The sequence below is a fragment of the Vipera ursinii genome (assembly GCF_947247035.1).
Source record: "Vipera ursinii genome assembly, chromosome: 11".
In the NCBI taxonomy this organism is placed as follows: domain Eukaryota; kingdom Metazoa; phylum Chordata; class Lepidosauria; order Squamata; family Viperidae; genus Vipera; species Vipera ursinii.
The window spans coordinates 15913743-16055287 of record NC_139524.1 but is presented as its reverse complement, the minus strand read 5'-3'; the positions used below and the strand labels follow the sequence as shown (position 1 = coordinate 16055287).

Genomic DNA, 141545 nt, shown 5'->3' with positions numbered 1-141545 from the left:
CCCCCTCTCTTAAAGTACCTAAGGCTGAGAAACACTGCTCTCACTACTAGGACAGGGATCTTCAAACTTGGCCCTTTTATGACTTGTGGACTTCAACTCCCAGAATTCCTCAGCCAGCGTGCCCGGCTAAGGAATTCTGGGAGTTGAAGTCCACAAGTCATAAAAAGGGCCAAGTTTGAAGATCCCTGTACTAGGAGAAGGACCTCTTCTTCATGCTGGCTGGGGAATTCTGGGAGTTGAAGTCCACTGGTTTTAGCAACCTGGAATTAAGGAAAAACTTCCTAACAGTGAGAACAATTAACCAGAGGAACATTTTGCCTTCAGACGTTATGGGTGCTGCATCACTGAAGATTATTAAGAAGAAATTGGACGGCCACTTGTCTGAAATGGTCTAGGGCAGGGGTCCCCAACCCCCGGTCCCTGGACCGGCACCAGGCCACAGCATGCCAGCAACCGGGCTGCACAAACAAGCGAAGCCCCATCCACGCGATTCAGGCAGCACACGAAACCATGCCCCCTCCAGTCCGCAGAAAAATCTTTCTCCATAGAACCGGTCCCTGGTGCCCAAATGATTGGGGCCCTCTGGCCTAGGGGCTACTGCTTGAGGAAGGGATTGGTCTAGAAGACCCCCAAGGTCTCTTCCAGGTCTATTCTGAATTGAATAGGGGGAAAAAAAGAGAGGAGAAGGTCAAAGAACAGGAGGCAGACCCAGAAGAAGACGGAGAGAGAACATCAAAGACCCACCACAAAAGCATCTGTTAACAACGATGGAGGCTGCCAGAAGAGTAAGAACCAGCAATTGGCATCTCCCTCAACTCCCAAAGCAGAAGGAAGAGGAGGAGGAGGAAGAGGAAGAGAAGGAAGCTTCCATCACAACCAACTTATTTGCCATCTTGACCACATCTTGATGGGTTATATTTGGACCACATCCCGGGGACGACCCTGCCAGGCTTTACAGGGGCGAAAAGTTTTGGAGCTGGCAGGCCGGAACAGAAACATATGCCTGGGGGAAAATAATAATAATAATAATAATCTGTTAGTGAGCTCTGTTTCTTTAACTGTACCAGCTGGAGAAAATTCCAGACTCTAGGAATGCAGCCTTTGCTCACTGAGGCGGAGGGAGCCCCATCTAAGTGCTTTGTGGCTGCTGGATATTGATCGAATGTGATGGCTTCAGCCAGGCGTGCAGGTGGAGACTCCACTCAGCTGCTGCCTTGGGGATGGGGTGGGGGAGAGGTGACCCTCCCAAACTGTAGAAGGTGGGGTCTCCGGCACAATCCTGCAGGCACCTGCTCTGCTTTTTCTTCCTTGAGGATGGAGGCAGTTGCCACCAGCTGCCTGTGCTGTTTGCTGAGCCCGTTCTAGGATGGGATTCCCACCACACCCCATACGCAGCAATTGGTGTCTTGTGTGAAGCCTGCCCTGGCAGGGACTGGGTATTTGTAGCTTAAGCTGGGGATGGTCTCAACCAGTCGGGGCTGAGGTTGCCAGTTATGGTGTGTGGGTTGTGTAAATGCAACCCAGATCATTTTGCAGGAGGGACATCTCCGGAAGAGGTCTCTAGGGCAGAGGGTCTCCAACCTTGGCAATTTTAAGACTTGTGGACGTCAACTTCCAGAATTCCTCAGCTAGACAAGAATTCTGGGCCTTGAGGTTCACCAGTCTTAAAGTTGCCAAGGTTGGAGACCCCCTGCTCTAGAAGATGGATGGAGCGCCCTCGTTCAGTCTTCAAGGCCCAGAATTCCCTGCCTACCTGAGAATCGCTGATCATTCTGGGAGATGAAGGCACCTCTCTGGAAAGCATCCAGGTTGCAGAAAGTGGACAGGACAGAGGCAGCAAGCTGAGATAAGCCGGATCCCATGTCATGGACCAGACATTTCACAGCAGGCGTCTTCGGTTTCCAGTTTACCGCCCCCCCCAAAATCACACCACTGATTAGGCGGAGCTGGCAGCAGCAGCAGCCTTCACCCCCTTGTACTGCCTTGTCCCCTCCCCACGGCTGCCCCTTCCCCCTGGATAAGCCTCTGGGGAGGAAGTGGGGAGGGACAAGGGATCCAGAGCCACCAGCACGGTTGAGGGGAGGGGGAGTTCCCCACACACACATTGGGGGGGGGGAGGGAGCTGAGACAACCCAGGCCTGGATGATGTGACAGGCCAAGCCTTTTATGGAAGTGAGGGCCCTGCAAGTGTCTTTATCTCTCCCACCCACTTTCCTCCAGGGAGCACAACCGCAGCTGGGCTTTTGGGCTGTGAGTTCCGCTCCTCTTGGCTCCCTCGTTAGGCAAGGAGGCAAAGCCCAGCGGGAGACACAACCTGAGCAGCTTTCCCATGGATGGAGCGCCAGGCCAGGTCTGAGGGGCTGCAGCTAGGAGAGCCCAGCAAAGCATCATTCTACATCTTTATTTGAAAACCCACTTGAGGTCCTCTCAGTTAAATAGATCAATATCTTGGTAGATCAATCTGTTTCTCCTCCACCTGCACCTTCTTCCTCCTCCTCCTCCTACCTCCCCTTCCTCTTCCCCCTTCTCCTCCTCCTCCTCCTCCTCCCTCCTCCCTCCTCCCTCCTCCTCCACTTTCACCTCCTCCTCCTTTCTCCTCCGTCTCCTCCGCCTCTTCCTCATACCTCCTTCCTCTTCACCCTCCTCCTCCTCATCATCATCCCTCCATCTCCTCCTCCTACCTCCTCTTTCTCTTCCCCCTTCTCCTCCTCCTCCTCCTCCTCCCTCCTCCACTTTCACCTCCTCCTCTGTCTCCTCCGCCTCTTCCTCATACCTCCTCTTCCTCTTCACCCTCCTCCTCCTTATCCCTCCTCCTCTTTCTCCTCCTCCTCTTCCCTCCTTCTCTCCTCCTCCTCCATTCAATAAGACAATCAAAAGCTATTGGCTCCTCTGATGTGTCATGCTGAGACACACTTCCAGTCAAAAAGCAAAAACAACACAGATTTTCAACCTAAAACAAACCCCAGTTCATTCACTGACCCTCCTTGATGTCACACGATGGCAAATCGGCCACGTGGCTCAGTTTAAGTCCGTGAATGCATCATCTACTGCAGGGGTGTCAAACTCAATTTCATTGAGGGCCGCATCAGCATTGCGGTTGCCCTCAGGGGGCCGGGTGGGTGTGGCCTGGGTGGGTGTGGCCTACTGGGTGGGCGTGGCTAGAGTGCATATAGCCTACTGGGTGGGCGTGGCTAGAGTGCGGTATGGCCTACTGGGTGGGTGTGGCCAGCTCTACATCGTTGGCATCAAGGGGGCCTATGGGGGCCTGGGCAGGAATGGGACAGATCTGAGGGTCTCTGGCAGGAGGAGGGTCTCTGGGCCAGGGCCAAGGCAGTGGGGGCCGTTCCCTCACTGTTTCCAGGATGGCTTCGCGGGCCTCATGACACCACTTCACGGGCCGGATCCGGCCCCCGGGCCTTGTGTTTGGTTGGCCACCCAGCTACAGAAGCTACAGAAGCTACAGCACAATTCATTGCTGTTTACTTACACTAAGCAAAGCGAGGCAATTGCTGTTGAGCCACTAAACCTGGTTAACTAACCGCAGCTCAGGGCAACATGTGAACCCAGCCTCAGGCTTGCATGGGAAAGTCTGCTCGGTTTTAGAGGCTTGAATCTTTGGCTTCTTTTCAGAGAAAGAAGGCCTCCCAAATTGGCAGTGGGCCCCTTGTTTGTTTTTTAGGAAGGTACACGGGAGGAAAATCTCTCGGCATGTTTTGCCCGGTCCCTGCAATGGAAAATCAAGATCTTATAAAAAACAATTTAAAATTGCCCTCTGGGCAACCTTAAAGGTGCAGATGCTCTCTGAAAATCACCATCTCCACCCACTGACCAGGTTTGACAACAACGCTCTCCTTACCTGATTTCCTTTGCTGGTTTTGCACGCAAACAGAATCTCGGGAATATTTCTCAGGCAGCTAACTCTGGCAGGAAAAGCTGCTCAGTCAGATGAAATGAAATTTAGTTGCCCTCAAAGTGTACACGTACATAACACACATTGAAACATACTGTATGCAACACATGTATAGACCTACACCCTTTCATATAAGTAACATATACATATTCATCACTGCCCATCTTGAACATGTAATGGAAGGAGGAAGCTTTAGAGTTTAGTAACTTCCACCATTCTTATTTAAATCAGACCTTTAACCAGAACCATGAGGACTAGAATTTTGCTTTATTTTAGATGCGACCTTTACTCAGTAGTAGTTCACTTACAGGAAAGCGAAGTTCTATCCCAGGGGTCTTCAAACTTGGCCCTTTTATGACTCGTGGGCTTCAACTCCCAGGATTCGCGTGCCTGGCTGAGGAATTCTGGGAGTTGAAGTCCATGAGTCATAAAAGGGCCAAGTTTGAAGACCCCTGTTCTATCCCGTTGTCAGTCAATGTAGCCGATGCCATGCGAGCGGGATCTCAGTTCCAACTTGGGAGAGGAGATCCTTTGTAAATCTTTGCAGAACGGTGGGATCTAACCAGACGTGGCTGGCTCGCTAATTTTGTGCCTCGTGAGTGACTCCAGGCATTGGGCTCATTCAATAGAATGAGCCGGTTGTGTGAATCAAACTCCCAAGGTCCAGGAGAGTGTTTGGGGCAGGAAGCTGCCTGGTTGCCAGAATTGAAGTTAAGTTCATCATTAAGGCCTTCAATAAAATAAGCGAAGCAGCCTGGTTACCTCTTCAAGCAGAATGCCCTGCAATCTTCCCAACCCAATCCTAAAGGGTTAAACTGGATTAAATCTCTTCCCAAACTAGCAGGGAGCTGGTGTGGTCTGCGAGCCCCCTCTGCAGTCTCCCCCCCTTCCTCTGGGCTGCTCCCTCTTGCTTTGACTATTTAAGGCAAATCTTGCTCCAAACACTCAACCCACCTCTGCCCGCTTTTTAAAATAACTTGCTGGGAACAAACGAGAAAGCAGAAGTCCATAAATCAGGTGGTAGCCTGCCAGGGTCTTCCAAATCATACTTCTTTGGACCTCTCCCCAAAAGCTGTTATGAAACAAGGAAAGCCATCCCAACAGTTCTATATCTGGATGCTGGGAAAAGCACCACCTGTTGAATTCTGCCTGTGACTTGGCCATTAGAGGGTAGATAGGCAAACTTAACTGACAAGGACAAAATTAAAAATATGACATCATGAACTGGGGGGCGGGGTGGTGGTGGTAAAAAAAATTGAATGTAAGAACATAAGATGGGTTTTGCCAAAAAAAAAAGTTCTAATCATTCTCGCCCTTGGCTGAGTCCAGGTGAGATGAAGCACCTGATTGAGCTGTAGGCTAAATGTTAACGAGCTTTACATTGAGAACTTTCTTAATTTTATCTCCGGTGGAGTACAGGTTGTCTCTTGACTTAAAACTGGTCACTTAGCAACTGTTCAAAATTACGGTGCACACGCACACACACACACACACACACACTCCCGAAAAGATACCTAGGACCCAGTTCCAAAGTTCTGATGACCACTCCCCTTGTTTCTCCCAGGGTCACGCGGGAGATCAGGGTTCAAAAGGATAACCCAGCTGCTGTTCTATTTTCTTTTCTTTTTTTCTTCTATTCTATTCTATTCTATTCTATTCTATTCTATTCTATTCTATTCTATTCTATTCTATTCTATTCTATTCTATTCTATTCTATTCTATTCTATTCTATTTGCTATTCTATTTGCTATTCTATTTTCTATTCTATTCTAAATTCAATTCTAAATTCTCTATTCTATTCTGTTTTCTATTCTATTTTAAATTCTATTCTATTCTATTCTATTCCATATTTCTATTCTATTTTCTATTCTATTCTGTATTCTATTCTATTTTAAATTCAATTCTAAATTCAATTCTAAATTCTCTATTCTATTTTCTATTCTGTTCTAAATTCAATTTAAATTCTATTCTAAATTATTCTATTCTATTCTATTTTCTATTCTATTCTAAATTCAATTCTAAATTCTCTATTCTCTTTTCTATTCTATTCTAAATTCTATTCTATTCTATTCCATATTTCTATTCTATTTTCTATTCTATTCTAAATTCAATTTAAATTCTATTCTAAATTATTCTATTCTATTCTATTTTCTATTCTATTTTAAATTCTATTCTATTCATTGCAGATCAAGTTTGCAATCATGGGAGAGGGCTATCTGTGCTCTTGTCCAGAGCCTCCAAAAATTGTGCAAGAACCGGGTGTGCTTTTGCACAGTTGTTGGAGGCTGTAGAAGAGCATTCCCCAAAGCCGCTTCAAGAATGAAGGAATTGTACAACTTGGAGCTGACTCAATTTGTATTATTTAAACATAGATGAATAAGTAAAGAATTGTTTCTTGTTTGCAGTGTACAAGGGTGAGAGAGAGAGAGAGACCAGCAGAACCAAAGTAGACGTTTTCAGAATTTTTGACACACTGAGGGCTTAAGGTTCATCATTACTGCTAAGAGGCTAGGCTGGCATATCTGGACCAAGATTGCAATCTATGTCTGCATTGACTTTTGCCTGGGAAGTGGCAGTAAAGTGTAAAACCTCTAGTATTAGGAATGCTTGGTTGATAATTTCTGAGTTTGGAGTCTAAGCAACCTTGTTAGTAAAAAAGATAGGAGACTAGAGACAACAGTTCAAATAGAATATACAATAGAATAGAATAGAATAGAAAATAGAAAATAGAAAATAGAACAGAATAAAAATAGAATAGGAATAGATTAGAAATAGAATATAGAATAGAATAGAAGATAGAACAGAATATAGAATAGGTAAAGGTAAAGGTTCCCCCGCACATGCATGCTAGTCGTTTCCGACTCTAGGGGCCGGTGCTCATCTCCGTTTCAAAGCCGAAGAGCCAGCGCTTGTCCGAGGATGTCTCCGTGGTCATGTGGCCGGCATGACTAGACGCCAAAGGCACACGGAGCGCTGTTACCTTCCCACCGTAGTGGTCCCTATTTTTCTACTTGCATTTTTACGTGCTTTCGAACTGCTAGGTTGGCAGAAGCTGGGACGAGTAACAGGCGCTCACTCTGTTACGCGGCACTCAGGATTTGACCAGCCAAACTGCCGACCTTCTGATCAACAAGCTCAGTGTCCTAACCCACTGAGCCACCGCGTCCCTGTTGAGCCACTGCGGAATAGAATACAATATACAATAGAATAGCTTTATTGTATCTGTGTAACTCGCAACAAAATTAAGTGCTGTCCACAGTGCACATTACACACAAGTAAAAACCACAAGCATATATACACACATCCTTCACATTCTATTCACCATTGTGTTGCCCCTAATATTGCACTTCAATGTTGCTCTATACAGTTGTATTTAATATGGTTACAGCACTGGGATAAAAACTATTTTTCAGCCTGTTTGTCTTGGTTTTAGCGACTCTTTGAAGTTACAACTGCACTGAACACAGTGACACAACCATTTTCTCACACTCGTGACCGTTGCAGCACCCCCACCTGATTTATATTTGGAGGCTTGGCAACTGCTCCATATTTATGACCGTTGCTTTTGTCCCAAGGTCACACGATCCCCTTTTGCGACTTTCTGACAAGCCAAGCCAACGGGGAAGCTGCATTCCCTTAACAACCGTGTTGCTGATTCAACAACCGCCGTGATTCATTTGACAAATGTGGGCAGAAAAGTCGTAAAATGGGGCAGAACCCACTTAACAAAGGTCTCAGCAATGTAAAATCGGTGCTCAATTGCGGCCATAAACCGAGGACTACCTGTACTGAAAAGACGGAAAATACAATGGCAATTTAAAAATAAATCAATAAACAAATCCCCAAAGAAGGGATTTGTTTATTTTTAATGACTTCCCGTAGTGTTGCCAAGAAAAACAGCCTGGGTGACTCTCTCAAGGCCCTAACAGAGGGGTCCACAAACCTGGCCCCTTTAAGACTTGTGGACTTCAACTCCCAGAATTCCCCAGCCAACGGCTGGCTGGGGAATTCTGGGAGTTGAAGTCCACAAGTCTTAAAGGGGCCAGGTTTGTGGACCCCTGCCCTAAGAAATGAACCCTACACACTGGAGATTTCACCTTTAATGAGGCCGCAAGGAAAAGAGACAGATATAACCGTTTGCTAGAAATGTTGCTGGCTAAAATAAGTCTGTGAGAGGGTCTGGAGACCATCAGCTTCACGCTGTCACAACAAAGTGCTCTGTGCTGAAGTGGGTTTGCTTTATCAGATGGCCGCCACAAATACTTTCTGGGCAGGAAGGAATGCAACATCACAACACCATGACCAAGCACAGCCCCTGTGCCATTTATAGGGACGGCCGAGTTTCCGATGTGAAAAGCCTCTTTCCTGGATTTTTTCTTCTCTTTAAATGGCCTGAGAAACTAATCCTAATTTGTGGGACGGACAGGGAAGCCCGGAACTCTTGCAATCTTAGCAGCAGCAGCAGCATCCCATTTACAGGCATTCTTTTGCATTTTAAGACGATCCCTTGGCTTCTGGAAAGAAGAATCTGCTTTTAAAATAATAAAATGAGCGTCGCTGTGTTCTACAGCACCAGGCAAATTTGCACATCACCTCCAAAAGGCGCTTTCTTTGCAGAGGCAGCAACTTTCTGCCACAGCTGAAAGCAACAGACGCTGTGTTTCGGGTCCCGGATGTTCCCAAGCCCTGCACAGTCCTAGTCCCGGCCCATGTTTACTACAGCCAAAGACCAGAGTGTGTTAAAAACCCTCAAGGAATATCCAGCGTTAAACTCTAGAATGAAATAATAAATAAATAAAATTCCAATTGAAACCATCGTTTGGCATCCAACCTGTCAGTTGCACGAGAACAAAACACAGCCTGGCCTAACTATGGTATAACATCAGTCCTCAAACCTTAGTCACGAAATACTAAAATACATGCAAGATGGTGGTAATGCAAAAGGGTTTGCTGCATTAATTGGGTAAAATAACGGTGATGGATTAATCACCTCTTTCCAACAAACCCTCCGTGCTGATGTTGTTAAGTATCGTGATCACAGTCTGTTCGTCCTTAAGCATCCTCTGGAAATAAGCAGTGTCAGAACGGCCAGGATACCTATTGATTGTTGAGAACAGCGTAGTCCTAGTAAAGGTCCATTTATACACCTCTGTGCCCCCCTCCCCCCCCAGTATATTTACAGCAAAAAATAAATAAATAGTAAATCAGAAAGCAAGGATGCTTCCTTGCTTGAGCAGGGGGCTGGACTAGAAGACCTCCAAGGTCCCTTTCAGCTCTATTCTATTCCTCAGGCTTGTGATGCACCTACATTACATATAATTCTCAATTTACAACCATTTGTTTAGCGTCCACTTGAAGTTACAGAAGGACTAAAACGTTGACTTATGACCGGTCTTCACAACTTCTGGAGGCAAACTGTTCCACTGATTAATTCAGGAGTCCCCAACCCCCGGGTCCGTGGTCCAATACCCAGCCTTGGCATGCCAGCAACCGGTCCGCACAAACAAGCAAAGCCCCATCCGTGGGATGCAGGCAGCACACAAAACCACGCACTTTCTGGTCTGCGGAAAAACCTTTCTCCACAGAACCAGTCATTCCCTTAACTGTGGCAAAAAACGGGGCATCTAGCAACATAAACTTGGGGGGGGCAATTGTAATTTTAAGTTGAGGACTAGCTGGAGTGGGAAGTGGCTGCATTTGGCCTGGAGGCTGTCAAATCAGCTCAAGATGCTGCCTCAGTTCCAACCCAGTCAGAACACTAAATCATCCCCTGGGCCAAATGTACCCACTTCCCACTCCCAATATTTGCAAGTAAGTTGTCCCAGGGCACAGAATAATGGCTGCAACGTTTATTTAAGGGAAGATTAAAATACTGTCATGGCAGAATCTTGTTCTTACAAGAAGAAACAGTCTTTGAGATAAGGGCTAGAGCTCTTTGTATGATGTTTATATAAGGACAATTATCTACTCAAAGTCAAGTTTCTAGTATCTTTATTGGTCTTTTCCGGGGGAGAAAAGAGAGGGGGGGGGGGGAGAAAGGTGAAAAGAATGTGGAAAAAGAGAAGGGATAACTCTTTCCCCTCCCCTCATTCCCAGACACTCATAGTTGTAAGATTTCTTGTGAGAAATGCAAAATTTCCTGGTGGGAAAAATGTAAAGGGAAATCACCACTCCCACTCAAAAATTTTTGGTGAGAAGTTCTTTTTCCTTCTCACCCTAGAGCAGGACTTAAGATGCCTTTTCCTCTTTTGCTGGAGAGAATAAAGCAGAATTTTTTTATTTTATTTTTTTAAATCCCATTTATATCCCGCCCTTCTCCGAAGACTCAGGGCGGCTTACAATTTAAAGCACAAATCAATGTGCTTAGCAATAGTCAATCTAAGGTGAGGAGCTACAAATTGCTCCGGAGGAATAAGAGGAGGCTTCTGTGGCTGAAGCTCAAGAAATTCTTGCCGGATATTTTAAATATAAAATGCATTTTGCATTGTATAAAAATGTGAATGGCATAGATTATATATAATTGCTATTGCCAAAGAATTCTTACAACCAAAGGTTCTTTGCCAGGAATCTACCTATAAAGATACTCTGAAACTCAATTCTTAGCAAATAATCTGACTGTGAAAGAGTTAGGGGTTATTCCTAAGAGCAGTCCTTGGCTTAAACGATCACTAGCTGATCCCATTTGATTTTAGCCAAAGTGACAGTTGCTACTTGAACTGCAGGGGAAGAAGTACCTGACTTTTTCCAAAATTAAATGGAACGAATTAAATAAAGTTGCTTAATCAGGGGAGGTTTAGTAGGGCAGTCTACCCCAGTCTGGTGCCTTCCACCCGCTGATCCCTTTTAGTACAGAATTTGCTTTATTTTAATTTATTAGATTTTTTTTTAAAAAATCCTGCCTTTATTACTTGATGGGTAACTCCAGGCAGCAAACATACATAAAAAAAATGTCTTCCTATTGTTTTGCCACAAACAACCACGCTGTAAAAGTGAGTTGGCTGAGAGGGAAATACCCAAAGACACCCAGCTGACTTTCAAGCCTAAGGCAGGACTAGAACTCACAGTCTCCTGGTTTCTAGGCCAGCACCTTAACAGCTACATCAAAGGAATCCCTTACTTTCTGCTGATGAAATCACACACACACACACACACACACACACACACAAGGAACAAGGAGCATTTTTGCTGGATTAAGAGTCTCTAGAATTCCCAGCACCTGGAGGGCGTCGAGTTGGAGGAAGATAAGATCCGGCGTTTGTTTTCTCCACAAAATAATCTCCGTATCCAGAGAAAATGAAATGTAGCAAGCGAGGGAGGAGGAGGAGGAGGAGGAGAAGGAGGACTGCAAGTGTGTTCCTTGTGTTTGCTGTACGTCGGAAGGCGAGAGCTAATCCGAACAAACGGAAGAAGGGAAGCCGCGGCGGCGCCCTCAACTCCGGCCAACTCGGCTTGGAGAATAGCCGCTTCTGCCCTCAACCCCACCCCCGCCAGTCGCCTTCACACGAGTATCCTTAACACGGGTTTGGAGAAGGGAGACCTTCAAAATGCAGGCAGAAGGGCTGAGGTTTTGTCCCTTCTCGCCTCCCTTCAGACGGCCGCGATGCAGATAGATTCTGCCCTGCCTTGGAGAGAGGGGCACCCGGACCGCGAAAGGGAAAGAGATTTTTTTATTATTATTTGCTTGTCACTTTCTCCCCTCAGAAGAGCGAAGGGAGCTTTTAACACCCCCGCGATCCTTCGCTTCGTTTTCGCCTGGTTGCCTTTCCAAGATAAAACGGGTCTTCCGATCGACGAAAAACGCGGACAGTAAAGAATCGAGCGGACACATTTGGACCCGGTTTTCTTCTCTCTTTTTTTTCCTTTTTTTAAAAAAATGTAAATAAGGAAATCAGAGGTCTCCTATACACACGCAAACACGCACAAGAAAGCCCTGGGCTTCCCAGCGAACGTGTGTATCGGGACCGCCTCGTCGCCGTCAAATTCTTTGCAGCGGGACACAAACGAACAAACCCAGATACAAAACGACACTTTGAAATAATAGGAAATAACGCTCTCCCCTTTCCCCCCAAAAAATATCGGGGTTCTTCCTTAGCCCCGCCCCCCCTCCCCGCGCAGGCGAGGTCTGGCTTGGCAAAGGCATCGCTTGTCTTCAGATCAGGTTTCTCCCCGCAATCTCTGCCAGGGCGACCGTGCTCCTGAGCATGTGCGGAGAGCCTTTTTTCTTCCCACGAGGACGCCCTCCGCCCCACTCCCAAATTAACTATAAAGAAGGGGATTGCGAAAAGGCAGCGGCCCCCACTGTCCCCGGCTGCGGGGACCACTTTTGCGGGGTGGGTGGGCGCGGCGACAACAGGGTTACAGAGTGGGAGGGGGGAGAGGAGCGATGCCCCGCACATTGGCCGAGCTTTTAAGGGGCAGGAGAGCCTTTTGGGTTTTCCTGCAACGGATGGTCCCCGCAATCTCTCTGGAGAACCGTGGCGGATCGGCTTTGGCGCGGAGGAGCGTTCCGACGTGCAAGACTCGCTTCCCCTCGCAGGTTTACACGCTACAGTCCCGCCGCCCTCTCGGCTCCTGGGCGGGTGATGTCCTATTTGAGGGAACACGGTTCCTTCGTTGAAGCTCCAAAGGAGGGTCAGCCTTTGGCCCTTTTCGGGTACCCGGAATTCTTCCTCCCCCCCTGCCCCGTCGGCGCTTCTGGTGCCCCACTCTCCAGCTCCCCCGATAAACCGGGGTTCGTTACGTGCCTGAGTTCAGAACTGAACTGTACTGAATATTTTATTTGGCCAAGTTTGATTAGACACACAAGGAAATCGTCGCGCTAAGGTACAGTTAAACCACAACTGGCAAGAGTTTGCCCCGTGCCTTAAGCCCAAACCTGTATAATTTACAAACTACAGTTGAGTTAGTCTCGCCATAACCTACAGTGGAAACCAAACAACGCTTTGTTGTGTGAACCCAGCCGTCAAAAATCAACCGCGTGATGCTTTTCCGCCCCAAAGGTGGCTGGCATCCGTACAGCAAAAGAATAGACGGAATAAAATCGACAACCCTACGAGGAGATTCTAGGAACAGCTTTCATCAAAGTGACTGTGGCTTATTTGAAGGGGGGAAAAAAGAGAGAGAAGCAAAGGCAGAGCTGGTTAACCCCCCTGGATGGGACACCACGAGGAAACCCCAGGGCCATAGGACTCGCTAAGAAGCCGGGGAAAAATATTTAGAAAGTAGTCAACGGCGAAGGACTTTTATTGCTCCCAGGAAAAAAAAAAGAAAGATGCGGACCCTTCATGAAAGCAACGGGAATCGAGCCAGATCAGAGGGAGACCCCCGACGTGGGACGAAAGAAGAAGCCAACCCGAGTCCCGGGTCTGAGCAGGCCGCGGCGAGGGCGTCATTTCACGGCTTCCCGTAAGGGAAAACGGAGGCGAGTTGGGCACCTCCAAAGAGATTAAAGCGCATTTCAGGACAGAGAAAAATTTCGCCCAACAAGCGAATTCCTAGCGAAATATATCGCAAGCTGCTTTTGCTAACGCTCGTTCCTCTTTAATTCAGCTGCTCCACGCAAGTCAGGACCCTTCAACTAATTGTAGCAAATGCAGAACTGGAGAAGGGACGCGTGATGGCTTCCATCTCGCCAATGGCCGCGTTCCCACGACGTCCTTTCCCCCGCCAATTGCCTTTCTCCAGTTCTCTGACTTTGCCCCGCTCAAAATGACCCAAACAACCTAGGGGCCGCATTCGCAGGCAGCCAGCCCGGCTAAAATGGGGTCAATGGTTCGGCGTGTCGTGCGAACGCTCGTTCAGAAGACCCATTAAGGAGAAAATTTCTTAACCCTGAGGACAATTAACCCAGTGGAACGGTTTGCCGCCAGAAATGGTGGGCGCTCCATCCCTGGAGATTTTTAAAGAAGAGGCTAGCCCAGGGGTAGGCAACCTCGGCTCTTTTATGACTCATGGACTTCAACTCCCAGAATTCCTGAGCCAGCTTGGCTGGCTCAGGAATTCTGGGAGTTGAAGTCCATGAGTCATAAAAGAGCCGAGGTTGCCTACCCCTGGGCTAGAAGACAGTCACTTGTCTGGTTCTCCTGCTTGAGCGGGGGGTGGGGGTGGGTGGGTGGGGGGCTGGACTAGAAGACCTCCAAAGTCCCTTCCAGCTCTATTCTATTCCTTCCTTCCACCTGGGAGGAAAAGTCAGTCAGCGCCCCCACCCACCCCCGGGCGCCCCGACTTTCCTTGTTCCCCAAAAGGGTCCCTTTGCTACTTTGCCAAACGACCCAAAAAAAAGGGGTGGGTGGGTGGGGGCAACCCTTCCTTCTCACCCTGCCCGGGAGCTCCTGGCCGAGGGCCGAGAGAGGAGGGTTCCCCCCACCCCCAGACACACACACACACACACACACACACACACACAGAGTCGGGGACGGGGAGGCAAAAAAAAAAAAAGGCAAAAAAGCGCGCGAGCCCTTTAAAGGAAGTTCATCCAAGTTGAAAAAGTTCGCCGTCGAAAGTAGTCGGGCCGGCGGAGGCGGGGATTGGCTGGCGGGTTGCCCCTGGAGACCGAGAGGGGCCCGCCCACCCACCCCCCGCCGCCGCACCCCGGGCGCGCGCCCCGGAGGCGGCCAGAGTAGGGAGGGGAGGGGTGGCGTGCACGCGCACGCGCGCGCGGGGGAAGGAGGAGGGGGGGGGACTGGAAGGGTCCGGCGGCGGCGGAGGCAGCTGCAGCTCGTTTGGCCCCTCGGCCGCTCATTGGCCGGCAGCGGCGTCGAGCCCGGGGCGCGTCCAATAAGCCGCGCTGCCTCCCCTGCCCGCCCCACCTGCCCCGCACTCGCGCACCTCGGGGTCCCGCAGCCCGGCCACCCCCGCCCGCCACCTGCCTCACCTCGCCTCGCCTCGCCGCCGCGGCACCCCCGACAGCAGCAGCAGCAGCAGCAGCAGCAGCGCCGTCCAGGAGGCTCCCCGCCGCCCCTCCGCTCTCCTCAGGAAGCCCGCCAGCCCGGAGGGGACGCCGCCGCCGCAGCCGCCGCCGCCGTCGGTCGGGCGAAGCTGCCACTTCGGAGCGGCGCCCGCCAGCCTCACCCTCTTCCCCCCCCCGCCCCTCCAGCCCTCTCCGCGCCCACCACCATGAGCAACCTGGCCAAGGAGAGCGAGCACAGCAGCAGCAGCCTGGAGGAGGAGGTAGGCGCGGGCGCCCCCTCGGGGAAGGGGGACGGGGCTGAGCCGGGGGCACCGCGCGGGGGAGGGGAGGTCCCGGGAGCTCCAGGGCCCGGCTGGCCGCTTCTCCTGGCCGCCGTCTGGGGCTTCTCCGCGGGGCCTGAGCGGGACGGCGCGGCTCCTCTGGCGGAGGAGGCTTGGGGACCTCCGGATCCCCCGCCCTCCTCCTCCTCCTCCTCTTCAGGCGCCCCTTTGGGGCTGGTTTCCTCCTGGGGGGGGTGAGTTTGGTGAGGTAAGAAGTGGCCAATATGGAGGCTGCGCTTTGCCCTCCAGATGTGTCACCCCTGCAGCCTCTTTGCGTGTAGGCGGATGGCTGGGCTCCCCCCCCCCGCCCCGTCCTCCTCCTCCCAGAGCGGAGGTGGCTTTCTTCAGACGTGCTCCCCACCCCACCTCGCAACTTGCATTCCCCCCTTCTGCCCGTCTAGCCAGCATTGCCTGCCAACGCGAAATCATGGACCTATTTCTGGGGTGGTTAGAAGGTGGTAGAGTTGCTGGGAAAAGAGGTGGTGGTGGGGGGGGGAAGGCGGTGGGGGTCCCCGCTTCCTATTTGGGGAAAGCTGGAGGCTTCTTGGTTTCTCTTAGAAAGCCACAACCCATACGCCGCCGGTCAGAAATGGAGGTGGCTTGACTGGAGAGGGTTGACTAGCCCCTTTGTGGCTGGTAGACCAGCTTCGGAGTGATGGATGGTGGATGGCTGATTTCCCCCCCCCCAATCCATCCAGGATCTCTCCTGTATTTTTTTTATTTTATTTTTATTTTAATTCCATTTATATCCCGCCCTTCTCCGAAGACTCAGGGCAGCTTACAAGCTTACAAGACATAAATGGTTTCAGTTGTATCAGCCACCCTCTATAAAGAGGGTTGCAGCCGTCTGCTTTCTCTCCATAGATGCTGTGGGCTTGCTAAACCTGATCACAACTTAGGTTATTATTACTAATTAGTGCTTGAATGAAAACCAGCTCCTGTTCTTAAGGCTGAGCTGACCTCTGTTTAGGAAAGCACCGGCCTTCCGTTCCTTCCCAACCCTCTGAAAAACAGGCGCGGAGCTTTGTTGGTGCAGAATGGCGACCCATTCTGATCCAGCTCCATTAACCAATGGTGGATTCCTACCAGGCGTATTGCTGTAATGGAATTAACCTCTGGGAATGCTTAGCATGGACTTCACAGCCTTTTGTTACTTATGGGGGGGGGAAACCGCTCTTAGAATACAATTTTCTGATGTAGCTAGCCGTGGAGGTGGGATTCTTGGGCTTTGGTAATTGCACCTCAGACTTGCTCTTGCTGCAATGACAACTGGATACTAGAACCGTTTATATTTGCACTTGTGAGTGTGAAGCGAGAGTCCCAAGGCTGATGCTTTCGGCTAGGCAACCATGCGCCTTTCGTTCAGACTCTTTCTGATGCCTTCCGTGTGCTGGTTTTGTGTGTTTATGCTAGGAGGAAGACACAGTTCCTCCGTCGGTCGGTCAACAGGCCAAAATCAACCTGTCTGCAAGATGCTTATTTAAACCCACAGTAAATATCTTGCAATCGTGCAGTGAATCTTCTGTTTAAATGTACAGATGTTCTAAATAACTTTCACTGTGTGCTTCAAGGTTTTGTTTTTTTTAAATGCTGGTAGAATGCTACCTGAACCTGGGTTTGTGGTCAGTGTAATGTCAATGCTGCATCTAATTTAGAGAATTCATTTGCATGTAAGGGCAGGACTGGCACAAGTAACAGTTTGCTGGTCTGTTTCTTTGGCCTGGCTGGGGTGGGGGGGGGGGGAGAGAGAACTCGTGACTTTCATCTTCATCTGAAAGTACCTTCAGCTCGTTTAGGTATGCTTTAATTTCTGTGTGGTTCTGGGGACTCATAATGTCTATGAGATTCCATTTCCACAATTTGCAAATGGAAAATTCAGCATTTTGGTAAACAATCCTGACATTAAAGGAGCCCACTTCCAAGAGTGGCTACCTTGCATGCTTTTTTTTTTTAAGAGAGAGTAAAGATAAAGCAAGCTTGCTTTCAGAGGAAAAAAAATCCCCTCCTTAAATAAATTCCCCTACAGGACGCAGGTTCACAAAATAGTTACACAGTAAAATGTTTAACAACAATATGTTTCCATTTGCAGTAATGGAAGCCGAGTGGGGTTTCCCTTTGGCTGCAAAATAATCTTTCTGTGGGCAGTTCTAATCCTTTTGATAGTTGCTGTGATTAGCTGAGAGGCTTCCCTTAAAGAATACCCAAAGTAGACAAATGAAAAGGGAACGTAAATGATGTCACATTTGCTTCTTCAAAATTTCAAGCTAGATTTTTGTTTAGCCCTACCTGGAGATTGCTAGGATTGAACCTGCAAGATTAAAACCACCTGAGCAGTATATTAATCCATCACACACTGATTAAAATAGCCCTCAAAATAAAAAGCAGCAGAGCTCACCTAACCTTCTAACTCAAAGGTGTTGGGTGGGGGGCTGTGCCAGATTTTCAGAGCTTTACAAAAGGCTAACAAGGTTGAAGGCCATCTGGGAGATTCTTGCTAACTTCTAGGAGTTCAAGTTGGCCTGCATCAGGGGTCTCCAACCTTGGCAATTTTATGACTTGTGACTTCAACTCCCAGAATTCTTCAGCCAGTCATGCTGTAACTCCATTCTTCTATCCATGCTGGCTGATAAATTCTGAGAGCTGAAGTCCACAAGTCAATAAAGATGCCAAGAGACCTTTCTCCAAATCTTGGTGACGGATGAGAAATAATGTTGTTGGGATGCTATGTGTATTTTGAGTTCCGAGAGACCACCTGTTGAAAATGAAGGCCTGAGTGCTGACCTTTGTACTAATTGAAGCATCAAATAAGATCAGACACAAGGAGATACAGACCCTCCTTCTCAGTATTGTTGGATCACAACCATCCCACTAATCATCATGGTCTATGTTGACCTTCAAGTTCATCTTTAGTTACCTAAGTCCAGGATAAAAGGTAAAGGTAAAGGTTCCCCCACACATGCGTGCTAGTTGTTTCCGACTCTAGGGGCCGGTGCTCATCTCCGTTTCACAGCCGAAGAGCCAGCGCTTGTCCAAGGATGTCTCCATGGTCATGTGTCCGGCATGACTTAGACGCCAAAGGCGCACAGAACACTGTTACCTTCCCACCGTAGTGGTCCCTATTTTTCTACTTGCATTTTTACGTGCTTTTGAACTGCTAGGCTGGCAGAAGCTGGGACGAGTAAGGTGTTCAAAATTCTGTTAAGATTTCTCCCAAGTGGTCCTCTCCAGATGTGCTACATTTGAGTCGCCATTGTAGTATTATATCATATTGGCTGAGAGTTATGAGAATAGGAGTCCAACCTATTTAGAATGGTTAAATGGGTCCTTTCAGTATAGTGATTTATAACGTATGAACCCAGTTGCTACCTGTTTAATCATGGCTTATTGGAGTTGCAGCACCAACTTAAATACCCTTTTAGTTTGTGGGTTGGCAGTTCCCAAGGATAGGTGTTGAACAACCTTATAAGCCATAGCTTGTTTAGTCACTGACTCAATTCACACAGCACACTAAGCCAAACATTGAGTCACGAACCACAATAGCATGTTTTGAAAAGTGACACTCTGCCCAAAATAAACATGTGCAATGTTTTAGTACCATGTATGACACTCAACTGCTTTGTGGCTTAGCAACATGTGTGAATCCAGCCAAAGTAGGATGTTTCTTGTCTAAATAGACCGGCTCTGTTCTCTCTATCTATATATGGCTGCATCAAATGTGTTTACATCTCCCAGAGACGAGAAGCAGAGCTCTTAGTTACAAGGGGGAATAAAGACACGCTCCATAGCCTTCCAAGGTCTGGGTGCTCTGCCTGTGTGATTAACTTGGGGCTTATCTGGTTTGGCACAGCCCCTCCCTTCTCCCAATAATCTAACCAGCACTTTTCCCGAGGGGTGCAGAGTATCAAACTTGCCCATAAAAAAGTTTATTGACCAAAGAACACATTCTTGGTGTCTTGTAGTTGCCCCTGTGGGTTATTTATATCTTTCTAAGTAACTTGGCCCATTAAATGTTATTTTTTCCCCACTATCCCAGGAACTACAGGAATTGACGGCAGAACAATCCAGGGGAGAGGGTTGGGGAAGGTGATAACCTCACTGTAAAAAAAGTATCTTCTCAAATGAATATTGGGATCCTGTATTTATTTAGCTGGCTGTAGAACAGGGCTCTCCAACCTAAGCGACTTTAAGACTTGTGGACTTCAACTCCCAGAATTCCCCAGCCAGCCATGGAATTCTGGGAATTGAAGTCCACAGGTCTGAAAGTCGCCAAGGTTGGAGAGCCCTGCTATGGAATGAGATTTGTGGCACAAGCTTCTACATGGATGGTTTGGAACAGATGAAGTGTAGGCCAGGCTGTGTTCTTAGGATGATTGTTTATCTAGGAATAGGTTTAATTGGGCATCTCAATTCTGTCCTGGGGATTGAGGACTGCCTGGACCACACTATTACTAAAACCTCTGTTGCAGCCTTCAGACCTGCCAGAGTAGGTAGGATCAAAACTTTTGACTGATTTTGCATTTTTGGGTGAGTCAAATGGATATTTTTAAAGGCATATCCTTTGAAAACCTTGAAACGTAAAATTGGGCACTATATTCCCTTTTGGAATTCAGCCCTAGATATGTTGTTTTAAGCCTGACACGCCCCTTGAATTAACAAGTTGCGCCCTCTGTTCAATATTTAAATCTTTAACAGCCGCAAAAACACACGTTCTGCTTGGCTCAGATGATTTCCCTTGCCTTCTGCTGGAGAGTAAATATTATAGCTGAGTTCACAGATTCTGATAATATATTGTTTATTGGGATTTGGCTTGGTATGTTGTATGAGCCCAACAACGTAGAGTTTTGTTCAGTGAGCCATAATCAAGCTACTTGTACAAATCTTGTCTCTGGGTATATGTAAACTTGGTTTATTTCACCACAGGCAATGTTTGCCTGTTGGGAAGGCTGGTTTGTACTGATTTAAGATCGGTGCAATAAATATCTCTCCATTGCTTTTCTTAAAGCTTGGGTGCTACTGATGGATGCCTTTCTCGTTGCCTGCTTTTGCACAAACAAATTGCAATAGAGGAGGGGTAAGCAATCTCGGCTCTTTTATGACTTGTGGACTTCAACTCCCAAATTCGTGAGCCAGCCATGCTGAGGGGAAAGGGAGAGTTTCCAAGCTGAGCCATGCTGGCTGAGGAATTCTGGGAGTTGAATTCCACGAGTCACAAAAGAGCCAAGGTTGCCTACCCCTGCGACTAGATCAATGTTTCCCAACCTTAGCGATTTTAAGATATGTGGACCTCAATTAGATGCCGGCTGGAAAATTCTGACACTTGAAGTCCACACTTTTTAAAGTTGCTGAGGTTGAGAAACGCTTCATTAGACCAACTCATGAGTATTGGGTAACAACATATGCCATTCATTCAACATTCAGTTCAAAAATTCAAAATTGGGGCACCTGAGATTTTCTAGGTCTAATAGGATTGTGTGGGATGGGAATCCGAGACAGTGTAGTCATGTTAAAGGGGGTTGTAGTCCCAACATCTGGAAAACCGCAGCTTGGCTAGCTTTTAGGCCAGCAGTCAAGATACATAGTCAACATCTGCAGCCTTAGTGCATTATTAGCGACAGTTAATATTTTCCTTTCCTTTATAGTTGTTGAACAAATTTGGTGATTCTTTCTGGTGACTTGGGTAGCAATGGCCATGGCTGTTAATTATTTTGCATCTGGGGCTCCAGCAAATCAGCTTTTAAAGCACTTTAGGATGGGTTGACTCAGTAAAAGTTTGTTTCAGACATTACCCCCTAAGCAGTCATGAAAAGGATGCTTTATTACCACAGCAGTTCAGATCAATTGTTGGCCTGAAGGATTTGCTTCATGTATTAATATTAGCCCTTGTGATTGGATTCACCCTTTTGAGAGGGTGGCAAAAGGTATACTTGGGACTTCCTAAAGAAATCGGTGACTTTTTTTTTTTTTGCTTTTTTGGAGATAAAAATTTTTGGTTACCTTTTGAAGAGCTGAGGACAACTCTTTGAAGCCCAGATTTATTTTTCAAAGCAAGGAAGCCTTGATATTGTAATAAAAAAGTATGCACCTTAATTTGGGCAATATGCTTGGTCAGGTTGCTAAAACCTGAAGATCAGAAAGGAAACCTTTAATTAAGAAAAAGCTTTATTTTCAGAGATGTGCTGTACATACATTTGCCTGATTCCAAGCCTATGGTGACACTAAGCCATGATTTATTGAATCAGTATCAAATAGCTGCTGCCAAGACATGCCATGCTAGTTAGCTAGTTAACTAGTAGTTAATCCTACCATGCTATAAGCCAATGGGTTGAGTTTCCCTCAGCTTGAGGGCCACCCTTTGGAGTGGTCAGGAGTAGGATTCATTTGAGGAACATCCTCAGGCATTTTAAGGGATCAAGTAGGGATCCCATCTGCAAGGCATGGCATCCAATTTGCTCCTCAACCATTTCCCATATATAAAAAGTGGGTCTGAGTACTTGTTCCTGGCTATTCAGAGATCTCTGGGTCTGCAAAGAGAATGTTGGTGGATCTCAGACCATACTTTTTGCATCCTCATAAACCTCTAGTATGCTAAATGCTACATAAACTGTATTATGGCTTAGCACAGTTGTATACCTTAATTTTCTAGTGTATGAGAGATTCCTTGGGTCAAAGGAGGCCTTTCTCAGCCAGCATAGGAAGAGTTGAGATGTAGCTTTGATTTAAATGCAGACATTTCTATCCTTCTGGAAAAGAATAGAGGCATTTGTGTTTACCAAGCCAGCTTGTTTAAAACCTTGTATTGTTCCACTGGACTCTTATTTCAATAGTAGCTGTATCTGTTACGGCTTTCTTGTCCTGAAAAATGAGGATGGTAACCTGTGTCCTTGCTTTGCAAGACAGGTTTCACTCCTATTGTTGCTTTGTCTTAGTGACAGTAACCGATGGACAAAACCTGAGGTAAAATATTAACCAGATTAACTGTTGCTCCTTAAGGTTGGTGAAGGAAATAAAACAAAGGTGCCCTTGGACCTACTTGGAACTGTCAACTTGGAAGGTCAAACTTTGCAACAAGTGAAGCATCCCTGCAAAGGTTTAAATTCAACTTTATAATAGGACCATCTTGGTTAAGAATGGTTGAGAACTGGAGGGAAAAGTAGGAGGAATAGAACTGTCTTTAAGTTGAAAGTCTTAGCAGATGCAATCTCTCTGGTTAATCTTTGAAGCGAAGTGTGGCTGATGCTAGGATGGGAGTTGAGACCTTAGTTTGGTGTGCTCAGATGCTTGAACTTCAGGTCATGACATGGCCATTTCTGAGAGCTCAGGCCCCCCTACTTGAATGGTCCCCAGGTTGGAGAAAATTGCTTTAGTGATCTGATTTTATGGGTACTCTCAGTTCAGATGTGTTCACTCAGTGTCTCAAATACCCAGGGAATATAGTCACCAGATCATAGAAGTTAACACTTTGCCAGGCTGTAGTATTATAGACCTGCCTGTTAGTATCCTACTGATGATACATAAATTAAAGAAAGCTAGAAATATAAGTTACTGTCTAGCTTTTAATGTAAACTTGCTTATGTAGTAAAGGTCATTGATTAACTATCAGTGTTCTTCCCCCAATGAGATGGCTCCAAACTGTGGACTTTGGGGGTTTCTCTGCAGGGCTTAGCCTGCTGAAGATAAATGCTCCAGGAAGGTGACAAAGCAGCAATAAAAGTCACATTTGCTAGGCTGAGATGTCATTCTGAACAGAGGTGTAAGTTTAATCTGTGCTAAAAATGGCATTTGACAGTTGGAGTGGCAGCCAGATATCCCCAAGAATTGAGTATCTTGCCCAGCTAGAGTGCAGTTTGGAGCGAAGCAAAAACAAGCAGATGTTTAATCTTTTCTTTGGTTCCCCCTCGGCTGGTTTACTGAGGATGACCATGTATGGAGAAGGCAGGAGCTAAAACGGGCATCGTGCTCTCCCCACTGCCTTCAGTTGGCAAGTTGTCTGGTGTAATTTCAGCATTTCTGAAGTGGTCCTTCTAACTTGGTACATTAAGCAGATCCTGATGCTGATGGGCAGGGAACCTTCTCAAATGCAGCTGCTAGAAAGGAAGAGTCTCCACTCTGCTCCTTGACCCCCAACTGAATCATTTGTGTAATTAGTATCTTTACTGCTGTGCCAACGTGGTGCCCATGAAGATCTGTGTTTCCCCAGAGACATCCCTTAGCACTTGCAAATTCCCTAGCTTTACCTGACACCAAAAGATCTCTAGCAAAGAAAACATTAAATAATAAATGTACTTAAATTATGATGCTGATGCAGAAGAAGTATTAGTTATCTATACTGGGCATTTCTACGTATCCTCTCTAGGGACAAGGATAGGAGACCACACCTGAAATTGTGAAAAAGAAGGCTCTACATATAATAAGGGACTTCTTACAGAGATACAATAGCGTATCAAAAGAGGAGATAAAATGTCAATTAGACTATTGAAGAATGTGACCCTTTTGGTCTCCAGTAAATTAATTTTTGAGAGTCAATTTGCTGTAATACTTAAAGGCACTAGACTGGAAATTGCACACTGAGTTTTAGTCCCACCTTAGGCACAAAACCAGCTGGGGGAAGCGGGGGGAGGAGGAACCTTGGACCAACCCCTGTCTCTAAGCTCTTACAGGAGTAGGCAACCTCGGCTCTTTGATGGCTCGTGGACTTCAACTCCCAGAATTCCTGAGCCAGCCATGCTGAGGGGAAAGGGAGAGGTTTCCAAGCTGAGCCATACTGGCTCAGGAATTCTGGGAGTCGAAGTCCACAAGTTACAAAAGAGCCAAGGTTGCCTACCCTTGCGACTAGATCAATGTTTCCCAACCTTAGCAATTTTAAGATATGTGGACCTCAACTAGATGCTGGCTGGAAAATTCTGACAGTAGAAGTCCACACTTCTTAAAGTTGCTGAGGTTGAGAAACACTTCATTAGACCAACTCATGAACTTGGCTCATAAAAGAGCCAAGGTTGCCTACCCCTGCTCTAGGAAGAAGGTCAAACCGCTTCCAAAAATATTGCCCAGAAAACTGCAGAAACGTACCCAGAAGTCGACGCTGACTTAAAGGCCCAAAACACAAAGTCATTTTTACAAAGAGGGTAATGTAACTTGTTGACTTCCTGTGGCCCAGTTTTTTAGGAGTTGTCATTTTGCACAACCCAAACATATTATATAGAAATTGTACTCATAATTAGACTGAAATCAGTCTAGGTTTCCCTGCATTGGGCATGAAATACCAGTGAAGGCGAATCTGTGTGTCCCAGGATAATGTTGCAGGATCCAATCTGGATCGGTCACCGGCACCAGAAGTTTTTTTCTTCCGAGCTTTTGGACTCCTTCTGGAGCCCCTTCCTTGGGGAATTTCTCTCTAGCAGAGCGTGCTCTTCTGTGTGTGGGCTCCAGCACTAGTCCTAAAGCTTGGAAAACAAAACGTCCGCTTCCGGGTGACTGACCTGGATTGAATCCTAAGCATGAAATAGTTTGGGGGAGGCGTAGATTTAGACAAGCAATTGGGTGATACAATTTGGCCACCCTTGTAAGGACCTGGGAAGTTCTTCTCCACTTCAACGCAGGAATGATAGGTGAAGACCTCATAGGCTTTTAACAACTGCAAGAATCTTCTCTGTACTGAATAACTCTTCTACAAGATGTTGGAGAAGTAATGAAAAGGATTATTTTCATCCTTGGAGGGATCGTAAAGCCTCAGAATTTTGAGGGAGGTCTTTGACAAAGTGATGCCATAATCAAAAGAGTGACTTCTTCCCAACTTTGGCTTGCTTATTGCATATGTTCTGTTGAAAGAATACGTAGTTATGAAGCAAGAAGGTTAATGGTGATCTGCTCTTAGAAGGCAAGTCGATCACGGCCCACCAGTGGAAACATCTGGATCATTTTTTTTGCTTGAAAAACGATAGGGTGAGATTTGTTTGCCCTGCTTGACAAGTTCTCTGATAAAATCCACATGCTTAAAAAAAACCAGTAGGAAACGATTACACGAGCACTGGCAGGTTTTTATTAGTTTTATAAATGACAACGTGAATATATGTTGGGACATATGGGAATTTTCAATTGATACAGGCTTTTTTTTTAACATAGCAGTTATGTTATGAGAATAACAGGGCAGGACTGTAACTGAGCACGTAGCGTGCATGCTGATATTTTCTTATTAAGCTGAATGTTGCAGGTAAACTTCAAGGACAGCACCGTATAGAACAAGTAGATGACCAAATATAGAACAAGTAGCAATGGATGGAAACTAACCAAAGAGAAGCAACCTAGAACTAAGGAGGAATTTCCAGACAGTTGGAAAAATTAACCAGTGGAACAACCTGCCTCCAGAAGCGGTGGATGCTCCAATGCTGGAAGATTTTAGGAAGAGACTGGACAGACATTTGTCTGAAATGGTACAGCGTCTCCTGCCTGAGCAGGGAGTTGGACTAGATGACCTCCAAGTTCCCTTCCAACATTATTATTATTATTATTATTATTATTATTATTATTATTATTATTATTATTATTATCATCATCATCATCATCATCATCATCATCATCATCGTGTCAACTTTATGGTTTATAATAGGACATGAATCCAGAGTTAATTTCCCAAGTTCCTCTGAGGTATATATGATCTTTCACCCAGCATCAGCTAGATGCTGCTGTTAAAATTGTCCTGTTTCTTGTAGGGGAAGGAAGAAGTTTTAGCAAGTTGAGAAATGTGAAGCCATGATTCTGGTTTTAGCTATTGCGCCTGTCAGGGAGGGCGAGTGATGGTTCTATTCTCACGACTGCTGTCCTTCCGTGTTTGGGTGTTCTAAGCTGGAAAATGCACCCGTCTTGTGAAAGGTTCTCCACCCTGCTGGAGGCGGCTCTATTCCGAACAGCTCTCTGAACGTTCCCAGTTCAATCTCTCTTGCTTTGCTGAAACGTGTTAAGGTATAATTGGTACTTGGCTGCTCAAGAAAGGTTGGGATGTTGTAAGCCAGAAAGCTTGCTTGTTTTCCCTGCTGCATTAACAGCTGCATCTTGGAAGGGGAAAATGGTATGAACAACAACAACAACAACAACAATAGTAATAGTAATAATAATGTTGGAAGGGACCTTGGAGGTCATCTAGTCCAACCCTCTGCTCAGGCAGGAAACCCTATACCAGGGGTAGGCAACCTTGGCTCTCTTATGACTTGTGGACTTCAACTGCCAGAAAAATAATAATTCCCAGAATTCCTGAGTCAGCATGGCTGACTTAGGAATTCTGGGAGTTGAAGTCCACAAGTCATAAAAGAGCCAAGGTTGCCTACCCCTGCCCTATACCATTTCAGACAAATGGTTGTCCAATCTCTTCTTCAAAATATCCAATGTTGGAGCACCCACAATATCTGGAGGCAAGCCATTCTACAGACCATTGACCGGTCCTGAAACGAGGTATTTAGTATGTGAAGCAGGTCCTTTATTATTAAGCTATGGCCCTTTTACACTGATTTTTTGGAAAGACACAGCAGCCACTAACTCTCTGTAATGATATAGAAATGGCTTAGTTTGTTAGCAGCTATCTCTAATATACAATCAGAAAGTTACGAAGTTGAAAAGGGCTACAAGGGACATCTAGCCAAACGTTTCTCCGTGTGCAGGAAAACCCGTTAAAATCTTTGTTGGCTGTCTAGCCCTTCGTAAAAGTTTACAAGTTATCTAATCAACACATTCCAAACCTTTCAACCTTTCTCAATTTACAAGAGAACTTCTTTTGCTTTTTTTTTTCGTTTTTCCGGCTAAGCAGATGAACCCTCCATAAAGATGGGGCTTCATTAAGCTGCTGGTCTCTAGGGAGAATCATTTTAAAACATGGTGTTAACGGCTAATCTCTTCTTTTTAAAGTTCCCAAGTGTTTTCCTTCCCACAACTTTGTTTTGCAACTCTGGGTATGTTTTGATACTGCGCAGGGCCTTATAAGTCTAGATATTTAAAGTTGACGGGTGCAGTTCAGCATTCCATCTGCCTCGCGTCAAGTGCTTCCAGCTGCATTGTGTCTCAGGACATGAGACAAAGCTTGGGAGAACACAACAGCAGACTTTAGCTGCGTCCAGGGCAGGCATACTTGAGGAACACTCGTGTTCTACCCCAGTCAGGGCCCAAATGGAGGGTTGCATTTACCTGTTTCCAGGTTCTGAGGATGCCCTCAGGGCTCGTGTTAAGCAGCTGCAATCTTAAACTAGCCATTACTGAAACATCCTGTTTCTCAGTTCCTTCCTCACAAAGCATCAAACTACAGGGTAAATCAAACCATTTTTTAACCTGAGGGTTATGCGAATAGCGTTAAGGTTAGGGATAAATTAAGCAAACCGCATTTTAGGAAACTGTGGCTTATTTGTATCAGGTGAACATATAGCCGTCACGTTTCAGTAAAAGTTTTCACCCTATCAAGAGCATGTCCTGATTAGAGATTTCTGCTATTTCTATTTGCCTCTCTCATATTCTGCCTCAACGATCTTTTGGATCCCATGTTTGTGCACGTGTGTATGTCTTACTTGGTCCAGAAAGCTGTTCTCCCCAGTCTGTAGGAGAGAGTAGATGAGTTGGCAAGTGGTTCGGAGGCTTAAAAGATGTGCCTCTCTTCTCCATGCAGCAGAACTGATTAACTGCATTCCTAGAAGCAAAGATTTCGTCAGATCGTCCAGCAGGCCAGGAGATTGTCATCTCCCCTGAGTAAAGCCATGTGAACAATGTGTGGCCCAAGTCTTGCTATTTAGATTTCAAGAGCTAGGTAGAAACAAAGCTAGTTCTTAGATCAACCCACAACAGGGGATGGCGTCAAAAGTCTTGGGCAGGGGTAGGCAACCTTGGCTCTTTTATGACTCGTGGACTTCAACTCCCAGAATTCCTGAGCCAGCCATGCTGGAATTCTGGGAGTTGAAGTCTACCAGTCATAAAAGAGCCAAGGTTGCCTACCTCTGGCCTTGGTTTTTGGGAGAGAGAATATCGCTATGAGAGTTATGCTCAGATTTGTCATAAATTGCAGTTAGACATCAAATAGTGCCCCTAAAAACAGTCATTTTTTAATTGTGCAGCAGTTAAAAAAATGCTGCATGAAGAAACATAGCCAAAAACCTAAACTGGCACTTGAGGAGTTACCAGATTCTCAGAAGCATTTCAAAAAGTGTTAACATTTGGAAAACCTTGCATAAAATCTAAACAAGAAGTCTTGGCAATTTCCAAACAAGTTTGACGTATCATATAATCTTACTCAAGAAACAGTTGCTGTGGTAGAATGAATGTTCTTCAAAAAAAGAATAACATTAGCTGTGTATAGTTTTTTTTTAAAAAGGGGCTCATGTTTAATTTCAAGATACTGTTGGTTGTGCTCAGCTGAGAGTAGATTAGCAGAAGCAAAAGAGCCAAAGTTGCCGTTAAGAATATCTCTGATCAAACATCCTTATTGTGAAGAACGGATGATCTGGTAAGGGAAAACTGAATGTAACAGCAAGAAATCTCCCTTTGAGCTGAATTGTTTATTCTTAAAACTGCAAATGTGGCATCAGAAAGCCACTTTTTACAGAAGCCAGGGCACTGTCTAGGTTCTGCAGCAAATTTTAGCTTTTCAAGCTAAAATTTCAGAATCCCTCTATCCATAATTGGCATAATACTATAACAGTGTTTCTCAACCTTGGCAACTTGAAATTGTGTTGCCCTCAACTCCCAGAATTCCCCAATGAATAACGAATGAGTCCGTCTACTTCAGAGGTCTTCAAACGTGGCCCTTTTATGACTTGTGGGCTTCAACTCCCAGAATTTTTCAGCCAGGCCTGGCTGGGGAATTCTGGGAGTTGAAGTTCACAAATCTTAAAAGGGCCACGTTTGAAGACCCTGATCTACTTCTTGCAACTTTAAACTCCCAGTAGGCAAGGAGACCAAATCTCCGTACATTAGATCACTGGACTGCTCGATTTTACAAGAGCCCAATAGTAGATTATTTTAAACATGGGAAGTTGGTGTTTAAAATCCCTGTCTAGGTACAGAAGAAAACGTTTTGTCGAGATTGCAATTCGATTCTTTCTCCAGGTGTGGTTTTTATTAAATAGCTATCCATGTTGCAAGTAGAAAAGCTTTGTATTGGTATCAGTGGGAGAAGGTATACCTCTTAAAGCTACCAACGAGAGTTGGGGGATCATTTTTGGTAGTGGGGGGTGGGCCGAGATAAAATTGCCTTCTCTGCTTGCTGTTGTCTCGAAGAAAATGAGTCATTTTGGTGCACAACTTTTTTCTGAAAATATTCATTATGTATCTAACATTGTGTCGCTTGACCCCCGAGTCAGACGGGATTCAATTTCATGTGACTCAGACGAGAACATTTGTTTCCATGTGGATGGAGAATACCCTTCCCCAAATTCCTCCTGTTCCTGGATTCATCAGATCATATGATCTCATATCTGAAGGACCTTCACTCTCGTAAACACCACAGTCCACACCTGAGCCCAGAATTTCCGTTGCTAAGTGAGACATTTGTTCAGAGAGTTTTGCTCTATTTTACCATCTGTTTTGCCACAGTTGGGAAGCAAATCGCTGCAGGTCTTAAGTGAATTTAGCTCCCCATTGACTTTGCTTGTCAGAAGATTGCCAAAGGGGGGTCACGTGTCCCTGGGAACATTCCCACCATCATAACTATGAGTCAGTTGCCAAGTGTCTGAATTTTGACCACCTGACCACAAGAATGCTGAAATGGTCGTAAGTGTGAAAAAGGGTCAGAAGTCATTTTTTCCCAGTGCCGCTGTAAGTTCGAACAGTCACTAAATGAAATGTTGTAAGTTGAGGACTAGCAACTTACTATCCAATGATCTTGAACTCTGTTGAGATATGTGGTTCTCTGTCTCCCCCAGGTACGGACTCTTTTTGTGAGTGGCCTTCCGGTGGACATCAAGCCGCGAGAGCTGTACCTCCTTTTCCGGCCTTTTAAGGTGATCAGGAACAAAAAGGCCAATATCTGGGTCAAACTGGGCAGGTCCTCTTGTTCAGTGCTGGAGCATCTTCTCCACCTGCTGGTTATCCTTGGCCTAAGGCCACAATGTTCCTAAAAGTATAAGTTCAGTTTTGACATGTATATACAAAGAGGTGTGGTGGCTCAGCAGTTAAAGAAACTGAGCTTGTCACTTGGAGATCTGACAGCCCAGGTTCAAGACTCAAGTGCTACACAACGGGGTTTCCTCCTGTTACTTGCCCCAGCTCCTGCCAACCTAGCAGTTTGAAAGCATGCAAATGCGAGTAGATTAATAGGTACCACTCTGGTGGGAAGGTACAGTCAGCAAGAGAGTCATTCAGGGAGTTTTGCCCCATTTTGCAACCTTTCTTGCGACAAGTGGTTCAGTGAATCACTGCGGTTGTTAACTGGGTGACGTGGTTGTTAGGTATACCTGGCTTCCCCACTGACCTTTGCTTGTCAGAAGGCAGCAAAAGGGGGGGATCAAGTGACCCTGGGACACTGCAACCGTCATAAATAGGAGCCAGTTGCCAAGCGTCCGAATTTTCATCCCGTGACCAATGGGGGATGCTGAAATGGTCGTAAGTGTGAAAAAGGGTCACGAGTCATTTTTTCCAGTGCCTTCAAATGCTTGTAAGTCAAGGGTTAGCTGTATCGAAGGCTCCAAGCTGACTCTTAAGACATCAGCAAGAAGGTTTCCACAAAGCTCAGTTCTCCTGTCTTGAGTCACATCCTTGCTGTTGGATCAGCCCCGTTGCTTTGCTTACTAAAGTCCCAGATATACATTAATCTTATGTAAGAAAAGAGAAAGCCCCCCCCCCCCAACATACCCTGGTTCCATAGTCTGCTGGAATCCCGGGACAGCCTCCAGACTTTTCTGAACCACAACTCGTATGACGCCCGGAGACCACAGCAGAGCAACAAGACATATTTGGGAGTTCTAGTTTGCAATATCTGGAGATGCTTGCTTTCCATCTCTGGCGTAACTGATGCAGAACCAAATGCACCCCCTGCTGTGATTCAGTAGGAAGCGGCCACTTCCTACTGACTCTACATACTTTAGTGTATTGATTAAGCAATATTTTGTCTCTTGACAGGGAATTTTGCCTGAAATTTGTATTACAGTAGAAGGAAATACGTGGAGTTCAGGCTGAATGGTGGAGTCCTTGGTGCTCTGTGAGTTTGGTTGCTGTCTTGCAGACGTTTGATGATGTTACCTAGCTGGGTAATGAAACGTCTGCAAGAAAACAACCAAGCTCAGAGAACACCAAGAACTCCACAGTTGCATTACAACTAGCAAAGCACAATAGTTGACAAGTGTGTGTGTGTGTGTGGGGGGAATATGGTCAGAGTAGTAGCTGCATTTTAGTTTAACTTGTTCTTTAGATCCACTGGAAACGTGTGCTACTCAAAAACGACCTTGCTGTGTTTTTTTTAAATCTTCCTTTTTCAAGGCAACTGATAATTAATTTACTGATTCCTCTCTCTAGGGTTACGAAGGATCCCTGATCAAACTAACATCCAAACAGGTAATGCCTCTCCTTAACTCCTGTTCTGGCAGCCACTCAGTGCAGCTTAAATCAAGGACCAGTTCAGCTCCTAAGGCAGGGGTGTCAAACTCGCCATGTCACGTGACATGCCGCGACTTTTTTGCCATTGGCAATGGGTTGGGCACGGTTTTGCTATGATGCATAGCCCACGGGCCGGCCGTTGGACACCTCTGTCCTAAGGGGAAAGGGCAAGGAACCTTGCAGGATTATAGCTGATGCTTCAATTAAGCAGTTCAAAGCACCTGTCCAAAGGCTGGCCAACTAGGCTAGTGCTTCCAGGCCTTGGCCACCTCCAGATCAGTAGACTTCAACTCCCAGAATTCTCATCAATGGCTGTGCTGGCTGTGGAATTTTGGGAGTTGAAGTCTACACATCTGGAAATTGCCAAGCTTGGGCAACAGTGTCCTAGATCAGCCCCTCTGCAGTGAGAGACCCATCCTTAGAGGAGATGTTCTACTTGCCAGCGAAATAGCCCATCTACCTGGGCTTCTTTTTGGCACCAGATCTGGTGAAGATCACGTAGTGTTGTTCTAGTTGGCTTGGCCAACTCCGTGCCCCCCAGATGTGTTGTTGCACTCCAATAATATCTGATCTGGAGGATCCTGTCTGGGAAAAGCTACCCATACAAATGATGGTGCTTCATCCTTAACCAGTTGGGCCACAGGTTAAAGGCTGTTTCCCCTGCGTGGGGTGGTGGCTGTAAGGAATAGCACCTGGCTGAGATGGAAACACGTTGGAAACGAAGAAATATATCTGGGCTCCAGATTTTTTTAGCAGGCTGCCTGTCTGATGGCTTTTCCAGAGATGAATGAAGACTCTATAAGTACCCTGTAGATGTACTCTTGGTGGGCTTCATACGAGATCTTTCTCCACTCCCCTTTGAGTTCTGTCTCTGCAATCAGGATTATGTACGTGCATGTAGCTCAAAGTATTTGTCTTTCCAGCCAGTAGGCTTTGTTACTTTCGACAATCGTTCTGGTGCAGAAGCTGCAAAGAATGCTTTGAATGTGAGTATTAATACACGTTGCATCAGTGCTCATGAAACTTCTGAACTTTGCTAATTGCTCAGCTCCTACCTAGGGCGATGGCCCCAGTTCGACATAGAGGGCAAAACTACCATATTCTTTTCTGCTCATTTCTTAGTCGCTCCGACTGACAGAGGAGATGTCTTTTCCCTACTACTCAATGGATGTGTGTCATAAACACAGGACAGTAGAGCGGATAAGGGCCAAGTGAGTAGAACAGGGGTAGGCAACCTTGGCTCTTCGAAGACTCGTGGACTTCAACTCCCAGAATTCTGGGGGTTGACGTCCACGAGTCATCAAAGAGCCAAGGTTGCCTACCCCTGTAGAACCACACACACTGACTACCAATGTCAGAGAGGAGTAAATGGGAAGATTATACTAAACATTTTCATTGACTCCTAAACTAAAAAGTTGGCAAAGCCGCGTTCGAAATGATTCCAGTAAGTCAACATCTGTTACAGCAGTGTTTCTCATCTCTGGTGGCTTTAAGATATATGGACCAACTTCCCTAATTCTCTAACCAGCCATGTCATGCCATGCTCCAGAAAGCCATGGGTAATTCTGGGAGTTGAGGTCCACACATCTGAAAGCTACCAAGGTTGAGAAACACTGCATCAGAGGAAAAGGAAGACAATCTTCAGTTAACGTGGAATTTGTTGCAGCGGTGATAATAAATCACCTCTGAGATTGTACCTCCAGTCAAACACACTGCAGCTTTTCACGTGAATATTATTAAACTGATGAAACAAGGGGAGGAGTGTTCAAGATGAGTGGCAAACAGATTTAATAAATAATAAATCTTTATTGGCCTGCACCCGGAAGGCAAGGTTGCTTCTCCATAAGCATATTGATGTCCCTAAATTGAAATTGGCACACAGTGTGGGAGGTGTGTGTGGGGGTGAGCCCCATATAATTTGAATATTTTGACCACAGCAGGCACATGCAAGTGGTTGGGTCTGAATTTTTGCTTTTTTTTGGAGTGGGGTGTTAGATTTAAAGTACAGAATAGGTGTCCAGAGCCTTAATAGGGTTTTAAGACAAAAAAGTGTGAGAAAAATGATTTCTGAGCAATTCTAATTTCATCCATGCTTTACAAGCACAATACTGTTGCTGTTTTCTTAATCAGTTGCACTGTTATTCCATTAATCACTCACACATGTGTGTGTGTATAGATAGATAGATAGATAGATAGATAGATAGATAGATAGATGATAATTATAGATAGATTAGATATAGATAGATGACAATTGGATATAGAGAGAGAGAGATGGAGAGAGAGAGAGAAAATTATAGATAGAGATAGATTATTTATATATATGTATGTAGGTAGGTAGGTCTTGGCATATTTGGGTCTTTTCTCATGTAAGATTGAGGGTGTCTTGGCGACGTTTCGACGAGGTCCCACTCGTCATCTTCAGGCTTGTGTGTTCGTCTTTGTGTTTGTGCGAGCAAAGCGTGATTGGAGCTGCCGTCTCTCTATAAATATTGGTGGGGGAGTGGGGGGGTGCTGGCTTTGTTGCTGAAAGCGGGTTGGTTGGCTGTGTTGTTGCATGTTGCTCATGTATGTGTGTGTGTGTGTGTGTGTGTGTGTGTGTGTGTGTGTATATATATATATATATATATATATATATATATATATATAATATATATATACACACACACACATATGTATATATATGTATATGTATATGTATATAGATAGGTAGATAGATAGATAGGTAGACAGAGAGAGAGAGAGAGAGAGAGAGAGAGAGAGAGCGCTAAGCAAATGCAATTTCTTCCCCCTCTTGTAACCCTTTCCTCCTGTCCTTCTGCTGCAGGGGATCCGCTTCGACCCAGAGAATCCCCAGACGCTGCGGTTAGAGTTTGCCAAGGCCAACACCAAGATGGCAAAGAGCAAGCTGATGGCCACACCAAACCCCACCAACCTCCACCCTGCCCTAGGCGCACACTTCATTGCACGAGATCCTTGTGAGTTAGCAAGAGGGGAAAGTCAATGAACAAGAAGAGGGGATTGGGGTTGGGGGTCTCTGGGAAGGCATGTGAAGGTGTCAGTGTGCACATTCCTAGTGTGTCCCCCTGTGATGTCTGTGGAGATTGTCAGTCATCCTAGTCGTGGCTGTCCCAAAGGTGCTTTTTTAAAAAGCGACTGGACTTTCTTGGTGTTTCTCCCCCCCCCCTAAAAAACGTTTCGCTTCTCATCCAAGAAGCTTCTATAGTTCTTCCTAAGATCTGACCACTCACTAAGAACCAAAGAAACTTCTTGGATGAGAAGCGAAACATTTTTAAGTAAAAAAACAAAACAAACTCTAGTTGCCTTTGGAAAAGTACCTTTGGGTCCCAGCAGTGATGTTTTTTGCATTATTTTTTCCACATGCATGAGAAAACCCTAAATTCAGTTTCCAAAGTTGGTGCAAATGGGAGGACTCTTGAGTCCTTGAGTTGCATGCTCTTTCCCGATCCCCTTGGATGTGGCTACCCTGGTATTCTCCAATTCTTTGAATGTGGCTTCTGGCTACTAGAGCTTCCTTGGAACACAATTGCTGGAAATTGGTGACAGAGTAGTGTTAATTCAAACACAAAGTAAGCCCTGGAAATCTGACCTTAGCTGGTCATTCTCACCTGGCATCCTCATGCTGTTCAGAAGGACCACCTCTTAAAGAGTAGCCCCCAGGCCACAAACATTTTCTGATGTTGTGAGATGTCAAAAGCCTACTTGGTGGGAGGTTTATGAACAGAAGAGGACAGCTCTTCTTGTGCTGGGCCAGTCTTACAGGGCGGTGCTAAGCAAAGCTGGATGGGAGAGCATAATTGGGGAGAGGGTATTTGGGTCCGGGATGGGCCGTTGACGATGCCTGCGTGAATCGCTTATTCTTTCATTTCTATCAATTGGACCATGTGCAATGTCAACGCTGCTAACATCGAATGTTATTGCTTGACAAGAGATGAAGAAGTAGCCATTTCATATGTTAAACTTGTGTATTGCTTTAAGAGATTGGATTAAAGTTGGGAGGGGGGAAGAGGAGGATTGTTCCTCAAGGCCATCTGAAATTAAGGTAAGAGCTTGGCGGGGTTTTGTAACGGAAGGGAAACTGATTCTTCAAATTAATTGGAGAATATGATTAATGACAAAATTAGAAAGGTGGAGAATTGTGTTTTAATATATTGTGCAAGGGGGCGGAGGTTTCAGATTCCAGCTTCCTTCGAGCAAGCATTTATTTTATTTATTTATTTATTTTTATTTTATTAGACTTGCCAGTGTATAAGGCTAATAAAGGACTTTTGAGGTAAACAATGCCTCAGAGTCACTTGAAAAGCCCATCCTTGACACGCAGACAGCCACCGCATTTCCAGATGTTGCCAAATGCCGTCATTCCGCCCAAAAAAGTCCTTCGGGAAAGGGCGGTATATAAATGTAATAAAATAAATAAAATAAAAGAAGAGTTGATACTTTGGGGGTTCCCCCATCTTGTGACATCACAGGCTGAACTTTCTGTAGCTCTCAAAAGACCAAGGGAGCAGTTCAGAAATGGTGCTAGGCTCAAAAGCTTTCTCCCCCAGCTTTGAGGTGGTCTTTCCTCTACCTGTCCTCCTTTCCCCCATGTGTGCTGTAAGGTGCTCCATGCTGGCTTTCTTCCCAGTGGGAGAATAGCTGACCTGATGCTGCTTCTCCTCTTCTAGATGATCTGTCTGGAGCTGCCCTCATTCCAGCATCTCCAGAAGCATGGGCTCCCTACCCCCTGTACACCACAGAGCTAACCCCGGCCATTCCACATGCAGCTTTCACCTATCCAGCTGCTGCAGCTGCCGCCGCTGCTCTTCACGCCCAGGTGAGCTCACAATTGAATGTTGTTGTTTATCTTTTGGTGTGAAGCCCCCTCTTGCAAGGGACAGAACATTTCTGCTTCAAAACTCTTTCCTGCCTCATGGTTCTTCCCAGGATGAGTGGGTGGAGAGTGGATGACCCGAGAGACTCTTCCCCTCTTAACCCAAAATAGCCTGCATCCTCAGGGAGAAAGCTTCGATCCTCCAAATATGCCTTAAAATTGAGGGAAACAGTGGGCTGCCGTTCCCCTCTGCCTCTCAAGCAGTTTTTTTTTTGTTAGAGGAAATTAACTAAGCAGACCTCTAAGGCAGGGATGTCCAACCTTGGCAACTTTTAAGACTTGTGGACTTCAACTCCCAGAATTCCCCAGCCAGCTATGCTATCCTGGCTGGGGAATTCTGGGAATTGAAGTCCACTGCTCTTAAAAGTTGCCAAGGTTGGACATCCTTCTTCAAGGGATCCAAACACTAAAAGAATACTAGCCGAATTGCCCCAGTCCAGCAGGGTGGAGGGCTTGAATCAGCCCCTCGAGAAACACAAGTGAACTACTTTCAACTTCTCAGACTCAGTACCAGGATGAGCATTTTGATCCCATTCCAAAGAGCGGTTGATGGGAAAGTCAAACGCATGTTTACCTCTTGTGGGGGCAGTGAAAAGAATTGACCTTTTCAAGTTCAAAGGAAGAGAAGTCAGGAAGGTGACCCACAGTTGGAGGGATGAATAAGGAGGAGACGGTCATGTTCCATTTCTGGAGACTGTCCGATCCAAGTTGCTCCCTGTTGAGAACAAGGCCTCTTTCAATCTGGCAAAGAATGGTATGAAGTCAGCTTGAACTTCTTCCCTCCAAAAGCCATTAAACTACTGTTAATTTTGGTTCTGCTGCCAATACAAGAAAGTCTGTTCTTGTATGGTCTTACTCCTTTCTCCTCCATCAGAGGAACCAAGGATACGTTGCTCTGCAGATGTTTTAAGGAAGGAAGGAAGAACATAGTTTAGCATGGTGACCAAGCCATAAGAATGTATACAAACCAGGGTAAAATAGATAAAATGCACAATGTCCAAAGGGGGGGAATAAATAACTGTTTTTACAGAGTATATTTTTTTCACTCTCTCTAATTCCATGAAGTCAGAGTTATCCCTTAAGGGGAATTTTAGTAAATCCACATTCATTTCCTGATTGCAAATTTTTTTTATTAGAAGCTTCACCTCAAAAAGACTCCCTAAGCTACATGTGGGTGTATGTACAAGCACATGGATGCCATTACAAACAAACCTTGTTTTAGGATTAAAATCTAAAAAAAAAACAAAACACAGATAAAAGATGAGAAAGGAGCTTTTTTTGTAAAAAAAAAAAGTTCCACTTTTTCAAAAGAGTTTGGAGAATGATCTTGCTTCCATTTCTTTAATAAAAGAATGCGGGACAAGCGTCATTTCTGACAAGTCTCTCCATGTTCACTTATATGTTTACATCTCCCTGTCCCGCTGTTTAGAGAACGCAGAACAGTTCTGCAGAAACAGTGCAGAGTTTATAGCAACTGTTGGCTAAACATGGTTGCAAAGGACTGAGCATGCAAAATTTAAAAGATTTGGCCTCAAAACAGTGCCATGCCGGTTAAAGGCCATCGGCCGGTCCTGTGTTTCTCACTCTTGGGGTTGCAATTTTTTTTCTTCTCTCCACTTAGAAATAAGGTTTTTCCAGGCTGAAGTCTGCAGGTTTGTCCTTTAAAGCAAATGAATGTGTTACTCATAAAAGTCTTTTGAGTTAAACATTACTTTACTCTCCTTACTAAGCAACAGGCAGCTCAGAGCTCCACCCACCACGCAGGCTGAAATTTTGGTGTCTTGATGAAATAAGGGAAGAATCATTTTCTTGATTTTTCGACAGGAGCGTAACGGGGAGAGTTGCTTAACTCCTCTGCTGCGTGTTTAATCGATTAAGGAGTCCTGTTTCATTGCTGCTCGGTAGAGTGAATGGGGAGGTTATTTATTTTATAGGTCAGAGTTAAAGGAAATAAAATTTAATTTAATTTAATTTAATTTAATAATGGACAATTTAAATGGACAACTCTTGGGTGCAAACTCTTGGCCATCCATTTCCTTGAAGTGATGCTTTATGGGGGAATCACACACCTATGATCTGACCCAGCTGTCATATCTATAGACAGGTTGACAGCCTGATCTTTGAATTATTTTGTATTTTTTTAATTGCTCCATAGTAAATCTTAACCAACCGGTGGCTAAACTCACTAAGCCATGATTTGTCTTAACTTGTCTGAAAAGGTTTGGTGACTACATTCACAAATACTATCAGCTTAGAGCAAGCCATTTCTATAACTCAGTACAATGTATGAATCGGCCAGTGGCTGGGTTGCACACAATGGGTTAATCTTCCCTGACCCTGGTAGCGTCCTGATGTTTGGAATGGGAAGAGACTGGCTAAGGACAATGAGACTTGAAAGGTGATGTATCTGAAGGACGACAGGCTGGTGGAAAAACAAGCATCTTCAAGGGCGGTTCGGCTATTTAGATCATCTATACGACTGATACTTTTCCTCTATTGAAAAAAAAATACCCCAGTTTCAGTGATCTGAGAAGTGTCTGGGCAAGGAAGGTCCACAGGTCCCTCAGGATGAGAAGCTCCAAGGATGGAGATTCCTTGAACCTTCTTCTCATGAACTATGGAATTTGAAAACTCATAACGTCTATTGCCTCTCGGGACCGGTTCCCCCACCCCTGACCTCACCTAAGAAATGTTCCACAGCAGAGTCTGCTGGTCACATTCAGTGGCCTCTGCCAATGCAACAAGCCTCTTGCCCCCTCCCGAGGGGCTCCCACAATGGCCAGCTATTGGTTGAAATGACCCCTCCTTTGATGTCTTCAGTGACCTGCAGCCAGGATGCCTACGCAGGCTAGCCCTGAAGCTCAGAGCTGGCCCTGGAAAGGTGGGACCTCATAGTCCTGACTAACCCCTGCTAGAGTTGGAGTAGCTGTAGAACAGCTTCATTCCCAGAGGCCTTTCAGGATGGGCCCGTCTGGAACAGGCTGGTAAGACGAAAACATCTCTCTGCCATTTGGGGCACACTGGGTTGTTTTGTTCTTCCTTTCTTTTCTTTTTTCAACTTTCCGCAAGCTTTATCCTTTATTTTGTTTTTGCCCCATCTGTTCCTTAGCAACCCAATGCATGGGCCTCCACGCTATTCACCCACCCAAAGCCCAAGCAACGTGAAAAACCAGGCGTTTCTCTAACCCACCTCAGCCCAACTTGGCGCATATGATACGGGCACCACAGCATGTCACTTCTTGTATCCAGAGGGCTCCCCACGGAGCACCTACCTGGGGGGGGAGGAACCACCCATGAAGGTTTCCTGTCACCTGGTGGTGTCCGGGGTGGGAGAGCCTCCCGACCACCTTGTTTCACTCACCACACTCACCTGCTGGGGAGGGCGGGTGTTGTAGTAGTAGTAGTAGTAACAGCAGCAGCAACAGCACACAATGGATTTAATTTTTTTCCACACCAGTCAACTGGCACATATCAGTCACGCTATGAATTCCGCCAGGGAAGGAGAAACCCCTCCCTTGGCTGGAATTTGGGGGAAAAAAACCCTCCTTTCACACTCTTCCCCTCCCCCTCTCTCTCTCTCCCCCTCCCCTTCCAAAATGAGTAAAATTCTGACTTGATGGGATGATACCGGACAAGGCGATGTAAACAATCTGGTACAATGTGTACATTAAGGGACCGTGGAATAAGTAATGATTGGAAGGGGCTAGCGGTGACAATATTTAAAACCAAGAGTGGCCTGACTGAGCAGCAGAATTTTACATCTGTAGTGAAAACTGCAAACGTCCACCTTAAGGGGAGGCATCATCTCTTTACCAGGGGGGGGGGAATGCCTCTTCTGCGGCGGGGGCTGGAGACAGGTGTCTAAAACAAGGTCCTTTTTGTTTTAGAACTGATTACTTGTGCGCAGAGGTAAGAAATGGACTAAAAAGTATTGTGTGGTGGGTTGAATTATTGTATGTATTCAGAAACTGTTGGGGGAGAAGCTTCATTGGAGAACGTGGCATCAGGGCCGCTGCTTGAGGGCCTCTGTTTTCCCAGGTCCCAAAGGTGCTTTTTCAAGAGACCTGGAGATTCTCAGCCCTCCAGGTCAGGGGTAGGCAACCTTGGCTCTTTTATGACTCGTGGACTTCAACTCCCATAGCTAGCTCAGGAATTCTGGGAGTTGAAGTCCACGAGTCATAAAAGAGCCAAGGTTGCCTACCCCTGCTCCAGGTCATGGTTGTCCCAAAGGTGCTTTTTCAAGAGGCATCAGGGACTTCCTTTGTTTTTCCTTGAAGATGTTTCCCTTCTCATTCCAAGAAGCTTCTTCAGTTCTGACAGAATGACTAAATCCTTCCATTCCCCACCATTCGGTCAGAACTGAAGAAGCTTCTTGGATGAGAAGCGAAATGTCTTCAAGGAGAAACAAAGAAAGTCCCTGATGCCTCTTGAAAAAGCACCTTTGGGACAACCATGACCTGGAGCATGGGTAGGCAACCTTGGCTCTTTTATGACTCGTGGACTTCAACTCCCAGAATTCCTGAGCCAGCCTGAGCCAGGAATTCTGGCAGTTGAAGTCCACGAGTCATAAAAGAGCCAAGGTTACCTACCCCTGACCTGGAGGGCTGAGAATCTCCATAGACATTTGTCTTCCCAGGTGCTTCCTTTGAATGCCACCATAGCACTCAAGAGCAGCCCACCGGTTGGCCAGGACTAACCCTTCTCTCGCTCAGCTGCTGAAGCCGAATGGCCAAAACTGATTCCAGATGTGCGGGGGAGATGGATTTAGGAATCCGGGAAGTGCTTTTGAACCACAGTCGGGAGGAAAGAGCCAAAAAGCCGATGTGAAACCATAACATGCTGGTGGCTATCAAATGGATGTCTCCTCAGCTTTGGGAGATTGTTGATGATCGGAAAACGAGATTGGCAAACATGTGAAAAATGATACAAACAGATTATTATGAAAATTCCTGGACTTCTGAACCAAAAGCTGCTTCTCGGGATCCAAAAAGTATTGCTGGAAATGCTTTGAAAAGTACCAAGTGCTGATCACAAACTGATTAATAACATCTCCCTTTTTTTAAGAAAAACTAGAGTGTGGGTGGCTACAATCTTCCTGGCAGTTTGCAATAGGAGGTCATAAAGTTCCTATACGTGTTACATGCTCAAACTAAAGTTCATTTAGGATTGTGTTTTAACAACTATGAAGAGCTATTAAAAACATGTTGAGGATATGCCATTTCCTTAAACCCCAGTCCACACTAACAACAGTGTTGTAAGAACTGAATTAAAAATGGAAGCAAATGCAATGTAATTCACAAGGGCTAGAGTTCCCAACGTGAGCTTAAATGGACTCCAGAAGATGGTAGAGGACAGGAAGGCCTGGAGGAACGTTGTCCATGTGGTCACGATGGGTAGGACACAACTTCGCAGCTAACAACAACAAAGAGTTCCCAAATTCTGCAAAATAGACTGAGATTTTGAAATAATGTCCTAATTGACATTAGTGCTGAGTTAGTTTCTTGGGGCAGTTTGGTTGGAATCGAATTCCTCTGGCTCTAGATAACCCTGGTTACAGAAAGGCACCTTTTTCATCTTTATTTTAAAAAGGCACCTTTTTAATTTTAGGGGGGTGAGGGAAGAAATCATAGGTTCTAATCAGCCCTTTCTACCCAAATATAGAATTAAGGACAAGAGCAGACTTAGCACCATGAACTCCAAAACTCCAAAGATCTTCTATAAAGAGCCATTAGATTGAAAGGATTTATGTTCCAGCAAGATAGACTTTGGTTGAACTTTAGGAGAAACTTACACAGTGGAACAAGTCAAAGATGGAAACCAATGAGCTTGGACTTCTTTGAACGTAGTCCAGGCAGCCTGTTGGGGATGCTTTGTTCTTCCTGAAGGAAGCAAACCATTCAGATAGGCAGCCTGCAAAGACCCTGCAGCTGTGGGACTGGGCTGGTATTGTGTTATTGAGCAAACCACGTTGGCTGGGCTTAAGCAGAGAGCTGAAGAAAACTGGAGCCAAAGGAAGTATGGTCAACGTAGTCATTCTTTTATACGTGTTAATTTTTTCTCCCCAAATGCCCATAAATCTTTTTTTAAAAAAATGCAAAGACTTATCAGCCCTATGATTATGTGCTGATAATTATGGGATAGGGGAAAAACCAAGAACAGCTGTAACCGGGGGCATTTATTAGCAAAGAAGGACAGATACAGCTGTTTGAAAGATGTTCACCCAAGGAAAAATAACTCTGAAAGCAAACAGTAGCAAAGTTGCGATGTAGAAGAGCAAAGAATTGGGAGAACAGGAGATTTAAGGATATGATAACAAGACGGGAACTTTTCTTTTTAATCACCTTTTCTTTGTGTCTGGAATAGCATGTCAGAAGGCCTTGAGAAACAGGTGAAGAAATGCTGCTAAGGAACAGTCTGATAAAGAGACAGCTTAGCCCTCAACTGGACAATGGGCCGAGAAAGAGACTCAGAAGAGACCCACCCTAGTTTCTCAGTTGTAAAGGAGACAATGGGAGTTTTGTACTTTCAGATTTTCAAGATTCCGTTAATGTGGCCTTACGAAGAAGTTGGATTAGCTCATCTGGTTTTGTTTCCTGTCTGGTCTATCTAGGACAGGGGTAGGCAACCTTGGCTCTTTTATGACTCATGGACTTCAACTCCCAGAATTCCTGAGCCAGCAGGGCTCAGCTTGGAAACCTCTCGCTTTTCCCTCAGCGTGGCTGGCTCAGGAATTCTAGGAGTTGAAGTCCACAAGTCATAAAGCGGCCTCGGCCTAGGCCAGGGTGAAGGAAACCTTGGCTCTTTTATGACTCGTGGACTTCAACTCCCAGAATTCCTCAGCCAGCAGGGCTCAGCTTGGAAACCTCTCGCTTTTCCCTCAGTGTGGCTGGCTCAGGAATTCTGGGAGTTGAAGTCCACGAGTCATAAAAGAGCCAAGGTTGCCTACCCCTGATCTAGGAAAACCGAGTTTACCTGGAACGGCTTTTACTTTGGCCCAAATGACATGGAAATGGCAGGCCAACCAAATCGCATTCATTGGTTCCTTCTTAAAGACCACTTAAAACTCTAAAACCTTGCGTGTTGCATTGGTGACCCTGCTTTTTTTTCCCTACACAAAGTGCAGGACTCAATGTATTTCTCTACAGGTGGGCTTATGGGTGGGATTTAGGCCCAGCGTGCTTAAAGCTAGGAGGAGAAGGAGCAGGAAAAAGAGTTGACAAGCGATGCACTTGAATAGCCTACATGTGGAATAATAGGGGTGATAGAATATGAATTGGGTGTAATAAGGGGAGTTGGGAGTAGAAGACTAGACAATCTTGAGTGACTGTGGATGATCTAGTACAGGGGTAGGCAACCTCGGCGCTCTTACGACTCATGGATTTCAACTCCCAGAATTCCTGAGCCAGCCAAGCTGGCTCAGGAATTCTGGGAGTTGAAGTCCATGAGTCATAAAAGAGCCAAGGTTGCCACCCCTTACCTAGTATGGTACAGCTGCCACATTTTCAACTTTGGAATCACCTCAAAGGTGATTTCAAGGCCTTAAAAATGTTCTCCTTATAGCTAGTCTATCATTTGAGATGTGAAGATGTTCATCATGGGGTGAGGGACAAGGAGAACTTCTGCAGTCCGAAAGAACTATTGGTACTATGAAAGCTATATAAGCAACGAGTTGATAGTTTGTTTTTTTTGAGGACCATTGAGCCTTGGGAACAAATGTATCCTAGGCGGAGTGTTTCTGCCTGCTCTTGGTTGACCATCGTACTCCTCCCATATCACTCTCTATCATTTTCTTCTAGATGCGCTGGTACCCTCCTTCTGACGCTAGTCAACAAGGATGGAAGTCCCGTCAGTTCTGTTAGTTTTAGTGAGTATCAGTTGTGATGCCTATGGGAGTCCTGGATGTGGGTGGAGCAGACATGTTCTTCTATAGTGGGGTTCTTTTCAGCCAGTGGCAAGACAAAGAAAGACCTGGGAAGCTGGTGGTAGATGCTGTCCTCCATGCATGCTGGTGGAGCTATGATAAAAGACATCTGGAGTTAGCCTTCATAACACATTCTCTTGCTTTTTCCCCCCCAAGAGCTGCTTTAGGCCCACGTTTTCCCCTCTTGTCTCTCCATGGACTGATGAATGAAGGATGAAGGAGCCTTTGGGAGCCTCCTCTCTCGGCCTTTTCCCTGGACACCATCAAAGTGCCCAACTTCACTTGGCCGTCTTATGAATGAAGCTATGGATTTCCCCTCCAAAACTGTGGATGTCATCTCCTCCGTCTCTACCTTGGTGTCATGGCTGCCCTTCTCCCGACTCTCCCCTCCCCTCCATCTGCTAAGCCCCACCACCCTCCTGTTGCTGAGTTTCTCCTCCTGCTACCTTGAGTCCTTTCAGGAGAAACTCAACCTTGTTGATACACCCGCTTGGTGCGGGCGGGCATGTACATGTGTGTTCCTAGCTGGGATGCTGGCACGCAGTGTGGCCTAGCTGTGTACGGTGCAATATGCAGACTTTTCTTATCCCGAACCTTGTGTATGCAGTTTTGCTGAAGGAAGCAAAAAAGACAAATCAGTTTTGCATGTTTTCTGGCATGACTTTAAAACACTTTAACTTGGTGTGGGTGTGTGAGTGTGCAAAACTCGTTTTTGGGTCTAGCATTTGTGTAACCATAGCAGTAGATCTTGGATTAACTATTGATCACTAAACCTTTTTTTCCATTTTGCTTCTGTCGAGACTTGGCTTTTGAAAAACACTTTTGTCTTCTCTCTCTTCCTCTTCCCCCAGGACATCTTTCCATGTTCAGCCTTGACTAGAATTTGAAATAAAAAAGTTTCTTCTCCAAAGTACAATGCACTGGGTTTCTGATCCATTTTGCCCTTCCCCAGTTTGTCAGGGTCGTTGGGGATTTTTGTTGTTGTTGTTGTTGTTATTGTTTTTCTGTCAAACTTCTATATATAGAACAGCTGTAAAATATTTCACCTTTTTCTTCCACATCCCTCTGATTGGAAAGAATCCAGTCTTGCCAAATCAGCAATCCTTATGGGAATACCGAACAAAGATGTACGAGTATTTTTGTACCATGTGTAATAAGGAAATATTTATGCATCATGCAAAGATTTTGTGTGGTTTTTGTGCAATTAATTATTAAAGAGTAAAATACAAACTGTAATCTGTAAGATAAGTTTAATGTTTAGTTAAAAAAGCTTGAAGAGAAAGACTTTTTTTCCTGTAACTGATTCAGTCAGGCATAGTAACGAGAAATTGCACAAACATTTTTTTTTTGTTGATATTTTATTGCTTGGTATTTGGAAGTCCTTTAAGTATTATATTGAACCATGGCTGTCTCGCTTGTATTAAGATTGTTGAATAAGTTGCTATATCCTTTGAGAATGTGAAACTGGATAATATATGAATTGTACTCGGTGGTGTGTGATTCTTTGCTGCCTGGAAGTTTTCTTTGTTCTTTGGACACAGCGTACACTGGTTAAGCTTACCTGGAAAAATGAGAGGGGAGAAGGGGCTGCGTTGGGTCTACAGTTGAATGTGCATTTTCAACCAATCTTTAAAATTTGCCCTCATGGAGATTATAAATCTGTATATGACAATTCCGCCAAAGAGAATGCTCAGAAGATTTGGAAAAATGTTGACGTTACAAATAGAGAGTGTTGTTTGTTGATTTAGATTCCCCTCTTTCTAAGTCTTGACTTGCCTGAGAAAATAGATTAGGCTCAGACACAATGAATGGTTCAAAAACGCCCATCTAAAGGTGGACCTCAACGTTGGTTTCCTTACTCCTAGCCTTAACTCCTACACCGCACTGGTTTTAAAGACCTACCCAAAATTTCAAATTATCAATGAAATGCGTTTACCAGTAAAATTAGGAAAGAAATTTTGAGAAGAGCCATTGTCCCTCAAAGAGCACATAATCAAATTTCAAGTTGATGGTATCTACAAAATCATAATTGGAGAAACCACAACAGTATCTAACTCCTGGTATATTTCATGTCAGATAAGGCACAGGCTTATTACTCTAACATCTGTTCCTACCAATTTTTTTTAAAAAATCAGGTATTGAACATAATCTTATCTCCATTGGGCAAAGATAAATTCTTTGCAATTCTGTAAAGATTAATCATTTCAAGGGTGGGTGAGTTAATCAACCTAGTACAGGTTGTCCTTGATTTACGGCCACAATTGAGTTCAAAATTTCTTTTAAGTGAGTCACTAAGTGACTTTTGCCCCGTTGTACGACCTTTCTTGCTTCAGCTGTTAAGTTGATAAGTTAATAATTTGCTTGTGAAGTGACTGACTTCCCCACTGACTTTGCTTGCTAGAAAGTCACAAAAGGGGGGGTCACATGACCTTCGGACACAGCAAGTGTAAGTATGAACCAATTGCCTGAATTTTGATCCAACGATTACAGGGATGCCACAAAGGTCATAACTCTGAAAAACGGTCCTAAGTCACTTTTCCCAGCACCGTTGTAACTTGGAACGGTCACGAAATGAGCTGTTGTACATCAAGGACTTACCTGTATACCTGAAAAATGGTTGAAAGAAATTCACACACCCTCACCAAGGGCTCTTGCGAGACTCCTGTTCTACAAACCAGCATCAGCATCATCTAAGATTTAAACAAAATGTAGGACTCTGCAAGACATGGCTTAACATGATGTATGATCCTTTTTTCCAATTCTGGTCTGAGGTTGTAATTATTTGGCCCCTTCTATTTTTCTCATGTTTCATGCGTTGTTGTTTTTTTTTAAAAGTCAGCCTGCTGTTTCTTTCCTAGTTTCCACAATATTTTGCCCTGATCTAACATAGATTGCCTTCCCTCTGTGTCTGCTGGGACACATTCTGCATTGAGGCACCTGCTCCATTAAGCAGGCAACTTGGGCTGTAGTCGTCCCAAGCAAGCAATGTTTGATGAATAAATGATAACTTTGAGTCAAGTTGAAACAATTGCTCAGCCAACCAGCATTTTCAGGGCTGCGGAAGAAGTGGATTTGTTGCTATACTTGAGGCACTTCCTAAATGCTGAGAACAAAGAGGCGGTATGTGCAAAAGAAAATTAATATAACAAAAATTATATTTACAGACTTCCGCAATCATTTTAATTTTTGCCCATTTGCAGTCCAATAAAAGCTCAGTAAGGGACGTGGTGGCTCAGTGGATTAGGACGCTGAGCTTGTCGATCAGATGGTCGGCAGTTTGGTGGGTCGAATCCCGAGTGCCGCGTAGCAGAGTGAGTGCCTGTTACTTGTCCCAGCTTCTGCCAACCTAGCAGTTTGAAAGCATGTAAAAATGCAAGTAGAAAAATAGGGACCACTACGGGGGGAAGGTAACAGCGTTCCGTGTGCCTTTGGCGTCTAGTCATGCCGGCCACATGACCATGGAGACGTCCTGGGACAAGCGCTGGCTCTTCGGCTTTGAAACGGAGATGAGCACCGGCCCCTAGAGTTGGAAATGACTAGCACGCATGTGTGGGGGAACATTTACCTTTACCTTTAAAAACTCAGTACAGGTAATCTTCAAGTCACAACTGGAATTCAGGCTGGAATTATGGCCATAAGTCATTGCGGTTGTAAATCGAGGCATCACATGACCAGGTTTCAAGTTAAAATGGGGGGGCGGGTTGGCGATTGTTAAATCCATTTTCCTCAATGGGCATTTTTTTTTGCTGGAAATCAGACGCACTAGCTGAAAATGGAACATACACCCCCCAAAAAGTATCGCAAATTGTGGTCACATGACCATAGGATGCTGTAAAGAGCTGTAAATGTGAGCCAGTTGCCAAGCACCCAAAATTGTGATCACATGACCCAAGGGATGGTATTCAGCCGTCGTAACTTCATAACCAGGTCATGAGTAGCTCAAGGGAGATCGACCCCTACTTTAGTCATTAAATGACTTGTAAAATTAATTCAATCAGAATAGTGAAGAAACATAAACCCAACAGAACTCTGCTGCCAACTTCAATAGTAGCCGCAATTTAGTGTCAAAAAAAACCACACCACAAAAGAGTTCTGTCTTCACAAGCTTACAGAAGGGTTCAGAGGCCATGTATCTCCTGTTGAGTTTTCAAATGCTGCTCCCCTCTTCAGCTTGATTTGGGCTGCTTGATGTTTTCATAGTTCATGCTCTCTTTATCTGTCGTAGCTGCATTTCCACATGGTAAACCACAACAGTTAATTTGGGTTTTCGTGTCATCTGGCTCCAAGTGTGTGAGCCTACCAAGAGCTGGAGGCTAGGCTGAAGGCTGTCTGTGGTACATGGAGTGGCTTCCTCAAGTTCTAAATGAAGGTGGTTTCCCTAAGTTTAAAGTGGCCTCCACTCCAGAGGATATGCTAAGTCTTGGATGAGAGTCCTTCTGTATTTGTCAGAGCCATGCAGTGTAGAGAGGCTATTGTCACTAACCTGTTCCTGTAACTTAGCTTGTGGGAAGAAGACACAGTAAGCATAAGGGAAGATCCTGTGGCATGAAATCAACTCTTGGAAGTGGTGGCCTCCAACTGCTTCTCCTCTTAGTATTTTTGAGTGTTGACCCCAAGATCAAGAACAAGAGAGAAGACAGAGCAAAGCATTGTTATTAAGGCAGTAGTTGGAACCAAAAGCTTGAGCTAGCCTTCAAAACTCTTTAATGGGAAGAAGTGATCCAAAGTCTGTATACCAAAAAAAGGAACTGGTTCTCTATCTCATCATCTAGGGTTTCATGACCTTGAAGAAGCATTGGAAGCAGAAGAAATCCTCAAGAGATGACAGCACCTTTTAATGTTTACCCACTGTGTCTTAAGCATTTATGGTCAGAGTGACTGAGTCATGCACACTATGCTCACAAAACCCAACCCAACTCCATGGTAGTTTAGTATGTTGAGCCAACAGATGTGTAGAAGCAGGGACAACCATTAAAAAAGAAATCACTACCAATATCACACAAAGACTATTGTTCCATCCTTATGGTAAATAAAAGGCTGAAGAAGTCTGTTCAACTTTGAGTTGCTTTTCTTGAACATTTTCACACATTCTTTCTTAACTGTGTGACTGGTCTGTTTTGCATATTGATATCTACACCAATAAGCAGGTTTCTCCTTGAGAAGAATATTTCTCCAGCCCTTTGCTATCTGAGTGTTCTGACAATCGCCTTGTAACTTTCAGTCCTTTCCCAAATAGGAGGCAACCTACTGTTGGTAAAAAAATAATTGACCCAGCTTGCATAGGTAGTTATCACTTGCTATCTAGTCATCTTAACTGAAAGTCCCTTTTGTATATAAAGCTCAAGCTTTCCCATTAAGCTCCTCTTTCTTCCCTTTAGAACAGGGGTGTTCAACCTTGGCAACTGTAAGACCTGTGGACTTCAACTCCCAGAATTCCCCAGGAATTCTGGGAGTTGAAGTCCACAGGTCTTGAAGGGGCCAAGTCTTAAAGTTGCCAGGTCTTGAAGTCCACAAGTCTTAAAGTTGCCACGGTTGGACACACCTCTTTTAGAGCATCTCCTTCCTGCTGCCAACCCTCCTTTTTTTCAGCATCTGTGATCTTTCTGCTTCTTCATTGGTGCCTGTTTTGGCACCACATTGATTTTGGTTGAGCCCTTCCCACTCCACTCTCTTGTCAAACCAGCCATCTTCTGCAGTTCTGCTCACCTAGGCATAACTGGCCCCCAAGGAGCACCAAAGTCAAGTGTGGGACCAGCAAACCTTTTGAATTATAGAGGAGATTCTTTTAATCCTGCATTAACACGGACTGGCCATAAATAATTCAGCCTCCTACACTGTGCTTGCATAGAGTTCTTGCATGTGTGTTCTGCATACGCATCCCACATTGTCAAAGTAGGTCATGGCAGCAGTAGCTGTCCTAGAAAAGATGCACTTTTCCTTCTGAATTTATAACCACACTAAAAAGGGACAAACCCCAACCTGAATTTGGAATAGTATAACCAGTATCATTCATACAAGACAAAAATAGCTAGATTGGGCAATATGTAATATTGAAATCTATCGGCCGGGACGTGCTATTTTCCAGATGTTGTCTTGCAACTCAATCAGTCAGAATAGAACTGGAAGGGACCTTGGAGGTCTTCTAGTCCAACCCCTCTGCTCAAACATGAGACCCTACCTGTGCCATTTCAGACAACTGGCTATCTAGTCTCTTCTTAAAAGTCTTCGGTGTTGGAGCATCCCCAACTTCTGAAGGCAAGTTCTGTTCCACTGATTAACTGTTCTCACTGTTAGAAAGTTTATCCTCGGTTGATTCTTTCTTTGATTAGTTTCTCTCCCTTGCCTTTTGTCCTGCCCTCTGGGGCTTTGGAAAATAAGTTGACCTCCCCCTTCTTTGTGGCAGCCCCTCAAATACTAGAACACTACTATCCTGTCCTCTTTTTCTCATGCGTTCTCTGACATTATCCATGCTGGAACTGTAACTTAGCCTGAGGGGGTAAAATGGGTCCTTCATTCCTATGTTATATTTTAGCTCTGGTTATGTCTAAAAGAACAGGTCGCATAAATGAAAGTTAGAACATTTCTCTTTTGACTTCATCAAGCCATGGTTTGCTCAAGTAGACCAGGGTTTGCTCAAGTAGACCAGGGAGTAGCACAACGCAACCAAAATTAAACTAAATACTTAAATGTTTTTGTATGTGTGTGTGTGTGTGCGTGTGTTGCACAAGCCAGGCCTATGTGACACTAGTCTACAATTGCTTAAGGGAAGTTTAACTTTCGCTTCCAGCATCAGAAAAGCGTGGTCTGCTGTGTTCTCTTAATCCAAGCCTCACCATCAAATCTTTGCTTCATCTCCAAAGCAGAACAGTAAAACTTTCAACATAAACTACTGACAGAAGCTCTTAAGGATTCACACAGAAGGCCAAGATGCTCCATATAGATTCGGGCAAGTAAACGTCAGGCAGCTGGGCGGTCTTTTTGTCCTCCCCCCCCCTCTATAAACTGTTTTTTGGAACAAAATTCTAAACTTGGCTGTGGTGCCATCTAGAGGTGTATTGCCTTTCTTTTGGTTCCTAAGTGATAACTAGATTCTGACATAGTTTTGCTCTGCCATTAAATAGAGATGAGACTTGGCATTAAATGGGTCCTTTTTTCAACCAAGAAATGGAGCTTTTCTGGTGCATGGCACGAATGAAGCTGTTGCATGAAGGACATCTCTGCTCCAATTTAATTCCCAAGAGCGGTGTTTCTCAACTTTTTTGCAACATGAAGGTGGGTGGATTTCCACACCCAGAATTCCCCAGGCAGCATGGAAACTGAAGCCCACGTATCTTCCAATGGCTAAGTTTGAGACACATTTTCAGAAGTGTGGACTTCAACTCCCAGAATTCCCAAGGCAGCGTGCTCCTTTGGAAACATCCAAATCCGCCATTTTCCTCACCAGAAACTTGCTGTTGGGCAACACATGTAACTTCATTCATAAAGAGACAGCTTGTATTTGATTTGGGATCACATGACTTAACCTCGGGTGCTTTCATAGTAGGGTGGGACAACCTCAACATTTTGCCGCCCTCTTGGTAGGAAGCTGCTACAAGCAACTTCCAACTCTTAGGAACAAACCTATTATCCAAACACGCCAATTCTCTTCTGGAAAAGTTTAATGCTGTGTATTGTATGTAGAAAATAAGACACAATCCCACTCTCCACACCTTTGTTAAGATGTTCAAAGCAACCCAGGGAGGCTTACTTTGTTTTAGCTGGCTTTGTCAGGGCTCATTTCTGTATTGGGCAATTTAACGATCATCTTTTATCACCCTTGTCGTCACCAGATGTTTTGCTTTTATTCGGAAGACACACAAATCAAGAATTTTTACTACGGAGAGGGTCACAAGAAATTATCCACTTAACCCAGATTTTCACTGTACTTTATGAGAGATTCTGAATACGGCAATTGTTTTTCAGATTTCTTCTTATATCCTGGCCTTCATATGAAACAAGGAACTTCCATCATTTTCCAAGAACTGGTTGGTGGGAAAACATGGGGGTGACCTCTCTATAAATTCCATCTCATACTTAGCATCTCAGCACTTAAAATAAATACTAGTTGTGCTGCATGGCATCTATATAGATACCCTTTATGGATATTCATCTCGGTTATAACACGTTTATGTTCTGGACTCCTAGCATTGATAAGAATTAACAATTCTTAGCTTTTTATTAAGTTTTTTAAAACAAAAGTCAGTCAGAAAAAGTGCTGCTAGACTTCCCCGGTCCCAAAGGTGCTTTTCCAAAAGGCTTTTGTTTTTTCTTGAAGAAGTTTCACTTCTCATCCAAGAAGCTGGACTGAAGAAGCCTCCCGGATGAGAAGCGAAACGTCTTCAAAGAGAAAAAACGAAGTCCAGTTGCCCCTTGAAAAAGCACCTTTGGGACAACCGTGACCTGGATGACGGAGAATACTCTTTTTGATTTTTGTAACCAGAAATTAACACAGTTGTCTTTGAAAAATACTGATATGGTTTCACTTGTGCGTATATCTGAATAAACGACCGAGATAGGCAGCAAACAGCTTGTTTCCATTCTACCTTTGCACACATGCCTTTTACACAAAAGTGTTTCATGTTGCTTATTAAAGGTGTAAGTATTTTCCCTGCCTTACACCACGGCACACAACCCATGGCCTTTAAAATCTGGCCACAATTGTTGAGAGCAGCAAAGCTCCTATGATTCTGAGAGGCAAAAAGATATTAAAACTCTCTTTTAAGTACTGAAATAGAGAGATTAGTTTTAAAAGGCAAATTTTCAGAATGGCCCATCAGATCCACCAGCTTCAGTTTGGCACTTTGCCAGCGTTGTCATTCAAGGGGAGGAGGGGGGGAATCAAATGGGCAATAAAGCTGTATAGTTTTTATGATGAGAACTTGGGACACTCAAGGCGGTGTCTATGTATGATGCAACCTTTTGTAACGTTTTGCACCTCCAACATATTAAATGCGATCCTTGTGTACATAAATGGTCCCATCACAACACAGGGCTGGCAACAGACGATTCCACATATAAAAGAGTATTTATTGATTTGCATAGTAGAGAGGGCAGGTGGGCGTATAATCCAACATTATTCCTAGACTATCGGTACATAATTATATTCACAGTTACAAATAAACTGGTATACATTTAAGCCTAGTATCTCTACCACTGGATGGAACACAGAATAGAAAATAAAAAAGGGAAGACTGCTCTACACCAGGTAAGGAACCAGTGCAAAACAGCCACATTCTGCCTAAGTTCAGTGGGAGGCTTGGCACTGCATGCCGTCGGCGAGCCTGTTGTAATTGGGAGTGTAGGAAGAGATTGCCACTCGCAAACAGTCATCCAGATGTTTGTCCGTCATCCGCGTTCTATTCTTTGACTTGATAAATCTCCGGGTCGAGAAGACAGACTCACACTGGTAAGTGGACCCAAAGTAAGACTTGATCTTGGCAGCTGTTTTCCTCAACAGAGGAAATTTTTGGGCATCGACCAAGTTCCAAAAGTTGGCATGACTCGAGTTGGACTTCAGAAGGATGTCGTTCTGGAGGCCGGCAATCTCCGCCTTGACCTCTTCCACCATGGCCTGGCACAGCTCCCCGATGGCCACAGCCGTCTCTGCCACATCGATCGGACTGAATGGGTTCTCAAAGAAGGACACCACTGGCTCGATGCCGGTGAACTGCTGGAAGCGGGCATGAAATTGTTCCTCTAAGGTCTCCAGGTAACCCACAAATGGGGCGTTGTTGAAATCGCTCTCCCCGACCACTTGCTTCATGGAAGGGAAGGGAAGAAGGGACTTCACCTCCAGGTGTGACTTCCACAACCTCAGTTTGCCTTTGAAGGAGTGCACTGAGGAGATCATCCCGCAGATGTGCTTATCGTTTCGATGAAGTTCAATATTCAAACCGTTGAGTTCTTGCATCAAGTCCGCAAGGAAAGCTAAATCCACTAGCCAAAACCTATCATCCAGCTGTTCCACATACTGGTCTTTCGTCTTTAAAAAGGCCTTTATTTCATCCCTCAGGGTTAAAAACCTGGCGAGGACTTTGCCTTTGCTGAGCCATTTGACCTCCGTGTGCAAGATCAGGTCCCCGTACTCCACGTCAACATCCTTCAGGAGGGCTTTAAAGAGCCGATGCTGCAAAGAGACGGCGCGGATAGAGTTTATGATTTTAGTCACCACGTCCATGACATGTTTAAACTGCAGGACTTTGGCACACAGGGCCTCTTGGTGGATGATGCAGTGATACGAAATAAACTTTGGAAAAGATTCGTCCTTCTGGCAGTGAGCAATGAACCCGTCCATGCTGCCCACCATCGCTGGCGCACCATCGGTCGTGATGGAGGAGAGTTTATGAAGAGGCAGGTTGATTTCAGTGGCGTAGTTCTTGAAAGTCAGGAATATATCTTCGCCTCTTGTTTTTCCTTTCAAAGACAAGATTTTGAGGAGCTCTTCCTTCACTGCAAGATCGCTAAAGACCAGCCTCACGATCATGGCCAACTGGGACGTGTCGCTTATGTCCGTGGACTCGTCCAGCTGCAGGGAAAACCAGAGGCACTTCTGCAGATCGCTTTGCAGCTGGTATTCCAAGTCGTTCGAGATGGATTGGATTCTGCGAGAAACGGTGTTCCCAGACAACTGAAGCTTTTGTATCGCAGTCATGATTTCTTTCTTATTGGAGAAGCCTTCGAAAATCGAGTCGGCGGCCGTCAGAAACACCTCTTTCAGCAGCTCGCCGTCCTCAAAGGGTTTGTTCCTTTTAACCAGCAAACTGGCAATTTTGAAAGAGGCAATGGTGGTGTTCTTGGAGTGGACCACGGGTTTGGTGTAGACGGTCAGCTGGGAGGCAAATTTGGACTTCATCTCCTTCACTTTCATCTTACGAAGCTCGGAGTCCAGGGGATAGTTTTTGGCGAACGTGCCGTGGTTTCTCTCGAAGTGCCTCTGGACGTTGTGCTTCTTTGCAACTGCGACCGTGGACGAGCAGATTAAGCACACCGATTTGCCATTCACGTCCATGAAACAGTATCGTTCCTCCCATTCTTTATGGAACAGGTACGTCCTTTGTCTTTTACGGGCTGGCTCGCTTATTTTTGCAACTAGAAGACAACAACAACAACAACAACAAAATAAAACCATGATAGTTCAGCGCCTACTTGTAAGCAAAGTTTTTTTTTTAAAAAAAGGCTTTTTAAAATTACACTGTAAGCAGATGATGTGATGGAATGCAGTCTGGATTCCCAGGAGGGAGGGGCTCCCTCCCAGAGGTCAACTAGAGCTTGGAATGCCGGGTGGGCAGGCAGAAGGCTAAGCAGCCCCTCCCTAGCAATTCACAAACTATATCTCTAGTTATGCAAATACAGTCTGCTTTAGTCTTTAGGCAAGATTCCATCTGCAGGCAAACAGCAATAAAGAAACTATTTGGAACTCCAGGTGTGGTTCTTGGGGCCTGACGCAGCTGCCATCTTGCCTTGTAACCCCCTCTCCCCCCTTTTGGCAGTCCACGCTCAGTAAAACCAGAAGGGAACACCTTCCACACGCTAAACATAAAATATGCTTTCTACCCAAAGAATTGTAAACATCTTCTTAACACCAGATTTAAATCAGGAGTGATCCAGCATTTGGCACTTACTGTTCATTTTCTCTATTTTTTCTTGGACTGCATTTTGATGGAAGTTACTGCTCTGGGAAGCGGAGGAGTCGTTCAGCTCCATCATCCTTTTCCGATTGGGTACCGATTTTCTCCTCTGTTTCTCCCTCTTTTTAATGCCGTCACTTTCTGGCAGTCCCACCGATGGGTCTCCTTTTCTCTCGGCTGCCCACTTATCAGCTTCTGCAGTGAACACAGGAAGCTAGTAAAAGCTCTTTTGGGAAACAGAGGCACCAACCAAACCCAGTTAACCCAAGCTGCGTTCAGGATTGTCTTTCCACTTTGGCAAAAAGGGTATAATTTCATAATGGATGAAAGAGAGAACGCTTACCAAAGGCAGCTCTAAGTCCACAATCTTGCTCCACAGCTTGCTTGCGGAAACCTTTCTGGTCAGGATCGGGCGGGGTCCCTTCTTTCTCGGTGACCTGGACAGCCACATCCTCAGTCGCCACAGGGACCTGGAAGGATGACAGGAAGTAGAGTCACTAGCAAAATTCAACGGCTAGTTCACCCGTGAGATGGAATCATGAGGAGGACCCTGGTCTGTGGGAGTGACCTTGGGGAATGAGGGGAAGGGACCCTGCCCAGAGAATGATCAGATAACAGGGAGAGGAGCCCACAGCTGCCTAAGGCAGAGGTCCCCAACCTTTTGGGCACCAGGGACCACTTCGGCAGAGGAAGGTTTCTCCACGGACCGGAAAGGGCGTGGTTTTGTGTGCTGCCTGCATCCCACGGATGGGGCTTTGCTTGTTTGTGCGGACCGGATGTTGGCAGGCCATGGCCCAGTACTGGTCCACAGACCGGGGGTTCGGGACCCCTGGCCTAAGGAGGAAAGAAGAAGAAGGAAAGAAGGAAAAAAGGAAAAAAGGAAAAAAGGAAAAAAGGAAAGAAGAAAGAAGAAAGAAAGAAAGAAAGAAAGAAAGAAAGAAAGAAAGAAAGAAAGAAAGAAGCAAGGAAGGAAGGAAGGAAGGAAGGAAGAAAGAAAGAAAGAAAGAAAGAAAGAAAGAAAGAAAGAAAGAAAGAAAGAAAGAAGAAAGAAAGAAAGAAAGAAAGAAAGAAAGAAAGAGAAAAAGAAAGAAAGAAAGAAAGAAAGAAAGAGAAAGAAAGAAAAAGAAAGAAAGAAAGGAAAGAAGGAAAGTAAGAAAGAAAGAAAGAAAGAAAGAAAGAAAGAAGCAAGGAAGGAAGGAAGGAAGAAAGAAAGAAAGAAAGAAAGAAAGAAAGAAAGAAGGAAGGAAGGAAGAAAGAAAGAAAGAAAGAAAGAAAGAAAGAAAGAAAGAAAGGAAAGAGAAAAAGAAAGAAAGAAAGAAAGAGAAAGAAAGAAAGAAAGAGAAAGAAAGAAAAAGAAAGAAAGAAAGGAAAGAAGGAAAGAAGGAAGGAAAGAAAGAATCTGAAGGAGATTTCTTTTTGCTAACCATTTAAGATATAAGTTTTGCAGTGATTTGCTTTTCCACACCTGAGCCTGTTGCACAGTCGTTAAGTCTCCGCCACCACAGAGAAGTGATGTTGACTGGGCACGTATTACTGACATCATTCCATCTCCTGGAAGAAACCAAAGGTAATAATACGGGTTTATGTGTTATCTCGGGAACTACGTTGAGTTTCAGGAGAGCCGTAAATATCAGCCAGTTGCCAAGTATCCGAATTTGATCATGTGACCTTGAAGATGCTGCAATGGTTATAAGTGTGAGAAACGGTCGTAAGTCACTGTTTTCAGTGCCATTTAGTGACCTTGAACAGTCACTAAATCAACTGTTGTAAATCAAGGACCAACTGTACCAGATTTGGTTAATATAGCCTTACGATAAAGTAGAATTAATTCATATTGTTGCGTTTGCTTGCCTGGTTTGTAATGGTTGCGAGAAGGGTGAGAAATGGTCACAGGCCACTTTTTCCAGTGCCGTTTTAACTTCAAACGGTCAATAAACGAACCGTCGTAAGACGAGGACCACCTGTGCTTGATGTTGAAAATACAGCAAACCCATCTTTCAACTCTGGGAAACGACTGGAGATCTATCTTTGCTTGAAAGGAGACCGGTAAAAGCTGATGTCTAGGTTCCCCGGAGGAAAGACAGCAAGCGAGTGGAAAAGCAACCTGTTCATCCTTACCTTGTAGTATGGACGTTCCATCCCCTTCGTGCTTCATCCACCTTCGTAGGGCACTCTGTCGGGCATCTGAGGCAGTCTTGAACGGTTCAGGAAAGTTGGGGCCCGACTCTGTGTACTGAAAGACAGAACGAAGGGGGAATGTCAACCGTCCCAACTTGCTCAATTAGAAAAAGGAAGACTCTCAAATCCACGATTAACGAAAGCACGCTTTGCTAAAGTCAAGTGGTTACAGAGAGGCAAAGCCGGATCTGAGCTTTTCATGCCCAAAGTATACCGTTCACTTATTCACCCCTTATTCCCACCGTCGCCCTTGGTTACCTCTAAGCGTCCAACTGAATCCACACAAGTCGTTTGGGTAACAGTCCCTGTCTTTGAGGGCTGGATGGTGCTGCATTCCATAGTGTGACCTTGGCACTGTCGAAGGCTCTCACTGGATACCACAATGCTTAGTTTTGAGTTGTCTTGTACTATCCTACCCCCATTATCCTCCCCCACAGTTCTTCCCCACCCATTGCCTATGACAGACGGCAGCAAGCAAAGCATGGCATTACACAGGGGTCTTCAAACTTGGCCCTTTTACGACTTCTGGACTTCAACTCCCAGAATTCCTCAGCCAGGCACGTGTGCCTGAGGAATTCTGGGAGTTTGAAGTCCACAAGTCGTAAAAGGGCCAAGTTTGAAGACCCCTGGCATAGCAAGAGGGCAGTCCTCACAGGCAAAACAGTTAGGAACCCCATCCCATGTGTACAAACACACACACACACACACACACGACCAGAAAGCTCCAAGCAATTGAGAAGAGGGTTGGGAGCAGGACCAAACATTTTACCTGCTGTTCTTCTTGTTTCTTGTCTTCGGCCTGGGTCAAGAGGTAAATTTCAGCCAGGGCTACAGCTTGGGAACTGGTCTCGGCTCCACATTCCCGGACCCACCTCTGCATCTCCGGAGGAATTACAGCCAGGAATTGCTCAAGGATGAGCATATCCAAAATCTGGTTCTTTGTGTGCTGCTCTGGTCTGAGCCACAGATGGCAGAGATCGTGGAGCTGCTTACAGACCTCCCGGGGTCCCTTGGCCTCCTGGTAGTGGAGCTGCCGGAAACACTGCCGATGGAGCTCAGGGTGCAGGTCCCAGTTTTCTGCCCCGCTCCCTGACTTGATGGTCTCAGGGTCCCTTCCAGCTTCTGCGCCAGCTGCCTGTGGTTCATCCATCCTTGAGATGTTCTCCTGGCGGGGCAGACGGTCTTCCTGGGCTGCCAATATCAGCCACGAGGGCAAGGATGCCTCTGATTGATGACGGCCACCAGCTTCTGCAAAGTCAAGACCACGTAGAGTCATGGCCAAATTCCTCAAGCACAGGAAGCCTCTTCCCAGTGTGGGTGACCATCAGGGAACGACAGGAAATTCCCACTGAATGAGCCTCCCTTTTAACATCAATTTTTACCTTTTCATTTATTTACTAGGTACGTCACACAGCAGTCATTCCCAAGGAGTTTGGAGGATGGAGTAAAGGGCCCTCCCTCGGCAGTGGAAGACAACAAGGCAAACTCTCAGACCATTATCTTGTCCAACCCTGGCAACTTTTAAGACTTGCGGACTTCAACTCCCAGAATTCCCTAGCCAGCATCCTCCAAAATACGATCCAGGGTTAGTAGCGAGATTTTGCCTAGTCCAAAACTACAAAAACTTCCCATCTGCCTTCAGAAAGTGATTTCAACCCCATTTTTCTTCTAAACAAGATGACAGGCAGTCCTTGATTCGCAACCCTTCATTAGTGACTGTGTGAAGTTACAATGGCAGAGAAAAAAGTGACTTTATGACTGTTTTTTTTTACACTTAATGACCGTTGCAGCATCCCTGTGGTCAAGTGCTCAAAATTCAGAGGCTTGGCAACTGACTCGTGTTTATGATGGTTGCAGTGTGCCGCGGACACACGGTCAGCTTTTGTGACCTTCTGACAAGCAAAGTCAATGGGGGAAGCCGTATTCACTTAAGGCCTGCTACTGTTGTGATTCAGGGTCAGCCTGTGGGTTCGGCAGTTGGGTCGGAAGACTCAGAGGAGGAGGAGGAGGGGGGTGTTGAAGACCTTGCTGAGGGGGTTGAAGATCTTGCTGATGATAGCCCTCAGGCAGGCCCCTCCCACTTGGTCACCATGGAGACCCAGCTGTGTGAGCCTGACAGTGTGGATGAAGATGACCCACAGCTGGCCCTGTTCAAGGACGCCCGACGAAGGAGGCAGAGAGAAGCCACGCCCTGAACTCTATATAAGGGGAATGTGTGGGGAGGGCTGGTTTGCTGAAGGCAACCGCTTGGATAGTTCGCTTGGATAGTTGTGTTTCTTAAAGCTCCTGTTTCTTGGTTCGTGTCTTGTTTGTTTTTGTAGCTATAAATTTGGCAGGCGTAATTCCAGCCTCTTGCCGTTTGTAAAGGGGTTGTCCCTGCCTTTTCTGCAGGGCCTGTAGCAGGCTGGTACAGAACAGCTACTGAGTTAATAAATGCCTCGCTTAGCAACAGAAGTGGGCTCAATTGTGGTCGTAAATTGAGGATTACCTGTATTTTTCTGCAGGATCCAAGAGGGACAGAAAAGTTGCAAAAAGAATGGCAGCCCAGTTCCCACCCAGTCCCCAAAGAAGAGAGTCATCCTCTGGGGTGTTTCACCTTCCACGGAACATCCCCTCTTTACAGAGCCCCCCACCCCCTGCACTACAGAGAAGGGATGGCTGGGGGGGGGGTTGCAAGGGGACGCCCCCCCACACGCGTGGCAGGGGAAGAGAAGGAGGGCTCCCCTGCTTGCCTTCATTGTTCTCTCTCTCTCTCGTTGAACAATACCTGGATGCTGAGCCCCCCCCCCGCCCCCCACTCTGGCTTTGCAGAAAGACGGGAGGAAGCGCCAGGACAGGCGGACGAGGACCCCTCCCCACCAGCAGACCCCGCCCCGCCCTTTCTGTGTTGCTGCTTTGTAAAGGGAGAGGGTGGGCTTTTCCCCTCCCGGGGGGGGAAGGGAATCCCACCCCATCGTCTCTGCAGCTCCGGGACGCCCCTCTCTGCCAAGCCAGGCTGGCAAGGGCTGCAAACTCACCCAGTTCCCGCAAGGGGGTCCGCCATGCAAAGCCCGGAGGAGATGGGGGGGGGGGAAAGGCCACTCCCCCCTTCCCCCCACCCCCACTGGAAAAGGCGGAGCAGGAAGAGTCCTGGGCTTGCAAGGGAAGGAACCCCCCCCCGGCCTTTTTTCCCCAATTCTCTTCCTCTCTAGGAAGTTGGCTCGTTTCATTTAACCCTTGCAAAGCCACGAGGAAGAATCGGCCCCCTCCTCCACCCCTCCCCGCCGCCCTTTTGCAAGCAGCGCAGGATGCAGGCGAAAACATCTGGGCACCGCTGGGCGGCCGCGGCCAGACTGCAGCGGATGCATAGAAATTGCAAAGGTATGCAAAGCTGCAACGCCCTCCTCCGCCCTCTGCTTCTCATCAGGGGGGGCAATGAAAAGCCTTTCCCACCCCCAGCAAGATATATTTTCCCCCCCCTCTCCCGCTGTAAGGAGGCGCCTTGCCTCGAAAGCGCGAGCGAGGCTTCGCTGCGGCCACGGCCGCCGAAGGGTTAAAACTAGCGACGGCTGAATTCCTAGAGCGGAAGAGAAATCTAAAAAAAGGAAACAGGAAGAAGAAAGGGAAAAGCCCTCTCTAGGAAACAGGCTCCTCCCAGGAGAGGGCGGGAGGGGCGCCTGTAGGATGGGGGGGTCCGCTGCGGGTGAGCCCCGAGGCTTTTGGGGGGAGCAGGGCGGCCTGCCGCTGCGGGGGAGGGCCGGGAGGGCGGCCCAGGAGCTGGAGGAGACCTCCAGGCTGGAGCCCTTGCGGGGAGGGGGGGGCAGAGGGACTTTTCAGGTTAATCCTGTATTTTTTTCCAATAGAAAATCATGGTTTGGGTTCGTATGGGGGAGGGGGGGAAGTGTGTTTGTGTGTGGGGTGCGCGTGGCCTTGAGACGTGGACAGAAAAGCCTGCTCCGCCCCCCCAGCCCCCCTATTTCCATTCTGCATAGCAATTTTGATGGATGCTATTCATGGAGGTTTAAATCAGGAGTCTCCCACTTTTAAGACCGGTGGACTTCAACTCCCAGAATTCCTTAGCCATGATGGCTGGCTGGGGAATTCTGGGAGTTGCAGTCCACCGGTCTTTAAAAGTGGCCACGGTGGGACACTCCCCCATGGAGGCACATGTGCCTGGCTGAGGAATTCTGGGAGCTGAAGTCCACAAGTCATAAAAGGGCCACGTTTGAAGACCCCCCCCAGGTTTAAATGGTACAGAAGAGACCCTGCTGCTTCTCCCGAAACAGCGTTGTGTGTTACTGATTCGTATTTTGTATACAAGCCAGTGAGCAAGTTCCTTTTTCTTTTTAGAATCGCTTGCCCTTTGAGAAAGGCATGCATGCTGTGGAGAAGTGGACTTTGCTGAATCTTGAGCAGAGTCCTTTAGCGGTCTAGACATGGAAGACAATTGTGCGGTTGTGAACCCTTTCGGTAAGTTTTCTGAGTTTTCAGAATCAGAATGCTTTGCACAATCTGTGTTTCGTGACCTCGTACTTCTTTCTTCTGGTGTAGCAAAAGATGATATGGCTTGGCTAAATGAAAACACTTGGTTTTTGCTATTGATGCAATTCTCCAGTCATTGTTACAGTAATTGAATGTCAGCCCCAAGTATTAAAAGCACAATGAATGTGGTGATTTATCAATGAGCATTAGATTATGGAACGAGTAAGAATTAACCTGAAATCCTAGAACTTGGGATTTAAGTAGCATCTTTTCTGAAACTTTTAAGTGTCTGCCTTTTAATAAAATGTGCTTGTTTTCAACTGTCATAAATACATGCCAGTTGCACGCGGCTGAATTTTGATCATGTGACCACGAGGATGCAGCAACAGTTAAGTATTAAAACTAGACATATGCCCCATTTTTGACTGCCATTGTAACTGAAGGGCCAGCATATAAATGCTTGTTAGTCAAAGACTACCTTTATGTCTCTTCTATAATCCCATGGAATCTTAAAAGCCTGTTGTAATAATGCTCTTCACCTCCTATTAGAGGACAGAGAACGAGAATGGAGGAATGAATTACCCAGAAATGATGCCACAAGGAAGAATTCCTGCTCCATAATCTTTGTTATTAAAAGAGTAAAAAAATGAGAAGAGATACTGTAAAAATTTGCCTGCCCAAACCTAAAAACTCAAGTCGGATTGATTAGCGTGGCATCTAAAATCATTCTGATGGTGCCGCAAAATAGTGACCACTTATCTCTGAAATAAAAAGATGAGAAAAGCACATCTTCCTTCCCCTGTCCTGACCACTTTCTACAGAGGGACGATCGAGAGCATCCTGTCTGGTTTGGGAGCATCCCTGCTTCAGACAGGAAGGCAGTGCAGTGGTGAGGATGGCCGAAAAGATCATTGGCAGTTCCCTCCCTCCCATCCAGGACATAGCACAGAAGCGTTGTTTGAACAGGGTCTGTAAGATTATCTGGGACGTTACTCATCCTCTTCACAACCTGTTCTCCTTGTTACGTTCTAGGCGGCTTCGTGGTCCCTGAAGTAGAACATCCAGATTCAGTCAGTTTCATTCCATACAGTATTAACCTTGTGAACTCTCAAGCTTCCTCCTTCTGTTAAATGTTCCAAAATGGTTTAATATTTATGTTATGTATATGTAGGGGTGTGGGTCTATACATGTTGGATATAGTATGTTTAGGTGTGTCATGTGTGTTCACTTTGAGAGCAGGCAACTAAATTCATTTTTGATGTGTGTCGTGCCCACAGTAAAAAAAAAATGACAATAAAGGTTATCTTGGTAGACAAATTAAAAAAAAAATATTATTTTCTTGTTTTCATTAGACGTTAGCAGTTCAGAGATGGAGAATAAAGAAGAATCGTGTCTTTTGGATGCCGCAAAGAAGGGAGATAAGAAAAGGGAGCTGCAGAGAAGGAACACTAAATTAAACCAGATGAGGAATAAAGCCCCTCCCTCTCTGATGGGGGACCACCCTGGTCAGCTTGACAGTCTGGAAAAAACCAGCCAAGGAAAGCAAAAGCATACTTTCCTTCAGCGCCAGAAAAGCTTCCATTCCGACTCGAACCTCATCGCTCACTGCACCAGTTACATCAAAGAGCAGCCGTTTAAGTGCGAGAAGTGCGGAAGGAGCTTCAGTCTGAACGCCCACCTCAGCGCCCATCGGCGAATTCACACGGAGGAGAAGCCCTTCAAGTGCTCCCAGTGCAGCAAAAGCTTCAGCGTGATCACCGGCCTGACCAGTCACCAGAGGAGCCACACCGGCGAGAAGCCCTACAAATGCTCGGAGTGTGGCAAGAGCTACAGTTCCAGCACCAGCATGGCTTATCACCAAAGGACGCACCGTGGGGAGAAACCCTACAAGTGTCTGGAGTGCGGGATTGGCTTCAGTTTGAGCACCAGCCTCATTTCTCACCAGAGGATTCACACGGGCGAAAAGCCCTACAAATGCCTGGAGTGTGGGAAGAGCTTCCGGGTGAGCACCAGCCTCACCTCCCACCAGCGGATCCACACGGGGGAGAAACCCTACAAGTGCTTGGAGTGCGGCAAGAGCTTTTGCGTGAGCACGAACCTCACCTACCATCAGAGGACGCACACGGGGGAGAAGCCCTACAAGTGCTTGGAGTGCGGGATTGGCTTCTGCCTGAGCACCAGCCTCACCTACCACGAGAGGATTCACACAGGAGAGAAACCCTACAAATGCCTGGAGTGCGAGATGAGTTTCCGACGGAGTTCGGATCTCAACACCCACCAGAGGATTCACACGGGGGAAAAACCGTACCAGTGCATGGTGTGTGGAAAGAGCTTCCGGGTCAGCTCCAGCCTCACTTCCCATCAGAGAACGCACACGGGGGAGAAACCGTATACCTGCCTGCAGTGTGGGAAGAGCTTCAGCAGAAGCACACACCTGAACACTCATCAAAGAACCCACAGGGCAGCTGCTGTGTGAATACTTAAGTCTGAAAGAAAATCTCATTGAGGAATTCGCTCAAGGGACACTACCCCCCCACCCCCGTGATTAGAATGTGGAGCAAGATTAAAGTTGTAGTTGACCAAGTGGAGCATATTAATGTTCTGGAACTACAAGAAGAAGCCTATTTCCTTTTCATCTCCTTTGTCCAGATGTCTTTAGTACCTAACTTTTGTGCCTCCCCTACTTTCGTTACTGTAAATGTTGAAACTAGGTTAAAACTTTGCATAACTTTAGTGCTGAATTGTTATACAAGTGACCAATAAAATCTTTAGTATTGTCCATTGTTCTCCAATTATGTTGAAACTTACTAATTCTGTCTCCAGAGAATGCAACCGTCACCCCCATGTCACAGCCCTCTTTGGGGTGAGGGTAAATGGCTGGGGATGGGGGGAAAATACTGCTTGCCTTAACGGGGAATTTCTAGAATGCAAGGCCACTGCAAAAAATTCCAGAAATTAAAATCTGCACATCTGGAGGAAGCCAAGAAAGAAAGTGCTGTCCTAGTGTAGGACTAAAGAGATGTTACTTTAATCTCTGCTAAGACTATGTATAAATCTTGATAAGATGCTACCTGTTAGATCTATAGGTAGATGTTTGACAGCTTGTCTGGGCGAATTATGAGATACAGGAACATATTTTTGAGAGGCTGGGGACACAGCGGTCTTCTCCATGACCTCTAAAAATCGTGGACGCATTGTGCTAGACCTGACCCTAACCGTGCTAGATTACTAAAGTCGGGTTGTTCCTATCTTCAAAAAGGGTGAAAAAAGAATTGATGTTGATACTGGGCAAAATTCTTTAATAAATCCTTAGTGCCTTTAATACTAAAACATCTTGCTTGAGAGAAGTGTTTCTCGAGAATAAATTGGCAGTCCTATGATTACAATTTTACAATTTTTTTATGGGCTTTGGTCGTGGGAATGCAACAGACACTAGTTCTTTATTTTGCAAAGCAGCATGGGGGTCCAATCTTGGCAACTCTTAAAACTTGTGGACTTCAATTCCCAGAATTCCCCAGCCAGCATGCAAAAAGCAGCTGAGAGCCTTGGGGGGAACCCCAAGATGTATATTCTAAAATCCAATGAATAGGATTTGCTTGGTTGTGGCCAGCTGCATTATTTTTATCTAACAAATATAGATTTAATCAACACATCAAAGTTAACACAAACACTACTTAGCAGATATAGGAATGCAACCAAATTCTTAACTCTATTGTACATGGAGAGTCGGTGTATACAACACTTACCTAGAAGACACAGGTATTTGAAATGATACAAGTCAAGGTGTTGTTTCTATATATTTATTGTAAAAGTGACAACATGGAAACGGCTTTAGATGGCACCTCTTGGAGTTTTGAAGTTCATCCCTACGGTGGGCTGTGTGACCTGCAGGTTGGACAGGCTGCCAAAGTCCTGCAAATAGAAGAGAGCCAAGATACACTAAGCAGATCCCCGGGCAAGAGCTGAAAAGGAGATCTTTTCATCCAGGCTAAATTATCTACGTGAAAACATTTGGGTGATCTCTGAGGCTCAATTTCCTTGGTATGCAAAAATAAAAATACAAATGAAAGCTTTTAGCAATCGTGTATTCACCAAGTATTCTAGTGATTTGCCAAGAAGTTGGGTTTACTTTATCCCCTGTATCTGCCTGGCTTTTAAACACACCACAAAAATCTGCCTCCCCCCCCCCCCCCAAAAAATCAGAACTGCTACAAAATGGGCTGACTTCACGTCTTGACTCCCGATGACTGCCTGGGTAAGTTCATGCAGTTTTATTGGCGACATTTTCAGAAGTGATTTGCCATTTCCTTCTTCTTAAAGTTTCCAAGGGAAGGGACTGGCCTGAAGTTACCCAGCTGGCTTCATGCCCAAGGTAGAACTAGAACTCACGGTCTCCCACTTCATAGCCTGATGCCTTTAACCACCTCAGCACGCTGACTCTCCTGGCTATTTTATTTTCACTTAACCTTCAGACTCTCGTAATTAACAAGCCAATTTAGGAAAAAACAACAACCAGCCACTTAGCTATAGAAAAGCAATTTTGCGGGCATCCATCCACTCACCAGCAACTTCAACATTTCCTTGGTATCTGGATCCACTTCAATGATCTCCTGATCCAGGGCAGAAACCTGAGAAAGAGGCGACGATTGACAGTTATAACTGAGAACTGAGTCAAAACACAGCAATTGGGCAATGTATGCATTATCATAAGCCCCCTTCTTACAGGCAGCCTGAGATTGTCAGCAAGATGCTTGAAGAAACATGAGCAAGGAGTTACAAGCCAAAACTATATGCAAATATGAACATGGCACTTTAACCTGTTGCCCTGGGGACCACTCCCAGGAACATCAGTTTGGTACCAACAGTCCCGATGGACAGGAATGATAAGGCCCCTAATCCTAAAACATCTGGAAGAGGGCAAAATGTTGAGGAAGGCTGACACAAATACACCAGAATAAATTTGTTCTCCATAAAAAACTACAGTTAAATAGTGAAGCACTGGGCATCAAATACAAACAAATCCTCAGTGAGATTATGTATTCATTTGGGATATCCTCTATTCTCAGATATGCTAACCTGGAAAGCTTTTAAGAACAAAATGTACTGCAAATACTTCCTAATAGTTCTGGAGCCCCAAATTTAGAAACTTAATAGAATAGCCTTTCCGCCAGTGACTGAAATTTGAAGTATCAAGAGAACATGCAAGCTGCTCAAAAGGTAATTGCCAAACAAGATTGCAAACACAAAGCATTACGGCTCTTCTCCTCCCACTTATATACTATTACAGGAAAAAAATGACCTCCAACTTTTAGTCAAAAGAAAAAAAAACCCAAACCAGCAGACTAAAACAGAGACTTCAATTAGACTTCCTCTCCTAAATAAATATATTCAAGGAATTGCATCAGGATTGTATTCAGGTAGGTAAATAATCAAAAATATCTTCCAGCACCAGAAAACATCTCCTAACTTTATTCTAAAACTATGTATTGACCTAAATTATAGTGGTTTTTTTTTTGTTTTACTTCCTGTCATTTTTGTTCATTATCCCAATTTTAATCTTAACAAAACCAGGGTAATTTTACCTATTTGGCTAATTTTGGCTATTTCGTATAGGGCTAAACTACTACAGCTTTAAATAATCAGGGTCCTACAAGAGGAAGCCTGTTACTTTGTAAATCAGAGGTCTCCAAACTTGGCAACTTTAAGACTTGTGGACTTCAGCTCCCAGAATTCCCCAGCCAGCCTTGTTGTAAATCAACAGAACAGAAAGAAATCAAGACTGTATGAGCAATAATCTACATATAGTTCTGTCAAGAGATAAGCCACACAGAAAGACAACTGCATGGTTTGAGAACAGACTACAGTACAGCAAGAGGGCCCTTATGTTAATGAGGAAAAAAGCAATCAAAACTACTGTGATTAAGGCTTCCAAAATCAACTACAAAGTCTCAGATGCCACTGGGCTAAATTGAAACCCTGTGTGAAAAGCTCAGGGTCTGAAGGAGATGGGAAGAGGCTCCACAGACACGGGAAATGCTTTCAGGCTTTCTCTGCCTGCACTATCAATGACGAGGCCACAGGCAAAGGCCGCCATCACTTTCGAATGCAGGCTCCACTCATCTGGGGAAGCCAACTTCTGCACTACAGGGAGTCTTTGACTTACGACCACAGCCAGCCCCAAATTTCTGTTGCTAAGGGAGACATTTGTTAAGTGAATTTTGCCACCTTTTATGAGCTTTCTCGCCAAAGCTGTTAAGTGAACAACTGCAGCTGTTGTTAGTGACCCGGTCATTAAGTGATTGTGGCTTCTCCATTGACTTGGCTTGTCAGAAGGTCGCAAAAGGGGATTGTGTGACCCCGGGACACTACGACAGTCATAATAAAGATGAGTCAGTGGCCAAGCGTGAGAAAAAGAGTTGCAAGTCCCCTTTTTTTGCATGCCGCTGTGACTCTGAATGGTCACTAAACCAATTGTAATTAAGTCGAGGGCTACCTGTATTCCCTGACTGAATGCTAGGCCCCATTCACACAGGCAACCACAGTAACACTCTGAGAACAAGTTCCTAAAATGCATTTGGTCCATGTATCGTTCTTCTGACGCTTTAAAGCAGGAGTGTCAAACTTGCAACGTCACGTGACGTATCGTGACTTTTTTCCCCATTGCCGGCAATTGGGTGGGTGCGGTTTCACACTGATGCATCTGGCCCTCGGGCCGGCAGTTTGACACCCTTGCTTTACAAAGTCACACTGATCCTAAACTGAACATGTTGCTCCTAAATCCACGTTAGATTTTATTAATTCTCAGTAGTGATTTAAATCCCAATTTATTGAGCAGAAAAAAGTTTTATTAGGTAAGATTACAGACAACCCAGAAACTACGTTTTGCTACAATGACTTATAGATTTCAGGGAAAATGCTTGGCAGGCCAGTTTTACTGGAGCGAAATATGCGTTTACTTAAATGTAAGACGTGAAATCTCTGTGAAGCTCATCTGAGATATAAAAAACTGACCTCTGGGACGTAGTTATCCCTTCTTTCTCTTTCCTCTTCTTGTAGTTTGATGGAGATACCTCTGACGGGCCCCCTTTGGATGCGTTTCATCAAATGGGTGACATACCTGTGGAGAAGAACAGGGGGGGTCTAGTATATTTCACTGTGATTTCTCTCCCCCTAAAAACAATCAGGCATTCAAGCAAAAAATCCCAATGCGCTCTGAACTGACTCAACAAAGCTTACTTAGCCTTAACGTCTCAAGTACAGAAAAATGCCAAACCAAGAACAAAGCTGTTGCCTCTGCTTGAACCACCCAGTTTTAAGTAATGTCTGAAAAACTCAGGGTTTGGTAGGAAGTGAAATAATCCTCCAAACACGGGAAACGCTCTCAAGTATGCTTTTCCTGCACTATCAATGACCAGGCCACCAAGAAGACCAGAATCACTTTCGATGCAGGTTCTGGCTAAGGAGCAAAATCAAGGTTTAGAATGACCACGTGAAAACTTCGCATGGAGTCACATCAGCAAGCTTGCCTACCCAGCGATTTTGTTCCGCAGTTTCTTGCTGGGGATGATAGCGATCTCCTCACACACTCGCTTGTTTGTGTGGAAGTCATTTCCAAGGCGAGTGTAATATTTTTCAATGATCACCCGGGCTGCTTTCTTCACCGTCTTCGTACGGACACGTCCCTAAGAAGATCCCAAGGAAAAAAAGAAATCAGCAAGTTAAGGAATTAAGCCTTTCGAATGTTGCAAACACCTGAGAAATTGGAAACAGGGGATGCCTAAACCCTCCAGCCTGCGTCTCCCTTTGAAAAGTTATTTGGGACCGAAAAGCCTCAGAAATTCTGCTTTCCTGGATGACAAGCTGGTCTACAGTGTTTCTTTCCTAAGAAACTCTGCAATTTTTAGGATATCTATATCTATATATCTATATGGTTTTCGCGGGTGTTTGTATGTAGATCTTTGGTCATTCAGGTTTTTCCCCACGTAGAATTGGAGGTATCAGGGCAACGTTTCGACGAAATCTCATCCGTCATCCTCAGCCACCAGCCTGAGGATGACGGATGAGATTTCGTCGAAACGTTTATATATATATATATATATATATATATATATATATATATATATATATATATATATATATATATATATATATGAAATCTCATCCGTCATCCTCAGGCTGGTGGCTTCAGCTTCGTTCTTCTGGGAAGGAAAAAAAAACCCGAATGACCAAAGATCTATCGATCTATCTATCTATCTCACAGTTCACACATTACACTAAATCATGACAGGATTGGACAGCTTTTGCCTTGATACGCAAGCAGTTACAAACTACAGTTTATGAGGCTGAATGAAGCAACATCTGACCTCAGAGCGCACAGTAGGGAAAGTGAAAAAGAAAGAGTTAGGAATTCTGCTGCTTTTATCCCCCAATCCAGGGGTCTTCAAACTTCGACCCTTTTGTGACTTGTGGACTTCAACGCCCAGAATTCCTCAGCCAGGCCCAGAATTCCTCAGCCAGGCACGTGTGCCCCAATCCATATAAACAGGCAACCTGGCATCACCATTCACAGACACAAACCAGGCAGGCTAGAAAAGGCAGGTGTGTTAAATCCAAAACCATCAGAGGAGGAGGATGACGATGATATTATATTATTATTATTAATAATATTATTATTTTCCCTTCCCACCCACCCCCAGCAGGTGAAATTCCCCCTGGCAAGCATACAGCGTTGACTTGCCTCCCATGCAGACGCATCACTTTGATGGGAGGGAATCTTCAGCTGTTGGATCTCTGCCTACCAGGCAGCTTTTCAAGCAGCAAGGCGGGGGTCGGGGAGGGCAGGCAAGGCACCCCCCAAAAAAACCCGCCTCTTTTCCTCTCCCAAAACGGAGGGGCGGAGGACCCCCGGCCCTTCCGCTTTCACAGCCCCTGCTCGGACCCCGTCAAGGCCTTGGAAGCCTCCAGAGCCCGCCCGGCCTAGCTGTTCCCCCGCAGCCTCCACTCCCGCAGCCATTTCTACGGCGGGAAGAAATCCCCCGGGAACAGGCCAGGCCGGCCGTCAGGATCGATTCTACCGAGACGCCCACCGACCCTTCTCCCGGACGCTACCGAGACCGCCCCGCATTTCCCTCCCGCCGCCGCCGCCGCCACGGATGGCCCCGGATTGCTTCGTCGCCTCTCTCACCATATTGGCAGCTCCCGGCCGGAAAGGGAGCAAAGGTTCATGGGAAAGGAACTAGAAAGGTCGGTCTAGATTAGAGCCAGCAAGCGAAGCGGAAGTGCGCCTTTCGTGGCGGCCCCTAGCGGCCTGGAGGACCGCCGTACAGGCACGGAATCTTAATGGGTTTTGCATAAACTCTTGGCTGTATTTTGATTTTTAGATAGAAAGGCAGCACTGACGGGCTTCTGGCATTCAGGAAAGGGGCAGAGAGTTCTCCCTGCAAAGAAAAGAGACATAAAAGAATAAGTAAAATAAAAGGGCCTTACCTTATTATTGTCCTCCAGGGAATATCACCACTGTGGGCACATAACCCAAACACGTTCATCCTAATCCGTCGATGGAAGAATTTCAGTGCAAAAATACAATATTTTATGAGCTCCGGATAAAGATTTTATCATATAGCAATATTCTCTTTCTTTGGAGGGGTGGAAGAGGAGGACGAATGAGGTGCAATGCTTTTTCTACAATTTAACACAGGAACTTCAGGGCTACATCCATACTACTACAAAATTCATTATTAAAGAAAAAGCTGACAGCCTTACTAAGCAATCTACTGATAAGCTTCAGATAAGCTGAGCACTAGCTGGGATGCCAAATTTGCATGGCCATCCCAGAAATGCATAAGACCTGGAGAGAAGCCTACTTATGGAGTAGCTATACAAAAGCATTAAACAAACCATTACATTTATATATGTAAGATAGAATCTTCTTTCAACTATATGTATGTAAGATACATTTTCATGGTGAAGAATGGTTTTAGATAAGAATATAATGGGATTATTGGTAATGAAAATAGAACATCCAAGTGTGATAATGTCCAGAAATGCAACTGTGTTGGGTTACTGAAGAGAATGTACCCAGGTGTTTTTCATTGTATCAGCTCTCCAACCCATTTTTTTAAAAAAACATTTCTCCTTCAATGTTGGAGGTTCCCACTCCAAATTATTTCTAATATGTTTTCTCTATGAGTGTCATTTCTTTGAATGGAAGAACAGTACTGATAGGAGAGTTTTAAAGCTATAAAAATATTTCTGTTACTGGTTTTATATTGACTGTTTTATTTATTGTTGTGCACCGTCCAGAGTCCCCTTTGTGGGAGATGGGCAACTATATAAATTTGATTAATAAATACATAAATAAATTTCCAGGCAGAAAATGGGACTTAATATTGTGTGAAATCTATAAAGAGCTCATTTTTAAACTGGCATTTCTGCAAAACTGCAAAAGTTATGCGGTTACTGGAGTCTTAAAACTATCTGGATAGCCAAAACATGACAATGCAACTTGTCTCAGGCTGAAAAAAACAGAATTGCAACTTGAATGCATTAGCCTTGCCTATATGTCAACACAATAAACGCTGCCCTGCTTTCGACATTTGATCTTAACCAAAGGCCGAGCAAATGTATTGATCGAACTGCATCAAGAGGACAGCAGTTTTGTTTGAGAAAAAGATATATACTGATGCCACAGAAATAAAAGATATTCCCATGGGGGTCCTCTCAAGCTATTACCACAAGCGAAGTCTAAACAACCAGATCATTTTCATGCACAGAGTAGGCTGCTTAGTTTAGCTATAAGGCCAAATTGTATTTAATTCACCCAAGAGCTAAAACAATAAAAGATACTTAGTTCATTCAAATCTGAAAGGTGCATCAAATGCTGTAATTGGAACTTAAAATACGAGTAGTCCTCACCTTACAAACATAACTGAGCCCTAAATTTCTGTCGCTAAGCAAGACACTTAAGTGAATTTGTCCCGTTTTATGACCTTACCACAGTTAAGAGAATCAGTGCAATTGTTAAAAGTTAGTAATCTGACTTCCCCATGGACTTTGCTCGTCAGGTCACAAAAAGGTGATCACATGACCCCAGGACATTGCAACCGTCATAAATACGAGTCAGTTGCCAAGCATCCGAATTCTGATCACGTGACCTCGGGGATGCTGCAACAGTCATTAAATGTGGAAAACGATCATGTTACTTTCTTTAGTGCCGTTGTGATTTTGATCACTAAACGAACGGTTGTTAAGTCGGGGTCTTTCTGTAATGGGTGAATCAATTATTTAGTTACAATTTTGATTTTTTTTTATGGCCACATTTTTGCACTACTTTGGGCAGCTTACAAGCATGAAAAACATCAATATGGCCATGCCAGGGGGAAAACGTTTGTAATTAGTACAACAGCGGGCTTTCATAACACCGTTCCAGAAGCCAGGTTTTCATGGCTGTCTTGAAACTACGTGGTCTGGATCAGGGAAGACCTCAAGGAAAATACTCTTTTGGGGAAGTCACTGAATTCTTGGAATACTGGTTTATGTTTGTTAAGTATTTAGATTACCTTGCTAGCCCCAAACAAGGGACAAATCTTATTTCCTGTTTCAGCCTAACCCAAAGCCATCCACAGGCAGTGGTCACAGTAGTGACAGCTCACATTTGTGTAAATTTTTTGGATTGCTAACAAAGTCTCCCTTTCTTTGTTAGCAATCCAAAAAAATTACATATATATATGTGTGTGTGTGTGTGTGTGTGTATAAAATGGTTGCCCAACTCACATCCATTGATTTGTTTTCACATCATGTTGACAAAATCTGAAAAACAGACCTCTGTCTTACTACAGCTGGTCAACTTATAACCATGTTTAATGACCAGAGTTACAACAGCACTGAAAAAATTAACACAACTAGTCTTTGCACTTACAATTCCCAGTCACGGCATCAAGATTTGTGTGCTTGGCAACCGACATTCAGGACAATTGCAGTCCCAGAGTCATGTGGTTGCTATTTGCAACTTCTCAATTGGCTTGACGAGCAGTCAAGGGGAAGCCGGATTTGCTTAATGACGTGATTTGCTTACTAATCAGGGCAAAAGAGGTCATAAAATTGGGCAAGAGTCATTTAATCGCCCTGCTTAAAAACAGGAATTCTAATTAAGGTTGTAAGTTGTGGACAAAGATGAAAGACCTGTAACAGAAGCCAAATGGATCCAATGTGGAATTTGTTTATATTTCATGTTTCTTAACCAAATTCTGCTTCAAGTACTGTGTTACTGCAAAGTTTGATCTTGTACCAAGTGCAAAGTTATACGAGGTTCCTCATAACTCCACAGATGCTCCTGTGGAACGTGCCAGCCACTTACCTTCAAGGTAACTCCATTCCAGTCTCCAATATCCGCACGTTGCTGCCAGCAAACGCAGCTGTCCTTGGTCTGTTTGATTGTAAAGTTCTTTTTAGCTCTAAGTTTAGCCCCTGAATGGCCCATCTGTTCTTTGCACCATCCCCACGTGCTTTTAAATGAAATGATCCCACGAAGAACAGGATTCATTCCCAATTGTGCCAGAATGCAGGAAAAAGCAATTTGATAATACAACTGGTATGTGTATGCATTTTGAATTTTGTTAGTACCAGCAATGCAAGGACGACGGTAAACTCCTACTATTTTTTATGGTGTTCCAAGAAACCAAGTTGGAAATCTTTGGGCCTGTGTATTCACCAATCCAGATGTTTGTTTCCTTCTATTGTTCATAGACCAGTATAGACCAGCATAGATTGCTGACTGGGAAATTTCTGAGAGTCCAAACATCTGAAAGTGGCCATGGTTGAGAAACACTGGCTGGCTGGCACACACACACACACACACACACACACCCCACACAAATCCAGGTTAGACAACGTGGGTAGGGTAGATGCGCACAGCTCCCTGCAATGTTGAGGTTGTGTTGCCCACAGTTGGCACCAGCCCCCTGCAATTTAGGAGCATGTACACGCGAACACAAGAATGCATACTTGTGTGTCTTCCAGTCATTCTTGGTTTCTGGACAAGTCCTTGAAGTTTTCTTGGCAACATTTTAGAAGTGGTTTACCCATGCCTCGTTCCTAGGGCTGAGGGGCCATGACTGGCCCAAGGTCACCCAGCTGGACTGGGAACTCATGCCTTTAACCACCACACAAACTGACACTCTCCCATCACAGACACACAAAATATTATTGTTTTCCAGACCAAATTTGGTGGGGAGATAAGAGACTGTAGGGGGTGTTTAAGGCTGGGAATGGACGTCATTTTGTTTATCGGAGGCCTCCTGCCTCCTTCCCCATCCTTAAACCTCCAAGAACAGCCTGGAAAACGCCAGGCCTTTCTGGAGATTTGGCCTTAAAACCAGCCTCCATTCCCAATTCCTCATTCGCGGTCTACAGACAGGTAGTCCTCAACTTACAACAGTTTAGCGACCGAAGTTACAACAGCATTGAAAAAAGGTGACTTACGACCGTTTTTCATACTTACAACTGCTGCAGCATCCCCATGGCCACGCGATCAAAATTCAGCCACTTGGACTGAGTTTGACTGAATCGTATTTATGACGGTTGCCGTGTTCCGGAGGTCACATGGTTGCCTTTTGCGACCTTCAAACAAGCCAAGTCAAGGAGGAAGCCACCACGTTACTAGCTTAACAACCGCAGTGATTCACTTAACAACCGTGGCAAGGAAGGTTGCAAAATGGGACAAAACCGTCTCAGAGGCAGACATATTGGGCTCAAGTGTGGTCGTAAAGTCGAGGATTATCTGTACACAGACGGTAGCCTTTTGAGTTTCCCCAGTCTCTTTCAACCCGCCCTCCCCCCGTCCTGCAAGAACCACCACCAGCCAGAGGTTCTGCTGCAACGTGTTTTATTATGTGCCAAGAACTACATCACAGCTTACTCCACACAACTGTAGGAGAATGCAGACTTGCCTGCATATGCTACAATGAGGTAGAGACTTCACATACTGCTTCACAACAACCCCACAAAGAGCAGCTGGAATATGCAACATGAGCTCAGCAGGAAAAAAAAGGGGAGAACTTAGAACATCCGTTCTTTGGCACACAGCTTTCCAAGAGACAGGGGGGGGGGGGAGAAACCCAAAAAATAAAACAAAATCAAAACTTCAACTCCCAGCACAATCGGTGGGGCTGCTCCCGAGGGGGCCTCCCGTCCCTCTTAAAACAGAAAAGGGCTCCTCGTAAAACCTTCGCTGGCCCGACCCAGCGCAGCCCTTACCTCCCTCCGCTCAGATATAAAAAAGAAAATTGAAGTCTGGTGACTTTTGTGATTAAAAACCTTTCGTCAAGCCCCCCTGAAGTGCAACTTTAAGTGCAACGAACTATATACAGCAGATCAAAGATCCATTTATCCGGTCCAGTTTCAAAATCCAAAATATCCTATCCTTTCTCGGGTTGTAAATACTGCCATTCATTCACAACTGGGATTTATTTTTTTTCACCCTCCTTTTTTTTTTCTTTTTTCTTTTTTTTTTTTAAACTAACAGCTCCCAGAAATAAGTTGCAAGGATGTTAAAAGCTGCCAGGAAAGAAAAAAATCTCGTCTCAAACGGCTTAAAAACCATTTTAAGAGTGTAAAAAGGAACTGGTAAAAATCCTGGAGCATAAAATATGAAATATGATTTTGGTTTCAAGTGAAGAACAAAGTCTCCTTGTTGTTACAGTAAAAAAACACCAGCTGAACATCCAGTTTATTCCGTTCAGATGGGGAAGGGGAGGGGGGGGGAGGTTAAACGAATGGAAAGGCACTGTATGGCAACTGCTGCAAACAAAGGGGAGCCAATGAGAACTGCATTATTATGCATTCTACCATCAGTATTGCAAGAAATGTAAAAAAGGGCCCTTGATAAATAAGAAATTTGAAGGCATCTGCATTCAATACCTTCTCAACCTATGGTCCCTTGATGCTTCTCATCAGCAACCAAGGAACCAAAGTCTGGGAACTGCAGAATTGTTTCGAGGGGCCCTCCCCTCTCAAAACCCCCCCAAACAAACCCCCGACAAAAAACAAAACAAAACTTCATTGTGCATTAGTGCAGAAACAAAGAAAGATCAGCAAGTGCAAACGTGAAGGCAAGGTTCCCCGTTAAGTCCTTCAGACGGCCATTTCCCCCAGCCTGGGTGTGGCACCAACTAGGATCGGTGGGCATCTCTTCCCTATAGTCAACGGAAGAGCTTTGCCCGGCCAACAGCTCTAGCTGGCGTCGCGATTCTTCTGGTTACGCATCAATGGACGGTGGTGGTGTAGGATCTCCATGGAATGTTTCCAGTGCCAGCAAGAGCGACAGAAGTATTTGAAGCACATCTAGGTGGGACCAAGAAGATCATGAGAAGGTCTGAAGCCACCTTATACCAAAGTCTGGCTATTGGGTCAGCAGGGACCAGCTGTAGATTTCTGAGGTTTTAGGCAGGAGGTTTTAGCTCAACCCTGAGCTACAAATATTCTTCTTTATTATAAAAAAAATGGATTATTTTATCTTCCTTCTATGTGGCTCTTCTAGTTCAGCTTATACTAGACTTATCATAGGCTGCAAAACTGCAAATTTTCCTTAACATGGCAAGAAGCCAACTTTGCTGGTCTGAGTTTTTGCTGACTAGATTTGGCATTTCTCACCGGGTTTCTTGAAAGCACGGGCAGGGGAAGGCAGTTGCTTTCTCCACCTCTACACCCCTGTAGGTAGTCCTCAAGTTATAACCACAGTTGGGGCTGGAAAATTCATCATTAAGCGGTGCGGTCATTAAGAGAGGCATCATGCAACTTGCAAGTTTTCCTGCTGGCTTCCCCATGACACGGGGAAGGTTTGCAAATGGCAATCACTTGACCCTGGAGTCCAGCAACCGTCGTAAAAGCGAGCTGGTTGCCAAGCGCCCGGATTGCAATCACGTGACCGCCAGGATGCTGCAAACAGTCGTATGTGCAAGGACCAAGTTGTAAGTTATTTTTTTTCCAGTGTAACCTTGAGCAGCGATTATAAATTGAGGACTACTTGCATGTAAGAACTCTGTACAGACTTAGGAAATGGCCCTGTCCTGCTTTTATGCTGAAAGGGGATACATGTCACACCCTACCTAATACAACACTCTTGCAATATACCGTAGTATAAAAACAATAAAAAGGTGCATCTTTCACTGGATTTTCAGACCCAGGAAGAAAATAAGGGCGATTACCTGATCTCTACAGAAGAAAGGACCAGGCTGAGATCTGCAAACTTGACACATGGCATCTTCCAGGTATGGATCAATCTGAACCTGCACAGAGAAAAGGACATTGGCCCCTCTGAATGCAAGTATGACACACAAAACCTCCATTGGCCCAGAATGAATTAACCTAGTGTCGTTGATTGGCTATCCAGGCTCAGAAAACACGTCAAAAGAGTTCTCACTAAGCCAGGTTTAGGCTGTGATCTGTGAAATCAACCATCAAGGTTTGAATTTATAGTTTTGGAGTGTTATATGGTATCTCTCCTGCCAGGTAAATACTTTAAACAAAAAATTCTCCTTTTTCGAGGAAAATGGACATTTTATTATAGTCTTAAACTAAGGATCAAAAGCAAGCACTCGGGAGAAGGGCGGTATAGAAATTCAATTAATAAATAAAATAAATATCCTTGGAAGAAGTAGTTGGAAATCATTCTTTGTATATATCTGTGTTTCTCTCTTCTTTATATTTTTCCCACACTTCTATTCCTATTCTCTTTTTTATTCTCTTTTTTTATTCTTTGTGTTATTTTTTATGTGCTTGCTTTGTAAAATGTAATCAAATTATTTAAGATAGTTTTGGTAATGTTAGTATAAACCAAAGCCCCAAATTTTTATCATGAAACTATGGTTTTAAAATCTTTTAATGGTTAGGGGCAAGGCTTAATGTTTGGAACGACCCAAGGGTTGTCTGAAGGGGGAAGAATAACACTGTAACACAGGAAAGGCCGTATCATAAATAGGTGGGATTTTTCATTCCTCCCATCCTGTAGGCTTGGAGAACATTTTCCACCTTTTACATTAAGGCCTTTTTTTAAAAATGTTTCATACTAAACCTACCTGCCCCCCATCAAGTGGGATACCATTCTACAAAGTTTCAGCAACAATTGTCAGTAAGCAAAATCTTCATTAACAAGTGGAGATTAGCTGCAGTTTTTAAAAGTGTTTCTGGATTGCCTCCGTGTAGTTATTCCATTACCGGACAGCAGGGGTTTTTAACACCACTTAAACCTAGTTTGCCAGATTTGTTTCATTAACTATACGGAAAATAAACTACTCTTTGGTGCCTCCTATACTCATAGCTTTGCTCAAGCAGTAACTCAAGACAGGTATTTCTGCAGACTGGATCCTGGGAAAGAAAATACAGCTTAGTAGTAACCTTTGTGGCTTTACTTGCAGACAGTTCTGATGTTCAGTTCCCAAAATCTACAATTTCAGCGTTTTTATTCTTTTTGCTGACTCTCTTTGTTAGTCTTGGTACTTGGAAAGCCCGGCAGTTTTAGTATACACTGCCTCCGTGCATCTTGCATTAATTTTGTTCTAGGTTGTAACTATTTTTAATTGTGTTTTTTTTCAACACCCAGAGTCTCTCCTTTGAGGTGGATGGCTATAGAAATTGAATCAATAAATCTTTTATTCCAACCAGAATCTCTACTCTGACTTTACACTCTCTTTGCCATGCTACAAGTTTCAGTGTCTCCACACTGCAAAGCTTATGAATTGGAAGCTCAGTACCTTTTTTGTAAACTTTGTTGTTTTGATCTCCACAAACGCAGCACTGACTGCTTTCAGATAGCTACGCTGGTTGTTAAAAGTAACACGGCCAGATCCTGCAAAAAAAGCCAGCTTATTAGTATTTATTTATTTATTTTTATTTTTATTACATTTATATCCCGCCCTTCTCCGAAGACTCAGGGCGGCTTTACAAACTTAGCAGTAGCCTTCATTCTATGTATATGCCTGCTTATTAGGGCTTTCACACACACCACAGCGGCATTATTACAAAGTCAGCTTAATTGCCCCCAACAATCTGGGTCCTCATTTTACCTACCTCGGAAGGATGGAAGGCTGAGTCAACCTTGAGCCTGGTGGGACTCGACCCTGCACTAATTGCAGGCAGCTGGTGTTACTTAAGGAGGCATCAGCCCACTGCTCCACCAAGGCTCTTAGTACAATAAGATTGAGCGCCAGATCAATAACAGAGCTTTATGAGTCAGCATGCACATGACTTATTACAAGATCTGCCCTACTGGGGCGGGAGAAGGAATGGGTGAATTTTGAGCAATATCTGTCTAAACCCAGATTAGACAGATGACAGTATGAAAAATGTTTCTTTCCGGAACTGAACTGTTGCTTATTTCTGCACAAAATGTCCTTATTGCACCTCTCAGATTAAGACTTAGATTGGAACTTGAATATTAATAAAATTTCACACTTCTCAGCTGGCTTTTTTTGGTCCCGTTGAAATATATTTTGATCTTCTTAATAACCAAGGATTAATTCAGGAAGATAACAGATGTATAGGTAAAAAAAATGTGCCAAGTCAAACTGAACTGAAAACAAAGATTTTTAAAAATATTCAAGTCGTCCAGTGCAAAATGTATTGAGGGAGGAAAATCCTTTTTTAATTCTGCCCTGTTGTCAAGAATTGGCAAAGATCAACTAGAGTATAGCAATAGCAATAGCCCTTAGACTTATATACCACTTCATAGCGCTTTACAGCCCCTACTAAGCGGTTTTGTAGTGTCAGCTTGTTGCCCCCAACAATCTGGGTCCTCATTTTACCTACCTCGGAAGGATGGAAGGCAGAGTCAACCTTGAGCTGGTCAGGATCGAACTCCTGGCAGTGGGCAGAGTTAGCCTGCAATACTATATTCTAACCACTGCACCAGCACGGTTCTTAGCAAGCTCATCCAGCCTCGGCTCAGTTAAAATGACCACGAGACAGCCCGACTCTCCTACCCACACTCACCACAGTCGAACTGTGAAACCAAGATAGTTAAGTCTCTTCTTCCCTCGACTACCTAGGGGGGACGCCGCTGCTTCCCAAAAGCCCCAGATACCATCCCCACCGAAGGCACCGACAGCCAAGGACTGGCTCTACTTACCAATGGGATACTTGTGCTTGTCTGTATCAATACCTGCATACACAACTCCCCCAAACAGGTCGTTGAGGATTCCTGCCAAGGCCTCTGCATTCAACATCCCGTGAAGGGCTCCCACGAAGACTGTTTTGCCAGGGTCCAGTCTCTGAGTTGGGCTGCGCACAAAGTTGCTGTCTGCCAAGACCCATGGGATCACCTGCACCTGCAGGCACAATGGTTAGCACGGTTCCAGCCATCCATACAAATGCTATGCCGCCCTTTAAACCAAACGTCAGCTAACTCTGGGACTCCAATTCCCAGAATGCCCCAGCCAGCACCTCCCTTGTCCATCATTTGAGCTGCAAAACCTAATCCTGAACGCTGCGAATGCTTCACTTGACCTCTGCCAGCGCCAAAATTACTTTTTCCATCACTGTTGTAACCATGAATGGTTGTTAAATGAGGCAGCCACAAAATGAGAACTCGCATCTGTGTGCAACCTCTGATCTTTACAATGACCTGCTAGTTTCATTTGCACCTAGAGGAGGTCACACTGTTCACTCACCTCCTTGCATCTCATTCTACGGCTAGACATCTTGAAGTAATACTCGCTCAGGCCGCTGGGACTCAGCATATCCCGGGAGCAGTTTTGGAGCAAGGCACGTACAGACTTCTCAGATTCAAACACCAGGTAGGCATAACCTACGGTAAGAAGGGGGGTGGGGGGGGGAAAGAACCTAAGTCTACAGGACACACCTTTTCTCTTTCAAGGATAATTGCTTTGTTGGATCGGAGAGAGCCAACCAGTTCAACTGTTTTGGGAATATGCGGTTAACAATTCCCCACCTCTGATAATTGGAGGAAGCACACTATTAACAAAGATATTCTACTTAGTCTAGTGCAAGGGTTGTTAGCACCCCCTGGGCACGCAAGACGATATTCCAGGGGGTGCGAAAAACTTGGCTTTAGAAGTTTCAAAATTATAGTGTATATGCATACTTCGTTGCCGTTATTTCGAGCTTTTGCAAGGGGTGCGATAGATATCAGAAGCGTTCTAGGGGCGCAGGGGATAGAAAAGGCTGGGAACCGCTGGTCTAGCGGTTAAAGGCAGCAGGGTAGAAACCAGGAGACTTGAGTTCTAATGCTGACAAGGTAGAGAAATACTGGCCTATGCTATAAAATATTGTCACCAGGCAGGACGGTGCAATTTATTCTCTGTAGCTCTTGAGGCATAGGACAGGAAGCCACAGGGGGAGCCAGCCTCTGGACCAACAGAGGTATTTACGAATGGAGCTGTCCTGGATGCATCACTGGAGGTTTGCAAATCAAGACTGGGCTGCTGTTTAATCTGGAATGGCCCTGGGATTCCTGCTCTGAACAGGAGGCTTTCTCAAGCAATGTAGAAGGAAGGTATAACTAGCAAGAAGGGAGCTGCCGAAAAGATCACACAGCCTTGTGATGGAGAGAAGCGTGGGAAAGCCATCAATAACCCCACCTTGGCTTTGTTCAGGGTTGAGGCAGGACAGAGAGAAACCTGAACAGGCTTTCCAGGTTGATGCAGGCAGGTCAAGAAGCAGGATTCCAGGAATATTCTTGATGGCCGTCTAAAAAAATGGAACCCTGAAAGCCTGTCCAAGAGTTTCTTTCTCTCTGTTCCATTCTATACCATGAACCGTAGTGGCCCAGTGATGAGAATGAGATATTGCGGGCCAATTCTGCCCGCTGCCAGGTGTTCGATCCAGACCAGCTTCAGGTCGACTCAGCCTTCCATCCTTCTGAGGTCAGTAAAATGAGGACCCAGATTGTTGGGAGGACAACAGGCTGACTCTGTAAACTGCTTAGACAGGGCTGTAAAGCGGTATGTAAGTCTTAAGTGCTATTGTTATTGCTGTACTGAACAAAATCAAGGCAAGGGCACTTGAGTTTCTTTTTCACGCTTCTTTCTTGGGGCATAAAAGGTAAAGGTAAAGGTTCACCCGCACGTGTGTGCTAGTCGTTTCCGACTCTAGGGGTTGGTGCTCATCTCCGTTTCAAAGCTGAAGAGCCAGCGCTTGTCCGAGGACGTCTCCGTGGTCATGTGGCTGGCATGACTAGACGCCAAAGGCGCACGGAACGCTGTTACCTTCCCACCGTAGCGGTCCCTATTTTTCTACTTGCATTTTTACGTGCTTTCGAACTGCTAGGTAGGTTTTGTTTTTCCCCCCTATAAGCCCAACCCTCCGGAATCCTCCTCTCCTTCTTTCTCCAAGCTCAGTTCTATATTCCTTGGGAGCTGGATCAGGAGACCTCCAAGGTGCCTTCCCATCTAGGATAATATGCTCCTGGTGCATATTACGTGAAGGGACACCTGGGGTCCCTCCCCCTGCCCCAAGGTCCTGCTGTCCTCAGCCCTGAATAGCCCCAGGTGTGCAGTTTTCCCTCGCCAAGGTGGGGAGGAGGGTGAAAGGAAGCACCTGTGCACCAGAAGAAGGCCACCAGCCTGTGGCACTCTCCCTGTCCGTCACCAGCATGCATTCATGCCCAGGAGCCCTCAGTGGTCTATAGGAAGCATGGATAAAAAGAATTCCTACCATGTCTGTATTACCTTTAGGCATATTACCTTTGGGAGGGCAGCGGGGATGCTTGCTATCCTTACCAGGCCACTCCACTCTCAGCGAGCCAAACACACGGAAGGTGCTGATCAGACCCGCTGCAGAGAACGAGAGGCTTTGTTAGAGGGAAAGCGACAATACGCGAGGTAGGATAGGGGGAGGCCGCTTCTACCCCCTTGCCCCAGTAATGGCGGAGAGCTAATACAGGTAAGTCCTTGCTTAATGATCCCTCGTTCAGCAGCCATTCCAAGTTACGATGGCTAAGATGAGTCTTAGGACCGATCCTTGAAACTGACCGTTGTGGTGTCACTTGGATCGCAGATTCAGACACTTGGCAGCTGGCATGCATTTAAGATGGCTGCAGTGTCCCACAATCAAGTGTTCCTCTCCTGCACCCTTCACAGCCAGCTTCCAACAAGTCACTGGGGAAGCCAGCAGGAAATCACAAGTTGCGATCACATGGTGCTGAAGGAGCTGTGGTGATTTGCTTCACCACCCTATCTGGAATTGGCACTGTAAGATTTTCACTTTATGACTGGGCTGCTTAGCGATGGAGTTGCTGGTCCCAATCGCCGTCACTAAATGGGCTTTTGTTGGACCTTAACAGACTTCCTGTGTAGCTGAAGCTTTAGGGCCTTAATTCACGAGGGTTTTCAGTGACCCTCCTGCAAAATTAAATGTAAAAATATGAAAGCACCTTCCATTTTTTTTAAAAATGGCCAAGCCTGCAATACTGTAGCATGAGACCTCAATAGTGAGAATGCTAAACCCCATGAGGCCTCCTGGCCACTTTGAAACATTTGGGCCCCTGCCTCATCTTGCAAAGCCAGAGCACAAAGGTTTTAAGACTACGGTTGCATGTCTTCCGCACCACGCCTGAACAGGGCCTTTAAAAAGAGAAAGGAGTGCAGGAACGGTCAGGAACTCACCTTCTGTGATGTCCCAGGGAACACCTCCTAAAAACACCTTGCAGGAGTAAACAGGATTTTTGTAGTTCCGAGGTGGCAGCTGCCCACTCCAAGTGCAGGTTGCCTCATTCACGGCTGAAGACAAAAGCCAGAGAAAAGTTTCATCTAGGACAAGGGTCTTCCAACTTGGCCCTTTGATGACTTGTGGACTTCAACTCCCAGAATTCCTCAGCCAGGCACGCGTGCCTGGCTGAGGAATTCTGGGAGTTGAAGTCCACAAGTCATCAAAGGGCCAAGTTGGGAGAGCCCTGATCTAGGAGGTGGAGACAGTGGTGGAATTCTTATCTCGCCTCCCTGGTCACCCCCACGCAGCCCAGGCCCGGCTCACCTGCGGCTTGCTTGTGGAGTCTGGCTTCTCTTTCTATGCTGAAGGGATCTTCTGGAGAGTCCGTGATGTTCCAGGATGGCCAGGAAGAGGCCCCAGGCCACTGCTTGGACAAGGCGACTGGGGTGGAGGAGGTGATGGCAGCCAAGGTAGCCTGCTCTTGATCCAGGTGAGACCCTGCTCCATTCAAGGAATCTCTGGTGATGCCTCCGAGAGGCAGGAATGGCAGAGGTGGTGAGATACGGAGACTTGACTGCAAAAAGATGTTCATCAGAGGCACCGTGAAGAGAAGAAGAAAAAATTCACATTTGGAAAGAAACTGGAAAGGCAACACGCCCAGCCTCATAGCACTGCAAAAATTAAAACTCCCACTAAATTAAACCTTCAATTAGTTTAAAATGTGGCATGTGGCTCACATGGTTTTGTGCAGACTATGTGTGTGTGTGTGTGTGTGTTGAGAGAGGGGGGAGGGGGAGGGGGAGAGAGAGAGAGAGAGAGAGAGAGAGAGAGAGAGAGAAAGAGAGAAAGAGAAAGAGAGAGAGAGGCTTCTTACGATCAGATCTGAAAGATGGTCGGATCCAGAGCTAAATCCACTAGTGTCGGAGTCGGAGGGACTGCTGGAACGCGAATACAGAAGGGATCGACTGCTCTCCAAGCGGGAGGCCCTCAAGGTCGGAGTTGGAAGATTCTCGCTCAGCTCCGAGCCGATGGGATCGAGGGGCAGGAAGCCCAGCGACGGCTTCCCAAAAGGATTGCTCAGCATGTTGAGAACTGCAAAGCAGGACAGAAAAGGTGGTGAACAAATACTTTCCTAGAGAGGCACACGACGCCAGGCATCTTCCTTCAAACTCGGCTCTCTTTGGGCACGAAAAAAGCAAAAATCAAAAGGAAGATTACAGCTCTGCATCCACCTGTAGTGGGAAGCAGGACAAGCTTTCAATATTTAAATTAATTTACACCAGTGTTTTCCCAGAATTCCCCAGTCAGCAATGTGGGTGACTCGCCTCTAAACAAACTCACAGGCCCATCACCATTCTTGGAGAGATTTAAAAAAAAAAAAAACAACCACCTGACTTTCATTTGCCTTTAATTTGCCTCTATTTTGGCTGGTTGAATTTAATCAGCAGCTGCCCTCTTAAGCCGGTTCTGAAAGTGCTAAAAAAAGGCAAACAAGGATATATAGATAGTCCTCGACTTTACGACTGTTTAATGGCCAAAGTTATGACACTGAAAACTGTGATTGATGGCCATTTTTCATTCTTGTGACCGTTGCAGCATCTCCATGGCTATATGATCAAAATTCACACACTTGGCAACTGACGTGTACTTATGACGGTTCCACTGTCCCACGATCACATGATCGCTGTCTGTAATCTTCCCAGCTGACTTCCAACAAGCCAAGTCAATGGGGAAGCCAGGTTCGCTTACTGACCGCGTGACTTGCTTAACAACCGTAGCAAAAAATATTGTAAAATGGGGCAGAACTCACTTTATAATTGCCTTGCTTAGCAATGGAAATTTTGGGCTCAATTGTGGCCGTAAGTTGAGAAATACCTACGTGTGTCTTGATAACACCAGGATATCTAAATGCACCTCCATCCACTGTCTGTCCTGACATTGGTATTCTACATTTCCTCATTTGTTAGTCTAAACCTAGTTACTGCAAACCCCTGGTTTCAGCAGTCACCTGTAGTGCTGCAACTCACAAGCCACCATCCTGAATTATGCGACTTCAGCTAGAAAATCTTTCGAAGCTGAGGGATAAAATCTCTTTTCCAGCCGGCCCGCCCACTCTTGGGGAAAAGAAATCTCACACATTCCCTCCTACACACAACACTGTCTTTTCTACAATCACATGGACCAATCACCAGACATACACTAAAGGCTGTGCATCACAGCCAGAAGCTTGTGCAGCTTTGTTTGAAACACACACACACACACTCACTGCTAAAAAGACTGGCATTACCCGTCCATGTTTCTCTAACAAAGAGGTTGACACAGGCATGTTGCATCGAGACAAAAAAGGCTTCCAGGCAAAAGTAATGCACAAATAATCCTTGCACTATGTTGGGCTAAAGGAGAGAGGAGACATCACACTAATCTATAGAGTCAAAGGGTTTAAATTTCATCTTTAAAAGGACAGTTTCTAGCCCTCATGATTTCAGACTGGTGTTTCTCGTACTTGTGACCATCTTCATAAACATCCAGCTTAAGAACTTGATCTTGGCTGACAACAGATAAGATGATCCGAGCAGACTCGAGGGGCTGTTTGTACAATTCCTGAGTTATCTCAGAACGTGGAATAAACAAGGCAATTCGGGAATCAAATAATGGATTAAGGGGGTCAACTGTGACTCTTCTTGCCTGATGCTATGAGAGTTAATTTCCAGTACAGGCAGTCTTCGACTTTAGGGAAGTTACAATGGCACTGAAAAACGTGATTTAGGACCACTTTTCACAGTTATGACCCTTGCAGGAATCTCGTGATCAAAATTCAGACAACTGGCAACTGACTCACATTTACGACGGTTGCAATGTTCCCGGGGTCATGTGATCACCCTTTTGCGACTTCCTGACAAGCAAAGTCAACGGGGGAAAGCCAGGCTCAATGAACAACCACGTTGACCAGCTTAACAAAAGCAGCGATTCCCTTAACAACGGTGGCAAGAAAGGTCGTAAAACGAGGCAAAACTCACTTAGCAAACATTTCGCTGAGCAACAAAAAAATTCAAGCCGAGGACTGCCCCTATTTCAAGACTGCCAATTTCTGAAGTCTCCTAAGATCACCGTAGCAAACAAAGCTCAACTGACCCCAGGGAATAACGTTCAAAATAAATAAAATAAATATTTCCTTTCAGGTATGGAGGTCAGATAGAGCCAACCGTGTCTCGCTGTAAACAGATGGGACCCCAGGAGACTTGCAAAGATTGCTAGAACGCCCAGCGCCGAGAGGGCTTTGGGGTAAGTCTTCTGAGACGAGTTACTGTGCAACTGATATATTAGCACTTTGTTTATTTTTAGATGTTAATGAAACAGGCTGTTGTGCTTCGAGATCTAAGCTAGGAAGGGGTACACCCTCTTGTTAGCCAAAACCTGCAGGCTACATTCATGGGGAAGTAGATGCACTGAGCTGGAAGGGGCCTTGGAGATCATCTAGTCCAACCCCTTGCTCAAGGCAGGAGTGCTTCTATGAGGGGTCTTTGGTGCTTATATAGTTCTTCTATAAGGAGACCATCCAAGGGATACAGCTAGGAGAAGCGTGACGCCAAGTAATTAGACTGTGAGCTATATGTCCTCGACTTACAACAGTGAATGTTTGAAGTTACGACAGTGAAAAAAAAATGACGTATGTTTTTCACACGACCTTTGCAGCATCCTCGTGGACATGTGTTCAAAACTAGGACTTTTGGTAACTGGCATGTATTTATGACAGTTGTAGCATCGTGTGTGTGTGTGTGTGTCACATGATTCCCTTTTGTGACCTTCTGACAAGCAAAGTCAATGGGGAAGCCAGATTCACTTAACAACCATGTTACTAATTTAACAACTGCAGTGGTTGACTTAACCAATGTGGCAAAAAGGTTGCAAAGCTCATTTAAAAAACGTCTGGCTTATCCACAGAAATTTTGGATTCAACTGGGGTCGTAAATCAAGGATTATCTGTACATCCAGGAATTTCTCTGTTTGGAAAAGGGGAAGCGTACATCACTCCCCCCCCTTTTTTTGTTGTTTTTTTGCATGCCCTGGTTCTAGTTTTCAGGAAACTAGGTTACTGATTTTCAACTACCAGTTAAGTTGGAAGAGTTAATGAAAGGAAACTATATTCCAGTAAGGTTGGCAAACAGACAACAACAAAGGGCTGCGATCTTGACCCACATTTAGAAAGCTCTTCTGGCTACTTATGGGTTATTTTATTTTATTTTTTAACATAAAAGCCAAGAGGAACCAAAAATAAAAAAACAATCCAACAACAACCCAAAACCTAGATCACATACTAATCTAATCTTAGGATTTGTTGTGTTGTAGAAATAAATAACAATTTGACTCGGTTTGCTGAATAAGGATAAATGTTAAGCATATGAATTAATATAGACTAAATGTCTGTGGAGATTCTCAGTCATCCAGGTCACAGTTTTATGTACAATACAATGCAATGAATGTACACAATACAATGCAATGAATGTACACAATATAATGCAATGAGACATGGGCAGATCTGTGCGGGGGAAACAAAACAACCACTTCACAAAGAGGCAGCACAATCAGGACAAGATTGAGCAGTCCATCTGCATTTTGAAAGACAAGGATAGTCTGCATTCTGGGTATGAACAGAGAGGAGGACCCTTGGTTTGAAAGAGTAGTAAAAGAAGCCTTAACATTGAGCAGCCTTCTCTCAACAGAGGGGGAGGGATACCACCCATCTCCTGTCCACAACACAGTCCTTGTGTCTACAACACAGTTCCAAAAAGTTTCCACCATCTCCCTTTGCATTCTGATACAGGTGACCCCTGAGGACACAGATAAATCCTCAAGTGGTCTCACTCTTAGGGCGAGTGTTAACAACCAGATGACTGCAAATAAATGGGATCCTTGCAACCTCCCCATCTTATCAGAACTAACCCTTCCATCGCCCTTCACCCTCCTGCCAGAACTGATGAAGCCTCTTGGATGAGAAGCAAAATTGTCTTCTTCCTCAAGGAAAAAACACACTTTTTTGGGGGGGGGGGGAGAAACGCCTGTGAGGTAAGACTGTCAACATTTTAAAATTGTCTGATCAGAGCTCAGGATGGTCGAATGTTCGCTCAAATATAGGAAGGAACACTCCCAACTTTACTTAAACTTACTCACTTCAATAGGAGCCAGCCGTGTGCTGCAGCTGCCAAAATAGCCAACACAGTGCTAGGCTGCATTAACAGAGGGCTAGAATCAAGATCACGTGAAGTACTAATACCACTTTACAATGCCTTGGTAAGGCCACTCTTGGAATACTGCATCCAGTTATGGTCACCACGATGTAAAAAAGATGTTGAGACTCTAGAAAGGGTACAGAGAAGGGCAACAAAGATGATCGGGGGACTGGAGGCTAAAACATATAAGGAAGGGTTGCAGGAATTGGGGATGTCTAGTTTAATGAAGAGAAGGACGAGGGGTGACAGGATAGCCATGTTCCACTATCTCAGGGGCTGCCCCAAAGAAGAGGGAGTCAAGCTATTCTGCAAAGCACCTGAAGGCAGGACAAGAAGCAATGAATGGAAACAAATCAAGGAGAGAAGCAACCAGGAACTAAGGAGAAACTTCCTGATGGTTAGAATAATTAACCAGTGGAACAACCTGCCTCCAGAAGCTGTGAATGCTCCAACACTGGAAGTTTTTAAGAAGAGACTGGACAGCCATTTGTCTGAAATGGTATAGGGTTTACTGCCTGAGCAGTGGGTTGGACTAGATGACCTCTAAGGTCCCTTTCAACTTTATTATTATTATTATAGCTTTTAGAGGGTTTTTTTAAATTATAAATCTGTAGCCTCCATTTCTGCTGTTCTCCTGAAACCGGCGAATCTTCAGAATACAATTAATCTGCAAACTTTTGCCCCAAGGGAGTTGTTATAGCACACAACCACTTCATTTTGAGCACCAGAACTAACATACGAGCCCATTAATTTCTTACTGAAAAGGTATGTTGTCTGTAAATTAATATTTTTTGTTGAATTAATTCGCAACTGCCAGTTGCGAAAGAAAGCAAAATACACCCAAATATTGAAAAAGGTAAAAGACAAATTAAGTTTTAGGAACAGAAACTCATCATTATGTTAGTTGTACAGTAACATTTTACAGTGCCCTGACGTTACGTTTCTAGGACATTTAGCAATAACAAAATAATAATAAGGTAAAGTCTGCAAAAAGAACTTGTGTCTTAAAACCACAAGGTAATAAAAAAGCAATCTAATGCAATCAGAAGATTTAAAACTTGCATCTAAACCTTTGGAAGGGGGGAAAATTAAAGAGCAGTCTAACTCTGCTTTCTGGCAAACCCCCTACCTCATTCCAGATTAAAATTACTCAGATCTTTTCCAATACAAATGTGGCTATTTCTTTCCTGTAACCGTGGTTTGTGTATTATGTGGGTCCATCCTAATGCAAAAAGATACCAAGAATTCAAATTTGTTTCCCCAAAATTCTTTCAATTCTGAAGCACCAGCTACATTCTACATCTTTCCAAGTTGTGTTGTGTAGACTTCAGGGGAGGATTGCTAGGATGCCAGTGCCCAACACAGCAGCTCTAAAACAAGCAGCTTATTTGTTTGAGCAGGTGATCGCTTAATACCGTTCTTTTAGGTGTACAAACCGAAGAGTTTGATCCTAGGGAAACAGTCTTTCCTGATTCTTCTTATTGCATTCAGCCACTTTGAAATCAAAGGTTCTCCAAGCAGTCAAGTAATTCTCAAGCACCTGTAGCACAAATGCACAGCCACAGAAGAGCTAAATGAATCCAGACAGGTTAAAAAAAGAACTTTCTACCGGAGTTAAGATAGGTAGCTCTTGAAAGCTGACGTATATCCCCCCTGTCAACACAGCAAACTCCAACAGCGTTGAAATCACCTTTTCATTCCTTCAGTCTCCACTCTAAAGGCGCCCTAAGAAAGTTTTTTTTTTCTTTTTCCTTCAAAGGGCAAGTGCAGTTTACAATTAATTCGGCAAAAATTACTTCACCGTGCAGAAAGCAAACAATTCCATATCATCCAAGACCAGCCACACAAAGCAAACAAAGATGAATCAGGAGTTCAGCCTTAGCAGCCAGTGCTTTAGGAAGACCCTTTAAATCAATCTTTAAAATATCAGTCAGGGCATCTTCAGAACAAACCTGCCTAGAAACACAAAAGAATCCTCTTAACGGAAATTTTCCAAAGACGTTAGGCTCACTCTGTGGAATAGCCTCTGCTAGGAATAAAATTAAGCAGGTCTTTTATCTCCCGATTTATTTCTGTTGCTTTGTCTATCTGCCACTCCCAAGGCCAACAGATATTAACACTCGTGACTCAGCTCTCCTCCGTGGAATAAATCTGGCAGTACAAAGGAAGAAAAAAAACACGGAAAATGTAGGGTAGCCAACGGCAGAAATTCAGAATTCGCAGAACTGCACAGGTTTTTCTAAGTCTCTTAAACCCAGTAACGAACTTAAAGGGATCCCCGCTGATAACGATTAACCTCCCCAGACCCTTTGCGAGAGCCCTGCACTCCAAACAACAGACTGCCCAAAAGGGGCTTTCCCCTTACTAGAAAGCAAAGGATAATTTTAAGCGTAGGAGCACTCAAAATTGTTTTTGTCTTCACCACAAGTCACTTTGGGAGAAATGTGGCTTTGAAAAGGCAGCATAAAGAGGTCTGAATCAAGTAAGTTAAAAATAATCATTTTGAGAGACGAGAATTGCTCTTTATCAGTCTAAGTTTTTTTGTTTTAAAAATAAGCCTGTGCCAGATAGATAGATAGATAGATAGATAGATAGATAGATAGATGATAGATAGATAGATAGATAGTTGATACGATGGATGGATGGATGGATGGATGGGAGAGAGTATGGATGGAGGTAATAGAGATAGATAGAACTAGATAGATGAGATAGATAGATGGATATATAGATAAGACATAGAGATAAACATATCGACTGCAGGTAGTTCTTGACTTATAATCTAGCAACCATTTGAAAATGGTACTGAAAATATGACTTATGAGGTCCTTACTCTTACGACTTGCAGTATCCCGACAGTCATGTGATCAAAATTTGAGCACTTGGCAACCGGCATATATTTATGGTGGATGTTGTGTCCCCGGGTCACCATTTGCGGCCATCCCAGCTTTTATCAAGTAAGGTCACAGCAGCATAATCAGGAGTCACTTCATGATTTGCTTAACAACCGCAGTGAAAATAAAAGTAATCGGGTCACGTGACTGCAACCACACAACTGCAACCACTCAGAGACCCAAATTCCAGCCCAAACTGAATCAGGAGACAAGGATTACCTATGTAGAACCATAAAAACATATACCCCCCAAAAGAGCATCTGCTTTTACACATCTATGATATGTTGACGCTAACCTAAAGGAGTTGTTCCATCTGAAATTATTTCTCAGCCTAAACATTTCTGGCTGGATGTGAGATTGCCGTGGGGCAGAGGAGACAGACTGGAAACACAAAATTGGGAACAACTGTTTGCAGTATCCTTAAGAAATCTTTGAACTGGGAAGTGGATGGCCGAACTAAAATAAGAACAGCCAAACCTGACGTTATTTCCAATGCAGTAAAACCAGGAGATGATATTGTTCATTTGTATCCTGCCTTTTTTAAAAATAAGTAACTCAAGAGGGCTAAGGTATCTATCTAATGCTTCTTCCTCCTATTTTTCCCAAAACAACCCTCGGAGGTGGGTTTGGCTGAGAGGGAGGGACTGGCCCAAAGTCACCCAGCTCGCTTCATGCCTAAGGCTGAACTAGAACTCACAGTCTCCCGGCTTATAGCCAGGTGCCTTCATACTAGACCAAAGGGTGGAGGGGGGGCTCTTATCTGCTCCATCAGTCTCCACCTTTGACCTTCTGCAGCCAGCGGCAAAGAAAATTGGTGACATCTGCAAACTGCTCTCCAGGTTACAGCCTCCCGTGGCAGATGGACTGCCAGGCTGCCTGCTTTGGGCAACTTTTCCGCAGAGCGTAAAGGGGAAGGGGCTCTTGGCCAGGCTGCCACAGGGTATCTACCAGGGTCCTCCGACTAGCCTTCAGTGCTTCAAGAGAAACAGCAAGTCTGCACGCCCCGATTTTAACACCCCCCCACCCCCGAGCTCCGTTTTTAAATCCCTGCTAGCCCCACCCAAGAGAGGCATTCGGATCTAGAAGAGTCGCAACAGCCAGTCTGGATTCCAAGCACATCCGAAGTCAAACCCCGGTGCTCGGAGAGTGCAAATCAGCAATCGTATTTTTAGCCCCGTTGCAAACTTTTTGCACTTCCCAGCCAACTCCCTTAGGCTTGGTACAGCTGAGTCATTGTAGAAGCTTCCCAAGTGCTGAGAGAGAGACCAAGGATGCTGCTTCCTCCTTGGCAGGGTCGCCCGTCCCAACCCCACAGGCTGGGATCTCGACAAAGCCAGGCAGCGCTGCAGTTCTTGTGCCAGACACTCTGCCAGCTGCTGCATCAAAACCCAGCCAGGGAGCTGCCTGCTGAAACCTAACTCCAGACACAGCATCCCTGGCTTTTGTCTCCTTCTCGAAGGAGAAGTCTCCCTTTGCCCAACAATGCACAGGAGGAACCCCCCCCCCTTTCTTTCCTCTGAGCATTTGCTCCTGAGCCTGGTTCAGCCTCTCTTCCCCATGGAAGATAGTTCCCCCTAAATATTGCATCTGCATCCCCTCCAACGACGTTGCAAAGTCATTGTACAGGGGGTGGGGCTGGAGAAAAGAGTAAACAGGGATCTACGCAGGGTTAGAAACTGGCACGCTAGTGTAATTCTTGGATTCGGAATTTAATTTCTCTTGTTCCCAGATCCTGTTCAGGCACTTTTCATGTCTTAGACCCACTTTTTTCTCATCAGGGTGAGTTTTCTATGAAAGCTGCAGTCTTACGATGCAGCATAAAGTTGGATGAACAAATACAAACTCAGACTCCGAGTTTGCCACGGACCCTGTATGGTTTTTAAAGAGCATGACATAGAAATCTGGAGCTACTCTGAAGCCAGTACTCTATCTAGTTTCTCTTAAACCAAGTAGAATGTTAGTCTTGGGTTGAGCTAAAAATGGGACGGTGAAGGATTAATTCACTGTGCCTAATAATTCTTCACACGGAAGTATATTTAGTATCGGGGTCACTATACAGATCACGCCATGGTGCTGGAAGAATACAATTCAAACGCCAAAGGAATAGAAAGAGAACATTCAAATGTTTCTGCAACGCAATTATGCCTCTGGAATACAGTCTCAGACAATGAATGCCTTTAGACCAGTAAATGAAATTTAATTTTCCAGCAGCTGGAGCTGTGGAATTTGTCCATTTGATGTCAGGGCAGTTCTCTTCAAAGACAAAATGACAATTTGATAAATTGGAGTCCTGCTCACCCGGCACCAAAGCTATGTGCTTTTATAATTTGGGCCCAAATGACGGTTGACAAGAAATCTGAGAAAATTATTTTGAACCTCCCAGAGAGAGTTTGGAATTCTTCCTCTTCTTCCGAACCTTCTGTATGCTGTTTAGGAGCTGTTTTTCCAATCCCTACTGTAAAAACTCTTTGACCCACACGGGACAGGGTGTTAAGGGCAGGGAGAAGCCCCCATTTTGAGCCTGCTAACTGACCAAACACCACTGACTTTTTCCGCAGGGCCTCTCAAAAAGCAACACCTCTATTGTTGTACACATTCCTACGGTTGGCAAATTCCCGCTTTGCCTCACCTCAAAATGTCTGCAGAAAGAGCCAGCCTGCGACCAGCAGACCCTACCGCAAGACCAGGAGTTAAAGGTTACAACCAGGAGGTCCAGACTTCTGAAACAACCAAAAGGTACCAAGAATGGCCAGGCACAGCCCTTGATAAGGCCTTCTCTAGACAGCCAGGGTCATTTAGAGCATCACCGGTCACAAACTGAAGCTATCTGATGAAAGGCTGCAGTTCAATTTGCCAATTGCAGACTGCTAATGCCAGCAATGGCAACGAGGGAGTACAACTAGGTGTGGTTTTGCCTCGCTGGCTTTTGAGTTGCTTATAGCTACAATTCTAGATAGCCTGGTAAAAATGGCAGCATAAAACAGCCGGTTCTTAGTCCAGTTACAACGGATGGACACCGAGGAACTTCAGTATCCTAGGAGGCAAACAAGTGGGCCTTTTTACTTACCTCCTCTGAAGTCATGCAAAACCTACTTGAATTTTTTTATGTGGACACCATCAAGACTTGTAATGGCCTGGCCACTCCTCTAAAAATCCTACCACTATATATGCGGGGAGGTCCTGCCACAATTCTATAGGTTTCAAACCTTTTTATCACTGATCCTGGAAAATCCAGTTTTAATGCCTTCCCCACAATAGGTGCCTCGTCACTGTCCTTTGTGGAGTGCTCTCTTTTGGCCAATCTGAGCTTGCGGGAGGCTGCTCATCTTCCTGGAGCATCGCATTAGCAAATGTGGGAAGTCAACCCTGGATGGAACAGGTGCAAGCTTCCCATATTTTAGGGACAGCTTAAGTTTAAGGAAAAACCGAGCACAATCTTCTCTAAGATGAAAAGTACAAGTACATAAAACAATAATAATAATAAACAGCTCACAAAAAGAAGAGTCCTAACCCCAGATCTAAGAAACACTGTCACATCTCTTGAATGTTTGGCTCTGGAGCATCTCGTAAGCAACTGAAAATATCTCCAGTCTGAACACACGGAACCACTCTTACATCAGGGGTAACTGGTCTAAATTAGCCTGGGATCATTTGGGAGTTAAGGAGCAGATAAACAAACGCCAACTCCTTTCCATCATCTCTGTTACAACCCAGTCTGCATACCAACCCATGTGCCTGCAGATGTGTCACTAAAAATGTGTTTGGGAAAAAACTCCATATATATATATATATATATATATATATATATATATATATATATATATATATATATATATATATATATATATATATATATATATATATATATATATATATATATATATATACACACACCAATATTTTCTCTGTACTGCTTCAAACTTAAAAAGTTATGACTTGGTATGGGTGGGGAAGGAAGGAAGGGAGGGAGGGAGGGAAGGAGGAAGGAAGGTAGGAAGGAAGGTGCTAGGGATCTGCTCTTTTTCACCAAGACTGGCTACTGATGACAGAGCTGCAGAAGGCAATCCAGCAACTGTTGCTGTGCGTCAGCAGATTCCCTTACCAGACTGCGTGCTTGACTGGGCTGCAGCGTCTGCATCCTGGGTGCTCCACGGCCTATCCCACCCTGGCAGGCTGAGGGACTGCAATCCAAGGCACAGGTCGCTGGTGTCGGGCAGACCACGCGGAGACTCCTGGACAGAAGCGGGGAAGAGCATCCTGCTTGCGGCCCCTGTTCCCTCGGAGTCTGGAAACTCTGCTCAAACAGGAAAGGGGGAGAATGAAAGCCACACAGACCCACACAGGTGTCGGGGAGCTCCCCACCCAGCCCGACCGGGGGACGCTTCTGCAGGCAGCGACGTCTCACATCCAGCCGGAGCAAAAGTACCATATGGCCTGTAAACAGAGCTGCTTCTACCTTCCACCTTCTTCCTATCCCGTCTGCACTACTGACTGGGCCAGCATGTGATCAAGCTGCTGATGCTTACCGTGTGCCATAGACGTCACTCGGCCATGCAACACAACCACATCTTCGTTTAGAGGAGAGAGGTGGAGAGCAAACCTGCCCATGGGAGTCTAGGCTGCATGCAGGAGGGGCTGTCGCCACCAGCCAGCCCAAGGAACGTCTCTCTTCAGCAGCGAGAGAGGCGAGCCGTGCTTAGCTAGCAGCAGTGCAGGGAGGTGGCTACAGTCAGCCACCCCTCCAGCAACAGCTGTAGCAGAGCAGCAGCCACAGAGAGAGCGAGAGAGCGAAACAGAGACAGAGAGATCACACTGTCGGCTTGGTGCTCTCTCCTGGCCCCGCCCACGCCCCCCCAAAAATCTTTTCTCCCCCTGGAAAGCTTCCAGCTGCTGGCACAAGCCCTAGAAGACAGCAAAAAATGCAAAGCTTCACAATTCTGCTAGCATCATCTCTTTGCTTTAAACTTGGCAACCGGCTTCGCTGTCTCTCTGCATTGTTTATGACTATGGATAGCTTTTAAAAGGGGGTGGGGGGAGACTCTTGAGCTAGAAAAGTCCTAGAGACTTGAAAAGAGAGCGACGCCGAATAAAGATGGCCATAAAAAGGGCACGGGGTGGAGGAATGCAGGCAGCACCCTAAAACGTATTTTATTTTATTTATTTTATTTTATTTTAATTCCATTTATATCCCGCCCTTCTCCAACCATCATAGTCACAGGTTTCTTACAGAGGCGTCATCTCTCTGTGCTTGCGAATTCACCCAAACGTGTTCGTAAGAAAAATGCAGCACATTTTTTTCGATTCCAGCATAATGCAGAGATCGGGATGGGAACTGGGGCACGGAGAGGTTATCTCCACTACCAACCCCATTTTCCTTCCTTGCACAGCATCAAAACGGCTGGCACTCATATCACACACGGACAAGTTTCTCACCCCATCCTCTGGGCTTGCTAAGAAAATGGACTTGTTTTCCTAGGTCTGGCCTGTTCTCAAGAAAACTCCTTCCAGGATTACATTTTTAGGATGCACAAGAATAACCGAAGCAACATTAGCAGGATGTGAAAGTCAGCGTATTGCAAATTATGTCATTCAGGGTTAAGGGCAAGCTCATGATAATCAGTTATCTAACTTTAGGATTTTAGGTAAGTAATTGCTGCTTAAAATCAGGGCTGCTTCTATGAAGAAGTTTAGCTGATTCAGGACTTAGTTCTTAGCTGTCATAACCCTAATGCAAAACAGATCTTCCCCTTGCATTCAGAAAGTGAGCAATGTTATTTCTTTAAACTAACATAGATTGTTATCCTTGCAAGGTGGCCTGCTGTATGCAAATTTTGCAAAGGTTGGGCACTTTTGATTATGCTAATGGCAATAAAAAAACCTTCTGAAATTATCCCAATGATATTCTCCTCAGAGTTAGCTAAAGTTGCAAAGCTTAAGTTTCAACCGCTCAACTCAATTTCTCTCTTTTTTTAAAGTTGCCATTAAAAATTTTAATTTAGGCTGTTTATCACCTTGAAATCAATGTTGGACTAAAATGCAAGCTGGCGTCATGCATTACATTAAGCCACCATGTTTTTTTGCTTGGTGCTGTGTTGCATAAATGTAGCCCATTGTGTTAAAGCCAAGTAGAATTAAAGCAAGAGGCTAAAACACTAGCGAGATGTGCAGATTATATCATTTTGCTAGCTAGAGTAAGGAAGACTTAATAAGGGGTTCCCAATCAGCAACAAAGTTTGTTCTCCTATCACAGAAGTCAATTTAGCCATCTCAGCTAGTTCTATCATCTCCATCAACCACTGTGGGCAATGCTTTATGGAGGCTTCTTCTGGTGAAAACAGCGCATGTTTTCAGGAACAGAAGGGTGTACTAGATTAGGAATACACGACACGCTAGAGTAAAATGTTTAGTCATGCAATTCCTCCAGTACAACCTAGCAGAAATTATTCCCAGAAATGACATTTGAACTAGCTTTCCATTTTAGATCTTTAAAAGAGGCATCAGTGGTTCAAGTGGCCAGCAACGCTTCGTTTTTACTGGACAGAAGCAAAGTTCATCTTAATAAATACTCTGTTAGAGAAGAAGATATTACTACAAGGTGGAAGTAAGGGGTAGTCCTTGACTGCTGACCACAATTGAGCCAAAACTTTCTGTTGTTAAGATATTTGTTCAGTTAAGTTTTGCCCCATTTTACCACCTTTTGTGCCATAGTTGTTAAGTGAATCACTGCAGTTAGTAACCTGGTTGTTAAGTGGCTTCCCCCTCCCCTCCCCCAATTGAATCTGCTTGTCAGAAGGTGGCAAAAGGGGATCACATGACCCCGGGACACTGCAACCGTCATAAATATGAGTCAATTGCCAAGCATTTAAATTTTGATCACAGGACCACGAGGATGCTGCAATGGTTGTTAAATCTGAAAAATGCTTGTAAGTCACTTTTTTCAGTGTCATTGTAACTTTGAGCGGCCACTTAACAAACTGTTGTAATTCGAGGACTACTTGTAACCGGTGGACCTTTTCTGCTTCAATTCCGCCTTCGCAGAAGCAAAGCCGTGCAGTTTTTATTGCAAGAAACGGAGAGCACAGAGCAAGTTTCCCAATAATTTCAGCTTTCACTAAGAAGCCAACAGCCTTATGGTGGTTGCTAAGATATATTTGTGTGGGCAACGACGGCTGCAATTAAGGGAGTCGCTGGGGCTCGAACGCTACTATTTTGAGGAGTCCAAGGGAAGATGTGCAGGCTAGGCTTTGGGTATCTAATGGGATGCCTCCCCCCACCAGTACGGCTAGTCCTTGACTTACGGCCACAATGGAGCCCAAGATTTCCATTGCTAAGTGAAACATTTGTTAAGTGGCTTTGGCCCCATTTTACAACCTTTCTTGCCACAGTTGTTAAGTGAATCACTGCAGCTGCTAAGTTAGTAACCTGGTTGTTAAGAGAATTCGGCTTCCCCGCTGACTTTGCTTGGCGGAAGTCAGCAAAAGGGGATCGCGTGACCCCAGGGGGCGGCAACCATCATAAGTCAAGGCTACTGCAATGGACTCAACTTGTTGGATGTAACGGGCGAGACCCCGAGATAGAAACTGGGAGACTGTGAGTTCTAGTCCCACCTTAGGCATGAAGCTACCCTGGGCCACTTTCTCTCTCTCTCTCTCTCTCTGCCCTAGAGAGAACAATGGCAACACACCTCTGAAATCTTGCTAAGACATCTGCTGGGACTTACCAGGAATCAACACTGACTTAAAAGCACAAGTTCACAAACACACAGACAGAGGACCCGATTGTGATGCCTCAGTTTATGATCGCAATGACTTACAGCTGTAATTCCAGTCTCAGTTACGGTCAGTAAGTTGAGGACCATCTATACCAGAAGTCAACACTGACTCAAAAGCACATGCTCACACTTGCTCACACACATACACACTGGATCTCAGGTTCTTTGTGGCTAGTTCTGGGTTGCTGATTTTCCCACAACTGGAGCGGACGCCCAGCGGCATCGGGGACACAACAGTGTATGTTCCTTCAGAGTTCTCCTAAGACAGGGGTGGGCAACTATAGCCCCTTTAGGACCTACCAAGTTCTAATTCCATGTTGGCTCAGGAGTTCTGGGAGTTGAGGTCCACAGGTCCTGAAGAGGCCATAGTTGCCCATCCCTGTCCTAAAATTACGCTCCATCTTATTTGAGCATCTGCAGTGAAGATCTTCCAGACTCCACTGCCCTACAAGTTAGAGGAGCTGCCCTACTTAACACACTCCCATCTTTCCTCAACTTCTCTGGACAATTAGCTGGAAAGCCCTTCCTTGCATTGCCAGCCATTTTCTAAAATTTGGCCGTATTTTAACAGTTGGGTGTTGGCCAGAGGGTTAGGGTTAATGGAAGGGAGACTTTCTTAATGGTCCAGCAGAGCTGCTTAAGTGACCAATGGCTTCTGTTTTAAAGAGGTGACCTCTTTCCTTTGAAGCATTTCTGAAGTCTAACTTAAGAACGTATGAACTTCCGGTAGATGAAGAAAAACTACATTTTTTTAAAAAAAAATCCCTATATCCCGCCCTTCTCCGAAGACTCAGGGCGGCTTACAATCTAAGCACAAATCAATGTGCTTAGCAATAGCAATTGGGGCAAACCTGTACCCGAAGTGTAAACTTTGGGTTCTCTGACTCAAACGCAAGTCAATAAATCTCTATTTTCTTTTCAAAACTGAATAAATTTTTCACAGGTTGTTTTGCAACAATCCTAGTTTAATCAAGCTAGCAGATTATGCCTTTTGAAGCTAATTTATTGGGATGTTTCCCTTTAAAAATGATATATATAAGAAATGATTACACAGAGAAATCTGGAATCAATTTAAAGATGATCAATCTGTCAACTTTTTGCTTATTCTTACTACAGTATCAGCTTACTCACCAATTAAGAAAGGACCTCCTCCTCATTTCTCTAGAAGCCTTCAACCTGCTGTGATCCAACTCCTGCTTGTAAAGTTCAAGGTCATTTAATGCTGAAACTGCAGTGGTTGGACCAGAATGGAAGACTGTCCCAATTCTGATTTTGGTGAAGGGCAATGGCTGTTTAATCAAAGTTATGGATCTGAAACAATGATCCATGGAAATAATAATATAATAATAATAAAGTTGGAAGGGACCTTGGAGGTCTTCTAGTCCAACCCCCTGCTCAGGCAGGAAACCAGTCTCTTCTTAAAAACTTCCAAAAATATTCATGTTCTTCCTCCTTCCTGCCCAATAATAGAAGATATTGAAGGTAACCCATCTTATCAAAGGAGTTGCCTCTCTACCCTCTGATGCTGTTTTTCCAGATTTGCTGGACTTCAATCCCATAATCCCCAGCCTCCAAGGCATATTAGTGATTATGAGTTAAAATTCAACAGAAATGAAAAGCACCCACTTAGGGGTGGAGTGTGTGGGGTGGGGAAAAGATGATATAAGCTATCTGAACAATTTTGGCAATCACAAACATTTTAAGTCATGTTTAATAACATAAGATTTTCCACCTGGTAGAATGATATTTACTCATTAATTCACCTGGTAGTAGCTCCCTCCTTTCCTTTGTGATGGGCGTTGTGCAGACCCCACTGAAGTCAAGAGAATTATCAAGCATGGCGTTTATCCGTCGAAAAATATCAGCGTTGCTACACGTAGTCAGAGCTGGGACATCCGAATTATTCCAGCAATCCTTGGTGATTCTGCCAGCACCTTCCTTCTAGTAGAAAAAGAGAGAAATAAGATTTAAGCCACAAGCTACAACGTAGAGTATGAAATCTTAAGCTAGCAAATTAAGGTATGACAAAAAGTGAAACATAACAATAGTTGATAATCTTATTCACTAGTTTTGCATACCTTTTCATTCTTAATTCAACCATGCCCTACAGTCAGCATTTCAGATCAGGAAAGTGACTCTACAAACACTGGAATTTGACTTTATGAATATAATTTACAGTGGCAGAATTCTGAAAACCTGCCAGCGTTTTCCCCTCCTCATTATAACAAAAAGTATTAAGATGGGAAAATTAGAATTATTAGTGAATTATTGAACTGGCTCTCCTATTATCAATTATTAACACCCTCTTGGCCTATATTTCTTCTTTCAGCTTTGTGTTTGAGAGATTTTTAATGTTTCTGCAATAATAATAATACCTGCTTATTTATTTATAACCAGTTTTTAACCCTGTTGCAGGCTACCCAAAATATTCTGTGAGACAGGCAGCTATATAAAATTAGATGTAAATAAGGCTCTCCTTTCCTTTTGTTCTGTAAACTTCTTATTTCTCTTTTTTTCAGGATTTCATCAACTCCATCCAACCACAAATTTCCTTGGTCTTTGATGAATGCTCACATCCACGGTTACATCATACCAGCCATCATGTGTTGGAAATCACATTCTCAGCTAACACTATAGCACCATCTGCTGCTCGCTGCGAGGGTTTTATGGTATTTGTAAAATTACAATGAAACTAAGTTGATGCTACTCATACTACCAATATGCTCAATAAATAATGTGAATTTATTGTAATGTATATGTACTGGATGTCATGCCTTAAGCCACTGAGTTATATGACTAGTAGCACGGAAGCATTTGCCATAAATAAATTAGCAAACCTACAACCCGCCTCCAATATCATAATAAGCGCTCCTTATACATTTATTAATAACTGCATTAAGCAAACAAGGGAACTTCACCAGTTACTAAGCTGTCTATTTAATCTCTTCCACCACGTAACACTTTTATCGCATTAAGCAAGCAACCTTGCAATTCCATATTCATGCAACTTATCCCATCGTTCCTGCTTACTTTCATATGCATTATCTAAATCAATTAATGTACAATTAACTTTCTTCCTTTGCATTGATTTCTCAATGGCCTGGTCAAGAGCAAAAAACCTGCACCGCCCTTCCCAAATTCTGTACACTGTGGTCTATTTGTACTCTTCAGTTTTTCTTGTTTTCAGCAGAATTATGGCAAACACTGTCCCAGACACACTAAACAATAAATATCCCCTCTAGTTTGTGCATTCTCCGTTGCTCCCTTCCCTGTGTGCACAATGACATTGTCTACACGCACAAGTTGCATTAAGCAACAAAGCAATTATCTACTGTGCTTAGCTAGTTTAGCGTAGTGGTTAAAGCATTAGGTTAGAACAGGGGTCTTCAAACTTGGCCCTTTTGTGACTTGTGGACTTCAACTCCTAGCCAGCAATGCTGGTTGAGTTTTGAAGTCCTCACATCTTAAAGTTGCCAAGGTTGAGAAACAGTGTCCTATAGTCTGGAATAGCTGCACATTTTATCTCCTGCAGTAGAAATTGAACTGAACACTGTATTTCAAGGATTTCTGCAACTTTTCTGAGCCTCAGTCAAAACCTTAGAATTGAGTCGCCATGATTTTCTGTTCTTACAACGCTAGATTATTTAGCAAGAGGGGAGAGCAGGAAGTTATCACAGGCATTTGCAAAGGAAATACTTTCCCGTTTATACCAAGACACACAATTATACTCAGCGCAGCTGCTGAATCATCACTAATGTCCGTGCCATTAACAACATATTGATGGGGAGAAAAAAAGCAGTGGGCAAGCCATTTAACCTTAGTTCCCCAACTATGAAATGGATAGTCGAGATTTTGGAATTCAAAATCCTCTCCAATTCTGGATTTTTACTTTTTTTTAAATTACAAGGGCTTTATATTACACTCATATAACAAGAGCTCACTTTATTTATTTATTTATTTATTTATTTATTTTAATCCCATTTATATCCCGCCCTTCTCCGAAGACTCAGGGCGGCTTACAATTTAAGCACAAACCAATGTGCTTAGCAATAGCCTTCATTCTATGTATATGCCTGCTTAACCACAGCTTGGTTACAATCAAATTTCAGCTTCCTTTTGCTTTACAGATCTGCAAAGATTACAAATGCCAGGATTGATTGTAAAACTACCGTACTTTTTCATCCTCGTCGTAATTGAAAATGGTTACTAAAAGAGGACGTCAGTGAATGAGGATTATTTGTATACATATTCAGATGAAACCAGTTGTATTATATTAAATCTTGACTCAGTAATACATTTATAGTTCCTACTCCCTAGTAAAGAAAAAGGTGCACATGCTGTTGGTCTTTCCTTGAAAATCCCTATATATAATTTATTTTAAAAATTGTTATCTCCTCTAGTGTTTTTTTTAAGATGCAGAAGGGGGCTCAAGGAATTTCTCAGGCTGCTATTAAAACTTGCTCAAGCAGAGAAAGTAAAATAGATTGCAAAGGTCTGGAATTAATCTGAAGCAGGCTTTTGGCTTCATGAAAACAAATGTAATATTACTGCAGATATGCATTTTCCCATATGGTTTAGTTGCAACCTATCACGAGGCACAAAAATTGACACCAGATTTTGCTGCTGTCCCAACTTAAAAAGCAACAGCTGTTCTTAACAGAAAATCCGGCAACTCCCTCGTCTCCTTGTCTTCAAAATCTTATAATGGCCTTCAAGTGTATTTTGGGATTAAAGACTGTTCCTGGGACGGTTCCCAATTTTTTTTAAGGCTATCTCAACCTCACATTGTAGAGCCCTCAGGCTTCCCATGCAAGGGAGGATAAAAATGCAAACAGGCCATTTGAAACGAAAACTCACACTCCGTTATTTAAAATAATAATTACAAAAGGCCCAAATTAAAAGAGAGGGAATTAAGTTGTAAGAATCTGCACTGGTGGGAAAAATCAGGCACATGCCTTGACTTCAGGTCTGGAACCAATGTTAGTTAAGTTGGAACCAATGGCAGTTAAGTTGGAACCAATGGTAGTTTAGTTAGGAGCTGACATGTTGGGTCTCCTGGCTGCAGAGAGAGAGAAAGCTTCCAACTCAATATTAACCATGCTGGTTAGCAGTGGTGAGGGATAAATTCATACTATTTTGGAAAAATAAGCTGCAAAGCAGGAGTGTCCAACCTTGTCAACTTTTGAGACTTGTGGACTTCAACTCCCAGAATCCCCCAGCCAGCCACGCTTCCCCGTGAAGTCCACATACTGGTTGGAGAATTCTGGGAGTTGAGGTCCACAAGTCTTAAAAAGCTGCCAACCTTTTCAAAGTCCCAGACTTATGTGAAAAATGGAGCTATTACTTCCCTCTGGCCCAGGGTAACACAAGAGAGTTTCCAGGGTGTGTGTGTGCGTGTCAAAGAAGGCTTGGGAACCCCACAAAGACAGCTTTTGAAGGCCTCTGCACACCAAAATAAATGGAGGAAGACTCTCCCCACGGCAAATGGTGGACTTGCAAGGGAAATTCTAGAATACCCCCTCTCTTGCTGAGGCTAAAGCAAAAAAACCAAAACGTTCTTTAGAAATAGAAAATGGCAGAAAACAAATTATGGGGCAACGAGTTAAGGAAAGTGGAGGGAAGCACCAGCCAGGTGGAAACCCAGATATATTTGGGGGGAGAGAAACAGAACCATGCACATTTATTTATTCAGGCGTGTGACTCCCCTATTAATGCATTAACACGCAAGCCCAGAATCCTGAAAGGGGGGAAAAAACCCCGCCACCCGGGCTCAAAGCTAACCCGAGCCATTTCGTTACAACTAAACACGGGTGGGCAGGGACCTTGGGGAGGGTCTTCTAGCCCAAACCCTCGCTCAAGCAGGAGACCCTGCAGCAGGGCTGAAATTCGGTACAGGGAAGGCCGGGAACCGGGCAGCCGAAAGGAGACCCAGAACGCGCCCCTGACACGTGTCGGGAAGAAGGGCAACAACCTGGGGCGCCCGTTAGGGTCAACCCTGGAGGGCCTTTGCAGGAATATCTCTTTTTTTTTTCCCCCATTCTCCTTCCCCACCCCGACTCTCTCCAGGGAAGCGCTCCCGTGCAAAACAGCCAGAAAGAGCGGGAGGGAGGGAGAGACACGCGTGCCTGCTACAAACGTGAGAAGGGGCGCGAGAGGCAGACTCGTGTCGCAGGGCCGGCCGGCCGGCCGGCCAAGCAAGCCTTCGGAGGGAGCGCTACTACACCCGGGCAGAGGCGCAGCCTGGCGTGCCTCGCCACGTGCGCGGAGGCTGCCTTCGCCTCGACTCACCGGGGGCGGGAAAGCCATGTCGAGTGGATGCTCCGGAAATCCCGCACGAGGCCCGGGAGCGGGAGACTTATAGCCGCGCCCCTACCCACCCTCGCCGCTTCCCTCCCGGGGAGGGGGCGGGCGCAGCTCGAGGCGCAAAGGCACCACGCCCGGGCCTCAAGGCGCCTAGGACAGCGTTTCCCAACCTTAGGAACTTGAAGATGCGTGGTCTTCAACTCCCAGAATTCCCCAGCCAGCTACGCTGGCTGGGGAATTCTGGGAGTTGAAGTCCACGCATCTTCAAGTTCCTAAGGTTGGAAAACGCTGGCCTAGGATGCCGCGCGCGCCTGGCGGGCTTTGCAAACGGTCCGTGGGCGCTTTGCTTTCCTTTCCTTCTCTTCTCCACCCCCCCACGGATTCCCCCCCCCGGCCCGAGGAAAGGGAGAGCGGTGGGGGGGTCTTTGCAGCACCTGCACCCCGGGTGGGGAACCCTCCGCCGTTTGCAGCGAGCAGGGGAATTTCAAAGTTGCGCGGTTGCAAAACGGGCAGCGGGGACCCCGCCGGCGTTTCTGTTTTCTTTTTTTTTTATTTTTGCCGCGCGCCCCTGCAAATTTTAAAAAGCAAAATAAATTAATTTTTTTTATTTAAAAAAAAAAAAGTCGGGAAGCTCTGGATTCGTGTTTGATCGCAGCGTTTTCCGAGGTGGATTTAAAAAAAAAGAAAAAAAGAAACGCCGTGAAAATGTGTACTTGGGAAGCCGGCTGCGAGGGGGGGTTTGCTCAGGTGCGAGCGAAGCCGGTGCGCTGTTAAAAATAAAATACTGGCGACTTAGGGAAAATGAATGACGGTTTTTTTTTTTTGTTATGTGTCTTTGTTTTACAAGAGTTGTTGTTTTCTGGAAGAGAGAGGAGCGGGGGAGAGCACGTTCTGTGCTAAGTCGTGGTTTAACTAAATCCTGGTTTGCTGAATATAAACCATGGCTAGGAATGAAGTGGGGCCGGTGTGCAGGTAGTTTCGATTCCCAAATAAATTCCACGGTGGTTTATAGTGCAATGCACGAAGCAGATTACAGGCTATGGGCAATTAGGAGGGACATCTTATCATACACCCCCCCCCCGCTTTTTTTTTCTGCCCTTGCTAGATAACTGCAAGGCATTTAACCTCAGCCAAATACTAATTAAAGGAAAATCGCATTCTTAGGTAGATGCTGAACTATCAACTAGAATAGATAATGACAGATTAAGTGGGGAATGGGAAACTTAAAAGGGTGTCTCCAGTTAGCAGTGAGTTAAATCTGATCTTGGAAATGTCGCTCTGGAGGAATTCTATAAACCCACCACCTGAAGGCAAATGTGTGTGTCCCAGGATCCAATATATTTGAAGGACGAGAAACAATGGTTGGAAACCGACCAAAGAGAGAAGCAACCTGGAATTAAGGAGAAACTTCCAGACAGTGAGGACAATTAACCAGTGGAACAGCTTGCCACCAGAAATCCTGGGTGCTCCATCACTGGATATTTTAAAGAAGAGGCTACTAAACATTCACCTGTCTGAGAAGGTATAGGTTCTTTTTGAGCAAGGGGCTGGACTAGAAGACCTCCAAGGTCCCCTCCAGCTCTACTCTATGTTGCAGGATCCAATTTGGGTCGGTCACCGGGACCAGAGGTTTAGTCTTCTTGAGTTTTTGGACTTGTGCTGGATCCCATCCTCAGGGAATCTCTACGGGAATGAATAATAATTAAAAGCCTGGGAAAAGGAATGCTGATTTACAACCAGCTTATCAGGTACTTTACTAGATGCTTTGTTTAAAACAAGAGACCATCTTTTAATGACCTGCTAAGCAGCAGAAACTGGTCTGAACATTTGCCTAGCATGAAGCCGACTTCATTTCCCAGACTTGCTCATTTCCTTTCCTTCAGAATTCCTAGAAAGAAAAACTCCCCAAAGGCACTCCACAAATTAAATTCCTGTAGTTTTAGCACTTGGCATTATCTTTGTCTCTGCTGTCTTTCTACCCGTTGGGTACCAATGTGCTCTTCCCATGTTAAATAAGTTGTGCACACCTCCAGTCCACAGCAGTTAGGGCAGGTGTCCAAACTTGGCCCTTTTATGACTCGTGGATTTCAACTCCCAGAATTCCTCAGCCAGGCACGCTGGCTGAGGAATTCTGGGAGTTGAAGTCCAGAAGTCATAAAAGGGCCAAGTTTGAAGACCCCTGAGTTAGGGGGATGAATCATGGAATAAAAAGAAGCTTGCTTAAATCCTGCCTTTCTAAATAATTTTTTTTACTACCACCAAAAAGAAGCAATAAAGAGAAGCCAAATCTAAGGAGCCATTTTATTGAACCGTCTCTGCTCATAATAAATAGAGCTGTAGAACAGAAGAATGGAGAGGGCAGAGAAGGGATTTACACAACAAAGGCAGTGGAGTCACAGGGATCTTCCCTGTGTTCTAAACACACACACACACACACACACACACACTTCTCCAAGCATTGCTTTCCACGTGGACTACAAGTGGACTACATTCGCAACCAACAAACATTGGAGTGTAGGCTTCAGCCAACAGAAGCGTTGGCTAAGATGATTGACATTCCTGGGAGATGAGAGATGGACTCCAATTCCACCTGGATTACTCTTGAGTCAAGGAGTGGATGATGTCTTTCACCAACATGGTACCAATCAACATCTTCTCACTGTTGATGGTAAGTTGGGCCGAGTTGTCTGGCTTCTTCTCCAGCGTGATCAAAATGAGACACCCACCACTCACTGTTTTAGCAGCAAACCTGGCCAGTAGAAGACACCAAGGAAAAAGACAGCAACAAAAAGCTTAAAGAGTGGCTGCAAATATTGGAATAACATTCTTAAGTAATAGCTTTCTGGATGTGTTAGATGTGAATGTCCATTAAAGTTCCAAGATAGAAACAAGCAAGACGAAAAAAGCAGAAGATGGCTGGAATAAAGAAATGGGACTTTTCAAGCTGAGGATGCTCTTAAGTCCAGAAAACCTTAGCTATGGACTCAAAGAAATAAACAGACGCACCCTGTATTTTCAAGGGAACTGGACTATTTAGGCACAAAACACTCCAGGATATTTCACCTCTTAAGGTTACCAATGTCCTAGCCAGGAGACTGTTGAAGGAAAAGTCTTCATCATGGTTCAGTCCAAGCCGGGGATAAACAACATGGCAACTGCTTTAGGAAGGTTACAGTTTATTGCAGAGGAGAGCCAGACAGAGAGATGGTTCTAGCAGAAAAAAGACTGAGCACATGTAGCAAAATGGACATCGCCAACAAATTCGGAGGGCTTGGGTATGGTTAGGAGGGCACTTTTCGAGGCTGCCCTACCTATGTTTCCTGGTAAAATACATGGGAAAATCCCATTGGAGGAAAATTCCATTTAGGGTTAGGATTAGGTCACCATGAACTCATACAGCAAAATGGACATTGCCAACAAACTCGGAGTGCTTAGGTTATGGTTAGGAGGGCACTTACCTTTCTAGGCTGTCCTATCTATGTTTCCTGGTAAAATACATGGGAAAATCCCATTGGAGGAAAATTCCACTTAGGGTTAAGTCACCAAGAACTGATAGGGCAAAATGGACAGGAAACTGTTGGGACAGGAAAATCCCATTGGAGGAAAATCCCACTATATGTTGAGACTACAACTCCCACAATGCCAACTGGGAATTCTAAAAATTGGGAAGTACCTAGTGGAAGGCCGTTTTTATTTATTTATTTTTATTTATTAGATTTTTGTTATCCTGCCTTTATTATTATTTTTACAAGCAACTCAATTGGACGAACATATTTAATCCTCCTCCCTCCTCCTATTTCCCCCATAGCAACAACCTGTAAGGTGAGTTGGGCTGAGAGTGAGTGACTGGCCCAAAGTCACCCAGCCGGCTTCCATGCCCAAAGTGGCACTAGAATTCACTGTCTCCTGATGATTGGCTAAAAGTCACCCACCCATCCTAAGGTGGGAGTAGAACTCAGTCCCTTGCTTTCTACCCTGATGCCTTAACCACTAGACCAGGGGTAGGCAACCTCGGCTCTTTTACGACTCATGGACTTCAACTCCCAGAATTCCTGAGCCTGCTGGCTCAGGAATTCTGGGAGTTGAAGTCCATGAGTCGTAAAAGAGCCAAGGTTGCCTACCCCTGCACTAGAACAAGCTGCTCTTTAGTTCAAAATCTTTAGCAAAATAGTGAGATGTCCAGATGTGCTTCCAAAGAGAGGATCTGCAATGGATCCAAGGAATCTCTCCTTTCAAGGGAGGATCCAATAAAGGCCGCCAGGAGGACTAGGAAAAACAGCAACCATTTCTTCACCTGTACTCTTTGTCCGAACCGCAGGGCACACGGCTCACGTTAGCAGCCGCTGTCACCTTTTGCACAATCACGTGGTCATTCTGACAGGAGTCAGGTAGAGTCAGCTTCTCTGTGATTTCACTCATCCCTGTTAGCTTCCCTGGAGGTTAGAAAAGACAAAAGCAGTAACAATTCAAGCAAGGTCACTTTTTTTTTTTTAAGTGCCACTGCAACTTGAATCGTCACTAAGTGAACGGCTGTGAGCTGAGGACTTACCTGTGAAATGATCTCCCTTCATGGACTAATATATTTCAAAGTGGATACCAACTTGTGCAGGTGTGGGCAACTATGCCAATTTTATGAACCGTGGACTTCAGCTCCCAGAATTCCTGAGTCAGCATGGCTGGCTACGGAATTCTGGGAGTTGAAGTCCATAGGTCGTAAAGGTGCCATTGTTGCTCACCCCAGATCGTGTCTAAGTCAAACTAGGACTGGGAGGCCTACATTGAAATCCAACCTTCGCTATGGAAAAGTCATTTTAGGTCAACCTTTCTCACACAGTTGTCGTGATTGGAACAACTCAGAAGGAAAGACAGATGTAAGTCAAGCAAGCAAACAATTCTAGCTTACTCCTTTTGCCACGTTATGTACAGAATCCAAGATGGTGCTTCCCTGTGGTTTAGCTAAATGAAAGATATCGATTAAGGCTCTCCAAAGCCAGGTGGAACCCAGTGCAAGCCGAAAGCATGTCTGAACGTGCAAACTCTTGCGGAGTGTATTCAACTCGCTGGAGAGTTGTGCATTTTCAACGCTAACTAAGTGGAGAGCCTCAAATGTCAGGAACCTTTTTTCAATATCAAGCACCACTTCCAGAATTAGTATTTTTATTGGCCACAAGAACGAGCAACTTAAGAAAATAGGTTAATAGGTTAATTACTGGAGCCCGCTTTGCAGGAACTGGAGGGCTGATCTGGGAGATGGGTGTGACGTTCCCATGCCAAGAGGTGCTTCATGGGGGCATGCAGGAAGTCTGGTGCTCAACAGCAGCCCAGGAAGTGCCAAGGGACCTGTCCAAGACACAGGAAGAGTGGCTGGGATGGAGGCACAGCAAGGGGCTCAAAGCCCAACCCCGCATCCCTCTCAGAAGGGAAACTGCTTGGGGCGAGAAGCAGGGTATACAAGACATGCAGAGGTAGGCAGAGAGAAGGGACAACACTACTGGAAGCCTTAGACTGGATTCACACAGTCCACTAGATGTGTGGACTTCCATCTCCCAGCATGGAGAATTCTGGGAATTGAAGTGCACAGGCCTTACAAGTTGCCAAGGTTGAACGCTCCTGCACTGGGCCATGTTACCTTGATAAACCAGAACTGGCTGGATTCAGACATGTTAAAATCCAAAAACAGGCAAGCATATTATGGCACGGTGTCCTGGGTGTGCAGTCACACGATCAAACTTTGGAGGCTTGGCAACAGTGCCAAATTCACGGCTGCTTGCAGCATCCCAGAGTCAGGTTTTATGACAGCTTTGCCAATTCTGAAAGTTTCTTCCAGTTTTCGGCAAAACCGCACCCAGGGTGGACCATTGGTTTGCTAATGACAGCATCCAGGTCCTGGTTATCCCAAAGGTACTTTTCCAAAAGGTGGCTGGACCTTGTTTTTCCTCGAAGTTTCGCTTCTCATCCAAGAAGCTTCTTCGGTTCTGACTGAGGCAGGAAAGGGCGTCCAAGAGAGAAGCCATCCTAATTCCAGGAAGAGCGAAAGGGTGGGGTCAGCCTGTTTGGAAAGCAGTGCCTATGCTTAGGGCCAGAAAGGAAGGGAGGCAGGAGAACAGCAAGGCTTTTGGCCAGCAAGGTAGAAAGAGAAAGAGTGAACATCAGGGGAAGCACAGCTGGCACTGTGGCCGAAGGAGCAGAGGGGGTAGCATCTGTGGCTGGCACTTACCCACGCCCGTCCTTAACAGATGCTCTATGAAAAAAAAGGGGAGAATGCACAAGGCAGCAGAAGAGAACAGAGCACAACAATTAGCACCAGCATAATCCAGGGATGCTGTCCCTACAGCCATGCAGGGCAGGAGGAGAAGACGAGGAGTCTTGAACGACATTCTCCTTCTGGGGAAGGAAGCTTCTCTCTCTCCCACGTCTCTGCTATTCAGGGAAGGGCGATGCCCAGAGTAAATTCAAAAGAAGCTTAGGAGAAAGAGAAGGTGGTAGGGGTAGCTGGAGGACAGATGAATAGGCCTCAACAAAGAAAGGGGATCTATCTATTGGCGGGCTTGCAGAATACGGTTTTCAAAATGTGCCAGGGCACATAAAAATCGGGCGACACTTCGACGGTGGCCACCATCTTGGATGTTTTTGACCACACCCTGCAGACACCTCTACCTCATCTACCTGTTTCTTCGGAGGTCAATTGCCCATGATTTTTTTCTCCCAAGAAAGTCGGAGCAAATTCTCAGAGTGGTGAAAAATAAAGTCAGCCCCATTTCAAGAGGTTGGGTTCTGGCACTTGGTCCCAAATGGGCTGCCCACAGGAAGAATTGCTATGAAGCTGGAGCAAGCCACGAAGAATTAAACATGGACCTCCTTTAGTAGAGGTGGTTCTCTTCTAAGCTAGCCTGGGATCCTGTTTATGTGAACTGCCTGAAATCTAGGCCTTACCCTGTTTCTCCTACCCCCCAAACTCACTTACCTTGCTCCTTCTTAAATTCGTTTTCGCTCATGAAGACTGGAGCCATAAGCTCCCCGACTGGGGCCTGGATGGACAGGTAAAACTGGCGAGTAGGTGTGCTGGAGACAGAAACACAGCAGCCAAACTGAGCTAGCATTTACAGCAGGGGTCTTCAGACTTGGCCCTTTTATGACTTGTGGACTTCAACTCCCAGAATTCCTCAGCCAGGCACAATGGCTGAGGAATTCTGGGAGTTGAAGTCCACAAGTCATAAAAGGGCCACATTTGAAGACCCCTGATTTACAGTGTCTAGAGAAGTGAAATTATTTGCAAAACCATCACTAAGATCCTGCAATTTGTCTCTTACAACAGCTTGTTTACCCTTCCTTTTTCTTTCTACTGGTTTCCTACTGCCACATTTAAAATTCTTTTATCCTGTTGGTTATTTTAGAAAGGGGAAATTCTCTGTACATTCCTGTCCAGTAAGGATGTTTTCTTTAAGTCAATGTTTCCAAACTGGAAGACATGGAGATGGATGAAGTCACAGCCAGAATTCTCCAGCCAGCACGGTCTCCTTGGCTGAACATTCTGGGAGTTGAGGTCTACATCGTGGAATAAAGAAACACTAGCTTTGATTCAAAATTATGTCTGCAATGGCACACCTCAGTCAGTATTTTGCTGCTTTTTTCGACAGCACTTAAAGCTCACACCTGCTTCTGGACAATCATAAGATTTGGTCACCATATAAGCAATTCTTCAAGACAGATCTAATTTTCCCAGGCCACATCTTACCAGCTGAGATTTTAAACCTTCCCTTCTATCACTTTTTCAAAAGGCCATTTCATAAAAAGCAATATTTAAACCATAAACCTAAAGGGAGAGCTGAGTCATGAATGCTGCTTTATTGATGCTTTGTTTTCCCAACGTCCCTAGGCTTATTATGATTCAGCTTGTGACTCAGCATGCAAAGAGGACAAACCTTTGAACCTGGGCCTGTCAAGAGAAGACAAATGCAGCGCTGGCAAAGAAAGCTGAAAAAATGACAATATGTGACCTGTTGACTATTTCGGATACAGGCCAGCACAGCAGCTAAGCTCTTGTGACAGTCTTATGATCCAGAGGTTTTCAACATGTCAGCCAAGGGTAACCGTTTCTGTGTGAATGGCTGCTTTAACCAATATTGTTGTAGACTCTGAATAAAGGAAAATGTGCATGGGATTTTTCCATGCTCAAAGCAAAACATCAACCTCAGGTGTGACTTTGTTTGGGATGACACAGATCCCATGATTATTTTCAGAAAATCAAAGGTGGGTGACTTCCAGCCAGAGCAGCAGATATCCAGTTATAGCAGGGACAGGTGCATCATTCGAAAATTTGAAGCATGAGATTTGGAACAGGTGGTCCCAGAGAAAATTTATCTACATGGTCGCAAAGCATCTACACCAATTTGATATAATCAATCAACTTTGTGATGGGGCTCACTTCTGAGGGCAATCATGATGAGCATGCCAGTAACATCCTCTCTACACTGCAAATGTGTCTACTAGCAGCCCTTCAATGATGGTTGAGCCCTCCTTTGGATTGTAACTGTGGGATTCATCCCCATCACAGTTGGTGATGGCCATCCATTTTTAGTTCAGGACTAGACAAACTTGTGGGGGATTGGGCCTTCAATGGCTACAAGTCTGACAGCTTGGTTGCCATCTCCACAATCGCCATAAACTGTTGGAGGGCAGGCCTGGAAATCCGTCATTACCTTTCTTCTCCTCTCCCCACAAACTTCCTAAATCTATGTGTTTGGCATCTGTAGGATGCTGAAAGTGGGGCTGGATAAGTTCTTGATCTCTTGCAGCAGGACTCCTCCTCCTGTTCTTCTGTCCTGACCGTTGTATAGGAAGTTGTGAAAAGCACAACGCTGCAGCAAAATGAACTAGAGCCGGTACTCACCACAACTGGAAACTGGCCACCTGGGTAGAGTCACAGAAGTCTATGCCCATCACCACACTGACCGTTTCGCCGGGGGCCAGAGACTCTGCAAGCACAGGAAAAAAAAGGCAGAGAAGGAGGGTTAGGGGAGCAATTGTCCACACCTCTACCAGATCAGGACAACAAAAGAGATTTCCTCAGCTCTCAAACAGCATGGAATGAGAAGCGTCCAAGGGCCAGGAGTGATCCTAAATACACTGGACAGCTGCATTTCTTGTCAACAGATTAAACACATTGACCACAATACTACTTTCTCCAATCTGGGGTTGTCCATGCAGACTGAATGATGGCTCCACCCAAATGAGAAATGCTGGGAACTGGAGTTCCAGTCAACTAGAGTGTGACAGGTTATGGACGGGCCCTTTGACAAGCTGGGCCAAATGATCAGTGCTGAGAGAAGAGAATATTTGTAGCTCAAATTGAACTGTGGGATCCTTGGTGCTCTCTGAGCTTGGTTATTTTCTTTCATTACCAAATGATGATATCACCTAATTTGGTCATGAAAGGTCTGCAAGAAAACAACCAAGCTCAGAAAGCAAGAAGAATCCACAGTTCTCCTCCTCTTTTTCCTCCACTGCTTTTTTCTTCTCCTCCACTCTGCAGACCCCACTCCCTTTGGCCCTGATGATGTTACCTAGTTGAGTCATGAAAGGTCTGCAAGAAAAAAACCAAGCTCAGAGAGCAGTAAGGACTCCATAGTCTTCTGCCTCCTCCACCTCCAACTCTGCAAACCCCCCTCCCTTCTAGACCTGATGATGTTACCTAGCTGGGTTGTGAAACATCTGTAAGAAAACAACCACGCTCAAAGAACACCAAGGACTCCACAGTCCTCCTCCTCCTCTACTCTGTAAACCCCCTCCCTTCTAGCCCTGATGATGTTACCTAGTTGGGTCGTGAAACGTCTGCAAGAAAACCACCAGATTCAGACAGCACCAAGGACCCCTGAGCTACAAATATTCTCTTCTATCAGTGTCAGTATCCACCGGGCTCACCTGAAGATGCCTCCTTCCCAACACTGTTCACCACTCATCCCAGAAAGAGCATTACGCACACATGCCCCGTACCAATCTCCTTGAACTCCTGGATACGCATGCCTGAGAGAAGTTTGGGCTCAGTCACATGGATATTTTTCACTTCAGCTGCCATGTTATTGGAGATCTGGATCTGCACAGCTACCATGCAGGGATCAGGAGCAAAAGGTTGCCGGCTGAAATAGTATTCAACCGACAGTCCTTCCCCAGTCATGCGATGCAGCAGCTCATATTTCTTCACTGTCCCAAAGACGGGACCGATCATCTACAGATGGAAGAGCAAAAGAAGAAGAAAAACAAGTTGACGCAATCGAATGGGAAGACGGGCAAGGAGACAGGTGGAAATTAAAGACAGCTCTCTTCAGGAACTACTACATTTCTAAGGATAAAAGTAATGATCCAGTTGATTTGGGGAGAAATCTATCTCCTTTTAGAGATGTAGTAGCACCTAGTTACAATCAGGAGCTACAAGCAAAGGAAGCCTCCAAAAGGACCCTCAGCAGCTCACTAGGGTTTCAAGCAGATGTTCTTCCCAGTCTTATTTGCTATGGATTGAACCTGGGGTAAGCAAGGTCTTAACACTGAGGTCTCTCTCTCTCTTTTTTGGTGCATTTCAGATCATGGATTCCACACCCAAGAGTTAATTTTCTAACAAGCCAAGCAGAAAAAGCATTATACCTGTAATATCCAGGCACAGAATTATCATAACTTAGGCTTTTCTTGCAGCCAAATCAACAAAAGAAGAGCAATGCATAATGGTTAGTACGTTGCGGTAAATCTTGAGAATTCAAATTCTAAGATCCGATCAGCTACCCAGTTCTACTCTGATCCATGTTTTAAAAGCAAGCTCTATCTCACAAGTGTATTGAGGGGACTGTAAATAGTCAGCTAATACATTTGCTGCTTTGAGATTATTAATAGCATTTAATTTCTCCCTTTCCAAACAAGAATCACAGGGATCACTCACAGCTGTAGTTAGAGAAGAGTCAGTCAAGGTGAGTCCTTCAAGATCGGTTACGAGGCTAGTGGAGAGAACTGGGCTGGTGGTGACTGGCTGCAAAGTTGGGGGTGTGACTGTGGGTTGAAGAAAGAGAAAACCAAGAATCCATATTGTATACTTCAAGACTGATGTAAAAGTTGAAGGGAAAAATAATGGAAACTAGACAACTCATGGTTGAGCACGAAAACAGCTTAGAATAAAGGGGTCAGTCAATGCAAGCTGGATACAGTACATGTCAGCACCATGGACAGATCTCATAATTTAGATAGCCATGAATAGCCATTCTTAAATTGCTATTGGGGCATCAAAACATAGTTGAGTAGATAATAGTCAGCCATGGATATGTTATAGGTCAGGGGTCTTCCACTGGTGGACTTCCACTCCCAGAATTCCTCAGCCAGCATGCCTGGCTGAGGAATTCTGGGAGTTGAAGTCCACCAGTCATAAAAGGGCCAAGTTTGAAGATCCCTGTTATAGGTCCATATGAAGGTGTGGGATGTGACTGTGTAATTAAATACTTCTGCATCAGGAGTGGTTGATCCACTAAGCTAAGGGTCTCCAAACTTGGCAACTTTAAGACTTGTGAACTTCAACTCCCAGAATTCCCCAGCCAGACTACAGACAACGTGATTGAAAAGTAATCAAAGGTACCCCAAGGGAATAGTCCTAGAGAAGGATTAAGAGAAAGATTGAGAAGCAGAGAAAGATTAGAGGGAGGCACAAAGGAAGGGCTGTGTGTGGGATGCTCACAGTCATCCAGGTCAAGCAGAGAGATCTCCTTTGATCCTTTTTTGGGTGCTTTAGGCAGTGGCTTGCTGCTGGAAAGCTGAAAGAGAAAAAGCCAAAAGGAAACAAAAATTAAGAAGCAGATGCCAGAGATAGAGCTGAAACTCCACATAATCCTGGTGGGACTGAGGACTGCAAAGGCTCTGAACAACAAACAAAATTAGATTAATCCAGAGATGTGCTCAATCAGAGAGTTCAATGACATATTTTAAATTTTATTTATTCATATCTCACCTTTATTATTTTTATAAATAACTCAACGCATAAAATGCTCCCTTCTCCTCCTATCTTCCCCATAGCTCAACCCTGTGAGGTAGGTTGAGCTGAGACATGCTGGCCCAGTCACCCACCCAGCTTTCATGCTGAAGGTGGGACTAGAACTCTCAGTCTCCTGGTGATTGGCCAAAAGTCACCCTGCTGACTTTCATGCTGAAGGTGAGACTAGAACTCTCAGTCTCCTGGTGATTGGCCCAAAGTCACCCTGCTGACTTTCATGCTGAAGGTGGGACTAGAACTCTCAGTCTCCTGGTGATTGGCCAAAAGTCACCCTGCTGACTTTCATGCTGAAGGTGGGACTAGAACTCTCAAGTCTCCTGATGATTGGCCCAAAGTCACCCTGCTGACTTTCATGCTGAAGGTGGGACTAGAACTCTCAAGTCTCCTGATGATTGGCCCAAAGTCACCCTGCTGACTTTCATGCTGAAGGTGGGACTAGAACTCTGTCTCCTGGTGATTGGCCAAAAGTCACCCTGCTGACTTTCATGCTGAAGGTGGGACTAGAACTCTCAAGTCTCCTGATGATTGGCCAAAAGTCACCCTGCTGACTTTCATGCTGAAGGTGGGACTAGAACTCTCAGTCTCCTGGTGATTGGCCAAAAGTCACCCTGCTGACTTTCATGCTGAAGGTGAGACTAGAACTCTCAGTCTCCTGATGATTGGCCCAAAGTCACCCTGCTGACTTTCATGCTGAAGGTGGGACTAGAACTCTGTCTCCTGGTGATTGGCCAAAAGTCACCCTGCTGACTTTCATGCTGAAGGTGGGACTAGAACTCTCAAGTCTCCTGATGATTGGCCAAAAGTCACCCTGCTGACTTTCATGCTGAAGGTGGGACTAGAACTCTCAAGTCTCCTGGTGATTGGCCAAAAGTCACCCTGCTGACTTTCACGCCTGAGGCAAGACTAGAACTCTCCCGTTTTCTAGCTTAGTGTCTTCACCACCAGACCAAATTGCTCTTTCATGAACCTGGTGCCCATTATTTTTCATCAACACCCCCCCCCCCAACTTCTCGCTGCTCACCAGCTTTTTCTTCTTCGACTCCTCGGGATGTGATTCCTCCAGTTCGGACTCAGATTCCGATTCGGTTGAGCTGCTTTCAGACAAACTGTCCTCTTCGGATGAGGAGGTCGAGTCCTCTTTTTCTCCCCGGGGGGATAGTTTTTTCTTGCTCCTTTCCTTTTCTCCTCCTCCTCCTCCTCCTCCTCCTTCCTCTTCCTCCTCACTGGCATTCAGAGGAAAGAAATGGAGAACTGAAATTTGGGTTGTCTCCTTGTTTCTTCTGGAGATGGTGGATGCCTTTTCCGAGTTCGCACTGCCGTCTCATTGGCTCACCTGCATTTTTGCCCAGGTGGCAGTGGCGGCCTCCCAAACTATGCCCGTTGGTCTGTACCCGCGGCCAGCCTCAGCTGGTGACTCTACCTGCCAGCGCTCTCCAGCAGACCCTTCTGGGGAACTTCCTTCTTCTTTTTCTTCTTCTTCTTCTCCTCCTCCTCCTCCTCTTCCGACTGGTCTTCACTCTCTTCTTCATCCTCTTCTTCACTGCCAGATCCCGATCCACTCTCCGTTCCACTTTCAGATCCGCTCATGGTCTCAGGCTCTGCCAGCAAAAAGAAGAGGTTAAGGAGTTTGAGGTTAGAGATGTTCTCCGCCTACAGTATTATTTATTAAAATAATGGCAAGATTTTTTTTAAAAAAAATCCGATTCCATAAATAAATACCCGGCCCCTGGTTTCTTTTACGGGAACTCTTGACTTCCTGCAATTATGGTTGTAAACGGTGACGGTCATTATGAAGGTTACCATGTGACCACACCTAATTTTATAGTCTTTTTTTTGCCACGGCTGCTAAGCAAACGTGGCAGTTACAGGAAATGGACCTGCTGTTTGCCATGGGCATTTTTTCCTGAAAAGAGGAAGTAAATGCCAGTTTCTAGCAAAAATGCCATAAATCCTGGCCACATGACGGTGGGATGCTCTAAATGGCCATTAATGTGGGCCGGTTGCCAAGCCTTCAAAATGGGGTCATGTGACTGTGAAGGGTGGGGTGGGGTCCTGCAGGTGTCATAACTTTGCATCCAAGTTGTAAGCCGCTTTTTCAGGGATTGTTGTTACACGTAGTCCTCAATTTACAGCAGCTTATTTAATGACTGTTCGAAATTAAAAAAAGTGAAACCGAAAAAAATGGACCTGTGACCGTTTTTCACACTTATGACCATAGCAGAATCACATGATCAAAATTTAGAACTTGGCAACTGATTCGTATTTACGACGTTTGCAGCGTCCCGGAGTCACATGATCCCCCTTTTTGTGACCTTCCGACAAGCAAAGTCAATGGGGAAGTTACAAACTTAACAACTGCACGGATTCATTGAACAACTGCTAGAAGAAAGGTCACAAAGTGAGGCAAAACCCACTTAACATCTCTCCCTCTTAGCCACGGAAACTTTGGGCTCCACTGTGGCCATAAATCAAGGACAACTTGTACTTCAGACAGATGCCAGGTGACTAGTCGTAAGCCGAGGACTTCTTGCGGTCAGTTGGAAGATCTCCTCCGCCATTCTCACCACTGTCAGCAGATTCCGTCGCTCCGGATTCCCCCTCTGAATCCGAGTAGAATGGCTTCTCCACCTTCTCCTTCCTCTTCTCACGGCCGGTGCACTTGGTCCATTCCGGGACCTGGATGGAGCCATGAGGTAGGAAACATGTGCCTCATTGCAAAGACGGAACTGAGTACATCAAAAACCTACTACACAGAGGAGTGAAGAGAACAAGACTCGAACGCCAGGGACTGAGCTCGGTTTCACCGCAGTGGATTCCCTGCACAAATGTTACTTCGGTGCAAACGAATCAGCATGCAGGAGAGGAGCATTCAAGTGGCATATCTTTTGTTGCAGCTGATAGTGCATGTGTGCCGAGAGGAAAGACGCATGCATCCTCATCGGACGGGTCTAGAAGATGTTCATGGGATGCATCCCTCAAGAGTGTCAGCTAAGGTGGATCTGAGTGATGGGGCAGAGAAGATTGCGTATTTCTGCAGATCATCAGCGTGACACCCATGCACTAATAGCTGCACGGCAGGATCTCTGAACAGCCATAATTCAGTGAAATTTCAATTTAGTGGCCTGTAGGACAGCAAACATGGCATGCAACGGACCAAATTTGCACAACAAAACCTACACCCAGTAACAAACGTAATTCAATCCACCCTGCATTTAATGGACATTCGTGAAGATCTGGAGATTTCCGCCCTCCACCTCGTCCATTAAAATAAGATTTCATTACACCTGAAAAGCCGGCGTGTTCAGAGTCCAGTTCAAATTATGCATCAAGGAGGAAAATCCTGAGTTTCTCCTGATGCTGCTGAACAGCAGTTCCCAGCAATGATCACCTTGGCAGGGCTAGCATCCGTTCAAATCCCCCAAATCTCATCCCACCATCTCCTAGCCTAGTTCTTTTAACTCGGGGGGGGGGGGTGTTCTCCAAACTTGGCAACTTTATGGCTTGTGGATTTCAACTCCCAGAATTCCATGCAGGCTGGAGAATTCCGGGGTGAAGTCCACAAGTCTTAAAGTTGCAAGTGTGGAGACCCCTGTTTGAACTGCCCAGGATAGATTTTTGACCTGCAGCCACTGTTGAAAGGTTATCTCGGCCCATCTATCTTGTGTGTCATAATTTAGATCAGAGGTGTCCAATCTTGGCGACTTTAAGACTTGTGGACTTCAACTCCCAGAATTCTAACACCGAACTGAAGAAGCTTCTCGGATAAGAAGCAAAACGTCTTCAAGGAAAAAACAAAGGAAAGTCCAATTGCCTTTTGAAAAAGCACCTTTGTGACAACCATGACCTAGATCAGGGGTCTGCAGCCTTGACAACTTGAAGACTTGTGGACTTCAGCTCCCAGAATTCCTCACAGCCGGCTGAGGAATTCTGGGAGCTGAAATCCACAAGTCTTCAAGTTGTCAAGGCTGCAGACCCCTGACCTAGATGACTCAGAATCTCTATAGATATCCTCTCTGATCTGCTATGAGAATGGAAATGTGGAACGCCTTGACTAAGAGAGAGATCCTGTAGCTTTTATAATAATATTTTCAAAATAAATCCACAAGCTAAATCCGGGTTTTTTAGGTCCATCAAAAGTATTTTCAAAATTTAGGATTGAAGTCCTAACTAGCACACAGTCAGAGATGCACAGCACAAGGGAGAGAAGCTGGAAGAGGAGGAGGAGAATGGAAAAGCGTAAACTATCACTGCACACACAAGCACCACCTCTTTGGGTCCACCCAGTAGCCCAATGTAGCTTCCTCTACGATCAATGGAGTCTTCCTAAAAAAATAAGCATGGGGTGTAGGAACCGACCTTTCATCAAAACAGAACAATACACACCACTGGACATTGCAAGGACAGTCAGCTGTAGAAGATACGGTGGCCTCATCTACCACATGGCTCTTGTACAAGTCAAAGGCTGGATCATTGACATGTTGACACCCAATATTTTCATAATATCAATGAGCAGAACCGGCTGCAAGGATCCCCACATCCCATCATCAGTAAAGAGAAGGCTAGTCCTACCTCCACGTTGCGCACAGAGGGATCTGGAGCTTCACTTGGCCAGTCGGGAAGCTCCTGGTAGCCCACCGCTTTTGCATTCAAGAGATGTGAAAGGGAACCCAACTGGAAGTGGTCACGATCTGCAAGGAAGAAGCAATCGGCAAAGTCCACCCCGTTCTGAAGGTCGTGCCACCACGGTCCTTCAGTGGTTCCCGTGCTTTGGTCACACCTTACCTTTGAAAGAGGACTCCAAAATGGGAGCAGGCTTTTGTGCCAGGAAAAGCTTTTTGGCATACTTGCTGAGGGCACCACTCTTCTCAGTGGGTACAATGAGCTGGCGGATGAAACGGGCACGGTCCCGAATGTCATAGTTCTGATCGTACTTGGCCAAATTCAGCACATACTGAGTCAGCAGCTTACTCTGTAGGTGCCATAGTGACGTGGCAGACAACAAAAAAGATGAAGTGATGGGTCAGTCTCAAATTACTAGTTGGGCATTTTGGGGACAATTCCTGGCAATGTCTTAATACCAAAGGGCAGTTGCATGGAGATTTCAATTACATTCATAAATACAATAAATAAAATTAAAGAATAGGAAAGGGCAAGTTAGAAGATCTTCCAATTGTAAAATATATTAATTCTGTCTCTTCCATGAATATACACATCACTCGGAATATTACAAGGAAATTGCTTTATATCGTTGGAACCTGGATTTTATTTGTTTCTTCCAGCTCGTAATAGCTGAACTCTCCATCTGGAATTCTTTTGACTTTATTTTTAAATATATATGTCCCCTCCCCTCCACTTGCAAGGATCTCTGGCTTTGTTAAGATACAACTGTTTTAATTTCTTGTGGCTTCTTTCCATCTGCTAAAGCATGTAGGTGCTCTCCCTTAAGGTTGGAAATAGATTTAAGTCACTGCTGAAATATTATCCTAAGTCTAAGATATGCAACAGTTCCAGTACAAAACACGTACATATACACTTTCTTTTACTTTGGAAGTTAAGAGGCATTTGATATGTGTCTCCTTGATGTGTCTATGACAGAGGTCTTCAAACTTGGCCCTTTTATGACTTGTGAACTTCAATGACTGTGTTGATCCACTAAGCTAAGGGTCTCTGAACTTAGCAACTTTTAAGACATGTGGACTTCAACTCCCAGAATTCCCCAGCTAGCATGGCTGGCTGAAGAATTCTGGCAGTTGAAGTCCACAAGTCATAAAAGGACCAAGTTTGACATAACCTTTAGGTACCGGCCTGGAAACCTACATTCCCTGTTATTTTCAGAAACGACCTTACCTGCTTAGAGTTTGTCAGATAAAGTTTGGCTGCCAGATTGATCACCTGCAGCTTCACGATGTCCTCCTCGCTGGTGAAGGACTTGGCCATCTTGCGGAGAACATCTGGGGCAATCTTGGGCACGTGTTCACAATATTCACCAATCAGCCATAAGATGCTAGCCCGGGCCATGGGAACCTATGCACAAAGGAAAGTGACCTCTGGGTCTCTCAGCCCTGCCTTCCCCATCCTCTCATGTCCATCACATCCCACTCAAGTAGAGGCCGGAGACAGCCTCTCCTTCGGCTCTTGTTCAAACCTGGATGTTATCTGTCAGCTTAGCCATATGCTTGATGATCTCGCTGTGTTGAGATGGCTGCATCTGTAGGAGCTTTTTAATGACCACCACCGACTCAGCCACGACCAGTTCTAAGTAGGGTGACAGAGAAAACACAACACGGCGTAAACCAGACCAGCTCAGCTGTTAGAGAAAACGAGGCAAAGGTCTCGGGAGATCTGAGAAAGACATCGCAGGCAACTTCAGTAGAGTTCTCCTCAAGAGCAGGGCAACGGATGACATAGCTGGCCTCTGTTGTTTATCCCACTACCCCAGAAACAGCACAGGATTCTAGTTTAAATGGGGATCGTCTGCATGGATGCAGTGCACAGCCTGAGATCCAAGAACAGACCTCCCAACTTCCAAAGCTCCTTTGAAAATTTGGCCAATAGTTTCCCATTTCCATTTCCTAGTGTGGGGAAATGGGCCATTTTTAATGGAATTGGTGGGAAGGACAGTGGGAAGGGATGAGATCTTACAAGGTGTAGTGTATACCAGTGGTGTCTGGTGTTCTATTAATTGCTGTTGTCGTTTAACTGCACTTGAATATTTTTTAATATTGATACATGCCAGCCAGAGTTCCCTTTGTGTGAGTTGTGTGTGTGTGTGATTTCAATTTAATCAATCAATCAAAAATATTGCCCGCATCACACTTCTATCCATTTTTTGACCCCATTCCATCATCTTTGGAGCATAGTCTCTCTCTCTCACTCTCTCTCTCTCTCTCTCACACACACACACACACATGTATGTGTGTGTGTTCCATGATTTGTTCACATTGTTCCAAGTCATTAGGTTGATTCCAAAAGCAACTTCTCACCATCTCGGTTGGACAGCAGTTGAACTAGCCCATTGAGACATGTGTCCCGCACTCGGCCAATGTTGGTGGCACAACGGCCAATGGCCTGGATTGTGGCTGCCACAAAGTCTTTATCCATGCTCCGGATGTAAGTCTGCAGGAAAAGAAGGAAAAAACATCTTGCCCAACGTATCCGTCTACTATGTAGGACTGATCTAGCCCAGTGGTTCTCAACCTTTTCTTCACCACGGACCCCTTTTAAATACCTGTTGTGGTCACAGACCCCCCTAAGCTTAACTCAACATTTAAATCATAACCTTTCTTCAAGCCTTTGCACACCCTCTGTGACATCACACTCCCCACAGGGGTCTGCGGACACAATGATCTAGCTGAGTATCTTCAGGGGTAGGCAATCTTAGCTCTTTTATGATTCGTGGACTTCAACTCCCAGAATTCCTGAGCCAGCTGGGGGTTGAAGTCCACGAGTCATAAAAGAGCCAAGGTTGCCTACCCCTGATCTAGGTCCTTGGAGCTGAAACAAGTTTTCTTCCATGGAAAGAAAAAAATCCGAACAGCTAGGAGTTGGCTTTGAGGTCTAATTTCATCTTTCAAAAATAAACCTATCAAGGAACTTAATTCAACCTGGAAATTCTTCTGTGCGTACAATTCAATAGACAGATTTGTACCACCTCCTCGATTGGTCCTTCTTTCTGAATATATTTTTAATTTTCTAGAACTTCTAAATTGGAAGAGATTTCTATTAGGATGGACAGCCTTTACCACAGCTCACAATTTTGTTATATATTTCACACTACAGTAGCAATGTGTCCTTGTATTGAGACATGCTTAGAACTCCATAGGGATGCTCAAGTTTTAAAACAATACATTTCGTTGATCACCATCAATTAATGATCTACTGAAACATTATCATCTCTATGTAAATAAATATATTGACTCATTTCTTTTACTCCTTTCTCCCTTTCCCTTTCCCTTCCCTTTTTATATTTTCGTTCACATTTTTAATAAATGCCCCGCATGCAAAAGTTCTGGCATTACACCCTGAAGTGGAAAATACCCCTAGGCTAAAATTTTTCTATTTATTACCTGAAATTCCCGCAAAATGGTAGAAATGTTGGTTTCATTAGCCAAGTTGGTCAAAACTTCCAGCTGCCAAGATAGAAACAAAGAACAGAAGAGGGTTGCTTGAAATTTCATTCCTTCTTTGAGCATGTAGAAATGCAAGCAAATAGCTAGAGCTAAGCCACGCTTTGTAATCTATATGGACAGGGCAAAATTCAAAGAAATGGGACAAACTGAAGAGAATTTGCTCCTAGCTGTCTTCTAAAGAGTAGTATATGTTAGGGACACCAAAAAAGTTTTCCTTTTTCATTTGCTTTTGCCCCAAATAATAAACTAGGGGGGGGGTTTAAAATCTCACTGTTAGGTTTGTAGCGAGTGTATGATTAGTGAATCTCTTACTTTAGATGTAGCCTGTTTTTAAGAAGATGCCAAAAGATACTAAGTCGTGGTTCAATAAGCAACGTGGCTTGTTTCTGATGTAACCTTCAGCAAACCATGCTTTACTAATGAACATAACTAGATCCATCCATCAGCTGAGGATGAGCACAAACAAGTCACATCACAGCTTAGTACCATATACTGTATAATTTTCATCACAGATTTACACCATTAACATGCAATATTGTCAGTCTTTCACTTTTAATGGCTTTTTCCCTATCTCTGCTTCAGTAGGTGGTTTTTAATATTGAAAAGGGAAAAAAATGTGTTATTTGGAAACAGATATATTTTTGGGGGTGTGGGATACCTGAGCATTTAATATACCTTGAGGATCTTAATCTGGGTGGGATCAGTTGATCGGATGTAGAAACTTTTCAGGTAGGGCTCAAACATTCCCTGGAGAAAGAGGAGAGAGAAACAGATTCAACTAAAAAAAATATCCATAAGATTCTCTGGTTTACTAGAAGTCAAAAATAAAATTCTCTGCAGGATTTATAATCGTTCCCTCTCTGATAAATGAAATAAGCGCTGGTTGATATTAAGTGGAACATGACGGATCTCTAGAAAACCCGGAGCCACATTTTGAGGGAGCTGTGTGAAAAATTCCCAGCTGAAAAAAAGGCACTTACCCTTCGCTTGATGGACATTGTGGCCACGTTCTGAAGAACCACGTATTGAACCTCACTGCAAGACAGGCAGACAGACAGGCATGCAGTCATTAACCAGGTTGGACCTTCTTGAGATCCACTATCGTCAAAAATAGGGTTAGCCTTAGTTTGTACAAGGATTTTAGTGAATATCTGCTTTCTTCAAGCAACTGATGCGATTACCGCTCCCATTTCTAGCCAGCAGATAGGAGCTGGAATACCGGTGTGCTACTGTACTAGTTTGCAAAAAAGTTACTAAAGGGATGGCTTTAACTGGTAAAAACTGAACACCTGCAATCAGCAGACTTTGGAGAGGTGGAAATGGAAAAAGGGAAAGAGTGAACGGGATGGAACCTTGTGGAGGGGGAACCAAAAGGTCACAACTGCCTGGGACGTTGAAAAGAATCATCTCACACTAGAATAGTTTGTCCCTTTCTAAGGGACATTGAGGTTCCTAGCATTGAGACAAAGCAAGATGTAATCAAGGATTGTTGGAAACTGGCAGAAATGCCCAGATTTGGTCACTTTGCTGAAAGAACGCGTTACATCAGAAAAAGGAAAATGAGGTCCTGGGGTTGTAGTGGGAAGGAAGCATCTGCAGACCGACCTGTGGCTCCTCAGCAGACGCACCAGGGCCTTAGCAATGACCCCAACCTCAGCCTTGGGAGCAAGATGGAAGTAGAGCTGAGCAACTGACATCACCACCTGAAAAAACAGAGGAGGACATGGTGGCACAAGCTGGTAGAGAGGCCGAGATGTTTATCTGCTTGCTGTATTCACCAATTGGAAATAAAGCCTTCAAGAAGAATCAGCTGAATGTAGAGTGACCCAAACACACAAATGCAAGGGACCTGGGGTGGAGAGCAGACCAATAAGGGGAGGGGGGAAATACTCCATGGAGGAAAGCCCAGCAATCTTCTGTTCTTCTTGCCCAAAGATCTTATGTAAGGCCTGAAACTTGTGTCACAGTTATCAACGTTCAGGATGGATGAGCATTGACATCAGATAACTGTCCTTTTTCACAGAATGAGGTCACGTTTCACTTTAAGATGCTCAAGGTTGGGAGAAAAATATTTTCACTGGGGTCCAGCTAACTCCTCCCCTTTCCTATTGGCCCTGCCCACTTTTCTGAGGGCAACCAAGGTGGCGTGACCTTCGGATTCAACTGATCGCCCCTGCCCCAACTTGGTCGTGCCCCTGCATAGGGTTAATCTTTCTCCCTTTCTTCTTTTCTTCGCCCATTTTGGTGACACCCCCCCGAAGACAAGGGAGAGGGCTTCTTAATTTTCCAGGTAAACTTCCCCCCACCCCGATGCCAAGAAAAGGGCTCACCGCAGCATTGCGGCTTTGCAACAGGGGTTTGGTATTGCGCAGGAGTAAGCGGTGGTCGGGATCCATCACGTAAGGCTTACGCTTTGCCAAGGTTGCGGACTTGGCCTTGTCATCTTTGGCATCCTCTTCCTCAGATCCATAGAAGGTTTTCTCAGGGCTCTCCTCCAGGAGAGATTCCTGCCCATCAGAAAATAATAAGAAAAGGTATTTTGAAGGTAGAGTATGTGGTCCTTTTTCTCCCAAACTGCTCTACATGAGTTGGGCTTATAGCTCATTAAGCCACAAACCTGATTGTCTGATTTTATTTCACATCATTATTTTATTTCAGCTCTGTTCTAGGCAAGTGGCACACGCAGTGTGAACTGGGACATCCTGTTCTAAGAACATAACAAGGCCCTGTGGGGCCAGGTTGCGCAAAAGCAGGTAGGATGCCCCTGAAATGTGGACGCTTCAAGTTCCCACTGCTAATAACTCTGAACCTAGTCACCCTGACAATATTACAGTTGGATGTTTTAACTGAGAAAGATTCAGGAAATAGAATGCAAACAACCGTTTGCTGATTTCTCCATATCCTTTTCTCCATAAGTCTCTGAAAAAGAGATTCACACCATTTGCATTCTAATGTCCTCTGAGATATTTATTTATTTATTTATTTAGATTTATATACCGCCCTTTCCCGAAGGACTCAGGGCGGTTTACAGGGCATTTAAAAGAAAGTCAATACAAACGTTAAAACAAATTGAAAAAGATTAAATAAAACCCTGAGAAAAATAAAAACCCAGTTAAAATTAAAATTTAAAAAAATTCTCAGCCTGGGCCAGAGAGCTCAAAGAGCCAAGTCTTCAGGTCCCGGCGGAATGAACGGAGGTTGGGGGCAGTCCTAAGCTCCGCAGGCAGCTGGTTCCACAGGGCAGGCGCACCCACTGAGAAGGCCCTACCCCTGGGTGTTACCCGCCGGCAATCTCTTACCGGCGGCACCCTGAGAAGACCCTCCCTGTGGGAGCGCACTGGACGAAGGGAGCTTGATGCCGGCAGCAGGTGTTCCCTCAGATATCCCGGACCCAAGCCGTTTAGGGCTTTATAGGTCATCACCAACACCTTGAATCTCACCCGAAGGGCAACCGGAAGCCAATGCAGCTCACGGAGTAGAGGTGTTACATGGGAGTATCGGGAGACCCCCATCGCGACTCGCGCGGCTGCATTCTGCACCAGCTGAAGCCTCCGGGTGGTCCTCAAGGGCAGCCCCATGTAGAGATATATTGATCCCAAGTTGAAAATATGTTCCCTTGTTGGGATTCTTGTACCCCTTCAAGCGCCAAGAATCAAGAAAGACCTGCGGAATTACGTCTGAACAATTTCCTTTATTGTTCTCCTCATCTATAGACAGAAATCCTGCCAAACCAAAGCAACTTTTGGCATCACTAAACATATACTCTGAGAACGGCTTCTTAACGCTATTTTTTCTACCAGTAAAACTTCACTCTTACCCCACTGGAATGCGGCCCCTCCTGCCAGGGCATCCAGTCTGTATTCCACCACACTACTCCTCCCATTTCAACTGCATCACTACTTGTGTCAGAAGCCCTGAGGCACTTCTGGGTTGAAAGGATTAGTTGGCGACATCACTGTTGCCCGGGAGACCGTACAGTTGGGGACTCCTTTCATGAGCTGGAGCAAAGGATGTGAACTCACTCCACTCCATGGCACCACTTGGGTCTCGAACGCAGGCTTACTAACTTCCATCCCAGCGTCCTAACCACGCGAGCTATCGTGCTCCTTTCCATCTCAATAAATCTTGCTAAAGAGAAGTCTGAGACTCGTGCTTGGACAAAGAACCACATCCTATTCAGGGAGCTACTAAAGGACCTAGTAGGTGGACTCCTACGTCATCTGCTCCTTGACTCACGTTCAGGTTGGGGCTGAGGAACTGCGTGCGGGCATAGCGGGTCAGCATGTTAATGATCACCACCTGGCCCCATTCCTCCACATCGATCAGCAGGTTGCACAACTTGCGGTAATTTTTGTGAATAAGGTCAATGCGCTCAGGGCAGACTTCCTCAAACGCCATCACCACGCTGCCGGCCACCAACTGGACAAGAAGACAGAGAACACAATTTGCAAATTAAGAGACTGTTCATATTCGGAGCGGAGATGCAAGCATTTTTCCTAGATTTTTTTTCAACAGTTGTGAGAAGGCTCTTCCTTGGTCCTATTAAAGAAGGCAAATTGACTTTTTTTTTTAAAAAAAAATAGTCTTTCCTGTCTGTTCATCTTTCTTTAAACTCTTGTAGCAGCCTGAACACAAAAATGAAGCGTGGGATTTTATGGATTATTATCCGGCACCTGATAATCCAAATAGTATCCCTTGGGCAATCTATATGACAGTCGTATCAATCTTGGCAGTGTTAAAGTGTGTTGACTTCAACTCCCAGAACACCCTACCCAGCATGCTGTGGAATTCTGGGAGTTGACGTCCACATCTCTGAAAGTCACCAAGGTTGAGAAATGCTATCTCCAAGATGCCACTCCTGAAACTTTTTGCAAATTCACTTTTTCCATCTCACTTTTCTCCCCTTATCTCCATCCCCTCCAGTTACAGTCTTACTCACCGTGGTCTTATCAGCCAACAGCTTCTCAATGACCTCAATTAACTGGTCTTTCTGGTCTGAATCAAGGCTGCAAGGAACAGACAAAGCCATTAGGTGGATAAATCTTTTTCTAAAAGCTGAGTCAACACACTGTGTCCTAGCGCATAATGTGAATTATTTCACATTGGGCTTAGCTTGGTCCTTGAGATGAAGACCAAGAGATACATTTAAAAATGATTCACTGTTTGAAATTCACATGCCAGCTTCATCCCTTCATTCACACAGAAACATGTCTATCTATATATGTGCGCTCTCTCTCTCTCTCTCTCTCTCTCTCTCTCTCTCTCTCTCTCTCCCTCCCTCCCTCCCTCCCTCCCTCCCTCCCTCTCTCTCTCTGTGTGTGTGAGTAATGAGTGAGTGTGTGTGTGTGTGTGAGAGAGAGAGAGAGAGGCACAAAAGCCCACAATAAAATCTGGGACCACATGACACTCTCAAAAACTTTGGCAGTCACTCCAGGGCTTCCCTCAATTTCTCACAACAAAAGGAGATAATCATTAACCACATTTGAGAATTCATATTACCGGTAACTGTCTTTAGTGAAAATGAATTTATTTAATCTACCCGTATTTATTTAGTTTTTACCTTGCCTGCTTGTGTATTTGCCCTTGTTCTGCTACGCTGTGAGAAGGCACCTCCTTGCATACTTTTGAAAGAACAAACATGGCCCGGAGCCAAAAACGTTGCACACCTCTGTGCAAACAGGCGGGCAAAAAGATGTGAGCCAAGCACACTGTAATACAGTATTTAACATCTCTGTGGTAGTCTCTTGGTCAGTTGTTTTAGCACTTATACCTAACCGATTTGATTTAGATTTTTTTTTTAATCCTGCATTTATTATTTTTATAGATATCTCAAGGCAGCACACCTATCTAATTCTCTTATTTTTCCCACAAAAACCACCCTGTGGATTGGGTTGAGAGGGACCGGCCCAAAGTTTCCCAACTGGCTTCCATACCCAAAACAGGACTAGAACTCACCATCTCCTGGTGATTGGCCCAAATCACCCAGTCAGCTTTCACGCCTAAGCGTGACTAGAACTTACTACCTTCTGGTGGTTGGCCCAAAATCAACCTGATGAATTTTATGCCTAAAATGGGACTACAATTCCCTCTCTCCTGGTGGTTAGCCCACAGTCAACCAACTGGCTTTCAGGCCTAAGGCGGGACTAGAACTCACTATCTCCTGGTTTCTAGTCTGATGCCTTCACCTCTAGACCAAGGAAGCTCAAAAGACCTTGGTTTTTGCACCCCTGCTGCCCAATTCTCTCAACAGGGGCTAGCTGCAATTGGCACAACCAAGCCACGGTTCTGGAGAGATCACCTTTACCTGTACAGCTTGGGAATGGCGTGAGCCGCAGTTTTGCGCACATACGGCGACATGTCCGACGCTGCCTCCTTGATGGCCAACATCATGATGGGGACAATGATGGGGACCCGGATGCTGGAGAGGACCCGGAGGGCGCTGGCTCGAATCAGCTGATTGGGATCCTGGAGCCAAGAAGAAATTGGGAAGAGAGAGATTTCAAGCTACCCCCGCTTTCATAAGGACGCAGGTAAAGCTCAAACTTGTTCAAGTCAGAACGAATCACCCTTGGTGCTCAATGCATTGGGACATTCCATTCAACCCGTCCCCGAAATTACAATGGACCCCCCAAAAAAGCTACTTACAATCCTGTTTTGAAGTTCCAACATTGGGTGCCCACCCCTGGTCTCATTTTGGGTGCTCAGCAACCGGCCCACATTTACAATCATTTACAATGTCACGTGACCACTATTTACGACAGTTTTGCTGGCCCATGGTGAATAATGGGCTTGCTTAACAATTGACTCTTGTGCTTTACAGAAAAGGCTGTAAAATACGGCCCGGTTAACACTCTTTGTGACTGTCATGACTATAGTTGCCAATCTCAATTGTGGCCCTAATTCAAAGACTGCCTGTACTGGAACATGAAGTACAACACAGATTGTTCTCCGAGTATCTCAGGGACCAACCTTGAGTCCTCGCTGGAAAGTAGAGATGGATAATAAGGCTAAATCTTGCTGTTCTTCTGCATACCGGACAAGGTAGACATAAACCAGCTTCTTCACCTGGCAGAAAAAAAATGGCATAAGGATCAGGCAGGAACTGAGAACTTGGCTTATGTTTTTCTTCAACTATCAACCCTACCCCTTGTCTTTTTCCTTGGAGACCAACAAGTCCCCAACAAATTATTCTGTTCTTACATCCAGGACTGGCTCAAATTATTTTGCAAGCAACGAGATCCTTGCGCCTCAATTCACGTTGCACGAAGTTAGGGTTGTTTTTTACGATGGTGCCGAGCAATACGTACGCTAACAACTATTAACTTGCAGCCTTTCCACAACCTCTCAGACCTGCTGCCTAATTTGATTCCTCAGAAGGAAACTTTTTTCAGACCCCCCTCAGCCTTTGCCCGTTCTTTTCTCTTTCCGTTCCTATCCATCAGATGTTTTTCAAGCACAAACCACGTTGAATTTATTGTTTAAACAACCATCAAATAAGCAACAAGTCAAAAGATCTGGGAAAGCACAGGTGACAGTGTATTGTGTTTTTTTTAAGTAGACAAAGCAGTCAGTTTTTACACTGGGTGAAACAAAGATCCCAGATTATGCTCAGCTATTACTGTCCACTGAAGGTGAGGCTCAAGTACTTTGGCCCCCTAATGAGAAAAGAGGACTCCTTGGGAAAGACCCCCAAGGTTGGGCAAGATGGAAGACGAAAGGAGAAGGAGAAGGAAGAGGATAAGATGGTTAGATGGTGTCCTTGATGCAACATGAATTTGGGCAAACTCTGGGAAACAGTGGAGGATGGGGGACCTTGACATGCTGTGATCCATGGGCTTGCGAAGAGTCAGACACGACTTAGCAACTGAACAACAACAACCACCAACATCCACAGGATTAAGCAGAGATTTTGGACCAAGACAACTGCTTCCTGGTTTAAACTTTGAAGTCCACAGCAGCATTAGCACGTGTGTTACATGAACCTTTAGTCAAGAAACAATGTGAGTTTAGCAAAACTCCCTTTATTACTTAATATTTACTTAGGCCAGGGAGAGGCAACCTGGTGCCCTCCGAGTATTTTAGAGGGAAGCTCTTCCCGTTTGCTGCTATGTGCTTGGATATATAAGATATCTAAGGAGTTAGAAGCATCACCAGCAGACAAACATCCTGAGCTGGCTTCCCTTGGCTAAGCGGGCATGCTACACAAGGCCACAAATCACAGTTTGCTAACCAGCCGACTGGAGTCATAAAATATAATCTGCTCCAAACAAACATCTGCTTTTTTCAGTTGAGTGCAATGCAGGGAAGGCATGCACAATATGACTTACCTCTATATTCTTGCAAGCCACATTTTTGACCACGGCTGGAAAGAGGTCTGATGCGTTCTTGCCTCGAGCAATCATCTGGGGGCAGGAAAAACAGCCATGGGGTGGTTAGTGGAGAATGCAGTGTAGGGAATTTCCATCTTCAAATGTTGTGGTCCCTTTGGACCCTTATTGAAGTGACATCCTACCTCTCTCAACACTTTAAATCTGTGTTTCTCAGCAATTTTAAGATGTAAAGGTAAAGGTTCCCCTGCACATGCGTGCTAGTCGTTTCCAACTCTAGGGGCCGGTGCTCATCTCCGTTTCAAAGCCGAACAGCCAGCGCTTGTCTGAAGACGTCTCCGTGGTCATGTGGCCGGCATGACTAGACGCCAAAGGCGCACGGAACGCTTTTACCTTCCCACCGTAGTGGTCCCTATTTTTCTACTTGCATTTTTACGTGCTTTCAAACTGCTAGGTTGGCAGAAGCTGGGACGAGTAACAGGCACTCACTCTGCTATGTGGCACTCGGGATTCGACCCGCCAAACTGCCGACCTTCTGATTGACAAGCTCAGCGTCCTAACCCACTGAGCCACTGCGTCCCTAATTTTAAGATGAGTGGCCTTCAACTCCCAGAATTCTCCAGCCAGCCATGCCTTGTGGGAGATGAAGTCCACTCAGCTTGCAGTTGTTGAGAAATACTGCTTTAGATAGAAGATATGAGATGTCACACTCTCAGAGTCATTTTTAGGATCCTGTCCATACAACCTCAAGGGATTGTGTTTTTTTTGACAAGGGTTGGCATTACAGTAAGTGGAGAGAAGAGAGAAAGGACAGCCTTCACACAAGTCCCTCAAACCAAAGAGGAGGGGACACTAGACCTGGGACTCCTTAAACAGGAGAGAACCTCATGCTGGACTATAAGCTGGGTCTTGGAAATCAGCTCACAATCAAAGGGTGAGTATCTTAAGCAGAGGTGACAAGCCTAAAGAGACACTCACTGCCACAATCCTCTTCATAGCTTCCAGCTTCAAGGAATCCTTATTGCTGTCCAGCATCTCCTTGAGATCGTCGTGTCTGCAAAGAAACACAAGAGACTGTTGCAGGAAGTCAAAGCAGGAAAGTCCTAGTCTATTTGACCCAGCATCTGATGAACATTTGTTGTTGTTGTTAGCTGTGAAGTCGTGTCCGACCCATCGCGACCCCATGGACAATGTTCCTCCAGGCCTTCCTGTCCTCTACCATCTTCTGGAGTCCATTTAAGCTCACACCTGCTGCTTCAGTGACTCCATCCAGCCACCTCCTTCTCTGTCGCCCCCTTCTTCTCTTGCCTTCAATCTTTCCCAGCCTGAGGCTCTTCTCCAGTGAGTCCTTCCTTCTCATTAGGTGGCCAAAGTATTTGAGTTTTAGCTTCAGGATCTGGCCTTCTAAAGAGCAGTCAGGGTTGATCTCCTCTAGGATTGACCGGACTGAATTCAGCCCTTGAAGGATGTTCATCAGGACTGCTAGAGGAGTCCTGATGAACATAGTAGCCTTCAGGGGCTGAATTCTCACCTCGGTTGAGCTGGGAGCTATGTCCAACTCAGTGGAGGGAGCCAGAGAAAGGAAAGGCAGATGGAAAGGAAGGAGGAGAAGAGATTAAGTTCCCAATTCTAAACTAAAGAAAACCTGGAAAAAGGAAGCCAATGTTTTCCAACCTCCACCATTTTCAGCATGGTGGCCAGGGGAATTCTGGGAACTGAAGCCCACACAGCTTAAAGTTGGAAAGGTTGAGAAACACTGCCCAAAACAACCGGTCAATTGCTATCCACTTTCCAAAACTGAAAGATCTTTTTTGCTGGATGAAAAAGAAAGATACAACATGCCAGCATATATTTAGGCTTAATGAAAATTACAAAGGGTAACTCTATGAATATTCTGTCCAAAACAGAATTCTTTTCTTCCCAACAAAAAAATAATAATAAATCAAATCTTTCCATTGGGTTTATTCAACTGGGTATATAAGCCATCGTGGGTTTTGCTCAGGTTATAGCTGAGAGTTACGTGAATCCAACTAATCATGGTTTAGTCAATCAACCATTGCTGAGTTCACTCATGAACACAACAGTGGCCAGGATTCAATCTTGCAACACCATGCTTTGGTCAAGAGGCCAAGAATGCTGAGCTACCATACAAGCTGTGACTCATAAAATATGATGGCTGGATTCATATACCTTCTTCAATCCCCACCACCAAGACAGAGACTTATTGCATTGTGTGAACCTAACAATTGTTCCTTCCATCTGCACTTGCCAGGAGACTCCTAAACATGGAAAAGGGAAGATGGAAGAATACAGATAGTCCTTGGCGTATGGCCAGTAATGACCATTTGAAATTACTTTGGACACCCCCCCCCCAAAAAAGGTACTTATGATCCAAACCTGATTCATGGTGATCATATTCTAGCCTACATTTACAGCCATTTGCAGCCATTTGCAACCCCACGACCACAACTTAACAATGTTTTTGCTAGAAATTGTCGTTTACTTCGTTTCCCGGCAAATAACATGCCACAGCACAATGGGTTCCCTTAATAATCGCACCGTTAATGACCACGGCAAAATAGGTCACAAAATTGGGTGCGGTCACATGTGACATGCTTAATGACCATCACGGCTTATGATCAAGATATCAGGCTTAATTATTGTTGTACGTGGAGGACTACCTGTCGAAGGTAGCTTATCGGTCACGCCATCTGGAGAGGAATTTGATCCCAGGGCCTTGTTGAAGGAATTTGATCTCAGGGACTTGTTTATACCCAAGCAATCCAATCCCAAAGAAGGCTGTGAAATATTTATCCCTTGGTGAATTCATCCGGAGCAGCAGGAAAGTGAGAAGGCAGAGACACTGAGAAAGGTAGCACAAAGAAAATGGCTTGTTTCACTGTGACTGAGCAGGTTGCAGGAACCTGGCTTATTCACAGCTCAGCAGAACTGGCAAATCCAGCCAACCAGAGTTGATCCAATAAGCCACACTTAAACCATGTTGCTCACATTTTGCTTCAAGCTGAAAGTAACATCCCAGCCAGTCAAGGAATCCTCTGCAGCTCTGAAGGCACTCAACAGACATTGCGATGGAACGGCTGCCCACAGACCCCAATATAAGATGGTGTAAAGCAGTTGAAAGAGAGTAGTAATTCAACGGGCAGCCAAAGGGGAGGGGAGTGAAATAATACTATAGAACTGGAACTCAGAAGAGATTTTCCTGCTCTGAAAATGCAATCTCAAAATGCAAGCAATTACAAATCAATTTTCTTTTTCTTGATATTAGTCAATTTAGAATAATTGGACACAATTGCCCTCACATGAACGCATACAAAATGTTTGCAACACTGACAACTCTAGTGACTAAGACCTAGACCTTATTTTATAAACCACAATGGCCGAGCTCATACGGTGTGTTATGACAGAAAGAGACCATGATTAAAGAAGCCATGATTGATTACAGGGGGCAAACCCAACTGATGAAGAAAAAGCAAACCATTCTCTGCCTTTAACTGATTCAGGGGGGGCTTCAGTAAAGGCGCCTGGAATTGCAACAACACTTTGGATTATCCAGTCTAAGGAATCACGCATATTACCAAATTATCCTGCCTCTCTCAGGTCCTACATTAAAACACCAACCCAACAGGGCACATGTTGCATTTCTTCCCTTATGCATAAGGGGTTAAACTGAATAAACACAATTTAAGATTCACCAAACACTATCAGCTTGGGTGTGATAACGTCAGCAGCTACTTTCCCACCGACTGAATTAATCAGATTTCGGCAATGCAACAGAGCTGCAAAATTACATTTGCACCAAGCTGTGATCCCACTAACTCAGGTCAACGCGAACTCAGCTTAGCCTTGTGGGACCAATGCAGCTGCTAGGTCTTCCACAGGCTAAGAGAGAGCTGTGTGAACCCAACGGGCCAGCAGCCTTTGCCCGACCCACAGAGAGTTACTCGGCCCTTTTCTTTCCATTCTCACCACCAACCCGAATCTCTCCAGAAAGACCAGTTTTCACAAAACACAACGAACCAGCTGGGGCCAGCTGAGGGCCAGCTGAACCCAGGTTCGCTGTCCGGAGGAATCCTGCTCCCGCACACACCAGCCTCTAAGGCAGGGGTCTTCAAACTTGGCCCTTTGATGACTTGTGGACTTCAACTCCCAGAATTCCTCAGCCAGCAAAGCTGGCTGAGGAATTCTGGGAGTTGAAGTCCACAAGTCATCAAAGGGCCAAGTTTGAAGACCCCTGCAGAGTCTAAGGCAAGAGCACCAGCTCAGTTCTCACAAGTTTAAGCCTGACAAGAAAGTGGCTGGGCAGATCCGGGACTACTTCGTGGTATGAATGCAACTCAGAACGCAGCTCACACACACACACACACACACACACACACACACACAGAGACACACAGACACAGACACAGACACAGACACAGACACAGACACACACACACACACACACACACACACACACACACGCGATGGGCAGGAGGGGAGCGGGGAGGGGGACAGAGTCGGGGGGGGGGCAAAGCTGGCTGAGGAATTCTGGGAGTTGAAGTCCACAAGTCATCAAAGGGCCAAGTTTGAAGACCCCTGCTCTAAGGCAAGCGGTAGCCCCAGCTCAGTTCTCACAAGTTTAAGCCTGACACGCAAGTGGCTGGGCAGAGATCCTGGACTACCTCGCGCTATGAATGCAACTCAGAACGCAACACACACACACACACACACACACACACACACACAATGGGCAGGAGGGCAGGAGGGGAGCGGGGAGGGAGACAGAGTCGGGGGTCCCCTGAGCCAAGCCCCTCCCCGTCCACCCCCCATCCCACCCCAGCCCTACCGGAGCGGTTGCGCCACGCTGCCTTCCAAGCTGCGCTCCGGCTGCGGCTGCGGCTGCTGCCCGGCGGGGGCGGCCTCCGGCTGGGGCCCCTTCAGCAGCCTCAGCTCGTCGCCTTCCAGCGTGCGGTACCAGCTCTGCGGCGCTCCGTCGGGCACCAGCACGGGGCTCTTGGCTTCCTCCTCCGGGCTGGCCGGCGGCGTCTTCACCAGCTGGGCTGCCCCGGCGGGCAGTTGCTGCAGCAGCTTCTGCATGGCGGGGGCTGCCCGGAGCGGCTCCCCAAGCCAGACGCCGAGACGGCTGCAGCCGCCGGAGCTCGCCGGCTCCGCCGCCCAGCCACGTTAGCAGCTCCGCCGCCGCCGCCTCCCTGCCTTGGCTGGCTGGCTTGGCTGGCTGGCCCGGGCGGGGCTTCTGGGAGCCGCCCGCCACTCCGCGCGCCGCCCCGCCCGACGGCTGCTCCCCAGACGCCAAGGCTTTGGGCGCAGCGCCACCTGGCGGCCCAGGGAGGAACTGCCCCCACTCCGTCCGCAGCCCCTGTGCTGCTTCTGCGGACCGGGAA

The 141545-nt window shown here is 45.2% G+C and overlaps 6 protein-coding genes across 8 annotated transcripts; 2 read left to right on the top strand and 4 right to left on the bottom strand.

Annotated features, from left to right (window-relative positions):
• The first annotated feature begins 14875 nt into the window (after positions 1 to 14875).
• Positions 14876 to 46010, top strand: RBPMS2 (RNA binding protein, mRNA processing factor 2). The gene is made up of 8 exons (XM_083371433.1): positions 14876 to 15079; positions 30028 to 30105; positions 31616 to 31654; positions 32620 to 32682; positions 34521 to 34671; positions 36382 to 36530; positions 44384 to 44451; positions 44665 to 46010. The coding sequence occupies exons 1-7, from the start codon at positions 15026 to 15028 to the stop codon at positions 44444 to 44446; spliced, it is 597 nt and encodes a 198-aa protein (XP_083227559.1). The 5' UTR covers positions 14876 to 15025; the 3' UTR covers positions 44447 to 44451; positions 44665 to 46010.
• A 7543-nt stretch (positions 46011 to 53553) lies between these two features.
• On the bottom strand, positions 53554 to 61481 carry LOC310645699 (protein FAM200C-like). The gene is made up of 7 exons (XM_083371678.1): positions 61370 to 61481; positions 59122 to 59600; positions 58293 to 58407; positions 57640 to 57725; positions 56518 to 56644; positions 56169 to 56369; positions 53554 to 55635 (listed from the first exon to the last, which is right to left on the bottom strand). The coding sequence occupies exons 2-7, from the start codon at positions 59500 to 59502 to the stop codon at positions 53792 to 53794; spliced, it is 2754 nt and encodes a 917-aa protein (XP_083227804.1). The 5' UTR covers positions 59503 to 59600; positions 61370 to 61481; the 3' UTR covers positions 53554 to 53791.
• Positions 61482 to 61613: 132 nt separating this feature from the next.
• On the top strand, positions 61614 to 65631 carry LOC310645434 (uncharacterized protein). Of its 3 annotated transcripts, none has more exons than XM_083371139.1 (3): positions 61614 to 61712; positions 62682 to 62801; positions 64166 to 65631. In XM_083371139.1, exons 2-3 carry the CDS (start codon positions 62768 to 62770, stop codon positions 65287 to 65289), a joined length of 1158 nt encoding a protein of 385 aa, XP_083227265.1. In that variant the 5' UTR covers positions 61614 to 61712; positions 62682 to 62767; the 3' UTR covers positions 65290 to 65631. The 3 variants fall into 3 exon arrangements, with proteins under 3 accessions (XP_083227265.1, XP_083227264.1, XP_083227266.1); XM_083371138.1 differs by lacking the exon at positions 61614 to 61712 and adding an exon at positions 61978 to 62034; XM_083371140.1 differs by lacking the exon at positions 61614 to 61712 and adding an exon at positions 62143 to 62168.
• Positions 65632 to 66599: 968 nt separating this feature from the next.
• On the bottom strand, positions 66600 to 72045 carry RPS17 (ribosomal protein S17). Its single transcript, XM_083371134.1, has 5 exons — positions 71998 to 72045; positions 70344 to 70495; positions 69825 to 69930; positions 67376 to 67441; positions 66600 to 66725 (listed from the first exon to the last, which is right to left on the bottom strand). Exons 1-5 carry the CDS (start codon positions 71998 to 72000, stop codon positions 66645 to 66647), a joined length of 408 nt encoding a protein of 135 aa, XP_083227260.1. The 5' UTR covers positions 72001 to 72045; the 3' UTR covers positions 66600 to 66644.
• A 5812-nt stretch (positions 72046 to 77857) lies between these two features.
• CPEB1 (cytoplasmic polyadenylation element binding protein 1) lies at positions 77858 to 98260 on the bottom strand. Its single transcript, XM_083370983.1, has 11 exons — positions 98118 to 98260; positions 97694 to 97885; positions 86347 to 86564; positions 85797 to 86046; positions 85430 to 85543; positions 84494 to 84598; positions 82475 to 82611; positions 81934 to 82132; positions 80561 to 80655; positions 79016 to 79096; positions 77858 to 78152 (listed from the first exon to the last, which is right to left on the bottom strand). The coding sequence occupies exons 1-11, from the start codon at positions 98197 to 98199 to the stop codon at positions 78042 to 78044; spliced, it is 1584 nt and encodes a 527-aa protein (XP_083227109.1). The 5' UTR covers positions 98200 to 98260; the 3' UTR covers positions 77858 to 78041.
• An 11699-nt stretch (positions 98261 to 109959) lies between these two features.
• Positions 109960 to 141328, bottom strand: AP3B2 (adaptor related protein complex 3 subunit beta 2). Its single transcript, XM_083371413.1, has 27 exons — positions 140990 to 141328; positions 137122 to 137197; positions 136144 to 136218; positions 134786 to 134881; positions 134121 to 134281; positions 132756 to 132822; positions 132053 to 132235; positions 130147 to 130323; positions 129422 to 129519; positions 128797 to 128851; positions 128492 to 128563; positions 127754 to 127816; positions 126671 to 126803; positions 125833 to 125942; positions 125535 to 125711; positions 124470 to 124656; positions 124257 to 124375; positions 122252 to 122363; positions 121108 to 121285; positions 120709 to 120910; positions 119376 to 119451; positions 118593 to 118699; positions 117659 to 117890; positions 116556 to 116640; positions 114630 to 114727; positions 111960 to 112098; positions 109960 to 110414 (listed from the first exon to the last, which is right to left on the bottom strand). The coding sequence occupies exons 1-27, from the start codon at positions 141238 to 141240 to the stop codon at positions 110261 to 110263; spliced, it is 3483 nt and encodes a 1160-aa protein (XP_083227539.1). The 5' UTR covers positions 141241 to 141328; the 3' UTR covers positions 109960 to 110260.
• Between the last annotated feature and the right edge of the window lie 217 nt (positions 141329 to 141545).

Bases quoted from the DNA above. Each gene is read 5' to 3' on its own strand.
- CPEB1 (XM_083370983.1), bottom strand. From the start codon at position 98,199: ATGGGCAGGTTTGCTCTCCACCTCTCTCCTCTAAACGAAGATGTGGTT. The intron at 82,612-84,493 runs GTAATACAGACA...TTCTTACCGTAG, and splicing joins CAAAGGTAATATGCCTAAAG to GTTATGCCTACCTGGTGTTT. The intron at 80,656-81,933 runs GTAAGTAGAGCC...CTTTTTTTGCAG, and splicing joins CAAGCACAAGTATCCCATTG to GATCTGGCCGTGTTACTTTT.
- RPS17 (XM_083371134.1), bottom strand. The intron at 69,931-70,343 runs GTAGGCAAGCTT...TCTTCTCCACAG, and splicing joins CTGCGGAACAAAATCGCTGG to GTATGTCACCCATTTGATGA. The intron at 66,726-67,375 runs GTGAGTGGATGG...TTCTATTTGCAG, and splicing joins AGGAAATGTTGAAGTTGCTG to GACTTTGGCAGCCTGTCCAA.
- RBPMS2 (XM_083371433.1), top strand. From the start codon at position 15,026: ATGAGCAACCTGGCCAAGGAGAGCGAGCACAGCAGCAGCAGCCTGGAG. The intron at 32,683-34,520 runs GTGAGTATTAAT...CTTCTGCTGCAG, and splicing joins CTGCAAAGAATGCTTTGAAT to GGGATCCGCTTCGACCCAGA. The intron at 34,672-36,381 runs GTGAGTTAGCAA...CTCCTCTTCTAG, and splicing joins CTTCATTGCACGAGATCCTT to ATGATCTGTCTGGAGCTGCC.
- LOC310645699 (XM_083371678.1), bottom strand. From the start codon at position 59,502: ATGGATGAACCACAGGCAGCTGGCGCAGAAGCTGGAAGGGACCCTGAG. The intron at 58,408-59,121 runs GTAAAATGTTTG...TCTGTCTTTCAG, and splicing joins AGAAACAAGAAGAACAGCAG to TACACAGAGTCGGGCCCCAA. The intron at 56,370-56,517 runs GTAAGCGTTCTC...TGTTCACTGCAG, and splicing joins TGGACTTAGAGCTGCCTTTG to AAGCTGATAAGTGGGCAGCC.
- LOC310645434 (XM_083371139.1), top strand. From the start codon at position 62,768: ATGGAAGACAATTGTGCGGTTGTGAACCCTTTCG. The intron at 62,802-64,165 runs GTAAGTTTTCTG...TGTTTTCATTAG, and splicing joins TGCGGTTGTGAACCCTTTCG to ACGTTAGCAGTTCAGAGATG.
- AP3B2 (XM_083371413.1), bottom strand. From the start codon at position 141,240: ATGCAGAAGCTGCTGCAGCAACTGCCCGCCGGGGCAGCCCAGCTGGTG. The intron at 125,712-125,832 runs GTTTGAACAAGA...CTTTGTGCATAG, and splicing joins AGCTGACAGATAACATCCAG to GTTCCCATGGCCCGGGCTAG. The intron at 114,728-116,555 runs GTGAGTACCGGC...TTCTGTCTCCAG, and splicing joins GTGGCCAGTTTCCAGTTGTG to CACACCTACTCGCCAGTTTT.